At 38.5% G+C, this 144,179-nt stretch overlaps 1 protein-coding gene across 1 annotated transcript; it reads right to left on the reverse strand.

Moving 5' to 3' along the window:
- Positions 1–55,569: 55,569 nt before the first annotated feature.
- LOC149179698 (coiled-coil protein) lies at positions 55,570–118,679 on the reverse strand. The gene is made up of 4 exons (XM_089415756.1): positions 118,530–118,679; positions 117,017–117,615; positions 56,059–56,178; positions 55,570–55,871 (listed from the first exon to the last, which is right to left on the reverse strand). Exons 2-4 carry the CDS (start codon positions 117,569–117,571, stop codon positions 55,860–55,862), a joined length of 687 nt encoding a protein of 228 aa, XP_089271882.1. The 5' UTR covers positions 117,572–117,615; positions 118,530–118,679; the 3' UTR covers positions 55,570–55,859.
- Positions 118,680–144,179: the final 25,500 nt, after the last annotated feature.

Raw genomic sequence — 144,179 nt, forward strand, 5'->3', positions numbered from 1 at the left:
CACTACAAAGCATATATCTAGACGGGTGTTCACCAAGAACATCAATGCACCAATCAATTGTCGATACTTAGAAGGATTCGTAAAATTAGGTCCAACAACATCTCAACATAACTTCTTAAAATTCATCTCCATCGGTGTGGGTAGTGACTTGCATTCAGTATTTCCAAATGTTTCCAATAACTTCACGGCATACTATCATTGAGAAAGGAAAATCTCTTCAACTCTTTGCCAAACCTCAAGTCCCAGAAAGTAATGCATCATACCAAGATCCTTCATTTTGAATTCGGATGCTAGCTCCCTCTTACACTCGAGCATCAGAGGCTCACTACCTATCAATATATAAAACCAAAACCAAATGCATACCTTAGACCACTTTGAAGTAGAGGTTGGGTTCAACACTGCTTCTTGTGAATTCAAGCTTCTTCAGGTAACTGTCATTATGGGCATACCAAGCTCAGGGAGCTTGCTTCAAACCATATAATTCTTTCTTCAACCTCCAAATGTGATTCTTCATGTCCTTCACTTCAAATCCCTAGGGTTGCTCAACATATACTTCTTCTTGTAGTATGCCATGAAAAAATGTAGTCTTTACATCCATCAGGTTAATTGTCCATCCTTGTCTAACGGTAAGGGAAATAATTGATCTAATAGTAGTGTAGAAGGAAATGGGGGAAAATATATTGCCATAGTCTTCTCCCTCTTTCTGGGAGAAACCTCAGGCCATGAACCTTGATTTTTACTTTTCAATGCTTCCATCAGCTTGATCTTAGATAGTCATTTTCAAGTTACAACAGACATTCCCTTAGGTCTCGACAGAACATCCCATACATCATTTTTTTATAATCGATTCACATTCTCCAACCATAGCATCCTTCCAAACCTATTCTTGTACTTCTTCTTCAAATGTGGAAGGATCAACCTAGATCATAGTGCTCATAACTACAACTTATCCCCAATATCGGCATGACTTTTTACTTTCTATAAAGGTTTTTTTGACAAGAGAAAATTTCTTAGCATCCTATAAAGTATCACGAAGCCTTAATGGTCTCTTCCTAGCAGGGGGATCACTTGGAGGAGAATCCAAGGGGTCCATAAGCTCCATGGGATCATCAACAATTTCCTTATCATATTCGGGTATAGAAGGACCTTCTAATATGTCCATATCATCATCGTTCTTCGGAGGAGGAGGAGGAGGAGGAGGAAGGTCTCTTTCCTTTCCAAGAGTAGCGTCTTCATCAAAGGTCACATCCCTACTAAACTCGATCTTCCTTTGGAAAATACATATATATATATATATATATATATATATTCTAAATGCTTTAGTATTTTGACAATAACCAACAAAAGTACCTTTCTTTCCAATGGTTTCTAGATTGTTCCTCTAGCCCTTCAGCACATGGAAATATACAGGGCAACCAAATATCTTGAGATGTACAATGTTGGGCTTAACATCTGTGAATACTTCTTCGGGAGTCTTGTTATCCAAAGCTTGATGAGGAACCCTGTTTTGTACATAGATTGTTGTATTTGTAGCTTCTCCCCAAAGGAACCTCAACAAATTTTGATCATAGAGCATAGCTCGAGAAAATTCTACAATGGACCTATTCTTTCTTTCGACCACTCCATTTTTCTCAATATTGTAAGGTACAATGGTTTCCTTTTTTATTCCAGCCTACTTGCAAAATTCAATGAACTCATTCGAGATGTATTCTACACCATTATTGGATCGAAAGACTTCGATCTTCTTCTTTGTTTGATTTTCTATCAACACCTTGAAGTCCTTGAATATATCAAAAGCCTCATCCTTGTGCTTTAAATAGTATACCCATGTCTTCATGGAGAAGTCATCAATGAAGATAATGTAGTAGAGATGTCCACCAATATAGTGCACAGGCATGGGTCCGCATAGGTCAAAATGAATGAGTTGAAGAATATCATCGGTCTTATTCCTGCTAGAGGAGAATGGTCCCTATGTCTTCTTTCCACTGGAACATCTTGGATATATTCCAACATGACTTGCCTGAACATCAGGGATTCTAGAGACTAGTTTCTTCAACTTTGGTAGGGCATCATAATGTAGATGTGCTAATGTATGATTCCATAGCTCACTTTGGTGATTATTGTCGTCGACCATTTCTAGTATAGGTTTCCCATTAACTCTATAGAGTTCTTCAACTCTAGAACCCAATGTGAAAGCATCCCTCATGGGGAATTCCCTAGACCATGTGAGGAATTTACCTTTTATGAGAGTTACTTTCATCCCTTTGTCTTCCACAACAAAAATAGATACCATTTTCTTCTTTAGTTTCTGAACATACATTACATCATGAAGAAGGATGGGTTCCCTAGAGTATAAATCAAATTTAACATAACCAAAGCCTTTTACTAAATATGTATAATTATCCCCAAGAATGATCTTCAAACTTGTCCCCCTCTCATCCATATTTGAAAGGACTTCCTTGAATCGAGAGAAGTGTCTAGAAGCCCCACTATCCACCAACTAGATATCATATGAATCCATAGGAGAAGAACTAGAAAGAGAAGAAATAATAATATATTCATATTGACTAGATGCTACATTATTTTCATACCTAGAATTTCTTGCTTACTTTTGAGGATGTGTTGACAATGTTCGACCCGCCAACATTCAGGGGATCTCCTTGATATGAAGTCCCAATTAGACCTCAAACTGTTTGGTGTAAGAGTCCCATCTGGTATAAAGGCTTGGTTGTGGGTTATCTTAAATATATTCCTTGGCTCTCACTATCAGTAAGAGAAGGAGATGCAGTGGTGCCTTCAAAAAGCAAGAAGGTGTGTCTGGTGAGTGTTCAATTGTAAATGTGTCAAAGTTATTCTACTATGGAGAGGTGAAGAAAGTGGGCCTCTAAGAGAGAGGTAGTAGTACCACCCAAGAAGAGACACACATGAATCGGAGGATCCGTCTAACATCTAGATGAATAGTCCACAGAAGATGCGACAGACATTACAACCAACAAATGAAAAGGTTTGTCTAATATCCTGTGGAATATCCCACAAGGATGGGAGAACAATAAAAACCATTACATCACATTCTCAATAAGATAAGGACTAAAATAATTGAAATAGTTCAACTATCTTAGCACATGTGAAAGCAAACATGAAATACAAACATCCGCAGAATAGTCTTACAAACATTCATAATCCATGCATGGAGAATGTGTTGACCTTGAAGGCTTATTTTGTTAAGTAAAAGTTCCAAGACACATGTATACAATGAACATCACTAGCTCCAGTAATGGAGCATCAGAGCCACTCCTTGCTCCCAAAAATAACTAGCTTATCTCTCTAGTGCTTTGAAGGCAGAGCCAAGGTGAAAATTCATTTTTTATGAGGGAGTATATATAACCAAGGGGTGATGCTTCCCCTTCCTTGTGACTCTTTGACTACCCTCATGACTGTTTGACTTCCTATTAATTTCCAACTTTACATGACTCTTCGTATTCCACACGTCCTTTGGACGTTCACTTTACAATACATTTCTAAAACGTATGTTACATCATTGGCCACAAGGTGTGGCATGTGACTACTCATGACATGACATGACATGACACTGATGACATGGAATACACGATGAGGTGGCAATTTCAATCCACTGTTGTCGTTGAGTGTTGAATGTATTCTTGAGAATGCTTCTCTCTTCACCTCTACATCACTTGGTGATAAGGAATCTTCAATGATCTGAAGCCTTGAGTCGTGATCGTAAACTGATGTCCCTTTTCTTTATTGTGATTGTTCAACTTGTATGTTCAGCTACAAGAGTGTCTTTTAGCATGTTCCCCTCCTTCATATCTTTCTTGATCATCTCACCATAGCATGGTAAGGTACCTGTATATGCAATTCACTAATGACGAGACGAAATTATTCTGAAAACCCCCTAGTCTAAGATGGTGCATTATGATTCATTAACTGAACTAGAACCAGGTGAAAGGTTGGGGGGAGGGCTCAGTGACTGTGCAGTTCAAGAAACCAGGGGTGAGGCTTGAGCTCTGAAACTACATAGTACGCATTTTAGGAAGGACTGAGGGAAAAAACTGCGCAGTTCAAAGATTCAGTGGGACAAGCTAAGGGGATGGGCACTAAGAGGACATATTGCGTAGTTCCAGGAGACAAGGGAGGTTTGTCTACTACACAATTGCAAAGTTCAAAGGCTTAGGGGATGAGCTTGAGGTTTGCAATTACATAGTGCACAGTGAAAGTCGGGCTAGTAGGAATGATTGCGCAATTATGGAGGTCAAGCCTAGATCTTGGGCATAGAAATTGTGAAGTGCAACAGGCCTGGGAACCAGGAACTGCACATTATGCAGTGTTAAGGGGAAAGGTCATAGCTAGAGGAATGAAACTGCATAGTGCACAGTTCAGGGAGGTCGGGTGAAGCAAAGTTTCTTAGTTGGGAAGCCTTCTCAGAAACAGCTAAGTGCAATACCGATTAGATTGATGTGAACAGTGCTAAGACTTCGAATGTGATCTCACACTTAGAATACTTGATGAAATAACAACAAAGATCACCCATGACCCATATATAATGCATTTCCCTATGTGTGACAACTTTACGATAAGTGCGACGCTTAAGATAGATTTTGGGGCGACCATGACGACACTTGTGTGACAGTGCTTAAAACTCTGTGAATGAATGCGAAAAATGTTTACATAGTTAAAATAACTAATATACAAAGAGATAGACCCTTGAAACCATCAGAACTGGCTTCTACACATTATGTGATAGCCTATCATGCAAAAAGATGACAGTTTGTCCAACTTGCAAATGGGAGCAAAATACTTCAATAAATTTCATGAAATGAGTTTCTGTATTTGCGACGACAATATGCAAGACCAAGGAAGGCTATGAAATTGAGTGTAAGCCAAAGTTTTGGAGGGTGTTGTAGCAGCTACAACACTTCGTGACACACTAGTATAATTCCATATTCTCTGCCTTGGTTAACTTATTATGTGCAGGGCCTTGGTTCTTCAGGGAGTATTGATTCATCGTGCAGATTACTTTGGTCTCCCCACTTACCCCATGAATAGACACGATCCCCTTTATGCCTCCTCGATTGAACACAACATAAGATTCAGCGATATCACAAAGTTTCAAGTTGGGAAGGGTAGTGTATCTCATCGCTTAAGGTTTCCAGAGTATAATTTTTCATCTTTGGTGTTGCTCCACTGCCAGCATGCCTGGGTAGTACCTCGGTAGAGTCATGTAGGAACATAAATATTTCTCTGCTTCCAGCGAGCCTGGATAGTACTCCGATGGAATTTCTTGCTTCACCTCTCTGTGCAAGAAGCCTTTCTCTTCTTTTGCCTTTATTTTTATTTTTTAAGAGGACTGTGAATCGACACTTATTCATTTTAGGGCGGAAGAGGGATCCTGACTTATTCAGAGCAGAAGAGGTTGTTCCTTTAGAGAAGAATATAGAGACCTCTGATTTAGGTTTTCTCATTTAAATTTTTCCCCTTCTCCTCTTCTACTAATTGGATAAGCATGAAAACACTGAAACACAAAACCGATCGCAGGCATAAGGTTTCCTGTATAGACATAGGTTCATGGTTGGATCAAAACTCTCCTTATGGAGAAATCATATTTTCTGTCAGAACTTCATCGACCAAAATATATAACCAACACAAGGAAGATGGACATAAGGTTAGAAAAATGTTGAAGTGTCACAAGACTATTTAGAGTTTGGCCACACACATACTAAGAAGCCACAACAATTTCATGCACAACACTTATTCACATGACGAAAACAAAGAAAAAATCAAACAAACAAGAAAGAAAAGACTATGTACACAGTGTAGGGCACAACCCCAGATCATCATTGAAAGTAATGTTTTAAATCTTGACCATTGACACAGAGAGAGAGTCAATATTCCCATCAAGTGATTGAATGTGATAAGTGTGTTGGCCTAGATTTTTATGGATAGTGAATGGACCGATCCACAGGGATTCAAACATAGTGTGTTTGTCTTTTTCCTCGTGGGCTTTATCCCACTTCAAAACTAAGTCGCCCACACTAAATTTCTTCTTCCCTATGGACTACTTGTTGAACCACCTCGTGATACAGTTTGTCGAATATATTTTTTTCTTTTAACCTTTCTTCTTGTAATTTGTGAAGGTTTTCCATCCTAAGTTGCACTAATAAGCATGGCTTGCCTTGGGATTCTTGCGAAATTTGGAGTGCAGGCAAGTATATTTTGGGAGGGAGGATGGCTTCTTTTCCTTACACCAGGAAGTAAAGGGAGGACTTCAGAGAGGGTGTTGGTGTGACTCAGTCAACCCATAAAGCATTTACCAAAGTAGAGTGACAGTTTCATTTCTCAGAGAATATGGCCTTTTTGATGATATGGATGAGGTTCTTATTTATGGATTCAGCAAGACAATTCCCCTGCAGATAATAATTAGCTAAATGTTTCAATACATTACCATTTTCCAATGCAAAATCATACATTCTTAGCGATGAAAAGTATGTTCCATTGTCGAAACAAGTGAAGTAGGAATGTCGAACCCAAAAATGATGTTATACTGAAGGAAATTTATGACTTCCTGATCATTCACCTGTTTGAGCGGAACTGCTTCTGTCCATCGTGTAAAGTAGTCTGTGGCTATGAGAATATAGTGGTGTTGCTTTGAAGAATGCGGAAATATTTCTCCAATAATATCCAAGCCCCGTTGTTGAAAATGTTCTTCCACTACAATAGGATGCAATGGGGTGGATGACTTCTTGTTTTTTCAAGCACACCTCTGATGGACCGGACACTTACGGGCATAAGCATGAGCATCATTGAATAATGTAGGCCAATAAAAGCTAGATCACATGACTTTATGTGTTGTTGTGTTACCCGAAAAATGTCCCCTGGATGGTCCATCGTGGAGATCACGCAGTACTTTCTCTAAATCATGTGCTTCCAAACACTTGAGCAGTACTCCATTATGGTGCTTTCTAAAAAGCACCCCATGCACCAACTGGTAAGATAATGCTTTGAGTCTGAGTGCCCTCTTTTGTCATGCGGATAGATGGGAGGGAACAGTTTTTTGCTCAAGGTATTGGCACATATATGTGTACCAATAGTTCATGACAGTAGTGTGGGAGGCTTGCTCAACATTGTACATTTCAATTTCTTGCTCCCATCTTGAGAGATCTTATTCTTCCTTTGCGTCCACTTCTTCTACTACTAGTCGACATAAATCGTGGCCCTTGATTGTGTGAACTGGCTTGAATTCTAAGTCATATTCTTGTAGGCCAGTCATCCAGTTTTCTCTTCCCTCACCCAGCTCTTGTTGGACAAACAGCGACTTGACTGTTGGATGGGGAAAAAAGATAATACAGTGATTTTTATAGAGATAGGGTCGCAAGTGCTTCATCGCCTTGTATACTAAATAATCTTGCTTATCAATGGTAGGATAATTTAGTTTGATTCCTTGAAGACTAGCGCTCATAAAATATATAGGATGCTCATTATTTAGATCATTCTTTTGCATGAGCACAATGGAAAGAGAAGTGTTAGAAAAAAAGGTGTAGAGAAAAAAATCTTTGTTGAAATTTGGGCTATATAATGTAGGTGCTTCTGTGATAGGTTGTTTGGTACGGGAAAATGCATCCTTTTCCCTTTTGTCCCATCTATGTGTTGCATCCTTCTATATCATCTCTCGTAATTGTTTAACAATCTGACTGTAATTGGAATGAACTTGTGGAGGAAATTGATTTTCCCCAGAAAGGACTGCATAGCTTTTTGTTTACTGGGAAGAGAATCTACGTAATTACTTTGACGCTCTATGGATCTACTTTAGTCCCACTCTTAGCGATGATGTGGCCCAATAGGTTACCCTCGAACACTCCAAATATCTCGTACTTGCGACGTCGCTTGAAAATTTTATTCAAGTGGCATATGTGATCGGATCTTTGTTTGGAAAACACTGTAACATCATCAAGATAGACCATTACGCTATGTCCAATTAATCCCCGAAATGTGATTTCCATGGCACGTTGGAATGTAGCACCATCATTAATCAATCCAAATGGCATTCGCTTAAATGCGAACGTGCCCCAGTTTGTTCCAATATCTGTTTTAAGTTGTCAAGCTCTGAGACTAGAACCTGGTTGTATCCTGAATATCCATCCAATAGAGAAAACATTTCTAACCCCGATATTGTTTGCAGTATTTATTCCATAGATAGCGTGAGGTCATTATCTTTGTCCAAGGTGCGGTTTAGATTTCATAAATCAACACATAAGCGTATTTCCTTGGACTTTTTTCTTACCGGGACCAAGTTTTATACCCAAGTGGAGTGTCGCACTTTGTATATGATCCGAGCATCCAACAATTTTCTTAACTCTTTTTGAATGAGGGGCTCAAGCGTTAAATGTACCTTCCATAGATTTTGTTGAACTGACTTGGCCCCTTCTTTTATTGGAATCACATGCTGGATAATTCGCATTTCATAAGTTTTAAGTTCATCATACGTCCACGCAAACACATCTCGGTACTTTTTGAACAAGTGGATAAAGGATTGTCGCTCTTGTGTTGTACAAAAAGTACCAAGATTAACAAACTTCAGATCCTTTATGTTCCCAAATTGATCTACTCGTGTGACATCGTGGAACTATGGGTTTTAGCATTAACAGGTCCCCAAAAATGGTTTTGCAGGTCATACAGCTTTTCCAGTGATACCACACCTTTTGGCATGAGATTTCCTTTTCTTGAACTAGATTCATTTTACAACCTTCTTTCGTGCTCGTCTTCATCGATCGCTTCATCCTTGAAAACATCAGCATTTTCCATGAAGTGTAGTATTCGTTGGTCATCATTGAAAATGCATAAATTAGTGATATTATTAGGGATGGATGGCTTATAAATAATTTCAAAAAAAAAAAACGTCCCTTAACAGAGACAACCTAGCAGCAACATATTTCAATGCATCTGCAGCTACGTTACACATTCTAAGAACAAAAATAATATTAAAATCTTGGAATTGCGAAATCAAATTCTATGCCTCCTATTGATAGCTTTTAAGATGAGGTGACACATAGTGTATGGTATCACGTACGTGTCACACAACAATTTTTGAGTCACCTACTGCTTTTAGGATTGCAACATTGAGTTCAATGGCTCTTTGCAAGCCCAAGATGAGTGTCTCGTATTTTGCAGTGTTGTTCGTGCACTCAAATTCCAAGTGGCCAGAGATCAGATGTTTTCTCTATAGTGGGTCTATTAAAACACAATCAGCTCCAGAGCCCTCTTGTGTTTTGGAACCATCAAAATATTAATTCCACGTATCATATGTACAAGGACTGGGAACTACACTAGTACTATTATTACTATTACTATTAACTATACAAATGTCATTTTCACCAGGTGGACTAGGAAGGAGCTCCAACTGTGTATCTGGTGGGACTAGGGATGGCTACGCAATATAGCACACCAGTTGATTTTCCAGTAATCAATTGTCAAAGATGAGTTCTATGAAAGTCACTTTTCATTATGTCCATTAAAGGGAGTAACAATATGTTTCATGTATCTCTCCGAGTTCACTCGGATCTGATTATTTTTGCCCTAGTGCGAAAGCCATAAATGGACCAGTCCATAGAAAATTACCCTTGCAACTTTCTGGACCAATCTCTACTCAACAATACTTCATATGCTTTTGGAATTTCCATCATAACTATGTTGATACATTGATGGACTCGCTCATCAGATGATAAGCGGATAATCACATCTCTGAGCTCACCAACTGCGTGGAAAAGAGTCTTGTCTAGCTGAATGATTTGTGCATTTGTTTTGTCCCATTTTGCATTGATTTTCTTGGCAAAAGATAATGGAACTACATTTACCGATGCACCGGAATCAACCAAACAATTCTATACATTGAAATTAAAGATTTCAAAAGTTAACAGAAATGGAGGGTAGAGTGTATTTGAATCCATGGTCAAAGCATTGAGTACAGATTACAGGGAATCAGAGGATATACCAGGTCCCTTGTCTGAAGAAGCAACATTAAATGCGATGGACTCCCCAAGTGCTCTTAGGAGGATGTCACATTGCCTCGTGATCTTTGTAAGTTCGAACATTGAGATATTCACGCGATCCTTCTTCATGTCTTCAATTATATTGTTATCCAAAATGGTACAAACTGCCAAAGTGTCTCGGGGCGTGACTTGATTTGTGACTTCCGGAATGATGGTCTTACTATTACTACTTACGTAAGCAATTTGCATTGTAGTTGCATTCCAGACTTGCTCTGAGTGTTATGTAATGAGCTGACGAGTGGAATGATATTTCTTAACAGATTTCTTTGAGTTTTTGCTTCATAAACTCCGGTCGAGTAGTCGACCCTTAGCTTCTCAGATTGTACCAGTTGATCTGCTTTTGGGCCGAACCATCACTCAGAGGTTGTTTGTTGGCCATGTTCTTTTGGAATGTGAGTATTCAATTGAACATGTTTACTGCATGCCCCACACTTGGAGTCTCTTCAGTTGCAGCAATTTCTTGTTTTTCGTCTGCAGTCTCAATCTACTCATCAACCATTATCACATCAACAAGATGCTTAAAAAGAACATGTTAGCCTCACTCTCATGTGATGAAAAAAATTCTAAGTCCAAAATAATTAAATTAATTAAAATCAAGAAAGTTGGATTTAATCCTATTTTTCTAGATTGAGTTTGTTCCTCGTGGTTAGGAGTCAGTTTAAGCCTAGTTGGTTGAGAGATTCTCTCCAACTATTTAGGCTCCTAGATTAGTGTTTGGTTGAGAGATTTGCTCAACCATAGTGTTCAAGATAGACGTACTATCTTGAGACAAACTTCCTCATATACTTATTTGTACTATTATGATTATTTTTACATTGCATTATGAGAGAAATACAGTAAAGCCGAGGCTTTTTCCGCCATGTTTTTTATATGTCTCTACTATTTTTATATATGTTTATTTTATCTCCTTCATGTCGTATCAGAGCAGTAGCCTGTTGAGAAATCGATTGTGCATTCAAACACTATGTATTATTTTTATTGGGTTTCTTTGTAAGTTTCTAAGCAAATTTTGAAGTTGAATATGATTGCATAGTTAGTTTTGGATTTGCAAATTTCTGGTTCGTGGCTGACTCGCATAAACCTTGGCATGCGTGAGGGACTGAGAAAGATGGCTAACCCATAAGCAGAAGGAGCGGATGGTGGCATGAATTATAGTTTTATTCCACTTCAATGGTTGACTACCGTAGTTTGATCGAATTTCTACGGGCTTTTGAGGAGCACTGCGTCGTTCATCTCTTTGTCGTTGCAACCCTGTCCATCTGACCGAATCTTATTGGGAGCAGCATCAAATAAAAAGTGGATTAAAGATCTAGCAATGGAGCAAATATTCCATGTTGCACTCAATTAAATTTTGGTTTGATTGACGTCGATCATGGATGCTACCGTAGCAAAATATTGCTTCAACGGATGATGATAATTCTCTGGAGTTGAGAATGACATTAACGCAGCGAATTCGTGAAGATCGAACCTCCTTAGGCCATCGTATGGTTCTGTAAATTGTGATGGTCTTGATCTATGTTGTGAAGCCATCATCTTGATGGTCTTGGCTGCTTGGTATTGTTGTAGCAGAATCGCAAGGCGCTCGACACTATTCTTGGTTGGATCCCCATGTATTCTGTTCCAAACTTTGCCCTGATCTAGAGGTTATCAAATATATTTAAATGATTAAAAAAAAAGAATACAGTGAGTTCCATTCACAGCGTTATCAGATGGCGTTTTGGTAATGGAGAACGAAGGTAAAAACAAAATATTGCAATGGTAATCTCGTTCCATTTTTCCATGTGAACTTGCTTAAATGATTGCCATCAATTGCAATGAAACTGCTATTGCTCTGCCTTTTAATTAAGATCCATATTTCTATTTCTAAAAGAAGTTTGGAAACGACTCAGTGGGATTCGAATTTTGAGTTCTTGCAACTTTCTCTTACCGCCTTCATTGATGGTTTATTTCTATGGTTTGGTCCTTTCTAAAATACGCATTTTGTTCCGCTGAGAAGATTTTGTGTCCATTTAAGCTTTCAGAGGAGTTTTTTAAGCGCAAAATATCTTGTATAAGTGTTTTTATTTTGAAGGTTTAGCCTTACGTTTTGGGGCATTATTGGTTCTTGAACACTGGCAATGCCCAACAAAGAATAAATCAAAGAGAAAGGTAAGAATTTAGAAGGCACCATTGTTGTTTCCCATGCCTATCCCTCACTCGACTACACAAAAACTCTGGAATGAGCGCATGATAAGAAGAACAGTATGCGCGGCCACAAATTTCTAAACGACCTGAGCCTCAAGAACGGTATCCACAATATCTCTTATCTCTTGAACCAAACCAATGCATGGTGTGTGCTTTATTTTTTTACACGCATTAAACTTAAAAGTTTGGACGTGAATTCATCTTTCATAAGGTGATTTTATAAAATCCATAAAATATATATATATATAAATGGAAGTTTAAAAGAGAGGTAATAAAGTGCATTAAAATTTTAAGTGAATATGGAATGATAAGTAAAGTAAATATGGAGTGATAAGTATTTTCGAATTTCCTTTTAAAATGAAAAGGACATTATTGTAATCTAAAGTAATGTTTTACTTTGAGATATTATAAAGTTCATTTTAAAGTCAATTCAAAGTCAAAATTGTAATTGAGAAGTCATAATGTCAAATGAGAAAAGTGAGGGATGATGTGAAAGTTAAATGGAGCAGAAATTGAAGTTAACGTTGAAGATAGAGCTTTGTATTATCATTGTTTAAACAACGTCAACAACGAAGTTATAAGGGTGAAGTTGATTGTTTATGTACTCAATATTTAATAAAGACATATTTTTTGCGGTGTTGATGTGTCCTAGATCCACCCGAAATTGAATAAGGGGATTTTAGGTACACCATGAGTATGCTTATGATGGCTCGTGCATTTTTGGATTCTTGATGTTGCTTATTTTTTATGTCTAGTTTTGACACTACAATTATCTTATCTAACACACACAAGGAGTCTAAAGAAAGTGAATGAAACAAGCACATTAATCAAAGCACCTGAAATTAAGAAGTTGCAACGAGCATTAAATCAAGCACAAATAATCACATGCATTTGCACAACTACAACACATAATCAAAGTTGGCAACATCAGCATTCTACATCAACAAGCAAATTCGCTCAAGGTAATCAAGTTAATGCAACTACAAACTCATGCATTTCAAAAGACTACATCAAAATTCAACGGCAATTAGTCATTGTATAACATGCAAATAAAAAGAAAATTGTAAGTCATCTTGTAATCAAAGTCAATTTGAGTTATATTATAAGGGTGCATTCTCAGTTGAACCCGAAACCCAAGCTTTGAATTGATAGGGAATCAATTAAACCAAGTGAATCCATTGTTTTTAACTGAGTCATTCAAATCATTGTAATTTGTTCTCTTGGGTGCATTTTCGATAGTATTCGGCACCTTTCTTTTGATCAATCGAGTGAATTCAAGCAAATGAAAAGGTTTGCATACAGAAGGTTTAATAAATCAAGGATAGAATGTTAGCAACAGTCACAAATATGAAGAACAACAGCGGGATAGTCTTTCCAAGAAAGTGATCAGACCTTGGGAAGAAATCCCCTTCAACAAAGAACGACATGGCCTAGGATAGAACAAAGAAAACACTTTGTTTGTTCCAGATTTCTCAAAACCAGTTCAGTTTGTAAGTGTTGGTTTTCTCGATAGTGATAAGAATATGGTTAAGTGTAACCATTGTAAGCGAAATGGCCATATGGAGAGTAAATGCTTTGACCTCCATCCTTATCACCATTGTGGCAAGAAAAATCATTCATCCGAAAGATGTTGCAAGCGAAATCAACCACCCAGAGTGAAGATCAATTACGCATGGATTTATCCTTGGAAGTGGTCATCTACATTCAAACAGTTTTCTATGTGTTACCGAAGGATTCAGTCTCACATGAAGACCAATTCTACAACAAAATGAAGGTGGTGAAACTCTCCTACACCTGAAGGGGGGAGTTCAGAAATCAAGTGCAAATGATTGTCTCTCCTTTCAGCTGACAAAAAGGGGAAATGATAATTTAATTAAGGGTGGTTGTTAGACTGAAAGTATTGACAACATCAACAAAATCATCCAGTGGGCATCATCATCAAATCAGCCAGTGGGCATCATCAAAATTTTGTCAGCGAACAAAGGATGTTGATTGAAAGCAAAGGACAAATGGATCCTTTTGCATCTTGGCACATGATGGAGTCGTCAAGCAAAATTCAAAGATGAATCAAACTTGCAGTTGATTCATGTTCTCTTTACATTGGAGTTTTTTTCAGCATCCATCTTTGGCGGTTTTTCCGGCAGTGTTTTTTGAGGATCAATGGTTTCAGCATGATAACTTGGAAAATGGTTCATGGTTCTTATTTTGGACTTATGATTGAGGGGGGGAATGTTAGCCTCACTCTCATGTGATGAAAACAATTCTAAGTCCAAAATAATTAAATTAATTAAAATCAAGAAAGTTGGATTTAATCCTACTTTTCTAGATTGAGTTTGTTCCTCATGGTTAGGAGTCAGTTTAGGCCTAGTTGGTTGAGAGATTCTCTCCAACTAGTTAGGCTCCTATATTAGTGTTTAATTGAGATATTTTCTCGACCATAGTGTCCAAGATAGACGTACTATCTTGAGACAAACTTCCTCATGTATTTATTTGTACTATTACCATTATTTGTACATTGCATTACGAGAGAAATACAGTAAGGCTGAGGCCTTTTCCGTCATCTCTGGTTTTTTTGTCTCTAATATTTTTATATATGTTTATGTGATCTCCTTCAGAACGCTCATGACATGATTCCATTGTGGGCATGTTTTCTTGGAATGATATTCTTGATGATACAAACAGTATTGTTTTATCCCCATTATTTCAATATGAAATACAATGTTCGAGATTTGCATAGACTTAGTCGGTTGGCTGCTACTACTGCCATAATCTGTAGTCCTTCTGAACAGGTTAAACTTGGGAGGATTTCTACTCACGATGGTCTCGCTCCACCTTTCTTTCAGCTCTGCCAATTCGTTTGACAGAGTCTTGACAATACAGGTCAAGCTCTCAAGATCAACATTTTCTTTCTCTTTGGCCTTTCTTACGAAGACCTGAGACCTTCTACCCATGTCTTTAGAGAATTTTGTTGGTTCATCATCTACAATGGCTACAATCATACGCAAGTATTTTTCAACTGTGATTGCCTATTCATAATTTTCTATCAAATTTTGTTTCATAGTTCTCTTTACAAACTGCGTAATGCTGGTTGGAAAGGTAGAAGTGTAATAATCGATGGTGATGGAGTCATGAGGTTTAGTGTTTGTTGGGAACTTATTCAGAATACGGTTAAACCTCTGATTGAAATATTTCACTTTTTCCTTTTTCTCCATCTTGAGACTGCCCAACTCTTTCAACAACATGGCAGGGGTCTTGTCATCAGCAAATTTCTCAAGGAAAAAAAATTTAAACACACTCTAGTTCTGGATGGAATTCAGAGGAAGCCTATGATACCACACAGTTTCTCTGCCATCTAAGGTACACAAAAACAGTCTACATGCAACATCATCATAGTGTACCTCAATTGTTTGCAGATGTAGGTAGAAATTGTCTAAATGATCCTTCACCTTTGTTGTTTTGTCAGGGTCATACTTCATTAGGAGCTTTTCTGGATGCCTTGGAATCTTGTGTAACTCACCTGAAGTGGGCCCTGAGACATCCCATCCAAATCTTGGTTTGCCATGTCTTCTTCGTTGTCTTCCCCTTCTTCTTCAAAATCTGATTGGTCTTCTTCTTCTTCTTCTTCTTCTTCTACACCCAACCCGTAGAAAGTATCGTCCGAGAGAACTACGTTATCATCGTCACCATTGTTGAAGGTTGGAGTTTGTTCTAGTTTTTCTGCATTTTCTTTATATTCTACTAACTCTTCAAGGGTGGAAAGAGCCAACTCTTCAACTATTGAGACCACTATCCCAGTGGGGGTGGTTTTGTTCTTCTTCAGAAAATATGGAAGAGTTTCTATTCCAAATATCAATCCAATAGCTCTCGCAAACTTTCAAGTGATGGGGTGGATGGCATGGATTTGTTCGTATATGAGTTCATAAGGATGTGTAGTATTGGGTTGAGAAGAATTACAAACTTCGGGAATGTGCGCAAGGGAGTCGTTGGGAATGTTACTACCTTGACTAGAGGAAGTAAGATTGGGGTTGGTGGAGTTATCATCCATAAAATTCTAGCTGCCCTCCTACTGCCAGAAATGTTGACAGCGATGGACCTTCCAACATTCAGGGGATCTCTCAGATATGAAGTCCCAATTAGACCTCACATTATTTGGTGTAGGATTCCCATCTAGTATAAAGGATCGGTGATCATTTATCTTAAAGATATCCCTTGTCTTTAACTGTCAGCAAGAGAAAGGGATGCAATGGTGCCTTCGAAAAGAAAGAAGATGTGTCTTATGAGTGTTCAATTGTAAATGTGTCAAATTTCTTCTACTACGGAGAGGGGAAGAAAGTGGGTCTCTAAGAGCGAGGTAGTAGTACCACCCAAGAAGAGACACGCATGAACCATAGGATCCATCTAGCATCCAGTGGAATAGTCAACAGAGGATGTGACAGACATTACAACCAAAAAATGAAAAGGTATGTCTAATATCCTGCGGAATAATCCACAAGAACGGGACAACAATAACAACCATTACATCACATTCTCAATAATATAAGTATTAAAACAACCGAAATAATTCAACTATCTTAGCACAAGTGAAAGAAAACATGAAATACAAACATCCACAGAATAGTCTTACAAAGATTCATAATCCATGCTTGAAGAATGTGTTGGCCTTGAAGGCTTCTGTTATTAAGTAAAAATTCCAAGACACATGTATACAATGAACATCACTATCTCTAGTAGTGGAGCATTAGAGCCACTCCTTGCTCCCCAAAATAACTAGCTTATCTCTCTAATGCTTTGCGGGAGGAACCAAGGTGAAAATTCATTTGCTCATACAATGAGGGAGTATATATAACCAAGGGGTGATGCTTCCCCTTCCTTGTGACTCTTTGACTACCCTCATGATTGTTTGACTTCCTATGACTTTTCAACTTTACATGACTCTTCGTATTCCACACATGTCCTTTGGACTTTCACTTTACAATACATTTATGAAACATATGTTACATCATTGGCCACAAGGTGTGGCATGTGACTACTCATGACATGACATGACATGACACTGCTGACATGGACTACATGATGATGTGGCAATGTCAAGCCACTATTGTTGTTGAGTGTTGAATTTCTTCTTGAGAATGCTTCTCTCTTCACCTCCGCATGACTTAGTAATAAGGAATCTTCAATGATCTTAAGTCTTGAGTTGTGATTGCAAACTGATGTCCCTTTTCTTTCTTGTGATTGTTCAACTTGCATGTTCAGCTACAAGAGTGTCTTTCAGCATGTTTCCCTCCTTCATCTCTTCTTCATCATATCACCATAGCATGGTAAGGTAAATGTATCTGCAACTCACTCATGACGAAACGAAATCATTCTGAAAACCCCTCAGTCTAAGATGGTGCATTATGATCCATTGACTGAGCCGAAACCAGGTGACAGTTTGGGGGAGAGGCCTTAGTGACTATGCAATTGTGCATTTCAAGAAACCAAGGGTGAGGCTTGAGCTCTGAAACAGCGTAGTGCGCATTTCAGGTAGGACTGAGGGAAAAAAATTGTGCAGTTTTGAGAGCTAGTGGGACAGACTGAGGTGATGGAAACTGAGAGGACATACTATGTAGTCTTGGGAGACAAGGGAGGTTGGGCTACTGTGCAATTGCATTGTTCATAGGCTCAGGGAATGATCTTGAGGCTTGTGATTTCGCAGTGCATAGTGAAGGCTAGGTTAGGAGGAATGATTTCACAATTCTAGAGGTCAAGGCTGGATCCTAGGCACAAAAATTGTGCAATGCAGTAGTCCTGGGAGCGAGGAACTGCTCATTGCGCATTGTCAAGTGACAAGGTCACAGCTATAGGAATGAAACTACGCAGTGCACAATTCAGGGAGGTCGGGTGAAGAAAATTTGCTTAGTAGGAAAGCCTTCTCATAAATGGCTAAGAGTAAAACTGGTTAGACTGATGTGAACAGTGATAAGACTTCAATTGTGATCTCGCACTTGGAATACTTGATGACATAACAACAAAGTTCGCCCATGACCCATAAACAATTCATTTCCCTTAGTGTGAAAACTTTACCACCAGTTACGCCAAGTGTGACACTTAAGATAGACTTTGGGACGACTGTGACAACACTTGTGTGATAGTGCTTAAACTTTTTGAAGTAGTGTGACATATGTTTACATAGTTGGAATAACTCATATAAAAAAAGATAGACCCTTGAAACCATCAAAATAGGCTTCTACACATTGTGTGACATCCAATCATGCCAAAAGATGACAATTTACCCAACCTGCAAAGGGGAGAAAAATACTTCAAAAAAGTTATGAAATGAGTTTCAGTGTTTGCAACGACAATATCAGAGACCAAGGAAGGCTCCAAAATTGAGTGTAAGACAAATTTTGGAGGGTGTTGTAACAGCTACAACATGATGATAGCTTCCTTCTTGATCATTAGGAGTATCTCTTATTATTCTATTATCTTTCCTTCTTTTATCATAACTTCTTATTCTATTATTATTCGTTATCCTATTATAGCTTCTTATTCTATCATTGAACCTGTTTTCGTTGTAGCTTCGGTTGGATCTCAGAGCATCTCTCTTTCTTCGACAGTTCAGGCACAGTGACCACGCTTATGGAAGTTTTAGTATTTAATATCCCTTGATATTCTATAAGAGTCCTTTATTCAGGAGGAGGCCTTCTTGAACGTATTCATTTTCCCTTTTTCTTCTTGTCTTGAGTAACAAATGCAAATGGATCTCCTTCTTCTCATTTTTTAATTCTCCCTCTGTCAATCATTCTGGTCTCTTCTTGAGTACATTTACAAACTAGCTCATCAAATGTCAAGAATACATTATTGTTGCTTAGAGTAGTAATTAAGGTTTCCCAAACAAGAGGGAGACCTTGAAGAGTGACCAATACTAATTCCATATTAGATACCTGCTCACCTTCAACTTGCAATTTATCCCTTAAATGGGATACCCTCATGATATAGGATTGCACAGATTCTCCTTTGTTCATATTTATCTCTTTGAATTGATCTTTCAAAGAGAGAATGTGATTCAATTTGTTGACATCATGCATCCCAACTAGCTTGTGATACATATACTTAAATTCCTTCATGTTACCAACATAAGAAATCAAATGATATTGCAAACCATCAATGATAATATTCTTAGTTTTGAGATCGCCTTTCTTGTACCTGTACTTGACAGAAGTAGAAGCATTCGCTAGAGGCTCAGGTACCTTTCCTTTCACATATTCCAGAACATCAATGTCATCTAATATAACTTCTAAACTAATTTTCCAAGCAAAAAAGTTAGATGAATCACCAAGCTTCTCATTATCCTTGAAGTAGGAGGTATACATCATGACCAAATCAAATATGCTCCCTTACCTTCTTTCAAGAATGATTGTTCTTATCTCTTGTAACCTTGGGTTTGTCTTCACCTTGGCTCTAATACTATGTTAATTTTTCCACTCTTCTATGTTGTTCCAATTACTTTAGCCCAATTCTTCTCTTCAGTTAGAAATCTTTAAACAAAATTTAATATTCCAATGATCAATAGAAATTGTAGATAGAATAGTAAATGCATTGAACAATAAGAGAAAAATAAGAGACACTAGATTTGGTCAAAGACCAAGGAAAAACCCTACAAAGGGGAAAACCCTTTAAAATTCTTGTCCTTATTAGGTTGTCATAAAATTTTCAAAAAAAAGAGAGTACAATGATCCAATTCATCAATTACTAGACTATCCAGTAAAACCAACCAACCAATATCAAAGAGATGAGCCCAATAGATAGATCTGCTACAAATCAGAGTTTTCCAACCTGCAGTCGACGATCAAAATCTACGATCAACTATCATCAAAACCCTAGGTCCCATCCGCGTGGATTTATTGATCATATGTGTGGCTACAACACTTCATCTGCAAGGAGTAGACTATATACGAGTAGCTACAGCCGATATTTTCATGTTCCAACCTTGCAGCTACAAACCAAAAACCCTACTTCACACATGCGAGCTCAAACCTGTACAAACCAATTTCATGAACCAACTTCAGACCTATGTGACCTAATCCAAAGAAGAGAGAAGAATAATATGCTTGATAATGATGTCCAAATGAGGGTCACTTGACTTGTATTTATATGTTTCCTAGGGTGTCCAGTTTCTCTTTAAAGTCGGCCTGAAATTTTGTGCATGTGTGGGTTTCCATATAAAATATATATTTTTCCTTAACCAAATTAAATTCTTCAAAGTGCTAGGAGGGGTCTTTATTTGATGAAGAAGGTTGTCTAAAGGAGGGAATTTTTCCTATAGCTACCAAATTAACACATGAGGACATGCAACAAGGTCAGCTGGGGGGTGATGTTTGGAGGTATAATAGTCTCATTTTTCTTTATTTGATTTTCCGTTTCTTGTATTATTCATTACCCTTTTTTATCCATGCATGTATTTTCTTCCTTATCATGACTTAAGTTTTCATTAAATTTATTTATTTATAAATTTATATTATAATGAAAAAAACTAAAGTTTTTTGTTCATGATTAAGCTAACAAAATATGGAACAAGATTGTGATAAAACCGAAATATTAAAGGTTGATGTGAAGTGGTTGCATTGAAGGATGAATTTTAGCAATGAGCCAAAAGATGAAACATGAGTTATTCCTATAATGCGATATTGGTTATGCTTAGTATATCTTCGGCTTCTTTAAGGATTTCATATTTATTCTGAATTAGAAAGAATGCCCTGAGAATCTGATCTGATTTTCAAGACGTACCTTAGCTTGAAAATTTTCAATGTAATATTTTCATGTAGTATAAAAGACGACAAGTTGCCTCTAACTCAAGGATTGTAATTCGAAATTTGAGACAGACATTATTATATATTGTAATATTTTGCTAATAGTGATTAACGAAAGGCCACTTTAATTGATTCCAAGATTTACTTGTGCATTTTCTTATTTGAGTTTTTAACAAGCAAGATGACTCCTAGGCAGTTGGGCCTACTTCCCTAGTCAAGCATTGTTTATTTTGCACTGTAAATTAGTTTAGTTTCTGATTAAATGTGGTTTCCTTGCTTAGTTGTTACTTGGATGTATTAGTGATGTTTCCTAATTGATCAATAAGATAGTGGTTAGTATTCATTTTATGCATTATTTCTCATATGAAGAATTCTGTAACAATCTCCTTTGACTTGTTGTTTCTTTAGAACGTATATGTTGTTCCTTGTTTTTGTAGTGTTGTTCCTTAGATAGAGTTTGTTGTTACATAATATTTAATTCAGATTTCGAAATAGTTAGTCGTTTAATTAGTGCAGGACATTAGAATAAGGCTAAAATCTTTCTTATGGTGTTCCCTAATTTAATTCAAGTCTGAGTTTCCTTAGAAAAATAAATTGAGCTTACAATTTTAGTTGTTTCCTTATTCAATTCTAGCTTGATTTTTTGTAGACTAATGTTTTAATTCACGCTTTTTCTCAATTGTTTCCTAATTCCTCATTCTTGAAGAACATAGTATATTTTATGAATTTCCATTCTGTAAGAGCATAATTGATTTGAAATAGGAGTGAAGTTGTCAATCTCTTTAGGAATGAATGAATGAATTATTAGATAAAGTTGATAGGATAGCATATGAGACCTCATATAAAACCATCATTAGGCTTTGATAATTGCTTGCATAAACTTTGCTTGACTGCCTTGAAATAACCAAACGCTTCTTGGGTTGACAATAAGTGTTTAGGTAGTTAATTGTTTAATTTTGAACAGTTAATCACAATGTTAAATAATTTATCCCTAGTGTTTTGATTCCATGAAAGTTGTTGATTTTACTATTTGTTTCTCTATAAGTGAAGATGTCATGTTGAACTTTCTTATCTTTCTTATAGACTTCTCAACAATATGAATAATGATGCGGTTCCATTTTTTATGATTGTCATCATTTATTTTTTAAATCATTTCTCCATTTTCCTCTCCAAAAGAATAACACATGCCAATATTTTTGCTTGGCCTTCCATTATATTTTATTTTACTTTTTTTTTAAATCTTGTTATTATGCTTGTAGACACCCAAATAGGGAATGGAAAAATCCCATTAGTATACTTTTATGTAGTCATAATAAGAGTGCAAGACCAACATATACACCTTTAAATACATAAGAATTTTTGGAGCCTACACCCTTAGTTTCCATTTCAAATCCATTAGAAAGGTCTCAAGACCTATCAGTGATACATAAATCCTTGTTGTGTAAAATCTTAGGTCATGAGACCCATCCTTGTAGTGTAAGAGCTTGCAACTATTTACGTATCATACTCATACAAGAAATAAATATCTTTATACGTCATAACACCTATGTGGTGGATCAATCACTTACTCCTAACATATGAGCTCTAGAAGCTTCACATTATAAGTAATACCATCGTTTCAGTTCTTGAACCATGGTCAAGACCTTAAGACCCATACCGTCAATGCATGCATCTACCATATCCATGTCAAATTTCAATGCATAGAAGAAAAAACTACAAAAATTTCAACGTTGGCCCCATTCACATATCACTATGTGTGGGGTTAATTAATAAGAGCAAATAAATTTCTTCCAATAATGAGCTTCTCTTAGTTTCAAGAATAATATAATATTCTCTACTAAAAAAAGCCAACCACGTGAAGGTGGTGGAAACTCATATGGCCCCTCCCTAATTGTTATGAAACCAGCTCACAAAAAGATAGAATAGATAGATCAACACCTTAGAATTCAGCCTCTTCGAGGGGGAAACCTCCTTTACATTACACAAATGAACAATTCTTGGATGATACAAATGACAAGACCTCCTTTCTATATATAGGATTCTAAGAGGTCACAATATAACCAAGCCGACCTAACAATAATAATATAAAGGCACAAAAATAACATTAGTGGGATTCTATGGGGCACAATAATAACAATAAGGGATACAATGACAAGAGTAATGGGGAAATACTAGTATTATAGGGACCTAACACTGGTCCCCCCCCCTCCTACCCCCATTCACATCACTCTCAATATTCCCAACACCCAATTTATCTACTATAGACTATTTGAAAGAAACATAGTGAGAATCAATCATATCTATAAATTACTAAGAAAAAATATTTAGGTTAAAAGAAAGAGAACAAATATACAAATGAAAACATATAAACACATACCTCGTACATTACAACATTTCGATATCATTAATCTTCTTCTTCATCCAATAGATCAACATTTATGTCATCCAGTTCAAAAATGGAGTTGAAACGATCAACAATTTCAACATCATCATCAATGTCGTCGTTTCCAATAACCATATCATCATGACGAACATCATCTCCTACTTTTGGTTAACCTTCTTCAAGTTCTTCATTTGACAGTACATCATCAATATCATCTTCATCAGGAACATTCTTTCGAACATCTCCTTGAACTACTTTAACGTATTCGTGATCTAACACATGATCATAAACTAACTGATCCTCTATACCATCATCCTATTCAACATTATCATCTTCTTCTACTACATTATACTCTACTGGCCTTCCTCTTGGATCATATCTAACAAAATATGACCAACCCACTCTACCTGGAACCTCTGAGTAAAAGACTTCTTCACATTGACTTGGAAGAACACAGTGATATGGTCCTGGCTCAAATGACCTTGTATTAACCATGGTAAATCCACTAGCATTTTGAATAATAGTTCTATCAGGATCATGTTCATTCATTCGTAGCCTATACCATTTTCGTCGAACAAAATCAATTTGAACGAATCAAAGTCACACTCAAGTATGTCATCTAAATACCCATAGTATCGATTTTCGAATACTTGTGGACATGTGTCACTTCTAGAGGAAACATTAGTGACCTGGAAGACTGCAGTTATCCCACAATCAGAAGTTTTCCTCTTTTCATCCAACTTTTTGGTGCAAAAATTACAACCTTTGTACCACATATCCTTGTGGTGTTTCAACTGCAAAATATGCCAAACACATAATAAAAAAGGCATTGTCAATTGATAAACATATTCATCTACATAACTTGTAAAGTATCTGAAGAAAAAAAAACACATCTATGTTCACATTAATAATATATTTATAAAATAAATTAATAAAATATTGCAGGCTAGTGAAAATGCAAGCTTGATTGTTTATCTCTCAAACCATTTGCTAAATTAATTTCTCTCTACGTAAGATTGGCATCTTGGGCACGACTCAGCTTCTTTAACTAATGCAAACACCCCTTTCCATGATAACATACCATGAGATTGTTCACATCTTTCAATCCATGGCTTCATCCAATCAAGATTGTTTGCAATGTATAAATGTAGTGCATCCCACTCTTGACCAACCAATTGTATCATAAAATCATAATTCACCAATAAATATTAGTTACAATGGTCAATATTAATAATTGATGAAAGAATAAAAAGTAAATAAGTATGATATACACAAAAATGAAAAGTTATATATATATATATGTGTGTGTGTGTGTCTTATAAATATCCACATTAAATATTTAATTACCTTTCACTTTTGTCATTTTACCTTTCCCCAAAAGGTGCTCCCATTATGATTTTTTGATGGAGTTCACATCCCAAATGCAATCCACATGCATATTTTCTGTTAATATAGGAATATACTGAGTAATGTACACCATGGATTGATATTCCATATATCTCTCCAACATAGAACCCTCGGGACATGCTCGTTGTCAAACCAAAGCCTTCAATGATTTCAAGTGCCTCTCCACCATCCACATTGACCGTGTGTGTATAGGTCCACACAATTCAATCTCTTCAACTTGTTGTATGAGGTAGTGCTCTTGTGCATTGAAAAATTCCAGAGGTAGATACTTTTGCATTTCACACATTAGTCGAGGAGATTTTCTTCCAATGCTCTATATTGTCTTTATGTATTTCTTTCAATGACAACAATCTACAGATGATTTAAGCAAATAAATACATGTTTCAACAAAACATATTATATTACATTATAAGTAAAATGCATGCCATTAAGTTGATCAACAACTAATTGAAAAAACACTCAGCATATAAAACGCTACTTACCTCATGTATTTGCCAAGATCATGTATAACTTGTTGTTGGAAATACAGAGGGGGGGGTGAATCAGTGTTCCTTTTCAATTGTTACTTTTACCAGTTAAATCACTTATATTTAGAACACAAAATCAACAATAGGATAAATGCTTTTATTAATATAATCTTTACAATGAATCAAGTACAATATATATAGGGCTCCAACCCTAGATGAAGACATTGATCTTCAATCTCCCAGGCTCCAACCTATTCCCAAGCACCAACTCAAACTTTTGTGAGGCTCCGACCTTGTGTTTAGAGCCTCCAACCCTTCTTTGGTACAAGTTCTGACCTAGTTTCTTGAGGACTGTGATCCTCTAGGGCTCCAACCCTATCTTATCCAAGGCACCAACCTTGAGTTTAGGAGCACCAACTCCAAAGACACCAATCCTATATTATCCAAGCACCAACTTGGACTTTCCAAGGCACCAACCCCAAGGGCTTCAACCCTATCGCTTCACTTTATCAAGGTATGTATTTGGTTATACTTCACAGCTCCCAATATCTTCTTCAACGAGCCCTGTCAATCTTCAGGAATGCCTTCACTTTAATCTCCACGTCTCATCATCAATGACAACCTTGTTCTCTTAGAAGGTGTCACCATTGATCTTCATCGTACCCAAACAATTTCTCCAAGTTCACCTCACGATGGCTAGTGCATCGTGGTCTCCAAGGGTGTCTCCAAGTATTTAAGAATGCTTAAAAGTCCAAGAGATTGACTCCAAGGATATCTTCGATAGTTCCTCCAAAACACCCTTTACTAATGCTCCAAGTTGCTTCCAAACTAACTCCAATAATGCTTTCAAGACTATCTCCAATATTGTTCCAAATGTGGACAAAGATTCCTGCTCTATATTAGCTCAATAAGTTTTCAACAAATCTGCTCCAACACAGTGTTCAAGTCAACACAAAAATTCTTCAATGATTTCTTCACAAGATGCCTTTAAAACAGGTCCATAATATGAATTCAACATTGTTGTAAGATGTCTTCAACAAATGTCTTTAGATTGCTCCAAAAAATGTCTTTATTCTGCTCTAAAGATGTCAGTGAGCTGCTCCAAAAGATGTCGTTAGGCTGCTCTAAAATGATTGTAGGATTGTTTCAAAATATGTCACTATAATGCTCCAAAATGTCTTCTTCAACAACCCTACAAACGGATCAACAGATCCTCTAGATCTGCTCTTCGATACTTTTATTTCTGCTCCAATGTTGTCCTCAAATGATGCCAAAAACAACCAAAGGGCTCCTTCAGATCTATCACTAGGTTGCTTCAAACAACGCTTAAAAAGTTGTCAGAAGTATTTTTACAAGCACAAGATGATTTGTCACTTCACACACGTCTGAATTTGTCATTGTTTCAAGGTTTACATGTCACAAATCCTCTGCCACAGGTCCAAGCATTTAGATGGCACAAGTCCGAAATTTTAGGAACAGTTCCGAAATTTTAGGCACAGGTCCGAAATTCTAGGAATAGGTCTAAACCACAGGTTTGAGCTGAGATGAGTGCTTTCTATATCCTAGTTTGATTCCTTCCATAGATCTACAAGTTTTTCCTTCTTTACTTGATCCAAAACAGAAATAAAAACACTCTTCAAACTATGCATCTATCTCCTTCCTCGGTCAAAAATGTTCTCTGAAATTTGCACCAAAGTGATGAAAAAAGAATGAGCTCTAAAATCTTATAAATAGTGGTTTTCATACAGAAAAATGAAAGGACACATCCTTCTTTGGAGGCCGACTTGTGTAGGCTGCTCAAGTCAACTCCATGTCTAGATTTAATAATTTAACTTCAAAAATTCATAACTTTCAAACCACTTGGAGTTTCGGGCTATGTAATAGCTCATTGGAAAGGAAAAATTATGCTCTTCAAGATAGTGAAGGTCTTGTGATGAGACTCTGCCTCTAAGGAGGTGAAAAATGATTTTTTATGTGACTAGTCGTTATTTAGTGTAGAAATATAGGACAGCAACATTTTTTCATGGATGGGCTTCTCATGGATGAGCTCACTTTTGTTTGGTTTCTTCATCAAGGCTCCTAGTTCATCAAGGTACATGAATGGCACTTGTCACTTCTTCATTAGTGACTTGATATCTTCATCAATGACATTGCAGCATATCAAGAATATTTGTCATACAATTACTGCTATATCATTGATCAACTATTGACATCAATGACAAACTAGATTAAGAATCTCCCCCTTTGGCATTGATGGAAATATTCTTTCCCTTTCAAATATTCCCTCCCCCTTTGACATCAATGGCAAACGGGGTGTCCAAGAACTCCCCTTGTCGAGCTGCTTCTTTTCTTCATGAATAGTAGTTCTTCATAGGTATGTTACACCTCCTATCATGGTGCTCTTCTTTCTGGCAATGTGGTCCATGATAGATGTGCTTACATTCATTCATGTGATGAACCAACTCCCCCTGTCTGCACGACCTTCACTAGCTCATGAAAGATTACCTACTTAGTGATCAAGTGGAAAAAATCTTTAATAATAGTTCATGGATGAATAAGAGATCATGTTCTTCAATGGAATTGCTCCCAAGAGATGATCTATCAAGGGATGATTGTCCATGTGACTCATCAAGGATATGGATAGCTTCTGCAAGAATGCTTAATCATCATATGCTCCCCCTAACTGTATGCATGGTCTTACTTTTGGCAGAGTCTCCCCATCAAATGCTTAGATTGTCGAAGATCAGGTCAACAACATGTGTTGTTGGCTGGAGAGTTCAAGAGATTTTCGGATTGTATTTGCTTCCTTCTCCATACTTGTGTAACTTTCTTCTCTGGCATGGTTCTAGCTTGTGTAGGAGCCCAAGTCAAGTTACAATTATGTGCCATATGACCAATGTTATGACACTTGAAGCATTCTATGTTGTTCATGAATAAGAATTCATGATTTCTTGCAAAATTTCTTCTCGGAGATTGACAGGGACCATAATATTTATCTTTGTGATATGCCCTACAATATTTTGCCACGTGTCCAAAATTTGTACAAGCATAACAATAACCAAGAAATATACTTTGGTACCTGGGATAAGAAGGTTTCCTTGATGTACTTTTGAATTCTTTTTGCCTTGGGATCCTTTGATGATAACCATTGCTTCTTGCATCCTTGACACCATCTGCATTTCTTCTTGGAGGAGGGTTTCCTCCATAGTTGTCTTGACTCTTGTCATTTCTTTTGTTGGAACTAGGAGAATCAACATTTCTTCCAGGCTTCCTCGCATCCTTGTTGTTTGAAGCATTAGAGTTTGCATCATTCTTGCTTGAGGATTCACCTACATAGCCGAGACTTGATTTATCAAGGGGATACCTTTGATGACTTAGGATGTCATCTAGGGTTTGATAACTCATCAAGTTCTTGTTCAGCAAGTCAAATTCCTTTTTAAGAAAGACTATTTCTTCTTTCATGTTCTTGCATTCTTCATCCTTCTTTGATAGTATGAACTCCATTTCTTCCTTCATCTTAGTTTCTTCACATGATTGGGCCTTAAGAGAAGTGATTTTTGATTTTAAATTGGTGATGTCATCATCCTTTTCTTCTAGTTGGCATATCATGGTGTGTCTCTCCTTTTTTGCTTCATCAACTTGTCCTTCTATGAATGTCAAAGCTTCCATCACCTTCCCAGCTCTTTGTGCTTGCTTCCTTGCTTCTTCTAGTTGAGATCTAAGGGAGGAGACCTCTTCCTTGTATTGACCAATCTCTACTTCAAGTTTGTTCAAGCTCTCGTGCCTTTGTTCAAGGTGGCTTGACAAGGTATCTTCCCGTTTCTTTGCCTTATCCAATTGATTTGTCATGGATATGACTTCTTCATGATGCTTTCTCTTGTTTTAATGAAATTCTTCCTTAATCTTGGTGAGATCCTCGTCTCTTTCTTGTACTTGAAGCTTGACAAGGTCAACTTCCTACCTTGTCTTGTCCTAGTCACCAACTTGCGCTTTCTTCTTAAGTTCCTCATTTTCCTTTTTCAAATTGTTAATCTCTTCCATGGCAGCCATAATTTTAGTGAGGAGATCTTCTTCAAAATCTTCTTCATTCTCTTCTACTTCTAGGTCTTCTTTAGCCTTGATGTCATCACTCTTATCTTCAACTTTCTTAATGAGATCTGGATTTCCTTCTTGTTTTCCATCATTTTCTTGACTAGAGATCATTGTCAACACTCCTTTTGAGTGAAGATCATGAAGTTTATCCCATATGCCTTTTGCTGACGAACATTTTTCAAAGTTGGCCTTCATAGAATCAAGCAGCCCATTCAAGATTGCTTTCATTGCTCTTGTATTATGTTCCTTGGATTATCCATCCATCATGCTATCAGCGATCACCGATTTCCAGACTTCAATGCCTTGAGTCTTTAAGAAATTCCTCATTCTTGCCTCCCATATATCAAAGTTTCCATTGAACAATGGAGCCTTCACAAATTCATTGACTTCAATTTCGATGGTTGAAGGAGACACATATTTAGGAGGATTGGAGACTTTCTTCCTTGGATTCGCCATTTGTGTTCTAATGATCAACCTTCAAGCTATTAGGATTTGAGTGAAGGTACTGGCTCCAATACCAATTGTTGGAAATACTGGGGGGGTGAATCAGTATTCCTTTTCAATTGTTACTTTTACCAGTTAAAACACTTATAATTAGAACACAAAATTAACAATAGGAATAAATGCTTTTATTAATATAATGTTTACAATGAATCAAGTACTATATATATATGGCTCCAACCCTAGATGAAGAGACTGATCTTCAATCTCCCAGGCTCCAACCTGTTTCCAAGCACCAACTTGGACTTGAGTGAGGCTCTGACCTCTAGGGCACCAACCCTATCTTCTCAAGGCACCAACCTTGCGTTTAGAGGCTCCAAACCCTAGGGTACCAAACCTTCTTCATACAGGTTCCGACCTGGTTTCTTGAGGACTCTGATCCTTTAGGGCTCCAACCCTATCTTATCCAAAGCACCAACCTTGAGTTTAGGAGCACCAACTCCAAGGACACCAATCCTATATTTTCCAAGCACCAACTTCGACTTTCCAAGGCACCAACCTTGTCAATTCTGAGGCACCAACCCCAAGGGCTCCTACCCTATCACTTCACTTTGTCAAGGTATGTATTCGGTTATACTTCACAGCTCTCAATATCTTCTTCAACGAGCCTTGTCAATCTTCAACAATGCCTTCACTTTAGTCTCCACGTCTCGTCATCAATGACAAAATTGTTCTCTTAGAAGTCGTCACCGTTGCTCTTCATCATACCCAAACAATTTCTCCAAGGTCACCTCATGATGGCTAGTGCATCATGGTCTCCAAGGGTGTCTCCAAGTATTTAAGAATGCTCAAAAGTCCAAGAGATTGACTCCAAGGATATCTTCGATAGTTCTTCCAAAACACCCTTTACTAATGCTCCAAGTTGCTTCCAAATTAACTCCAATAATGCTTTCAAGATTGTCTCCAATATTGTTCCAAATGTGGACAAAGATGCCTACTCTATATTAGCTCAATAAGTTTTCAACAAATCTGCTCCAACACAGTCTTCAAGTCAACACAAAAATTCTTCAATGGTTTCTTCACAAGATGCCTTTAAAACAGGTCCATAATATGAATTCAACACTGCTGTAAGATGTCTTCAACAAATGTCTTTAGATTGCTCCAAAAAATGTCTTTATGCTGCTCTAAAGGTGTCAGTGGGCTGCTCCAAAAGATGTCATTAGTCTGCTTTAAAGTGATTGTAGGGTTGTTTCAAAATATGTCACTATAATGCTCCAAAATGTCTTCTTCAACAACCCTACAAACGGATCCTCTAGATATGCTCTTCGATACTTTTATTTCTTCTCCAACGTTGTCCTCAAATGATGCCAAAAACAGCTAAAAGGCTCCTTCAGATCTATCACTAGGTTGCTTCAAACAATGCTTAAAAAGCTGCCAGAAGTCTTTTTACAAGCAGAATCTGATTTGTCACTTCACACACGTCTGAATTTGTCATTGTTTCAAGGTTTACATGTCACAGATCCTCTACAACAGGTACAAGCATTTAGATGGCACAAGTCCGAAATTTTAGGAACAGATCCGAAATTTTAGGCACAGGTCTGAGCTGAGATGAGTGATTTATGTGTCCTAGTTTGATTCCTTCCACAGATCTGCAAGATTTTCCTTCTTTACTTGATCTAAAACAGAAATAAAAACACTCTTCAAACTGTGCATCTATCTTCTTCCTCGGTCAAAAATGTTCTCTGAAATTTGCACCGAATTGATGACAAAAGAATGAGCTCTGAAACCTTATAAACAGTGGTTTTTGTACAGAAAAATGAAAGGACACATCCTTCTTTGGAGGCCGACTTGTGTAGGCTACTCAGGTCGGCTCCATGTCCAAATTTAATAATTTAATTTCAAAAATTCATAACTTTCAAAGTGCTTGGAGTTTCAGGCTTTGTAATAGCTCATTGGAAAGGAAAAATTATGCTCTTCAAGATGGTGAAGATATCATGATGATATTTTGCCTCTAGGGAGGTTAAAAATAATTTTTAATGTGACTGGTCGTTATTTAGTGCAGAAATATAAGACAGCAACATTTTTTCGTGGATGAGCTTACTTTTGTTTGGTTTCTTCATCAAGGCTCCTAGTTCATCATGGTACATGAATGGAACTTGGCACTTCTTCATTAGTGACTTGACATCTTCATCAATGACATTGTAGCATCTCAAGAATATTTGCCACACAGTTATTGCTATATCATTGATCAACTATTGACATCAATGACACCCTAGATTAACACTCGTGTGATGTTGTTGTTGAAATCTTCTGGAAGAGATAGAGGTAGAACATATTGTAACAATAAAAATGAATCATTATTTGTTTAATCCAAAGTAGACAAAAAATACATAAAGATGTATATATACAAATATAGAAATATATATACTAAAATAATTACCTTAATTAAGGTATGTCAATCATGTGTTTTTACGCCACCAAATTTACCTTTCTTTGTTAAGCTATTATTTATGTTTGAAGAAAAACTTGTTGGAAAATTCTTTGAATGACCTCTTTTAGATTATCACGTTGCTTCTATGATAATAACCATGGAAGGTTGTTTCGATCTCCATCGCTATTTGATTGTATCTCACTCTTCATTGCATGATTGTCTTCCACAGTGTCATTACAATTTTTTTTGGATCTTTTCTTTATCCCTCCTACCATCTATGATCTGCCATAAATCTTATGTTTCATTCTTCCTGATATGCATTATATCAAACAAATGGTATGTTCTTAGGTGCTCATAGTACGACAACCTTATGAATTGAGCAAGATAACTTTTCATTCCTAATGGAAGCCCACATCCTTCATGGCGATTTCTGTTATATTCTAACTTCCATAGTGAGGTTTCATTCTTCGTTGTTTTAATCCAGTCCGTTCTTTCCCATTGAAAATATTCTTTTCAGTAGCATGATACATATGGCTCTTAGAGAGGAAGTGTATGTACTCATCAAATACCTCCTTTCCTAAACTTGTTGAATGACAATATTTCATCTTAGGACCACAAACTGGACATGCAAATTTACCCTTAGTTTGAAGGCCTACAAGAGATGGATTAATGTTAATTATAAACGAAGGGATTATTTAAAATTCATGCATGATATGATCTAATTGAAATAATTATATACTATTAAAGTGCAATGGAACATTACATACCACAAAAATGTGTTAGTCCTGAGGCATCATGAATTGTCCATACAAGTATGCCATGGAATTGAAATTTCCTCTGCCTTATTGGTTTACAGATGTCATACATAGTGATGTTAACCCATAACTTCATTAACTCGTTGATAAGAGGCTCGATATATACATTCATATCTTTAACTTGGTAATTACCTAATTGTTTGAAATTACACATAATTACTACTATGATATATACATATAAGTAAATATATATATATATATATATATAACATATTATGCAACAAATAAATAAATAAAAATGTTGCAATATTCAAAAAAAATGTAAAAAAATCCCTAGAACAATCATAGTCAACATAATGTGCTCCCTCTTTATTGACATCCAAGGAAGAAGGTTATTGTTGATAACAAAAATCAGCCACACTTGGTAAATATACCTAAGCTCTCGATATTTATTAACACCATTAATTGTCAATGAGAGCCTAACATTAAAAGGCTCATCTTTAAAATGCGACCATTTTTCCTCAATTTCCCTAAATGCATAACCATTTGCAAGCATTCGAAGAAAATCATTTTCACTTATCTTTCATGCATGGTAATCCATAATCTTTGTTATGCTTTCACACCTAAATAATCACTGCAAATGTGGAATTAGGGGAACATGATGAAGAACCTTTTGAGGTGCCTTTTTTGTTATTTGATCAGTTCAATATCTATTGTTGTTACATGTCAGACAATTTTTTTCGATGCATGTTGTCCATAATATATAATATGATCATTGGAACATGCGTCTACAAAGTGATACTTCATTCCAATTTCTTTCATAACAACACATAAATCTTGGTATGTGTGAGGTAACTCATTTGGTAATAGTAATAGAAATTCACCTAACAATCTAGTACAACATACAAAAATCACTAGTTAGTGTAAACAATATTAATCATAAATACTTCATTCTTATTTTACACATTAATTAACATTAAAAGAAAAAAGAAAAAAAATCAACAGTTCATGTGATGAAACATATAACATTATACCTTAAGATTTATGTCATTCATATAAGTGTTTGACAAACTATTTAAAACCTTTAAGTTCACCAACAATAATGTAGCAGAGAGAATATTTTCTCTTAAGCCTTCATAAAGTCGTGTCGCTGCCTTCTCTAACACAAGTTCATCATCACAAAAAAGATTCTTCATTCTCATCGCCAAGCATGTCTTGGATCAATTGATTCGTCTCATTATTTGGAACATTATTTGGAACTATATTATTAATGTTATCTTCTTGCATAGGATCATTATCTTGAGCTTCAATATTTGCTCCATCTTCATCAACTTGTAGAACATCATTTCTAACACTAATACTTGGTGCAATATTCAAATCACAGTATCTAAGGGGCCACCTTGACTTTATAATAATTTCAAACAATCATGTGAAATAATTAGTTTGCAGAACAAATATTATAACAATAAAAAAATTACAAATATGATTAATATAAAGAAAATATATATAATGATTCATAAATAGCAACTTACCACCGAACGATATTTGTTCCCCCCTTCAATGTGCCCATTCTTCCTACAATGTCTATCAGTTGTTTCATATGAAATTCTCCACAAACGTCAACACCTGCAAAAATTGCAAGGGAAATGTTGGGTCCCTATAATACTAGTAATTACCCCATTACTATTGTAGTTATACCCTTTATTTATATTGTTGTGCCCCCATTGCCCCCATATTGTTATTAATGTGCCCATAGAATCTCTCTATTGTTATTTTTGTGGCTTTATATTATTATTGTTAGGTCGGCTGGATTATATTGTGACTCCATAGACTCCTATATATAGAAAGGAGGTTTTTTCATTTGAATCATCAAAGAATTGTTCATTTATGTAATGTAAAGGAGGTTTCCCCCTCGAAGAGGCTGAATTCTAAGGCGTTGATCTATCTTTTCTATCTTTTCTTGAGCTGGTTTCATAACATTTGGTATCAGAGCTTTGGATTCTAGGGTTTCGCTGCTCCAAACAGGTCATCGTGGCATTTTCGCTATAACTTTTTTTCTGTGACGTTTCAGAAGTCGCAAAAAAAACCCATTTGAGAAGAAATCGCGCTGAACCTTGGGTCCAAATTTCAGAGCTTTTCGAGCGATATTTTCGGAGATATGATCTGAGGAAGTTGGTCTTTTTGCAGACTCCTGAATTACACTCAAAACAGGTGACCTGGGGAAAATCGTCATAACTTTCTTTCTGAGCATCGGATTGAAATTTCGTAAGAAGGTACAGAAAGAGGACGGACTGTAGTTTTCTTTTATATATTTTTCAGAGTCAAAGGTTGAAACAGTGACACGTGGCACTTCATACAAGTTCGCTCTACTGAACTAGTCTATAATCAGGTCACTGTGGGAGATTGTGCATAACTCTTTCTTGGAGAATCCAATTTGGATCAGACTAGTGGCATTGGAAAGAGGACATAGAAGGCTACTACAGGTCACAATTTTAGAACTAGATGATTCGAAATTACAGAGATACATCAGATTCAATATCAGGCTTCTACAAAGTAAAAAAGGTGTGTAGTTTTTTTTTTTATTTTTGCATAAGCTTGGTTTGAAGGAATTCAAAGGGCATAGTAAAGCATTATTATCGGTAACTGATGCCCCGAGGAAAGAAAATGCAAACACCTAGTAAGGAACCTGAAAGCTCTAGCATGACTCATGAAGAAGAGGAAGAAATGCTACATGATATATCAAAATTACAAGAACAAGTGCAACAAATGTCACGCTCACAAAAGCTAACAGATGCTAAGATAAATGGCGTGGAATCTAAGATAAAGAGCATGGAAGCTAAGATGGATGATCTGAAGATAGATTTGAGGACAGATTTGAAGACAGACATGGCAAATTTGAAGACAGATTTGACAAATTTTCTACAAGAAATACTTACTAATGGTGAAAAGGTGTAAAGGAAACTCATGATGAGAACAAAAGAAATGTTAATCATGATTCCATAGACTCTAATGTTGGATCGAAGACCCACCATATTCCAAAAATCGATATGAGGAAGTTTGATGGCAAGGATCCCGCCACATGGATATTACAGATGGAGCAATTCTTCGATCTCAATAATGTGCAAAACACACAAAAGGTACGTATGGCAACTTTATATTTGGAACCAAATCAGTTTGTATGGTATCAATGGCTTTGCTCTCGTAAACAATTTATCACTTGGGCAATTTTTACGGAAGAATTGATAGCACATTATGAGGATACAAAAAGCAACACTTTTTTTAGCCAATTGATAAGTCTCAAACAAAAGGGTTCAATAATGGAGCACATTGAGGAGTTCCAAAAATTGAACATAAGGGTAAAAGATATTCCAGAGGAGCATAGGATTGATGTGTTCATAGGGTCTTTAAAGGATAATATCCAACATGATGTTCGCCTTTGGGAACCTGATTCATTAGAGAAGGCATTCAGGTTAGCAAGAAAAATGGAAAGCAAAATTATGGCAACCAGGAAGCATACCACTCACAACTATAAAGACGGAAGTGTTGTTGCCCCTAGTCTTCCACAACCTATAAGGTTGACACCACAACAATTGGAAGAAAAAAGAGCAAAAGGGCTTTGTTACAGTTGTGATAGCAAATACACTAAAGGTCATAAGTGTGCTGAGAAGAAATTATTCTACATAGATTGTGAAGAGGAAGAAGAAAAGGAGCAAGAAAGGTCAAAAGAAGAGGATATACTCCAGGAACAAAGCCTAGATGAAGAACAAATAAATCCGACCATATCTTGTAATGCATTGGCGGGAATTACCACTCCTCAAACCATCAAGATAGAAGGACAAATCAAGAAGAAAAAGGTAATAGTGTTGATTGATTCAGGAAGCACCCACAATTTTATTCATTGTAGGGTAGCAAAAGAATTGAATTGCTTCCTATATCCAGCACCAGAGTGTCAAGTGATGATTGCAAATGGAGGAACAATAAATTGCTCTGGAAAGTGCCATAATATCAAGCTATCCATGGGAGAATATGTATTGACTAGCCCAATGCTTTCCATTCCAATGGGAGGTGCTGATGTTGTACTAGGAGTCCAATGGCTACAATCCTTGGGTACAATAGCTTTTAATTTTCAAGAACTTTTCATCAAATTTTCTGTGGAAGGAAAGGAAGTTGAATTAAGGGGTATTGCAGGGAAACCAGGAAAGATAATCAGCTCTAATGGTATGACAAAGCTTCTAAAAAAGGAGCAAAGAGGTGTAATTGCACAATTATGTTCGCTAGATGTTTCCACATTGGAATCATCTATTTCTCCAGATCTCCAAAAAGTCCTGGACAATCATTCCAAGGTATTTGAGACTCCCAAAGGTCTCCCACCTATGCGTGATCATGATCATGCTATTCATCTGATTCCAGGAAGTGTTCCTCCAAACATCAGGCCGTACAGATATCCCTATGTCCAAAAAAGTGAAATTGAACGTATGGTTGCAGAAATGCTAGAGGCTGGTATAATTCAACCGAGTCAAAGTTCTTTCTCTGCTCCAGTAGTATTGGTGCACAAGAAGGATGGATCATGGCGCATGTGTCCGGATTATAGGGAGCTCAACAAGCTCACTATTAAAGATAAGTTCCCCATTCCTGTCATTGATGAATTACTGGATGAATTGCATGGATCAATTTACTTCACCAAGTTGGATCTTCGTTCAGGATATCATCAAATCAGAATGAAGATTGAAGACATTCCGAAAACGGCATTTAGAACTCATGAGGGTCATTATGAATTTTTGGTCATGCCTTTTGGCCTTACCAATGCACCTTCAACATTTCAAGGTTTGATGAATTCAATTTTCAAACCATTCCTTAGAAAATTTGTGTTAGTATTTTTTGATGATATACTAATCTACAGCAAGTCTTGGAAGGATCATGTTGAACATGTTGACAGGGTGCTACAACTATTGGAGGAGAAACAATTATATGCAAAAAGATCCAAATGTTTCTTTGGAGTCCAGGAGGTGGAATATTTGGGTCATATTGTATCTCATGAAGGAGTTAAGGTAGACCCTAGCAAAATTAAAGCCATTAAGGAATGGAAAATCCCCACATCCATAAAGCATCTGCGAGGATTTCTTGGGTTGACAGGGTATTATCGCAAGTTTGTTAAGAATTATGGGAGAATAGCAGCACCTCTAACAACATTATTGAAGAAAGATGCATTTTCATGGACTCCGGAAGCAACAAAGGCCTTTGAACATCTTAAAGAGGCAATGTGCCAAGCACCGGTCTTAGCTACACCGGACTTCACAAAAACCTTTATTGTGGAATGTGATGCTTCAGGAAATGGAATTGGTGCTGTTCTAATGCAAGATGAAAGACCCATTGCTTTTGAAAGTCGTCCAATCAAGGGAAAGTTTTTAAGCAAAGCTATTTATGAGAAGGAAATGTTGGCAATACTCCATGCACTTAAGAAATGGCGACCCTACCTAATGGGAAGACACTTCAAGGTAAAAACGGATCATGATAGCCTTAAATACTTTTTAGAACAAAGATTATCCTCTGAAGAGCAACAAAAGTGGGTCACAAAGATGTTGGGTTATGACTTTGAAATCATCTACAAAAAAGGGAAGCAAAATGTGGTGGCAGATGCACTCTCAAGAAAGGATGAGGATGTGGAAGCATTGTTGTGCGCCATTTCTATTATCCAACCAGATTGGATAAATGAAGCAAGGGAGGAATGGAAGAATGACGAAGAAGTGTGGGCACTTATTCGAAAGCTACAACAAGATTCCAGTACGTCTGATACATTTAGCTGGAAAAATGATTCGTTATGGTACAAAGATCGCTTATACCTCTGTAAGAATTCCCAGCTAAAACAAAAGATTCTTATGGAATTGCACACTTCTCCCTTAGGAGGGCACTCAGGATTTTTAAAAACTTACCACAGGGTTAAGAAGGAATTTTTTTGGGATGGCCTTAAATCAGATATTCAAAAGTTTGTGGCAGAATGTTTGGTTTGCCAACAAAATAAAGTTGAAACAATTAAGACACCGGGTCTATTACAACCTTTATCCATTCCAAGCCAACGTTGGGAGGAGGTTTCAATGGATTTTATCACAGGTTTACCCAAGTCTGAGGGAAAGAGTGTCATCATGGTGGTAGTTGACAGACTTACCAAGTATGCACACTTTTGTGCATTATCACATCCATTTAAAGCCAGTACAGTTTCTACTGCATTTATGGAAACAATTCAAAAGCTACATGGAAACCCAAAGATTATTGTAAGTGACAGAGATCCCATTTTCACTGGAAATTTTTGGACAGAATTATTTTCTTGTCTTGGTACTCAGTTAGCTCATAGCTCATCTTATCATCCTCAATCTGATGGGCAAACTGAGATAGTAAACAAATGTTTGGAAGGATATCTTCGTTGCTTTGTATCTGATAAACAGACACAATGGGTCAAATGGTTGCCTCTGGCTGAATGGTGGTATAACACTTCCTTCCATACAGCAACAAAAATGACCCCATTTATGGCACTTTATGGGTATCAACCACCATCCATCACATCATATTTAAGAGAAAATTCTAAGGTTCAGGCAGTGGAACATCACATCGAACATCAACAACAAGTCCTCCAACTCTTAAAGGATAACCTCGTGTTGGCACAGAATAGAATGAAACAACAGGCAGATCAACATCGCAGTGAAAGAAGTTTTGATGTAGGTGATTGGGTATTCCTACGGCTACAACCATATAAGCAAATGTCCCTCAAGCAAGCTAAGAAGGATAATAAATTATCACCAAAGTATTATGGTCCGTACAAGGTGTTGCAAAAGATTGGTACTATGGCATACAAATTGGAGCTTCCTGCAGCTTCTCGATTGCACCCAGTTTTCCATGTTTCATGTTTAAAGAAGGTTATAGGCGACAAGCTCCCAGTTCAAACAATATTGCCAGAACTTGACGAGGAAGGAAAAATTATATTGGAACCGGAAGCAGTCACAGAAACAAGAACTCGACAGCTACGAAATCGATCAATTTCAGAGTATCTTATCAAGTGGAAGAACTTATCCGCTGAAGATTCCACATGGGAGGATGAGAATTTTATGCAGAAGTATCCAGAACTACTCAAGCGTTGAGGACAACACTTTTTTGAAGGAGAGGGGCATGTTGGGTCCCTATAATACTAGTGATTACCCCATTACTATTGTAGTTATACCCTTTATTTATATTGTTGTGCCCCCATTGCCCCCATATTGTTATTAATGTGCCCATAGAATCCCTCTATTGTTATTTTTGTGGCTTTATATTATTATTGTTAGGTCGGCTGGATTATATTGTGACTCCTTAGACTCCTATATATAGAAAGGAGGTTTTGTCATTTGAATCATCAAAGAATTGTTCATTTATGTAATGTAAAGGAGGTTTCCCCCTCGAAGAGGCTGAATTCTAAGGCGTTGATCTATCTTTTCTATCTTTTCTTGAGCTGGTTTCATAACAGGAAATAACATTTCCCAACATTGAATCCTTGCAAATTAGTTCCGCGTCTAATGTTTTTTTGACATTCTTCTCGCAACCACAAAATACCTTAACCTTTCAAAATTATTGTAGTTATATCAAAGATGTCACACCATATTTTACATGTGGCGTATTTATATATTTATTTATCGTCGCAATTGCGACGTTAGATGACTAGTCAAAGTCAGAGAAAATCGGTCAAATTAACCTCGGGGTGCAAAAAACCATCAGTCGTCGCAATTGCAACAACAGACATAGTTCGTAGCAATTCTGACACCAAACATAGTTCGTCTCACATGTGACAAACAATATTTTTCGTTGCAATTGCGATGCCTTAGAAATCATACATCACAATTATGACTCACAACAAATATGTCTTTGTAATTGCAACGAACACAGACACCGAAACTAAAAAAATGACATTTTTCTTGACCTTTGCAACAGTGTGGACCATACAGTAAGACTATGTCATCACAATTTAGTCCTATATGTAGTAGTGATAGAGAAATGCCCCTAAGGTTATATCCAATCCTCAAACACCGAGTTCAATTCCACCTGACTCTGTCAACATCGATGATTTTGGCCACGATGAGCCCTATCATTCAAATGGGTTAAAATTGTTCGATGATTTTAGGGTTAAATCTCCTAAAACTACACCTACTCTTGTTACTCAAAGTATGGCTAAGAATTATGATTATCACCATATCAAATTAAATCCAAAATTAAAGGTAATGATGGACTGGACTTCTTGGGCCATAACCCTCTTTCAAAACCTAAACAAGAAAAGAAAACTAGTCAGTCGGACCCTAATGTTCAGACCCAGGCGAAGAACAAACAATTGGAAAGGAAAATATCAAGGACAAGGACCAATAGGGGAAAAAACGCATGTTAATGAAGTTTATGTTGATTTACAATCTCATGTCAAGCCTCTGCCAAAGAAAACCAAACCTCAATCGAATGACAACTATGCATTCGATGATAACTGCAATTTCACTCAGAATGGAGACAGAGATTTTGGTAAACACCCTCAAAGAAAGATAGACTCTGAAAATTATTTACATGATACGTGTTGCCATCAGCAATATCTGGTTATGGTACCTCGTCTCGAAACTATCTGGATGGTTTCTCTATGTAGGTTCTAAGGAAGTGGTGTTTTTGCCTTGGGTAGGTTGGGATGATATTACTTTACCCAAAGCATGGGGAGGTTGGGGCTTAAATGATCTTCCTACCTTTGCAAATTATTTATCGGTTAAATCAAGTTGGAGGATCATCACTATGGAGAATCTTTGGATAGTGGTTGTATTCAGGAAATATATTTTTCCTCTCTCGTTGGATGAGTGGATCATAAAGCCAATAAAAAACACTAAATTCATCAACCATCTAGACTCTTTCAATGTTATTGGTGAGGGGCTATTTTGGAAAGTAGGCAATGGGACACAATTCCAATTGAATTTGACCCCTGGGTAGGTTGTCCATAAAATTTCAGGTTACCCCATGAGCTGGTGGAAATGTTGAATGAGCAAGGGTTTATATTTTTATACTCGGTAGTGGAGGAGGGGTGAGCTACACTCTAGTCCTAGGTTTGGAAAAATGCCACTCACATGCAGCTATTTAGCAAGAATGTTGTTTTATGGAAAGAATATATTGCGACCCTCAACAGATCACATATCAGAATTACTGACGGAGAAGACTCCCTCCACTAGATACATTCACCCTCTTATCTCTATGCCCCAAAATTTGGATACAAGTTCCAAATTAGATCTAGGAGGAGACTGGACCCATACTGGTGGTGGAATCAGATCTGGAAATTAGACAGTCCAACAAAATCCAAGTTGTTTCTATGGTGTCTCATCAACAATAAACTTCCTACATGAGATAACCTTTTAAAAAGGCATAAAAAAGGGTCTGCGATGGTGTATTCTACGCGGGAACACAAAAGAACCAGTTCATCATTTTTTCATCAATTCCCCTTTCACTTCCAGCATTGTGGAGAAAAGAAAATAGGTCCTTGGATGTGGTTTGGAATGGAGAGGAACATCTTTTGGGAAGGCCTAGAAAACATGGTGGGACTCAACCCAAGATGAGAAACAGAGAAACATTCCACCAATCTTTGTTGGGGAATATGGCTCACCAAGAATAAACCAACATTCTAAGATTCATTATCAGCTCCATCTCTTATTACATCAGAAATTGTTGTTATCTACTCTCTTTCCTTCTAAAGACACTTCTCAAGCTTCGTAGGTTATTATTGATGAAGAAATTAATCCCAATATTTTGTGGTCATATTTTGATAGGGATTCAGACTCAAATGGGGTTCTCGGTGGAGGTTTCATACTTTGTTTCAACAATCATCATTTCTTGAAATCAAAAGTTGGTCTGGACAGAGGATCAAACAATTTTGTTGAACTCCTCTCTCTCAAACTTCTTCTATGTTGGGTCTTGGAAAAGGAATGTTGCTCCCTCCAAGTGTTTGGAGACTCACTCAATGTTATAAATCGATTTAATATTGTCCAAAGACGTCATTCCCACACTTTGTCTACTATTCTTGATTAAATATTTCGTCTAAAACAATCTTTTGATTTCATTTCATGATGCCACATTTACAGGGAGCGAAATGTTGATGCAGACCTCTTTTCTAAGGAGGGTGTGCAGTGGGCTTATGGACTATGGCAGGTCAGCGAGTCAATAGACAGGATTGTCCAAACATACCATCACCTACCATTCTCTGAGTTATGGTATACGTAATTACATATTTAAAAATCCTATGATTTTAACTTGGTTTTTTGTTTCATGCACACTTGGCAATGGTTTCATTTTGCCAATATTTTTTATTATGTATTTCTACTATGATGGACTTAATTATTTTTTGTCTTTTTCTCCTATCTCAAGAGGAACTGCTTCTAGATGCTTGATGATAATAGGGTTGGTTTATATGGAGCCCAATTTTTTAGTACCATATTTTTGGACTCATAGGATGAGTGCCTCATGGCATGTGCACATGTAACTTTTTACTATCTTAATAAAAAGTTGTGATTTTTCGGTTGCAAAAAAAAAAAAAAAAAGTTATTCCCAATTATCAGATGATGGTCTCGGTTGGTACGAAGTTTTTTACGGTGGACACGATGCAACTATTCCAGATATAGCGTGGATACCCTATTCATTAATTATGGTATTTTCTTTTAAATAGTTGTGATTTGACTGAAAGGTCAAGACATTGAATCATAGTTTGAAAAGATTGTTTCAAATTTAGTTTAGAATGTTTTTGGGGCTTATCTTCATTCAAAAAAACCTTGTGTGTTGAGAGTAAAAGGGGATGGAAAATGTTGGAAAATTTTATGGTGACTTTGGAACTTATGTGATTTTTATTGTAAGTTTTACAATTTGAATTACTTCAACTAGTTAATGCTCATATATTTCACATTATACTTTCCATGGTTACTATCACTGTGCCTTCTAAATTTTCTATAACTTGGTTTGTTGGAAATAATTTGAAGAGAAAGCATTGTTCCTCTATGGCTTTGTTCCATGTCAAGTAAACATTGGTTTATTTGCATTTTTCCTTTTTTACTGTGTTAACTCATTTCAGATATTTATATTTTGTCTTATTTATCTTTAAATGACTTATGTCTTAAAGATAAGGTTAACCTAATCATTACTCAAAGTCTAAGTTTCTATGAATTGTTTCGAGAGGTTTACATTGTTGAGAATGTTGATATTTTACATGAATTGAACTGACGCATATGTTATAATACTTTATGTTTTATCATTGTCTTTCATCATTTGATACTGATTTATTTCGTGAACGAAGTGTTGAAGGATCAATTATTTTATAGGAAATGTTATTGTTATTTAGTTACGTCACCTCGACCGAGAATAGGATTAGATAATTAGTTATCGACATTTAATATTTATTCTTGATGTGAAATATTTAAAAAAAATAAGATTGCTCTGTCTTTTGTTTAAAGGATCTAAAGCTTGCATTATTGCAGTATTTTGCCTTTTATATATGTCGCATCAAGGATTATCGTTATTTAAAATTATAAGTTCATTGAAAATTTAAAATCTAATTGTAAGATTTGCATGTGAAATATATAGTGAAAGAAATATAATCATTCTTTTATTATTTCTACTAGTTAACACAGAGTTTTAGTGTTTTTTTGTATTCTATTTCTTGCATATTTTGTATCATAGTTATTTATATTATCAGTCCTTTACCAATTGTTCTATCATATTTACTAATAATTTAACGAATAGTTTAGGTATATTAACATAACATAGTAGTTTAGGTTTCGTGTATATATAATAGTAGACAACTTTATGATTCTCTAGGCTTTTTTTCATAAGAGGAAATGATACAAAGGCTAACGGACCCTTTAAACCCATCGGGAGTGACTACCCCAAATGGCTTGGGCTATATAAAGAGCCTTAGTCTGGGTCACATCCCCTTTGTTGACTAAGGTCCAAAAGCTCACGTCAATAAAGGGAGATCATGTTTTTTCTCTAGTTGTCAAGACTTTGAAGAAGTCTCATAATTTAAGAAGGCCCTTAAGGACTCGTGTGGAGCAACTATGATATGTTGTACCAAAGAAGGGGCATATAGAAAAACTTTTGTTAGCTTCCGACAGAGCTCGAAATAATCACAGTAGAATATGTCTCTGATTAAGATGGAGTTGGCTATTAAATGTAGTCTTGAATTGATGAAGCCTGATGAAATCTTTTTTGCAAAAGTTTTATGATGATAGGCAGTGGATTGGTTCTTTAATAAACTTGATTTGAATATTTGCTTTGCGGTGAATACATTAAATCAGAGGAAGTCAAAGTATGATAACTAGATACTCTTGTGGTACCACTAATTATTGTTTGAAGTGTGTGGCAGGCAATGAGCTTAGGTTGTTGGGATACTCTGACTCTGATTGGGTTGAAACTATTGTCGATGAAAAGAGTACATATAGCGGATGTTTTTGATTGGGCTCAATAATGTTTTCTTGGATGAGAAAGAAACAATGTTCCATGGAAATGAGCATTGTTGAAGTTGAATATATGGAAGCCTATGGAGTTTATTGTGAATTAGTTTGGCTTCAGAAATTGCTTGTCGAAATGTTTGGCGAGATGTTGGAATCGACCATGATATTTTGTGATAGTCAAAACTGCATGGCAGGTCAAAGCAAACTGGTATCAAGTACCACTGCATTTGTGACATAGTGCAAAAGGGAGAAGGAAATCTTTAGTACATCTCCACTAATGAACAAACAGTTGATGTCCTGACTATGCCTCTTTCCAAAGGGAGATTTGTGTTTTTCATAGATAAGTTGGGACTTGTGGAGCATGCCTCTCTGACTGAGAGGGAGCAGTGATTTTTCCTACATCATGATATTCTTCCTGGGTTACTTGACTAGAATTAGGGATTATTAGTTTTTGGTAGCAACAGATAGATGTTCTAGTACCTATGGTGTATATGAGGCTAAGGAAAACAAGATCTCTAGAACCCAGAAAAGGTTTCGCGAGAAAAGCCTTAGAAACACCTCAATTAGACTAATTAGCCAATAATTAAATATTTAGTCTAGCTTAAGAAAAATAGTTAATTAAATCACATTAAGAGGGAAATCGATTTTGCTCTAGACTTCCAGAAAAGTCACTTAATGGAGTCAAGATGATATTAGCCATCGATTGTGATTAGATCATGGTCGTTGGTTGCTCAATGAGAGATTATAAGAACAAGTTGATGGGGTTTGGAGAAGACACACAAGACATTCAAGCAATTTGACTTACCCAGTTACAGTGATTCAACAAGGGCGCAATTGAAGCAAATGAAGACACCAGCAGAAGGGTTTCAATAAAGAGTTGGGATCAAGATTCCGGAGAATATTTCCTCAAATTTTCCAATGTCTTAGGGATATGAAAGGAGGTCGATTTTATCTACAGAAGGAGGCCAATTCAGCGAATGTGAGTAGCCAATTACCCAGTGCATGTAGAACAGTATTTCAACTTTCAATTGCTGAAAGAATTACCAAAGGCAAGTAGCTTCAAGAGGCAGAGAGAGGAAAAACGACTTGCAGGAAAGTGATCATGAAGTTGTGAGAATTATCCCGGAGCTACAATGTGCATTTCTCGCACATTGTGTGAGTGTCATGGAGGAGTGTGAGTGGCTTCTGAGAGGCCAGTTCGATTTGCATAGGAGATTTTGTCTCTGGAATATTTTGTTAGTGGAGATTATTACTTGTCAAAGCTTTGCCAGTATTAGGCAAGCATATTATTGTACTCTCAAATTGTTGAATATTAATAATAATAAAACCCTCATCTGTTGCTTTGATTTTCCCTTCAGGGTTTTTCCAAGGATGATTATCCATAAATATTGGTGTCCAATTTTATGTGTGTGCATTATTTCTCGACTCCAGTATTTAATTTTGTGAAGAATTGCAATATTGAATTTATCATTATTTGTTGTATCATTTTTTAAGACAAATAAACTACATAATTAAGGAGATAAATATTCAATTACTACATATTCATGGAAATTTCACAAGGATATCATCCCTGTGTCAAGTTGACCAAAATTAGGAAGAATGATTTGACTCACTTGACCAAGATTAGGGATATTATCCATGTGTCAAGTTGACCAAAATTAGGAAGAACGGTTTGACAGATTAGATAGCATCTTTATTCTTCTTGTGTCACTTGACCAAAATTAGAGATATTATCCATGTTTTAATTTGACCAGAAATAGGAAGAATGGTTTCAAGGACAGTGATTCCTATTGTGTCCTATGTTGTGACCAGAATTAGGGTTGTTTTCCATGTGTCAATCACAATGACCAGAATTCGGAAGAATGGTTCAATGGATAGACATTTCCCTATGTCATGTACTATGACTAGAATTAGGGATGTTGTCTTTGTGTCAAGTATATTGACCAGAATTAGGAAAATGGTTCTAGAGGTTGAGTTGTAGCCTCTTAGCATCATGATCAGATCTCTTTCTAGAGAGAGCTTATTTTATTGATGTCTCCTTGGTAGACTATGTATATGAGTTCCATGGTTGTGAGATACTAGTTGTTTGATGATGTTGATAGTGTTAATATTAATTTGATAATGATGTTAATCTAATATTGATATTTCCTTAAAAACTTTTTAACTTGTTAACATATTGTTAGACATTATGAATACCTTCTTAGCTAAAACGTAGTGTTGAAGAAAGTAGCTATGGTCAAATTTCATAATCCTTAATATATTTATAATACTATATAAAAACGCAAAAATAAATTAATTAATTAATTAATTAAAAATAATAATAATAATAATAAATAAATAATTTTAAAACATAAAAACAAAAATGACAAAACAAATAAAAAAAAAAAATTAATATTAATGTGAAATTTTAAATTCTCGGATGCGGGTGTCTCACACGCGTAGCAGCCCAGAGGCTCGTCACATGGGCATGTGTCAGCCCGAACGAGCCACGCAGTACCTGGCAGATGGTTTCATAAGGGTGCCGGCGGTTGATCCTCCGCGAGAGTTAATACCAGTCCTTTCAGTCTTAATTGTTCTCCTGCGAATTGGTAAGATGGCGCTACAAAGGCCCGGAACCTCTGTCACATTCCCGCATTCTTTCATAGCGTATGGGCACTCGGCGGCAGCGTTGGAACATCCTCTGGTTCTGTGGGGGATTGCGCAGGGACATTCCTGCTCTTTGGTTAACTTGGCAATGCAGCGCGAGCGTCTGAGAATGAGCAGCCGTCGAGGAAGCTCAAGGGGTCGAGCTTCTGCTCAAAGGTCTGCAATTTCTCCCTCTTCCTCAGTTGAGGTAACTTCTGACCATCATCGTTCCCAGGGTCGAGTAGCAAGACGTGGCAGGGCACCTGGGTATGGAGAAATCATGGAATGCGGACACACAGCGCATCCCACTATCAGGTATAGAATACCCTGCACTCTGGCAAATTCCACATTCATCGTATCGGTTTCTGTTGAGCATTGTGGTAATTCTAGAGGTCAAGTGGAAGCACCGCAGGGAAACCCTCCTCCGGTTCAAGGGATTGTACCCACAATTGATATGCAGGTGCCTACTATTGATCTGCTACGCCCTATCAAGGAAAGCTCTTCCCCAGACTCTCAGGCTGCCCTTGCGGGCCCCAGCGAACCGGCTCAGAGGATCCAGCTCTCCGACTCGGATGACCCCAAGCACTTCAGGGGCAAGGTGGAGGACGAGCCGTATACCACCGACGATGAATAATTCAACCTACAGTTCGCTCTCAGTAGCCGGGAAGGGAAAGTTTTTCTCTGTTTTCGCTCATTGTTATCTTGTATGTGTTCGGTTTCAGTCTAGATCTCAAAATCTATGTGTTGGCTATCCATATGTTCTATGTGTCGGCCATAAGCAATGTCATGTGTCGTAATGTTAGTCTGTCATCGCATCCAATTTTTGTACCTGTTCAATTTCGGATATGTCTAAACTTGGGCAAACTGTCAATCTCTCGGCAGGAGTTACAGGGCTAAGGCCCTGTTGTAATACTGATGTAATTTTTGACTTTTTGTAATATAATAGAATAGCCTGATTCAGAAAAAAAAAATAATAATAATAAAAAAATAAATAAAAAAATAAAAAATAAAAAAATAAAATTTTTAATAAAATAAACAAAATGAATATAATAAAATAGTATTATATAACCACTTAGAGTAACTTATGCACTTCATAACTACCATAATGATCTAGATGTAATCAATATCAATAAAGTTGTAACATAATTTACAAAATAATTTTAGAAAAAACGGGCATAATAAATATTTTCCTTACTCATGAATTTGGCTTTTATGTAATTGTTATTGTGTTAATAAAATCCGAAGAGGATAAAAAATATACATATGAACTAGGATGAAGAATTGAAGCCTATCCGTCACAATACCCATAATGCAAAGTCTATCCTCTCACATGACTTTGCAGGGTCTCTTTGCTTAGTGTATTCAACAAAAAGTAACTATTTATTTTAAATTCATAAGCATTAAAACATGTTAAAATTATTATATATATATATATATATATTTTGTAATGCAAAACCATTTTAAAAAAATAAAAAATAAATTGCATGTGTAAATTTAAAAATATATATATATTATTTTTTTGTTGTTTCAAAAAAAAATTATTCATAAATTTAGTTTTTAGTTTTTTTTTTTGTGTGTTTTTAAAGTATTTATAATAAATTATTGAGTATTTATTTTTTGTAAGCTTGGTAAGACTACTTCATCATGTCCAACTTCTTAGTACAATATTTGAACCCAAGACTTCCGGTTCAGTGAGACTTCGTTTCCACAGTGATTGTCAATTGAGCTACCCCGCTACCCCAAGCGGACAGCAAACTATTGAGTATTACATTCATTCCTCTTGAAACATTAATTATTATGTGGCATAGGAGTTAAACTCTCATATTTTTTAACTTATATTATTATTATTATATAAAGAACCTTACTTTTACAAAATATATCTTTAACCACATACAAATTTATATTATCTTAATATTTTAAAATATATGATCATATTTAGGGGAGGCAAGAGCAGGAGGGGTTATCCTTCACCCAGATGGAGAAATTGAGAAAAAGTTTGCATAGAGGTTAGGCATTGCTTCAAACAACCAGGTAGAAGTTCTTGGCCTCTGGCAAGGGATGAAAACTTCTCTGGCCAATGGAATTTGTCAGTTATGTGTATTTGGAGACTCACTCATCACTATAAAAAAGTGTCACAAGTTGAAGGACTGTTTGGAAAATGAATTTCCTTCAATGTATCATAAAACACAACTCCTTATGGATAAATTTGAAAATTTTGATTTATATCATAGTAAACGAGAAAAAATCATTTAGCAAATATGCAAGCCAATTTAGGGGTAAACTTGGCTCAAGGAACATTAATGGAGGAACAAAGCAAACTATTAATATGTCACATTCCATGACCTTGCACAAACCAAGGATGTCGATCCCAATGAATACAATTAAGGAGGAATTTATTTCTAACAAGTTGCATAATCTCAAGGAGCCAAGGAACCTCAAAGATTGCCATTGTTGGTCATTTGAGCCCACTAATCAAGTAATCAGGTGGGATAACACGAGGATTAAGGACAGGTATCAGGATAGGTGGAAAGACGATAGCCAAATATCAAATCTTTATAGTAGGCCAGGATCCACTAGCACCATCTCAGAGGTTGAACGAACTTTTGAGCTCGTGTGTGACATCAAACTAGCAGAAACATTGATGGAGCTACAGTTGCACTCAGAGTGAGGGAAGGTGGTTAGCATTAAATGAGGAACTCTATTGTTGCTATTATGGAGCCAATTAAGGATATAAAGGGTTGGATCTACAAGTTACAAATGCAGTGGGTCAACATCAGAAAACAATGAGCCAAAGGTATGGCCTCCGCATCTGGGAATGACATCTATAAATCTTTGGATGAGCAAATGATTGCGTTAAAAGTGGATGCCGAGGAGATGATAACCATAATCGGAGAGCAAATTATCTATGAGGCTTGGTCCCACTTTGCACTGGTCACAAGTCAACTTGGAAGTTTAAAAAAAGATGTGGAAAAAATTCAAGCTACAATGGATCTAATTGTTACTAAAATGGAAAACCTGGAATTTAAGATGGAAAATTCAGAAGTTAAGGTGGAGACAATTGTCATCAACATCCTCAAGGAGGTATATGGTCTAGTGAGCAACAACTGGAGTTGGGCGGAGGCGATTTTGCAAACCAACCCTTGCATGTTGAATAGAACGTGTCGCAATCGAATCAGAGGCAGAACATCGCAAAGGAAGCATAATTGTTTCTTTATATATATATATATATATATATATATATATGTCGCCAATTATGATCCTCATCAAATAGAAACAGATAGTGTGGGCATGGAGTGGATCAGTTGGACTCAAAAGGAGAGAGCTCTAGGTAGTTTCCTTGTAATTCTTGTCTTATAATGTTATGTAATTTTATATATATATATATATATATATATATAGGTCGCCAATTATGATCTTCAGCAAATAGAAACGGATAGTGTAGGCATGGAGTGGATCAATTTGACTCAAAAGGAGAGAGCTCTAGGTAGTTTCCTTGTAATTCTTGTCTTATAATGTTATGTAATTTTGTTAGGATCAATGAGGTTTTTTGAAGAAGCTATAAGAAAAATATTGTAGTAAACTTAATAAAGATATCTCAAAACATAAGAAGACAATGGTCAGAGTAGTTTTGGAGGACTATGGAAGAAATGATGCTTTTGAATGCATTGGCATTAACTTGATTTCACTTTGATTAATAGAAAGCTAACCATTTCTTTATATATATATATATATAGGTCAGCAATTATGATCACTATATATGATCATAATTGTCAGCCTATATACAAAATTATTTTTCCAAAATTAAAATATTTAACTTTTTTATCTTCCTTCGTGACTTTCACATTATATCTCTCTTTAACTTCATATCGTAAATATATATAAACCCTAATTATATAATTGCTTTATTAACTGTATAAAATTCAAATTCAGCACCTATTATTTTGTGGAATTGTGTAATATTCCTAATTATTTAATTGCCTAAATATTCCCATAAATTCTCTGCATTGTAACACACCATGAAAATTCATCAAAAGTACAATAAATTTATGCGATAAAATTTCTAGTGCTTCAATAAATTATACAATTTCAACACATAAAATTGGCAGGAAAATTGGCAGGAAAATGTTGCAAACTCCAACTAATTTTATTTATTTAATAAAAGATTACATTAATTAATAGCAGAAAAACTTGGTAATTGAATTAGTTGGAAATCCTTGGCTCCTCCAATGATGTGCTATATGATAGAACATGGCCTCCTTTCTTGGTGAATACTACTGAAGAAAATGAAGTGGTTCTTCCTCTTGACTAACTAGGGTGGAATCTTTCACCACCAAAACTTATCTCCACCAACTAGGGTGTGTTTCTCAACACCAAAACTAGGAAATACAATTAGAGGTTTTCCCTCCAACCTTAAGTCACAAATGCTCTTGGGACAATTAGCAAAATATCAAATATCCAACCATATCCCCAAATGAATGCTCTGTCTTTTTATAATTTTTCTCCATATACCATGGGCGAATTCCATGGGTTGATAATACCATAGGTTACCCTTTTTAATAATCAAGTGACTTTACATGTTATATTTCTTAATTAAATCAAAAATTCACTTATAAACCCCTTTTTAATTCATTTACTTAATATCACAATTAAGATGACATTAAAAAACTAATTAATTTTCTTCATTCTTCTATTCTCGAAAATGGACATCACACTCCTCCCTTCCCAAGATTGTTTGTCCTCATACAATCCAAAACCTCCCTTCCCAAGATTGTTTGCCCTCATGCAATCCAAAATCCAAAAACTTGCCTGGGTCCCAAATAAGTCTAGATAATCCATGTTGCTTATGATCCAGAATTTGCATATCAATATTGGGATCCTAAATATATCTACAGAATGCTCATACATATAATTGTACTATCTCAACACAATTGATCCCATCCTACCTATTCGATTCCCCAACATAATTTTCTCTCGTAAATGTTCCATATTTGTTTTTGTTTCCAATACCCATCCTAAGTGAAATCCAAATGGAGTTGTCTATAATGCGACTTTTTGGAGATTCCGGTGACAGAATCCGGCGGAAGAAATTCAGGTTAAATCTTGATTTGTTGCAGTTAAAATGGATTTTTAACTGCATATTTGGATTCAGCAGCCTGGAAAACCCCTGGGACGCTTTCATTGTGCAGAAACTAGCTATCAAACTTGCGAATCCAGTAAATTCCTGCCGGATTTCGACCGGAAAAACCCGCGGGAAAAGCTTTCAAAAAGTCGCGTTATAGACAACTGCAATCCAAATTGTGTGTAAAGAATAAACATAAACCGATTCACTTGTAACGCCTTGAACGGTGGGCTTGAGCTGCCACCATCTCAAAAAAGCAACTCCAAAGGAAGATCACCATTACCAATACCCCTAGAATTCTCAATTAGATCACCATTACCAATATAGTCGAACAGTCTGGTCGTGAATCTGATAATTGGCCATCGTCTGCAACGCTTGACCCTGATAAGCTCTTGACTCACTGATGTGGAACATTATTATGCTCGGCAGGCCACATTATTATGCTCGGCAGGCAACGGTCTGACAACAGAAAAATTATGTGAATTTGCAGGGGTGCTTGATGTATCTGCATGTGTCCCAAACAATTGAGATGTTGCATCCTGAGAATGTATTGGTTAGTGTGGTGAATTTAAATTAACATCATTGACTCTGACTGAATCAAAGTGAGCATTTGCATTATAGGGTACGGAGCTCTCTTTTCTTAAGGGCATGGGATACATGGACAAATTATTATGGATGGATAGAAATCCATTGCCCTCTGGTAACGTTTCCGGTGTATTCAGTGTTGTTAATGCACCTTGAACATGCTTATCTAAGCCACAAACTTCTGTGGTAGCTTGTGAACCAAGGTTCAGGCCATCTTCCATTTCTTCTTCAGAATCACTCATAATTACATCAGGTTCTTTTTGAATATCAGAACTAACAGAGTTGACAAGTGATGAAGTCTGATAGACAAATCCTAGTAACACAATGACAATTAGGGTCATTATTTACCAAATTATCCTGGCATTGACATGCTTGTTGGTTGCCTCTGATTCAGTTGCAAGCAACTGGTTAGTGCAAATATGATTTCTCATGAAGCATAGTATGTTTGTGCGGTCTTCTCCTTCTATGTCACCATTTTCCCCGGCCTTGTGCGTGTTTCCATTTATTGTTTTATTCATTTTTCACTTTTCAACACCACCAGAATCATAAGCACAATCAGTGCCTCATAATTCCTTCAATGCCTTTGCTAGATCAAAAGTTGCTTCTTCCCTAAACAACCAAAGAAAAATGATGGAGATATTCTATACAGTGTCAATATGGTCCGTCTATACATAAACAACCAAAGAAAAAGGATGGAGATAATCTATGGTTTTAGAAATGGTAGTAAGCCCAATTTATTATTGTAAAATTTAAATACACCATATACTTCATATGATTTAACATTGTGATTACATATCCTAATAAATGTATAAGTAAAAAAATTGTATTTGAAAGACTTAAGCGAGTAATTTCAATAGCAAAGGCATATGCATGCGTGCTTATGCCAGTGAATTCAATAGCAAAGGCATGTGCAGGTGCACTTGCATATACACAAACATCACTCTCATATATGGACACATGCGCGCACAAACACACTAAAAGACTTAACACAATTACTTATCATATTAAAATACTTCATTTAAAATAAATATATTTGTCTGTCACTATCATAAATGAATATCATCATAACGTTTCAAAAGCTGTGCTGTATGTCAATAGAACAGTCTAGCATAAAGATGGCTATTTGGTGACAACTGCTTCCAAGACAAGAAAAAACAATAGCCGATGTTTCCTAGCATATAAATCTATTATGATAATCAAATGCAAGTAAATTCCATGGACCATCAAAACAGTAATATTTCATTAAGTAGCACATCAGAGAGTTGATGTAGCAAATATCACCTGTTACCCAAACAATGCCACAGTAACAAAAAATGCTTATTTCTATCAACATGCTCAGCATCCTTCAGAAATTTTAAGAAACAAAAGAAACATCAAGACGTCTTGCCTTTAGGTACCCATCAAATAAAATGAATTGCACTGAATCAACCATGCTTAGCCTGATAATTAGCACGCAGCAATCTTCTATGCCTACCCAACTCACTCATATCCAAAAGCGAAGGGGACAAAAAGCGTAAGAGTAGGGTTCTAGAAATGACTGCTGACTTACATTTTAATGTAAACTTTACAAGAGCTTCAAAGCTACTATTAAATGCCAATAATAAGAAATAAACCTGTTGAGAGATGAATAGTTATATGAGTACCTTCTGTGGGACAGAGATCAAACATGCTAGAATTATATTTCTAGAAAAGATAACATAGACTATGCGCATCTCCTTAAAATGTAATGAACTCCAAACTATAATACCTCTCAGAAATTAAGATCATAATGAAGAAGCATAATCATATTGTAGGAATAAAAGTTTAAATCTCCAAGGAGCATAACCAATAATCAACATAACAAAGTACTCTTCCCCATAATAAGATGCAAGTATTTACATCACCTTTGGGATAATTGACCAATGGGAAGAATGAAGAAACCTAAATTTAACAGCACAAAAGGCTAGGACCAAGTTTCTATGCCAAACAGAGCACCTTCCAGTAGTACAACGATTATTTCTCCAACGCCAGAAACGTTGACAGCCTAAGAATTTGTCTCTCAAGAAAATCACTCTGCTGCCTGCAATATGCAATAAAGTTAAATGGTAATCACTTGCCATATCCACATCTGCAGATTTCAATATAGTCAACATGAATACAGAGTTCCAACAGCAAATGAATTTCGGATAATGTTCCATTACATGCATGGATGTGCAACTAATATAATTTTCATATCCCTCACTAATTAGCACTTTTGCTTAGGCTACCTGGTTAAGAGGATTGTCAGGTGATTTCTTCCATAACTTCCATAACAGGTCCTTGTATTGATTGTGTAAAAGACCTGGTTTTTCTTCCTTCAATCTGGGGAGTTCAGCTTCCTCAAAAGCCTGCAAATATAATACATACCAGTAAGTTCTGCTGTAGACTATAAGCAACATAATAAATAAATTAGCACCACTGACGCATTATGATTTACAACAGATGCAGTTTATATAACAGCAAATATGACCATATTTTGATATGAAAACTAATAATCGTCAGCAAGAAAAATAATGTGATTACAGATGAAAATGAAAAAAAACATGCAGTCAAATGCATTATAAGTGGTACTCTTAATTTTTCAAAATAATTCTAGAATGTTTCATCCATTTTCACAAGCAAACTTTGATGCTTCACACCATGGGTGGTATTTTCTTAATTTTTCAAAAGAATTCTAGCATGTCTCATCCATTTTTACAACCAAAATATTGATGTTTCTAACCATGGGGGGTATTTTCTTAATTTTTCAAAAGAATTATAGCATATTTCATCCATTTTTATAAGCAAAACTTTGACGTTTCAAACCTTGAAGCACATTGTGCAAAGTGAAACAATCTACTGACTAAAGAAAGTAAAATCAAAAAGGTGTATTGTGGACCTCTGCAAAAAGCACAAGAGGATTCATCACAACCCAAAATTAGATTTAAACAAATTGGATAGAAAGGAACAAAAAAGGAATTGTTATTAGAGTTTCTGCAGTGCTTATTGAAATAATGGGTGACCTTGAGAAACAATTTCCGGTGAATCTGCGGATTGTGAAGGTATCAGGATCTGCAAGAATCAAAGCTTGCAGAATTGGGCAAGTGTACATGATCTTGTGAATTTGTAGCAGCGTTTAACCATTGGTGTGGTCTACAGCTTGTAAATAAACAATTACCCATTCTAATTGGGTGGGATATACATGGATTTGCGCTTAACAGCTGTAGCTCCAGTGGGAACTGATGGTGGATAAAGAAATTTACAATGGCTGAACATTTTCATGGAAATAACTTCTACAGTTGAAGAGTTCACTTGGAATCATTACCTTGTCGCCTACAATTGTGCTTGGTAATAGCAGAGAAGATCCCAACAAGCATCGCTAACTGGAAATGGAAGAAAGAGAGACACATCCATAATAATTCTTAACTTAGCCAAGGTCATATTGTGTCTGGCACACGAGTTCATGTTGGTGGAAGATGTATTGGGAGATCTTGCGAAAATTTATGAGAGGAAAACCTGGCAAGTTGTCAATATTTGTGACACCAATTCACTCATGCAATAATGATGAATTGAATGTCAATGATGGTGCGCGCCTAGATCATATGAAGATGTTGGTCAAACAATTTCCAGCCACTTGTTTTCAGATCTCTGTGGAAAAGCTCAACATAATCTTGGACAGTTTACATCAATATTGGGAGACAATTGTCATATAAATTGAAGACACGGTCAACTCATTGCACATAAATTCTGACTGGTAAATTGCTAAAAGAATAGAGCAGAAGGTAGACCACAAAGGATTTCACTGTTGAACGATCAATGTAATATTTGCAAAAGAATGGCAATACTAATTTATCACTGGGTTCAACAATTTGTAGTGGACAAGACACTGTCTCGGATGGCTATCCAAGGAAAGGACACATGATGAGCAAGTGTGCCAACAAGAAGAAAAGGTCAAAGGGAATGAAATGATTTTAGGCACTGGATGGACTATCTGACTTGTTTGTAGAAGAATTGCTAATTTTGGTTCAACTTGTGCATTTTATAGATCAAAAATATATTTATTTCATTCTTGGTTCTCTATGGAGTGGAAAATCAGAGTTACAGCCTTGATAACGCCAGCTCAGGACATACCTTGAATTTGGAAATTTCACATCTTGAACATCCAGAACCCACCCATTCCCATTCTAATCCTTAATCAACACCTTTTAGGCTCTAAAACAAGAAGGTAAACAAGTCTAGAAATTTGAATGCCTACTTCCTTCTCTGGTTGTGTCACCTTTGTAAATCCTTCAATCCTATTCCATGTTATTCTTCAGTGGGAATGTTAGGATAAGTAGACACTGAAGAGTTGGTTAAAATCAATTTGGTCTAATGTTTCTTTAGGTGAAAGTGTGTTTCTTTTTTATGCATTTGTAGTTATTTAATCTTTTTATGCTGTAGACATAAACTAAGTCACGGACTCGCAGTGTTAGTGACAGGAAGAGTACTTCCGGATGTTGTTTCTCATTGAGCTCGGCGGTTGTGTCATGGTTCAGCAGGGAACAGAGATCAGTATATATGGCAGCTAGTCAGGCAAGGTGCGAGGCATTGTGGCTTCGCAAGATGCTTCATGGTTTATTTGGTCAAATGTTGAGACCAACTAAGATTTACTGTGATAATCAAAGTTGTATGAAACTCTCTGAGAATCCAGTATTTCATGACCGGTCAAAGCATATAGAGATCAGATACCACTTCATCAGAGACTCGGTACAGCGAGGGGCAATGAAGCTTGAGTATATATATCCACTAATGAACAAGTAGCAGACATTCTCACCAAGTCTTTGCCAAGAGGAAAGCATGTTTTGTTCAGAGACGGGATGGGAGTGGTGAACAACACCTTCCTCGATAAGTGGGAGTATTGAAAATAGTACCAAGGAGAGGTGTTACTAGGCTTTTATCCCTTTTAGCCTAGTGAGCACATTAATTACTTTTGTCTCAATAATATTTATGAGTTATATTAATATCATGGGTGGAAAAGGTACTTAAAAGTGTTGTACCATGAACTTTTTATAATATTAAAGTCAGTTGTGCTTTATAAAGTGACTTTATGTGTAAAGTACTAGTGTACTTTTATAATATTAAAGTGTTGAAAATAGTACCAAGGAGAGATGTTACTAGGCTTTTATTCCTTTTAGCTTGAGTATATATCCATTGATCAAAAAGTAGCAGACATTCTCACCAAGTCTTTGCCAAGAGGCAAGCATGTTTTCTTCAAAGTTCAGAGACAGGATGGGAGTTGTGAGCAACACTTTCCTCGGTAAGAGGGAGTGTTGAAAATAGTACCAAGCATAGGTGTTACTAGGTTTTTATCCCTTTTAGCCCAGTGAACACATTAATTACTTTTGTCTCAATGATATTTATGAGTTATATTAATGTCATGGGTGGAAAAGGTACTTAAAAGTGTTGTACCATGTATTTTTTCTAATGTTAAAGTGACAAGCTGGCAATGTCAGTGACTGGAAGAGTACTTCCGGATGTTGTTTCTCATTGGGCTTAGCAGTTGTGTCATGGTTCAGCAGGAAACAGAGATCAGTGGCATTGAGCAACGCAGAGGCATAGTATATGGCAGCTAGTCAGGCAGGTTGCGAGCCATTGTGGCTTTGCAAGATGCTTCATGGTTTATTTGGTCAGATGTTGACACCAACTACGATTTACTGTGATAATCAGAGTAGTATTAAACTCTCTGAGAATCCAGTATTTCACGACCGTCAAAGCATATAGAGATCAGATGCCACTTCATTAGAGACTGGGTACAGTAAGGGGCAATGAAGCTTGAGTATATATCCACTAATGAACAAGTAGCAGACATTCTCACCAAGTCTTTGCCAAGAGGCAAGCATGTTTTCTTCAAAGACAAGATGGGAGTGGTGAGCAACACCTTCCTCAGTAAGAGGGAGTGTTGAAAATAATACCAAGGAGAGGTGTTACTAGGCTTTTATCCCTTTTAGCCTAGTGAGAACATTAATTACTTTTGTCTCAATGATATTTATGAGTTATATTAATGTCATGGGTGGAAAAGGTACTTAGAAGTGTTGTACCATGTATTTTTTCTAATATTTAAGTCACTTGTACTTTATAAAGTGACTTTATTGTTGATGTTTGGTAGCATCGAAAGTGCTCTAGCATCAAAATTTGCAGGGAGGCTAGGACACATGTATTCTAGAATACCCAGAAATCGTTTTGAGAAATTCCACCTAGAGACGGTTTTATTAAAATAATTAATTATTTTTAATGTGTGTTGTTGTCGCACAAAGTGTCTAGGCACCACAACAACGCTCAGAGTAAGGGTTGTCACTCTAATCCTTACTCCATTTAGACTCTCTCCTAGGCAAGTAAAAGGGGTTAGTCCCTAAGGTAAATGGATGAGGATAGCCTGTAAAACACAGGCTCTAGGAGATTTTAATGATGGACAACTTGATGGATCTAAAGCGAGTCTAGGTCAATTAAGATAGATAAATCAAAATAAGACAATCACAACATAAAAAATGACTACAGACCAGTGCCTTTAATTTGAATTAACCATAGACTAAATAATAACAAGTCACCCAGAGAAAATTTATAGATGTGGCAAAGTAACGATCATGAACAATTAATTGTAAATGCCCAAAACTGCAATATGCAAGTGGTTCTAGATTTAAAATAATTTTCAATTAATGGCCCAGATCTAGAATAATTAATTTTCTCCAACAATCAATATGATTTAAAACGTTTATCGTACATGACAATAGAGAAATATCAAAAATGTGTTTAATCACCAAATAACACTAAGGAACTTCAAATTTAAATTTTAATCATTCCTTAGGCAATAACTTTCAATGTGATAAATAAAGAAATCGAACCAAATCAAAGGGTTAAAATTTTAAGATTTTAATGGGCCATAGGCCACATTAAAATATTTAATGTAAAAGCGCAAATCCCTTTAATTTATTTCATTTTATAATTTTTAGATTTTTTTGGAATTTTTTTTTTCAATTAATTAATTCCAAGTCCTAGGCAAATTTAAATTCTCATAAGGCAAAATTCGTCGGTCATTAAAATTCAAATTTTAAAAGGTCCCGGGACTAAAGTAAATTAATTATTTTGCTAAATTTTAAGCCTTTGGTCCCTGGGGTTAACTGAAAGTCAAAATTTTGAAGAAATTAATTCAAAATTTTATTTTTTTGAATTAATTAAACTGCATTTAATTGAAAAATTCGAATTTCCTCAAGAATTTAAAATTTCGACGAATGAGATTAAAAGAAATTTTAATCCTCATCAACGGTCGAGATTGCTTTGACGATGATCACTCGAACTAGTTGTTGGAGGATTTATCTTTAAATAGGAGGTCATTTGTCAGTCAATTGATCCGACCTTTGAGTCGTGTGCTAAGCGAAAAGATTTCGTGTAAATTTTTATTTGGATAATAAAGGAAGACTTTGGGGTTAATTTTCGTCAGTATTACTTCTTCATGGAAGTACTGTAAAATGTGTCGTTTTTCATGCGTAAATTTTTTTTAGCCATTGATAATAGCTTCTGAAAAGTGATTTGAGCACAGGTATCTTGCTCAGTCGCTGGGGTTTAAGTGATAATTTAAATTTGAATGTAATAATAGGTATCTCTATCTATCTTAATTTTATTATCATTATCTCGCTCTATGTTGATCGCTGAATTGAGTTTTGCAGGAAAGTCTGGATTTTTAGATGATCGGCCCTTCAAGGAAATTTTCAATTGGACCAGCCAACTCCCGATCCGTGTTTTCTAAAGAGCCCAACTTAATTTGATCCCAGGGTTATCATAAGATTTTTTATGGGTGATGCATGGAGGGTTTTGAGCTCAACACCTCCTTTAAACTTATAATTAAAAAACAACAACAAAAAAAATTATGTGCGAAATTGATAGATCTAGCTGTTGAGAACCTTGAACTATTAGATCTGAGCGGAATTGGACTCACACTACTTAGATTTGATAGCTATGCCATTCCTGTGCATAGATCTGTAATTATTTTTGGTTTTCTGACTTGGGTTTTTCTGGGTTCTTTGTATATATCGTTTGGGTGTTTTATTGTTGTCTTGCAGCTACAGATCTGAGGAAGGAATCTTTGTAGAGTCCAGATCTAGGCCCTACAGGGTAAGGTCTGGATCCCTGGGGTTCATCAACATCATTTTGCAGGGTCTATATCCGAATTTTGCAATCCAGGGTTTTAAATTTTTTTTTAAATCTAGAGAAATTTTTTAAGGGTTTCGTTCATAAATCTGAAGCAGAAGAATTTGACATTTTTATTCAGGATTGTTGAGGTTTTCCGGCTACCATTTGTCCGAATTTTTGATCTGCTGCATGGTTTTTTTGGGTTTGCTGCAAAATTCGAAAAAAAAAAAAAATTAACCCTCTTAGCCCTCAAACCCCTGTCTGCGTTCTCTTTTGGCTACATCGTCAAACCCTCTCCTCTATTCGCTGCCATTCTTCTGCATATCCAACAGTGCCATTCACCCAATCTACATTCCAACCAGCTCTCTTCGACTTGCTAACACTACGATTTCCCCATATCTCCTCCTCTTTTATGCACGCTACCTCCATTGTTTTATGTCGTCGAGCCATCCAAACCTGCAACAAACATTCCTAACGCTACCCACTGTTTTCCTTACTGCCAAGACCTGCATCAAAAATCTCCCATCCTCCATCGCTCCTCATTACTGTCCGCAGCGTCCCTTCCGCCCATCCACGCAATCCTCATTCCAACATCGTCGCAGTCCATTACAACCTGCCCGAGTCCTCCATTTCTTCGTGCAGTCTCCCTTCCCTTGCTTGTTGTCCGTCTGTCATCCTCGCTGCTCCCTCAACCTGCAACCTCTTCAGGGATTCTTCTCGATGCTCCTTGGCCTCTCCTATCGACTTGCAATAATCCTTGCGGTTTTCCTCATCATACTCCTCGCATCCTCCGACAAGCATCCCTCTCCTCGCTGCAGCTCGAAACCTTGCCGTCGTCGAACCTACATTCACAACAACAAACACATTCGATTTCTTTTTTTATTTTTATGTGTCTTGTTTGGCTACATTAGGTTTTATTTTTTGTTTAGTTTAGTTTTAGATTTGTATATAGTTAGGGTTATAACTTATATATTTTTTAGTTTAATCTTTTTATTTTGATTTGATTTTTTTTTGTCTCGTTTTGATTTAAGGTTTCTTTTTTCTTTTCTTTTTTGATTAAAAACATAAAAGTTTCAAAATTCTAAAAAATTAAAAATCTTAAAAAAAAAACTTTAAAAAATTAATCATTTGACATTTGATTTTTTTTATTTAAAATTCTTAAAAAAAAAAAAAAAAAAATCCAAAAATTTTAAAAAATCTAAAAATTAAATATTGAAATAAATTAAAGGGATTTGCACTTTTACATTAAATATTTTAATGTGGCCTATGGCCCATTAAAATCTTAAAATTTTAACCCTTTGATTCAGTTCGATTTCTTTATTTATCACATTGAAGTTATTGCCTAAGGAATAATTAAAATTTAAATTTGAAGTTCCTTAGTGTTATTTGGTGATTAAACGCATTTTTGATATTTCTCTATTGTCAAGTACGATAAAAGTTTTAAATCATATTGACTGCTGGAGAAAATTGACTATTCTAGATCTAAGCCATTAATTGAAAATTATTTTAAATCTAAAACCTCTTGCATATCGCAGTTTTGGGCATTTACAATTGATTGTTCATGATCGTCACTTTGCCACATCTATAAATTTTCTCTGGGTGACTTGTTATTATTTAGTCTATGATTAATTCAAATTAAAGGCACTAGTCTGTAGTCATTTTTATCTTGTGATTGTGTCTTATTTTGATTTATCTATCTTAATTGACCTAGATTCGCTTTAGATTCATCAAGTTGCCTATCACTAAAATTTTCTAGAGCCTATGTTTCACAGGCTATCCTCATCCATTTACCTTAGGGACTACCCCCCTTGACTTGCCTAGAAGAGAGTCTAAATGGAGTGAGTAAGGATTAGAGTGACAAGCCTTACTCTGAGCGTTGTCACGGTGCCTAGACACTTTGTGCGACAACAGGTGCCTAAGTCTAAACTTAAGAAATTAAAATAATTAAAGGGTATTAAACAAATTAGGGGTGAAACTCTAAAAGAAGGCGGGTATCAAGCCAAAATGATCTAAGCCATTGATTAGAATCTAATCTGGGCCATTGGTTCTCAACAAGAAGATTATAAGAGGAGGCTTGATGGGTATTTGGAAATCACATCGAGTAAGAGATGAAGAGATCAATTTCTGAAGAGAGCAGTGCAGCAGTTGTCGGAGAAGTGATCGAAGCGATTTCGTGCAGTGAGAGGCAGAGATAGTTTCCAGTTGGAGAGTTTCCTGATCCGAGGATACATCGCAGAGAAGGCAAAGAGAGATCCAGAAGAGGCAGCATAGAGCCACGCTAGACAGCATAGGGCCACGCTAGACAGCGTAGGGCCACTTAGAGGCAGCGTAGGTCCACACAGAGGCAACGCAGAGCCTGAGAGGAGATTTGAAATTTACTAGAGATTCGAGTTCCAGAGCTAGAAGTCAGGTTGTGAGACCAGGAGGGCAGAAAGTCGAAGTTCCAGAGGCCAATCGATCAGCGAAAAGGAGTGACGCAATCCCCAGAATTCGTGACGCAGAGCAACGCAATGATTGCGTAGACTCTGCGTAGAAGCAGCTAAGGGCTAGCAATTCAGTGGCTGGATCAGTACTGGATCGCCAGTGATAGTGTGAGGTATATCTCACTCATCTCTCTATTAGTCAGATTCTCTATATTGGATAGCTAGCAAGGCATTCATAGACTATATTCAAAAATCATTGCTTAATAATACAAACTCTCAGTTGTTGCACCAGTTGTCCGACATTGGGTTTTTCCGAGGACATTGGTCCAAAATTAACATTGTCACTTGTGTGTTATTTCTTTCTTACTCAGATTCTTGTTTCCACATTAATTTAATTAGTGGAGGCTGCAATGTATTGGTTTCGATATTTACCGTAGAACACAGTAATAATTTGTTCCGTTATTTGACAAATAGAAGAAACTTAATCAGTTGTTGCAGTAGAAATTTGGGTCTTCCAAATTTTCACATGGTATTAGAGGACATGTGAAGCAAGGTAGCAGACCGGAACAGCGAGCGCTAAAGAGAAGGAAGGAGATCGAAGTGTTGCGTATGCAACAGATCGAAGCCCTAGAGGGATTGCGCAATCCAAGCCAAGAGGGCAAGATTTCCGTGGAAGATCTCTCTTTGAGTGAGTCGACAGAGAGGTAAGATTTCCAGATCGAGATTTGTCAGCGACAAAGGCAGCAGTGCAACAGAAGCTTCAGTGCAAAGCAATTTCTGGTGAGAAGTAGTTTTCTGCAGTAGTTCCTAGGGCAGAAAAATGTCAGAAGAAAGAAGGAGACACTATTTTGAGGGAATTCCTCCTCAGAGGACTTCCAGCCAATGTTTTACAACTCGGACTCGGATTCGGACTCGGCCGAGGATCGACTCGGACTCGGACTCGGACTCGGTAATGACTCGGCCGGCTCGATTTCAATGACTCGGTCGTTGTAAAAAATACATTAAATATTTATTTTTTTTATAAAAAAACATAATTTTAAATATTTTAAACATAATTTTAAAGATTTTCATTCAAGTTTCCAAACACACAACATTATAATATACATGGAAGACAACATATGATCAAAGTAGGCTCATGAACCAATCCATTATATCAAAATGGTACGGTGTACCCAATGGCAATAGTAAATAGTAAATACATAGTCAACTGTAGTCTGTCATACATGATCAAAGACTCAAGAGTCAAAACAAAATACAAATAACCAAGGAGGCTAGTAGCTACTGCCAGAGGAGCCAAGATCATCTCGACCAATCTCTGGATCATCATCATCAGAGTCAGACAAGGGGCCCCATGGCTCCTCCTCATCATCATCGTCTCCAACTGCAACTGTAGAAGTGGTGCCAGTACCACTAGGCTGTGCAGCAGATGCAAGCTGAGATAGAGTACAAATGCGGCTGCGCTTCTGTCGTGGCTGAGCAGAGGAAGGCGAAGCACCTACAACTGGAGTCCTACTAGCTGGCTGTGAGACTGAGGCTGGTGGATTGGGATCTGCATTCAACTGAACACGCTGCAGTGGATCTCCAACATCAATTTCATCAAGATCCTCATCAGGATCAAACTCTGGTAGACGACTCTCCACTACCCAATCTGATGTTGGATCAATGTCTTCCAACACAATGGGATCTGAATCAGGTCTTTTGTTCAGCAATTGGTTCCGTCTGAGCCGAAGGTTGTATTGGACAAAAACTAGATCATTCAACCGTTTTTGCTCCAAACGGTTTCTCTTCTTTGTGTGAATCCTCTCAAAGACAGACCAATTGCGCTCACACCCAGATGCACTGCAAGTTTGACTCAAAATACGAATTGCAAACCTTTGCAATTCAGGGCACTGGCCACCAAAGGCCTCCCACCATTGTGCTGCAAAAAACATAGGAGTGTAATGAATTATGAGTTAGATGAAGGCTGAAGCTCAACAAAATTACAAATTATATCTAACTTTCAAATTATAAATGATTTAACAAACTTTAATAAAAAAAGTAAAACCATTAAGAAATTGAAAATTGAAATTTTTGTTTACCTGGCTCATCTGCTTCTCTTGCAATCTTTGCTAGGTTCTTCCCAAAGGTACATGTTGCATTGCTGAAGGATGTGACCTGTTGATGTATCAGCAGCTGATCAGACTCCGATGGGACCATGCGCTCAATGCAATCAACCAGTCCATCTCTGACCTCCCCCCTTAAAGCTCCTGACTCCTTAGCTTTATAATGATACCGTGGGTTCAAAAAATACCCAGCTGCATGTATAGGGCGATGGAGTTGATTGTTCCATCTTTCATCAATGATTGCCCAAATGGGCCCATACTTTGCCACTCTATCCTTGTATGCTGTCTTTATTTGCTCCTTTGCTTGATCCATAGCCTCATAAATGAAGCCCATAGCCAACCTTTCCCCATCCACCAACCGCAACACCTTAACTAGTGGCTCAGCAACCTTCACAATCTCTGCTGCCTTTCTCCAAAAAGTTTCATCATGGACTTTCCTTTTCAATTCTCTGCCTTCTGGGTTGTTAGACCAACTGCTTTGATTCCAATCATCACTGGAAAACATCTTTTGCAAGTTTCTATGTTGGGAAAGCATAGATTGCAATGTCAAAAAATGTGTAGCAAATCTAGTGATGGCAGGCCTAATAATATCCTTGCCTCCAGTGTGTTTCCTCATGAGACTCAAAACCAGTGTATGATTGTAGATAAATTTTGTTATGCTTTTGGCATTATCTACAGTGTTTCTGACCCAATCTAATTTTCCAATATCCTCAAGCATGAGGTCTATGCAATGTGCAGCGCATGGGGTCCAAAAGATGGTCTTGTGTTTTTCCTCTAACAGTCTACCAGCAAGAACATAGTTAGAGGCATTGTCTGTGATGATTTGAACAACATTAGCCACCCCCACATCCTGAATAACCTCATCCAATAGCTGAAACAACAAGTGGCCATCTTTTACCTTATCAGATGCATCAACTGATTTTAAAAACATGGTTCCCTGTGGGCAGAAGACAAGAAAGTTTATGATGGTACGGTTTCTTTGATCAGTCCATCCATCTGACATGATGGTACACCCTGTTCTTGCCCATGATTCCTTGAAATCTTGCAAATACTCATTAATTGATGTAATTTCTTTCTGCAAACGAAACCCCCTTAGCTCTTGCATAGTAGGGCCTTTGAAGCCTTTTCCAGCAGCATGTATGGCCTCAAACATAGGCTCATAATATGGTGAACGAGCAGCATTAAAGGGGATATCAGCATCATACCACCATCTAGCTATGTAGTCACAAGCAGTCTCCCTCAATTCTTTCTTCCAATGGTCATCTAAAGTGGGCTGAGCAAGACCTTTACTAACTTCAGGACCATGTGCATCTGATGGAGAGGAGCCTGAGTGAGTGAAAAAACTTTTGATAGTCCCATCACCCTTCATTCTACCCTTTCCCTTATCTTGAACAGAAGCAAAAGAGGGAGGAACATAACGGAAAGGGTTTGATGCATCAGTTTGAGGGATAGAGGAAGAACCCTCAAACTCATAGTGGGGGTTGGCAGCCATCATTCTTTGTATCTCCCTCTTCCTCCCAATTTCAGCCTGTATCTCTTTTTGCCTAGTCTTTTCTGCATTAAATTTTTCAAAGCTTTCCAACAAATTCTTTCTAATCTCCCCAATTTCCTCAGATTTACATGCAGTAATATTGCCTTTAATCCCTGCCAAGTGTTGTTTCAGCCTATTAATCCCCCCAGGACCTGACTTAATTTTCCTATGGCAAAACTTGCAACACATCTCATCATCAACCATTTCAACATATGCCCAAGCAGGATCTTTTGCTCTAGGTGCCATTTTTTGACTAGGAAAACAATCTGAAAATGCAAAAAAAAAATAAAAATTGATTCAATGTTCATTTATTTGACTAAAAACACTCTCTAAGCTATCTTGATATGCACCTAAAATTTACTAAGTAAAAACAGATTTATAGAGGTGGAAAAAAATACCTCCAGGCACAAACTGCCTCCTCAAGCTTGCTCCAAAAATCAGCTCCTCAATACTGCTCCAAATGGCTGCCCAAGAAGCTCCTCACTCCAGCTACAATGCTCCTCCAAGACTCCTCACTGCTGCTCCAAAACAAGCTCAAGAACTGCTCACTAACTCTCAAAGAAAACTCTCACTCAAATGCATAAGACTGCTGTGAGTGAAATGAGAGCATTTGGCTGTCTTAAATAGAGTTTGGGAGGGGGAAATGGACCCCAAAAGCATTAAACAAATCACAATAACCCTTTCAGTTCCACAAACCCTAACTAACTTTATAAAAAATCTGCAAAAAAATGATTTTTTTTTGGTAAAAACGCTGCCCCAGCCGGACTTGAGTGAAACGGCCGAGTCATGACGGGACCCGGCCGGGTTGACCGGGTCAGCTATGACTCGGCCGAGTCATTGGCTGACTCGGCCGAGTCATAGCTGACCCGGTCAACCGAGCCGGGTCATGGGCCGGGTCAAGCTGGGGGCTATTGAAACGGAACGAAACGGCCGTTTCCGTTTCGGTTCGGCCGTTTCGTAAAACTATGCTTCCAGCTAAACTATTTGAATTCTCATTTGCTGAGCAGCAATAGAGAGGAGCAGATCTACTAACTCCGACAGGGAATGCGTAGGCCATCCCAACAACAGCGCAGAAGAGAGAGAAGGCAGTTCGACATTTTTGTTGGCAAAGATGGCAGCTAACGGCCTGAGAGATCAAGATCGGTTGGATGGAGCATCCAACAATGTGATCTGGAAGGCTAGGATCTCATGCCTTCTCGATAAGCATGATCTCAAGATGTACGTCGACAGTGTGGTAGATGTACCCAGTGATGCAGATCCACTCAAAAAGTATAAGGCTGAGATGGCGAAGACCAAGCGGTTGATCCTCGATGGAGTGAGGGATCACGTTGTATGTCACATTGTTGGCAAAGGGACAGCCAAAGAAATGTGGGATGCCTTGGCTACACTATATCAAGGATCTTCCGAGCAGCGGAAGATGTACTTAGAGGAGAAGTTGAGATCAGCTAGGATGGAGAAAAGGGAACGCATTGATCCATTCCTGTCAAAGCTTCAGCAAGTCCGAGATCAGTTGGCAATTGTAGGATCAACACCTCAACCTACAGAGACGGTAAGGTTGGCCCTGAATTCAATTTCAGAAGAATGGCAAGTGTTTATCCAGAGTATCCTAGGCAGAGAGAAATTGCCAATTAGGAAGGAATGTGGGTCGCTCTTCAGTAGGAAGAGATGAGGCGAGACTTAGTCAAGTGTAAACTTGATGGCAGCAACAACAGTGGGACGAAGCCCAAGGAGGAGGAAGAGAATGTAGCCCTTGCATCAAAGGGGCAGCAAGAGCAACGGAGAAAGAAAGATGTCTCAAAGATCAAATGTTCCTGGTGTGGTGAATTTGGTCACTACGCTCCACAGTGTCCTCTCAAGAAAAAGGACAAGGACGGGAAACATGATCCGCAGTTTGCAACCGCAAAATCGAGGGGGAGTTTGCCATGATTGTCCAGATACTTCCAAGGAAGAGCTGAGGTGATCTAGTACTGTAGTTAAAAAGAACCATAGATGGGACGGATCCTTGAGGAGTCCACCTCTTGGACCAATACCTTGCAACGAGAGCCCATATCAAAAGTAGCAGGATGGACCAGTTTCAGTTGGTGGAGAGGAGTGTCGAGGTGACAGTTGCAATGGCTAGTAGCGCACAGCAGAGTTGGCAGCAGTGCAGTTGGCACACTGCAGAATCAGCCGCAACGCAGAGGCTTTAGAGGGTGAGCGCAGAGACTAGCAGCAGTCAAAACTCCAGCAACAAATGCATCATGTTGAGCACCTGTTTAGTATTTTGGATGTTTTTCCGTTGCAGTTGTTGCAAAAGGCAGTAACAACAGTTGGAGCAGAGTTGCAGTGCAAATGCAGTTGGCAGCAGCATGCAGAGTCAGCAGCAGCACAGATGCAACATTTGCACAGTAGTTGGTGGGCAGTGATATCAGACATCAGCAGCGCAGAGGGAGATGTTACAGAGTCAGGGTGGTGCTTCAGCAGGTTGCATTACTAGAGCACATTCCTTGCTAAGAGGGAGTGTTGATTTTTGGTAGCATCGGATGTGCTCTAAGCCTCGAAATTTGCAAGGAGGCTAGGACACATGTATTCCAGAATACCCAAGAATCCTTAGGAAAATTCCACCCGGAGACAATTTTATTAAAATAATTAATTATTTTTAATGGTTGCCTAAGTCTAAACTTAGGAAATTAAAATAATTAAAGAGTATTAATCAAACTGGGGGCGAAACTTCTAGAAGAAGACGAGGATCAAGCCAAAATTATGTAAGCCATTGATTAGAATCTAATATGGGTGGTTGGTTCTCAACGAGAAGATTCTAAGAGGAGGCTTGAAGGGCATTTGGAAAACACATCAAGTAAGAGATCATGAGAGCAGCACAGCAATTGTCGGAGAAGTGATCGAAGTGATTTCTTGCAATGAGGGTCACAGATAGTTTTCGGTTGGAGAGTTTCCTGATTCAGGGATACATCGCAGAGAAGGCAAAGAGAGATCCAGAAGAGGCATCGCAGAGACACGTTGGGCAGCGTAGGGCCATGCAGAGGCAGTGCAGAGCCTGAGAGGAGATCCGAAATTTACTGGAGAATCGAGTTCTAAAGCCAAAAGCTAGAGTGTGAGACCGAAATGGCAGAAAGTTGAAGTTCTAGAGGCAAATCGATGAGCCAAAGGAGTGACGCAGTCCCCAGAAGCTATGACGCAGAGCAGCACAGTGATTGCACAAAAACTGCGTAGAGGCAACTAGGGGCTAGCCATTCAGTGGCTGGATCAGTGCTAGATCGCCAGTGATAGTGTGAGGTATATCTCACTCATCTCTCTGTCAATCAGATTCTTTGTATTGGATAGCCAGCAAGGCATCCAAAGATTGTATTCAGAAATTATTGCTTAATAATACAAACTCTCAGCTATTGCACTGGTTTTCCCACATTGGGTTTTTCCGAAGGCATTGGTCCAAAAATAACGGTGTCACTTATGTGTTATTTCTTTCTTGCTCAGATTCTTGTTTCCACATTAATTTAATTAGTGGAGGTTGCAATGTATTGGTTTCGATATTTACCGTAGAACACAGAAAATAATTTTTTCAGTTTTTTGACAAATAGAATAAACTTAATCAGTGGCTGCAATAGAAATTTGTGTCTTCCAAATTTTCACTTTGTATCAAAGGACACGTGAAGCAAGTGAGCAGGCCAAAATAGCCAGCGCTGAAGAAAAGGAGGGAGATCGAAGTGTTGCGTACGCAGCAAATCGAAACCCTAGAGGGATTGTGCAATCCAAGCCAGGAGGGCAAGATTTTCATGGAAGATGTCTCTCTGAGTGAGTCGATAGAGAGGTAAGATTTCCAAATCGATATTTGTCAGCAGCAGAGGGAGCAACGCAACAGAAGCTTCAGCGCAGAGCAGTTTCTAGTGAGACGCAATTTTCGACAGCAGTTGTTGGGGTAGAAAAACGTCTGAAGAAAGGAGACACTAGTTTGAGGGATATCCTCCTCAGAGGACTTCCAGGTAAGAAGTTCGAATTCTCATTTGCTGAGCAGCAATAGAGAGGAGTAGATCTACTAACTCCAACAGGAAGTGCGTCCGTCAACCCAACAACAACGCAGAGGAGAGAGGAGGCAGTTCGACATTTTTGTTGGTAGAGATGGCAATTAACGAGCTGATAGATCAAGATCGATTGGATGGAGCATCCATGTATGTGATCTAGAAGGCTAGGATCTCATGCCTTTTGGATGAGCATGATCTCAAGATGTATGTCGACAAAGTTGTACCCAGTGATGCAGATCCACTCAAAAAGTACAAGGCCGAGATGGTGAAGGCCAAGCAGTTGATCATTGATGGAGTGAGGATTAATGTTGTATGTCACATTGCTGGCAAAGAGACAACCAAAGGGAGATAAGTATTGTGTTTATTTTATGTATTTATTCTGAATTTCTCAAGCAATAAAATCCTTCTTTGAAGATCGTTTTTCCCGAAGAGGCTATGGGGTTTTTTCGGAGTCAAATTCACCAAAAACTAGTGTCTCAAAAGTGTTGAATGCTTCAACGATTTTTGCATTAATTATCAGTTGATAGGAAAATGAAAAATTAGTAGAAGCACCCTTTAATGCTTGCAACAAATGCATACTAAAAATTATATCAGCATGACAAAACATGTGGGTTGGGCCTAAATAAACACATGCAAATTTGTAAACTGGGATAAGGGTGCAGATCATTTAAAATTTCTACATTATATAACACTACTTCTTAAATGGGGGGCTCACCAAAACCTCTTGTTTAGTCCTCCTAGCAAATTTGTTTGTGGTTCTTGCACAAAATTATGATCAAGATTATAAATCTCATCCCAATCATAGCATGGACCTATTGACCACACTTTGTCAACAGTCCAAGAAATAGAGTAAAAGAAGCAGATCAATTTTTCCAAATCGATGTCATCATGTAGCTCCCAATATTATCATTGTAGACCTAATTTCTGCGAAGTTTATTGTAAATGACGCTAGTATAGCCTTTGAGTCATGTAATTGCACCTAGGCAAGCCTATGATTTTTGTCATAGGATTTCATCCTAGCAAGTTTTTTAACCTCTCTGAATTATCTGTGTTTGTAAACATGGATAATCGGCAGAGTTTTTCTTCCAGCTATAACCCAAAAGCTAGGATGGGATTCTTTGGCAATGTCTTAGGTGAGTCCTAGTGTTTATCGAGTCTATTATAAAAGTGTGTTTAACAATAAAATTAGTGCATGGTCCCTCAAAATTAGAACACCATGGCTAAATTATTTTATTAAAAGCACACTTGGTTTCATACTAGATCATATTGTGTCGCAGAATTGGGTAATGTTTTCAGGGTCTAATCTAAATGTGTATTTGCCCTTCTAAAGGTCGAATTAAATTGTTATATCTTGATGTAAAAAATATTTTAGTGCATGGTCCCTCATAGTTAGACACCATGGCTAAAATATTTGATAATTACCGTAGAACACAGAAAATAATTTTTTCAGTTATTTGACAAATAGAATAAACTTAATCAGTTGCTGCAGTAGAAATTTGGGTCTTCCAAATTTCCACTTAGTATCAAAGGACACATGAAGCAAGTGAGCAGGCCGAAACAGCCAGCGTTGAAGAGAAGGAGGGAGATCGAAGTGTTGCGTACGCAACAGATCGAAACCCTAGAGGGATTGCGTAATCCAAGCCAGGAGGGCAAGATTTTCATGGAAGATGTCTCTCTGAGTGAGTCGACAAAGAGGTAAGATTTCCAGATCGATATTTGTCAGCGGCAGAGGGAGCAGCGCAACAGAAGCTTCAGCGCAGAGCAGTTTTTGGTGAGACGCAATTTTCGGCAGCAGTTGTTGGGGTAGAAAAACATTTGAAGAAAGGAGACACTAGTTTGAGGGAATTCCTCCTCAAAGGACTTCCAGCTAAGAAGTTTGAATTCTCATTTTCTGAGCAGCAATAGAGAGGAGTAGATCTACTAACTCCAGCAGGGAGCGCGTAGATCAACCCAGCAGCAGTGCAGAGGAGAGAGGAGGTAGTTCAACCATTTTGTTGGCAGAGATAGCAGTTAACGGGCTGATAGATCAAGATCGATTGGATGGAGCATCCAAGTATGTGATCTAGAAGGCTAGGATCTCATGCCTTCTGGATGAGCATGATCTCAAGATGTGCGTCGAAAATGTGGTAGTTGTACCCGGTGATGCAGATCCACTCAAAAAGTGCAAGGCCGAGATGGCAAAGGCTAAGCGGTTGATCATCGATGGAGTGAGGATTAATGTTGTATGTCACATTGCTGGCAAAAAGACAACCAAAGGGAGATAAGTATTGTGTTTATTTTATGTATTTATTCTGAATTTCTCAAGCAATAAAATCCTTCTTTGAAGATCGTTTTTCCCGAAGAGGCTATGGGGTTTTTTCGGAGTCAAATTCACCAAAAACTAGTGTCTCAAATGTGTTGAATGCTTCAACGATTTTTGCATTAATTATCAGTTGATAGGAAAATGAAAAATTAGTAGAAGCACTCTTTAATCTTTGCAATAAATGCATACTAAAATTTAAATCAGCATGACAAAACATGTGGGTTGGGCCTAAATAAACACATGCAAATTTGTAAATTGGGATAAGGGTGCAAATCATTTAATATTTCTACATTATATAACACTACTTCTTAAATGGGGGGCTCGCCAAAACCTCTTGTTTAGTCCTCCTAGCAAATTTGTTTGTGGTTCTTGCACAAAGTTATGATCAAAATTATAAATCTCATCCCAATCATAGCATGGACCTGTTGACCACTTTGTCAACAGTCCAAGAAATAGAGTACAAAGAAGCAGATCCATTTTTTCCAAATCGATGTCATCGTGTAGCTCCCAATATTATCATTGTAGACCTAATTTCTGCAAAGTTTATTGTAAATGATGCTAGTATAGCCTTTGAGTCATGTAATTGCACCTAGGCAAGCCTATGATTTTTGTCATAGGATTTCATCCTAGCAAGTTTTTTAACCTCTCTGAATTATCTGTGTTTGTAAACACGGATAATCAGCGGAGTTTTTCTTCCAGCTATAACCCAAAAGCTAGAATGGGATTCTTTGGCAATGTCTTAGGTGATTCCTAGTGTTTATCGAGTCTATTATAAAAATGTGTTTAACAATAAAATTAGTGCATGGTCCCTCAAAATTAGAATACGATGGCTAAATTATTTTATTATAAACACACTTGGTTTCATACTAGATCATATTGTGTCGCAGAATTGGGTAATGTCTCGAGGGTCTGATCTAAATGTGTATTTGCCCTTCTAAGGGTTGAATTAAATTGTTATATCTTGATGTAAAAAATATTTTTGTGCATGGTACCTCATAGTTAGACACCACGGCTAAAATATTTGATATTTACCGTAGAACAAAAAAAATAATTTTTTCAGTTATTTGACAAATATAATAAACTTAATCAGTTGTTGCAGTAGAAATTTGGGTCTCCCAAATTTTCACTTGGTATCAAAGGACACGTGAAACAAGTGAGCAAGCCGAAACAGCCAGCACTGAAGAGAAGGAGGGAGATCGAAGTGTTGTGTACACAGCAGATCGAAACCCTAGAGGGATTGCGCAATCCAAGCTAGGAGGGCAAGATTTTCATGGAAGATGTCTCTGAGTGAGTCGACAGAGAGGTGAGATTTCCAGATCGATATTTGTCAGCGGCAGAGGGAGCAGCGCAACAGAAGCTTCAGCGCAGAGCAGTTTCTGGTGAGACGCAATTTTCGGCAGTAGTTGCTGGGGTAGAAAAACGTCTGAAGAAAGGAGACACTAGTTTGAGGGAATTCCTCCTCAGAGGACTTCCAGCTAAGAAGTTTGAATTCTCATTTGTTGAGCAGCAATAGAGAGGAGTAAATCTACTAACTCCAGCAGGGAGTGCGTAGATCAACCTAGCAGCAGCACAGAGGAGAGAGGAGGCAATTCGACATTTTTGTTGGCAGAGATGGCAGTTAACAGGCTGATAGATCAAGATCGGTTGGATGGAGCATCCAAGTATGTGATCTAGAAGGCTAGGATCTCATGCCTTCTGGATGAGCATGATCTCAAGATGTACGTCGACAATGTGGTAGTTGTACCTAGTGATTTAGATCCACTCAAAAAGTACAAGGCCGAGATGGCGAAGGCCAAGCGGTTGATCATCAATGGAGTGAGGATCAATGTTGTATGTCACATTGCTAGCAAAGAGACAACCAAAGGGAGATAAGTGTTGTGTTTATTTTATGTATTTATTCTGAATTTCTCAAGCAATAAAATCCTTCTTTGAAGATCATTTTTCTCGAAGAGGCTATGGGGTTTTTTCGGAGTCAAATTCACCAAAAACTAGTGTCTCAAATGTGTTGAATGCTTCAACAATTTTTGCATTAATTATCAGTTGATAGGAAAATGAAAAATTAGTAGAAGCACTCTTTAATGTTTGCAATAAATGCATACTAAAATTTATATCAGCATGACAAAACATGTGGGTTGGGCCTAAATAAACACATGCAAATTTGTAAGCTAGGATAAGGGTGCAGATCATTTAAAATTTTCTACATTATATAACACCACTTCTTAAATGGGGGGCTCACCAAAACCTCTTGTTTAGTCCTCCTAGCAAATTTGTTTGTGGTTCTTGCACAAAGTTATGATCAAGATTATAAATCTCATCCCAATCATAGCATGGACCTGTTGACCACACTTTGTCAACAGTGCAAGAAATAGAGTACAAAGAAGCAGATCAATTTTTTCCAAATCGATGTCATCATGTAGCTCCCAATATTATCATTGTAGACCTAATTTTTGCAAAGTTTATTGTAAATGATGCTAGTATATCCTTTGAGTCATGTAGTTGCACCTAGGCAAGCCTATGATTTTTGTCATAGGATTTCATCCTAGCAAGTTTTTTAACCTCTCTGAATTATCTGTGTGTGTAAACATGGATAATCGGCAGAGTTTTTCTTCCAGCGATAACCCAAAAGCTAGGATGGGATTCTTTGGCAATGTCTTAGGTGAGTCCTAGTGTTTATCGAGTCTATTATAAAAGTGTGTTTAACAATAAAATTAGTGCATGATCCCTCAAAATTAGAACACCCTGGCTAAATTATTTTATTATAAGCACACTTGGTTTCATACTAGTTCATATTGTGTCGTAAAATTGGGTAATGTCTTGAGGGTCTGATCTAAATGTGTATTTTCCCTTCTAAGGGTTGAATTGAATTGTTATATCTTGATGTAAAAAGTATTTTAGTGCATGGTCCCTCATAGTTAGACACCATGGCTAAAATATTTAAGAGTGGAATAATAATTAATTCCCTCTAGAGTCAATTAATTAATTTTTCTAACAAAATAAAATAATTAGAGTCAAAAAAATAATTAGAGAGAAATTAAATTCTCTCCATGTGGAAAATAATCAGAAATTCGTGGGTCAAGAAGAAATTAATTTTTGGAGATCCTCCACCAAGAGAAAAATGGATATTTTAAGAAAATTTGAGCCCTTGGACCTTAGTGGTTAAGTCAAAGTCAATTTTTTTAGGAAATTTATCCAAAATATTTATTTTTGGATTAATTAAAAATGGTTTTTAAGATAAATTCCAATTTTCCTCAAAAAATAATAAATCAACGGTGGAAATTAAAAGACGATCAAGTTAATTCGGACAGACGAAATCACTTTGACGAGAATCAAGCCAACTAGCCGTTATTTTCCATTTGGAGGGGTTTTCTCTATATAAGGAAACTATCTAGCTTCTATTAGAGATCTTTGGGTGAAGTAATTTTCTATTGATGTACTGAGCTTCTACTCTGCTGGAATAAATTTTTCTAATAATAGAAAGACTTTGGGTTTCAGTTCATGGTGTTCTTCTATCTGTTGATCTGTGTATGTGCTAGTTTATTTGTTTCTGCTCTATATTGTGTCAAAATATTGCAACTGTTATTTCATTTGTCAGTGATAAGAACATTCTATTGGTACAAGTTATCTTAGGTGATCTGATTCACTATATGATCTAATCATTATTTTTAAGATTGAATAGAGATCTACAAGTACTCTGGTCCTTAGGCTCCAAGTTCAAAGACTGTGGGCTTTCATTTTGATGAATTATTTTGTAGGAGGGTTTTGGCCAATTATATTTTTCAAAATTATTCATCCATAATATTTATTCAAAAATTCTCAAAAAAAATTATTTGATCCTGGGCAGCCCTAAAGGTGAAATTTTTTAGCATTTCTTTGGCAATTTTCTAAAGTTTGTGGGCTAATTCTTCTCTTGCAGGTGATCCGCATATGTTTGAGACTTTCAAGGCCTAGTGTATGGTATTTTAAGCTTTCCGTGGGCTGATCTGCCCTCTATCCCTAGTCTGCAGCCCTGAATGGGCTTCCCTTCCCTTGCGACAGCCCTATTTGGGCTCTGAACCCCCTCTGTGAGCCTCCATCAACCTTCTCTAGCCTTTCCTTCTCCCTCGGCTGCCCTCATTCCCTCTTCCGCTGCCCCTCTTCTCCATCCATTGGCCCTTATCCTTCATCCACAGACCTATTGGCCTTCGTTCCTCCTCTCGGCAGCCCTATTTGGGCTCTCCCTTAGCCAGCACAGGCCCTTGGGCCTTTTCCCTTCTGATCTGAGCCGCTTGGAGGCCTTCCCCAAGCCATTGTAGGTCTATTAGACCTCTCGCTACCCCTTCTGGTCATTCTAAGGCCCTTGGGCCTTTTCCCTTCTGATCCGAGCCTCTTGGAGGCCTTCCCTGATCTGAATTTGAAACTAATTGAAATTTGTTTGCAAGGTATTCAATTCAGAATTAAACATGTTTAAAATATTTCCATGTCTTGCAGAAAGAAAACACATGAAATTTTCAGCTGTTCATGACTCATTTAAGCATAGCAGAGTTAATTCATTTTACTGTTTAACACATTAAAACGAATTTGTTCTGCAAAATAAATCAACCACAAATGCAAAAGAAGTTGATAAAGCAGTTCACCCCCTCCAGGGCTACGTCTGCCGGGTCCAAAGCTCCCAACCGAGCTTGTCCTTGTTTTTATTAAATGCTCAAATTGAAAATACAGCTGAATAGAAGCATCTACAGGAGAAATAGATGGTAGAAATGGATTCAGAACACTTGAATCCTTCAGAATTGATTGTTGGATCACCTCCAATGGGTACCTGCAACCCTGTACAATCTTCCCAATACTGGGCCCTGGTGGCTCCTAGAACTTCCACGGCTTCAAAACGTCTGAAAATGACCTCTGATGGCTGTAAGACCTGCACCAATGGCTTCAGAAGGTCGAAATTACCCAAATAAAAAAAAAAATTCGTCCAAAACCGCCTTTCCTAGCCAAAGTTATGGCCATTTAATGATCCCCTCCAGTTTAGCCTAAAAGAACTCCAGCTAACTTTAGTGAAGGTCCAGTTAGGCCCGCCAATTTTGGCGCTCCTGCCAGATTTTCCGCCAAAACTGCAGTTACATTAAATTTTTGCATCGGATTTCGTGCTGACCGTTTGGGCTGGCGGTTAGGGCTTAAGCCCCTGGTTCCTGAGTCACGGTCATATGAGAGGCGGGGCTAGCCCTTAGGGGCTAGCCCTTAGGGGCTGGCCCCCTTTGTTTTCCCGCTCAGCACATTTCAAACGTTAATAACATTTCTTCCGCCCCTTTAACCACATGTGACCACGTGGTGTAATGGTAACGCGCCTGGCTAATAGACCATAGGTCAGGGGTTCGATTCCCCATCTGACCCAAAAGTTTTAATACCTCTGCCCATGAGCTGCTGACGTCATCTGGGGGCCACGTGGCGGCCTCCGGGCCTGCCACGTGGCAGCTTCTGATTGGCTGCTACAAAGGGAATATTCCAAGGAATATTCTACGGAATATTCCTTTTTTAATTTTTTTTGAAAAATTAAATTTTCTAATGTTATGGACAAATTATTCTTTTTGCCATATCTTCCTCATACGGCGACCGTTTTTCGAACCGTTTGCGGCACCGGAATCGGGAGGACGAGCACTTTCCAGTCGTTCAACTTTGAACCAGTTCTGAGCACTTTAAATTTTGAGCATTTTTACGACACTTAGGACATGAGCACCTGATCACGCCTCCCCATTGGGAAGCTTTTGGACCCCAAAAGCCTTCAACTACCTGTTAAAGAGGTGAGGGTACAGCTCCCTCACTCTATCCACCTCCATCCACTTTGCCTTGTTCGGTTTGCTGCCTTTGAAACCAACCCGAACATAATCTACACTGCCCCTTCTTGAAGTGCGTGTCCTTCTGTCAAGGATTATATCTTCTTTCAGCTCATCTAAGAATTCTAGCGAGAAATCTTCTATAGATAGCAGCTGAACAGCACTTTCATGATCAGCAATCAAAGGAGGTTCATACAAACGTAAGTTCTCCACATTGACAACAGAATACATTTGCATGTAGGAAGGCAAATCTAATTGGAAAGCATTATTTCCAACCTTCTTGAGGATTTTGAATGGACCATAACGAATAGGCTTCAGCTTTTTACCTTCTCCTTGCATCCTTTCCTTACTAATGTACAGCCATACCTCATCCCCTTCTTGAAACTTGTGATCGACTCTATGCTTGTCGTGTCTTTCATTGTACTTGCCTTGACTCTTCTCAAGTTGTTCTTGAATTTGCTGATGTATTTGCTGAATTCTCTCAATGAATGAACGAGCTTTGTCAATATCACTATGTCCCTCAATGGCAACATCTTTCTCAAGAATGAAATCAAGAGGTGATTTTGGCAAGTAACCAAAACAAGCTTCAAACGGTGAGGTGTTTGTGGAAGAGTGCTTGGCACGGTTGTAAGCATGCTGTATGTAGTGCAAATGTTCATCCCAAAGCTTGGGATGCTTGCTGCAATAACCTCTCAAGAGGTGCACAATGGTTCTGTTCACAACTTCGGTTTGTCCATCTGTTTGCGGATGGAAAGCAGTACTTTTCTTCAACTTTGTGTCCATCATCTCCCATAGGTTGGACCAGAAATTCCCCACAAACCTAGAATCCCTGTCACTAATAATGGAAGTAGGCAAACCAAAGTGAATCGATACATGATGAAAAAATAATTCAGCAGTTATAGTTTTCTTACAAGGCATAAGTATACACATTTTGCTGAAACGATCAACTACTACATATAAATAATCATGCTGCTTTCGAGATTTTGGCAAACCTCCTACAAAATCCATAGAGATGCTCTCCCATGGTCTAGAAGGTACCGGCAAAGGAGTATACAAACCAAACTTCCTATTGCTAGGCTTGCTTGTAGCACATAATGAACAACCTCTTATGAACCTTGAAACAGAATCTACCATGCGAGGCCAATAGCAATACCTCTGTAGATGTGCAACTGTTTTGCTCACACCAAAATGGCCAGCAATAAGAGAAGAATGAGCTTCTCTTATGACATTTATCCTCTCCCCCTGTGGTATACACAACTTGCCCAAATGAAACAGCGAATTGTTATGCATGTGATAATCATTTTCCTCTACATGATTCCCTTTACTCAAGTTAGCATACACATCTTTAAAGTCATCATCAGATGCATATTGTTCTATGTAACTATCATGTACAATGGAAGCATTCTTAAGTAAAGTAACAGCACCAATAATAGGCCTTGAAAGCATATCAGCAACCTTATTCAAAGTACCTTTCTTATACCTTATTACCAAATGGAACTGTTGCAAGAAGCCCATCCATCTGAAGTGTCGTGACTGTTGTAACTTGCTTTGTGATTGCAAGTACTGTAAGGGCTGATGGTCGGTATGTATAACAGTTTCTTTGCCCATCAAATAGTGTTTCCACTTTTTGACGCTTGTACCAACGCATACAACTCCTTATCATATGTAGGATAATTTACAACAGCACCATTAAAAGTTTCAGAATGAAAAGCAATAGGCTTACCATGCTGTAGAAGAACTGCACCCATAGCATAATCACTAGCATCAGTTTGTATCTCAAATGGCTGTCTCAAATCCGGTAATGCAAGGACTGGAGCTGAACTAATCTTCTCTTTCAAAGATTCGAAAGCTTTTTGCTGCTTGCCTCCCCATTGGAAAGCATGCTTCACACTTGTCACTGCATGCATAGGAGCTGCTATAGAAGAGAAGTTAGAGATAAACTTCCTCCAATATTGAGCTGCACCCAAAAAACTTCTTACCTCTGTTATGGATTTGGGAGTAGGCCACTTCACAATAGCCTCAATCTTAGCAGGATCAATTCTCAGAGCACCTCCTCCTACTATGTGTCCCAAATAAACCAAAGAAGTCTTTCCAAATTCACACTTTGACATTTTAAGAAATAACTGATTCTTCTTCAAAACATCAAGTACTTTCTTAACATGCATGACATGATCTTCTCTAGACTTGCTGAAAATTAAGATGTCAGCTAAGTAGACAATAACGAAATCATCAAGAAAAGGACGCAAGACATCATCCATTACCCGCATGAAAGTTGCAGGTGCATTGCACAAACCAAACGGCATCACAAGCCACTCAAAGAGTCCTTGTTTGGTTTTAAAGGCTGTCTTCCAAATGTCACTTTCTTCAATTCTTACTTGATGATATCCACTGCGCAAGTCTAGCTTAGTGAAATATCGAGCATCTTTCAGCTGGTCTAGCAAATCATCTATCCTTGGGAGTGGGTAACGATTCTTTACCGTTATCTTGTTCAAGGCCCTGAAATCAACACACATACGCAAAGTGCCATCTTTCTTTGGAATCAATACAATCGGTGACCCACATGGCGAAGTACTTGGCCTTATGAAACCCTTGTCCAACAAGTCCTTGATTTGCTTCGCTTCAAAAAGGGACTTTTTCCAGAGGATCTATGCTTATGAACAGAAGAAGACGAAGATGAAGAGGAAGAATGTGAAGATGGGGGTGGTGGATCACCATTTCCTCCATGTCCTTTCTTGGAATGATCATCATCCTTCTTACCTCCTGAAGAGCCCTCTCCTTCATGTGGATGTTTGGACCCTTCTCCAGCGAATTTCTCATTTCTTTCTTGGTACAATATCCTCACCATTTCAGTGAGGTCCAAGAAAGCCTTTCTGAAGACTCTTTCTTCTTCTCTTGGATCTGTCTCTATAGGAATTTCTCCTTCATGTTCAGACATCCTTGAAGCTTCTGCTGAGACTCTTGAGGGTGAAATTGAAGGTGGAGGTGATGGCTCTCTGGCCTTCCTTGACTAAGGATTCTCTCGTTCTCTAGTCAACTGTCCTTCCCCTCTTTTAAGTTTCAACCTGGTAAGCATCAATACTTTGCAAGACAGTTAGAAGATCTTTGCACAAAAAACCTGGCTCTGATACCAACTTGATCTGAATTTGAAACTACTTGAAATTTGTTTGCAAGGTATTCAATTCAGAATTAAACATGTTTAAAAGATTTCCATGTCTTGCAGAAAGAAAACACATGAAATTTTCAGCTGTTCATGACTCATTTAAGCATAGCAGAGTTAATTCATTTTACTGTTTAACACATTAAAACGAATTTGTTCTGCAAAATAAATCAACCACAAATGCAAAAGAAATTGATAAAACAGTTCACCCCCTCCAAGGCTACGTCTGTTGGGTCCAAAGCTCCCAACCGGGCTTGTCCTTGTTTTTATTAAATGCTCAAATTGAAAATACAGCTGAATAGAAGCATCTACAGGAGAAATAGATGGTAGAAATGGATTCAGAACACTTGAATCCTTCAGGATTGACTGTTGGATCACCTCCAATGGGTACCTGCAACCCTGTACAATCTTCCCAATACTGGGCCCTGGTGGCTCCTAGAACTTCCACGGCTTCAAAACGTCTGAAAATGACCTCTGATGGCTGTAAGACCTGCACCAATGGCTTCAGAAGGTCGAAATTACCCAAAATCAAAAAAAAATTCGTCCAAAACCGCCTTTCCTAGCCAAAGTTATGGCCATTTAATGATCCCCTCCAGTTTAGCCTAAAAGAACTCCAGCTAACTTTAGTGAAGGTCCAGTTAGGCCCGCCAATTTTGGCGCTCCTGCCAGATTTTCCGCCAAAACTGCAGTTACATTAAATTTTTGCCTCAGATTTCGTGCTGACCGTTTGGGCTGGCGGTTAGGGCTTAAGCCCCTGGTTCCCGGGTCATGGTCATATGAGAGGCGGGGCTGGCCCCCTTTGTTTTCCCGCTCAACACATTTCAAACGTTAATAACATTTCTTCCGCCCCTTTAACCACATGTGACCACGTGGTGTAACGGTAACGCGCCTGGCTAATAGACCATAGGTCAGGGGTTCGATTCCCCATCTGACCCAAAAGTTTTAATACCTCCGCCCATGAGCTGCTGACGTCATCTGGGGGCCACGTGGCAGCCTCCGGGCCTGCCACGTGGCAGCGTCTGATTGGCTGCTGCAAAGGGAATATTCCCTGGAATATTCTAAGGAATATTCTACGGAATATTCCTTTTTTAATTTTTTTTGAAAAATTAAATTTTCTAATGTTATGGACAAATTATTCTTTTTGCCATATCTTCCTCATACGGCGACCGTTTTTCGAACCATTTGCGGCGCCGGAATCGGGAGGACGAGCACTTTCCAATCGTTCAACTTTGAACCAGTTCTGAGCACTTTAAATTTTGAGCATTTTTACGACACTTAGGACATGAGCACCTGATCATTCCCCAAGCCATTGTAGGTCTATTAGACCTCTCGCTACCCCTTCTGGTCATTTTGGGCCTTCGCATTGGGCCTGCCTTGGCCTTCTTTCCTTCCATCAACCCCTGCAACTCTCTACACAGTCACATTGGGTTGGCATTTGTTTTGTTGGTGTTCTAACATTTGGTTTTGCAGGTGTCTCGAGTGTTTTTGGGGAGTTAACTTTGTGTTTGTAGGAAGGCACTTTCATTGGAAGCCTAGCTACTCATCTACAAGGCCATTTGTACATTTGGTTTGCCTCTATCCCTCACTCTCATCACTGGTTTGCAACAGCAATCCATGCATTTATAACAGTGGTAAAGACGCACATAACAGTGCCAAAAAGTAATTGACAGTCATCATAACACATTGGGAAATCATTTGCATTCATTGGCTAGTCACTGTTTAGCATCTTTCATAAATTTTGAAGACTGATATGCTAGTTTCAAAGTTTGATATGAATGATTTGAATCTCTAGTTATAAGTTGTCAGTGGTAAAATTTGGCTTCTAAAGTCTCTAAAATTGATAAGGAAATAAATCTAATTCATAGGGACTCTTGTTTGAAAGATTGCAGTCATTGGTGTCATACAAGTGAATTTTGGAGGATTGTTTGTTGGATTTCAAGGTCTGATACATCACCTACGACTACAATAAGTCACCTACAGCAGTGATATGAACACCTAACAGTGACATAATAAGCAATCTACAGTCATCTCTTCTCATTGGCATATCTCTTGCATTACTAGGTTATTTCACTAATAGGCATTGTATGACATCTCTTGAGATTTTTGGGAGGACTGCCATACTAATTTGAGGTCTGATATAAGCACTGTAAGGTCTGATCATAGAGATAACAGTGGTGTAAAAGTAGCTAGCAGTCTTCCTATTTCACTGGGCATTCACTCTTTGCATCTTGGGTAAGCGTTTTCTTGTGTGATTGGGTTGCTTCTCTTACTGTTGTGATCATCTCATTGCATTTCATTGCCATCTTTTGCATCCATTACATCTTTGCATAGATAAACATACCACTGTTTGCATTCTCATCTAAGTAACAAGAAGTGTGTGTGCTCATTAAAGCAATCCCTCTCAAGATAAGAACATAAGTGCTCTAAAGGGAAATTGGTGTACTTGATTGAATTGGCACTTCTAACATAAGTAAGTTTACTGCCCTCACAAGTTTTCTCTTGCTCTCTTAAAGTCATTAACATCTAAAGAGTAATATTATTGAGTTGATGAATACTATGCTCTCTTTCTTTCATTAACATTGAAAAGCAATGGTACATTGCTAGCATCTATTGTGACATTGGTCTTTAAAGGAATTCTTAATGTCATCGTTATCATTGCTAAAGGAATTGGTTATTGGATAAGCGGTTACATTGCTTTTCATTGTTATAGTAGAATAAGCATTTCTTGTGGATCTACTATGGTAATAGGTGTACTAACTTGTTTCTTGCAAGTGAGCTTCACATTTAATAAGATCGTAATCTTGCAATCTAAATCACTCTTAAAGCACTTGTCTAAACACCACATTGTGATAACGGTAATGTTGAAAAATCTAAGTCATCTAAAGAATTGCTAATTGTGATATCTTGTTGAAATATTTGTATTGTCTAAATTGGCACATCAACATTGTTAAGAGAGGAGTTGGACGTGTGCATTTTATTGTCATTTCATGAGAAATTGTCCATTGTGATCTTGAATTGCTTTGCTCTCTTCTTGTCATTGGATAATTGGATTTGTTCATTGAGCACTGCTTTGGTGAAGATTGTCTTTGCAAATTGTTAAGTACTTTCCTTCATTGTTCTAAATTGTATATCATTAAAATTTGTCTTTAAGTACTTAAAACACTTAACAATCTCACCTAAAGCTCATCACTCATTTTCCACTTGCATTCTAGGTCTAGTAATGCATTAAATAATTTACCTCCAAGCATAAGCTTGGTTGAAAAACGATAGGACCACCTCTCTCACCCAACTTGTGAAGTCTAGACCGTCTGTTAATTTTAGGTATGTTCTATGCTTAGAGCAATTTATTTCCATTTTCACAGTTAGCTCAATATCTTTTCCAGATTAGCAATCACATCAGCATTAAAGTAAATTGTAGATAGAACATAAACATAAATCGCAGAAGACAAGCCAAAACAAAAGGACACAAGATGTGGCACTAGCCAGGGACAAACCCCAATGTGGGGAACCCTTGATCAATTCTTCTTATATGTTCTTCAATAGTTCAGCAAAGAGAGAGAGAGAGATAGTACATTTACAACAGAAGTCAACACTTTGACTTATCTAGATAAGAGCATAGATCATCTCTAAGAAGATGATACATGAGATCAGTTGAAAACATGCTGCTTCAACTGATTCTCCAAGGTGACTCCTTCACCTATCATCGTGCTGCATCTCGTCATCATGTTGTACCTCACCGTGCTGCACCCATCATCACAATGTTGGACCTCATGACTTGCACCTAATGTTGCATTGTTGTCCCATGTGCCATGGTTGAACCATGTTGTTATACAGCATGTCTCATGTGCTTGCCACAGCTATGCATGTTGACAATGCTTGCCATACTGCACCATGCTTGCCATGTTGTCCAAGCTTGCCATGTTGCACCATGTTGTCCATGCTTGTTGTCCCATTGTGCCAATGTTGCACAATGACATGGCAATCCCGTCATTGCTCTGTCTCATCATGCCGTTGTCCCATTGAACATTGTGGCACAATATCATTGTTGCTAGTATTGTTGTCCCATCACGGCTTGTTATCTCAATATACTTACAGCAACCCAACATTGTTGATGTCCCTACAGCAACATAACATACTTACGTTGCTCCAAATATGTATGTACCATTGCCTAGTTATCCTAGATGTACTGTTGCTCTGTTGTACCTAACAGTCAGACCCAAAGCACTATTGTTCTAGGCATATGGCAACCTTGTTGTCTTGTTGTCCATGCATCATGGTTCCACCATGCTCCATTGCCTAGCTGTCCACAACATTGTTGTTCCAATGTTTGCCTTCACTATTGCTTATGGGGTGACTGGTTAGGGCATCTGGCAGCCCTCACACACCCAGCCAAACAGCTCCTAAAATCTGCCCAAATTTGCCCTTGATTAATGCAGTTGTCCCTCCAAGGGAAGGTTGTCCCCTTTGCAGTTCTGGGCAGCCTTCTAGCCCTTCATAATGGCTCTGCCCTCCTCTCATTATAGTGGCATCCTACAGCCCTTAGAATATGCCTATGGCAGCCTTTCTAGAGGACTGTTCCACCCTCTATGAGCCCTCAAACAGCTCCCTTTCTCCTTGGCCTTCTAGCAAGATACTCGGCCTCCTTTCATCCCTTCAGTCTTCCTGAAATGGCTTCAGAACAGTCCTATTTCACCCACGCTAAATAGGGAAGCCTCTTTCTTGGTTGCGTAGAGGCCAGCGTATAGGCTAGGGCTTCTTCTTGATAGCATAGATACTAGGGTTGTCCTTGTAGTGTTAGGGCTTCTCACTTGACTGTGTCCTCTATATTAGGGCAGCATTCTTCTTCTTGATTGCGGCTAGGGCAGCCTCAATCCTCCAACGTCTAGGGCTTCCACTCCTAGATTTCTCTTCCACTAAAACCCAAGACAAGTGGAGAGAAATCAAGATAGAAGTCTGTGTAGAAATGACTATCAAGTCATCTCCTTTTATATTAAAACGTTGAGCACAAGTGGGGTATATTTGGTTGTTGGCCGACTTTGACGAATTGTCTTATAACACAAATAAATTCATAACTCCATGAATACTTATCAGAATCGGATGATCTTTAGATCAATCCTACACCTCTCAATGAGAGGGATCCAAGAAAAATATTAGTTTCCATAAATAAGATGACCCACATGGAGTTTGGCCCTAGTTGCCAATTTTAACAGTCCCTCTTAACTAGGGAGAACTCCATCCGTTGATCCATATGTCCAACTGTACTACCTCTGCCATCAGTGCCCTACACTGCACTGCTCTCCTAAGCTCTTTCTGCTCTGCTCTGTTGAACCATGAAGAAGAAGAACTGATCAAGAATGTCTCATACCATTCTCTACTCACCCGAAGTCAGTTTTACTGATCCCAGATCAATATCACAAGAGAGTGTCTCAAACCACTCATATTAATCCCAGATCAATGGAGGTCATCCTAGCATAGGGAGTACAGTAGATACAACAATGCGTCCATCGATAATACTACTATGGTCCCTAACCCCATTTCCCTGCTCATTGGCCAGATGAGAGGTACTTCCCATGAGTCCCAGACTACATGGGTAGGATGCCTCGACAGGAGAACCATTCATCCTATCCCTAAGTCGCCTCGAGGTATCACAGGGGAAGGTTGAGCCATTCACCCTGTACACAACGCACCATTAGGGGAGGGTGAGTCGCCCTATGGTCGCATGTTGCTCCAGTAGTACCCCAAGCCCCTCGGAGCTCCCAGAGCTCAATGCATGCAACATGCAGGACCCTCATAAGAAGGTCTCTCAACAACTCCAAGTTGTCCAGGAAAGTCACAAATTTGACCTTTCCCCGGGGCTTTGACAAAATGCCTCCGACCTGTACATCAATGTCAATGCGATAGAACCTCCTCGCTTATCGACGTACCATATCCCAGATAAGGTAGTATCCGATGTTTATATACTGGAGCAATCATAGAAACGGGATTCCTCAACAATCGAATCCCCCCCAGTTGACACAGAAGATCACAGTGGTATCCATCATGTGTACAAACAGCTCACTGAAGAGCTCCCGCAACCAGGCAGCTTCACACGAGGTCATACTCGTAGCTATGTATTCAGTCTCAGCGATGCTCAAAGCAACCGTCTTCTGCTTCCTGCTCATCCAGGATATTGAGCAGAACCCAAAGAGAATCAGCACTCAGAAGTGCTCTTAAGATCCTCCACACTGCCTGCCTAGTCAGCGTTCAAATAATCATGCAGCTTCACATTTCTGACAGTGTATCTCAATTCATGAGAGATTGTGCCCCGAAGATACCTTCGAAGATTCTTGGCACCAATCCAGTGAGGCTCAACCATATATGAGCTCATCATGCTAACTCCAAAACATATGTCCAGACGGAAGTTGACCAAGAACATCAACGCGAATGAGTTTATGAAACTCAAGAGGCATTTCCCAAATCTGGTCTGGCATCACTACCATATAACTTCTTAAAGGTTAAGATCCTCAAGGTAGTCACGGCCTTACAATTTACCATTCCACATCCGGAATCCAACTCCCTTTTACCTCTACAAATGAGAGGGTCTGCACCTGTCAGAAATAGGTCGTCCTCAGAAGGTGCCGGTATGAGAGGTCTATCATCCACAACCTTCGAGCAATGGTTTGGATCGGCTTCACTCCTAGTGAATCTCAGCTTCATCAAATAGCTATCAATCCTCTCATACTAAGCCCGGGGTGTTTTGCTTCAAGCCATAAAGGGCTTTCTTCCACCTGCACACATGAGATTCTCGATCATAAATCTCAACCCCTCGGGTTGTTCCAAACCTGAGGACCTGCTACATGAGGGGAATGGTCCCCTTGTAAGATTTTCCTTTGGTACATCTCGGACATGTACCTTCATGCTCTACTTGAATTCAAGCATTCCTGTCACCATCTGACTCATATAATAAGTAGACCTCCAGGGCCCCATAATAAGTAGACCTCCAGTGCTATAGATGAGATGTGACAACTGACATAGTCCCCAATGGACCATCCTGCAACTTGATACAAATTTCCAACCCTGAACCCATGAGTAAAAGCATCTTAGAAAATTCCATTTTCAAACACGTACCTTTCCATCGATGAATGCCACCCTGAAACTATTGACTTCCATTGCCGAAATGGAAACCATATTCTTCTTGCAATCAGGTACATAAAAGTGATTATGTAAATGAATTGGGTTATCCTTATTCAATTGAGGGGTAATATTCCCTACACCCATTCCGGGAAAGGTGGCATCGGCAACAAGTATAATCCCACGATTGTTTCCATCTCTATTAAATTAGAGAGATCACCCTTCTATCTGATGAAGTGCCTTGAAGCACTATAATTAATAAGCTAGATTCCCACAGGATCTGAAGGAGAGGGCCAATACAAGATAATACTTCTTTATCTTATCAGAAACAACATTTGATTCTTTGTACCTAGGGTTCCTTGCTTTCTCTGAAGAGACGGCCATTTCCTTGAAGACCTGCACTGTCATTCCTCTGATCATTGAAGATGTCCCTGGAATGGTTGTTATCATCATCAAGTGATGTGTCCCTGCCATTCGGACACTCCTTCGCATAATGGCCGAACTTATTGCAACCAAGGCATCTGCCTTTCCTTCCACCCTTAGATCCGGACTTCCCATTGAAGTGATCTTTAGGTAGGCCATTAGAAGCTTCCGCTGCGCCATTCTGATAATGTTCTCTGCTTCGATTTCACCCTTGGTGAATTTGAAGAGGGATTAGGAATCCACTGATCCTTTTGTTCTTTCCCAACTGTCTTCGGTGATTGCTCTTTCACTCTTGCTTGGGCTTTGTCTTCACCTCATCTCTGATAGCATGTTAATTTTAGGTATGTTCTATGCTTAGAGCAATTTATTTCAATTTTCACAGTTAGCTCAATATCTTTTCCAAATTAGCAATCACATCAACATTAAAGTAAACTACAGATGGAACATAAACAGAAATCACAGAAGACAAGCCAAGACAAGAGGACACAAGATGTGGCACTAGCCAGGGACAAACCCCAATGTGGAGAAACCCTTGATCAATTCTTCTTATATGTTCTTCAATAGTTTAGCAGAGAGAGAGAGAGATAGTACATTTACAACAGAAGTCAACTCTTTGAATTATCTAGATAAGAGCATAGATCATCTCTAAGAAGATGATACATGAGATCAATTGAAGGCATGTTGCTTCAACTGATTCTCCAAGGTGACTTCTTCACCTATCATCGTGTTGCATCTTGTCATCATGCTGCACCAAGCTGCACCCATCATCACAATGCTGGACCTCATGACTGCTACACCTAATGCTACACTGTTGTCACATGTGCCATGGTTGAACCATGTTGTCATACAGCATGTCTCATGTGCTTGCCACAGCTATCCATGTTGTCCATGCTTGCCATACTGCACCATGCTTGTTGTCCCATTGTGCCACTGCTGCACAATGACATGGCAATCCCATCATTGTTCTATCTCATCATGTTGCTGCCCCATTGAACATTGTGGCACAATATCATTGTTGCTAGTACTGTTGTCCCATCACAGCTTGTTATCTCAATATACTTACAGGAACCCAGCATTGATGTTGTCCCTACAGCAACATAACATACTTACGCTACTCCAAATATGTATGTACCATTGCCTAGCTGTCCTAGTTGTACTGCTGCTCTGTTGTACCTAATAGTCAGACTCAAAGCACTGTTTTTCTAGGCATATGGCAGCCTTGTTGTCTTGTTGTCCATGCATCATGGTTCCACCATGCACCATTGCCTAGCTGTCCACAACATTGTTGTTCCAATGCTGCCTTCACTGCTGCTTATGTGGTGACTAGTTAGGGTATCTGGTAGCCCTTGCACACCCAATCAAACAACCCCTAAAATCTGCCCAAATTTGCCCTTAATTAATGCGATTGTCCTCCAAGGGAAGGTTGTCCCCTTTGCTATAATTCTGGGCAGCCTTCTAGCCCTTAATAATGGCTCTGTCCTCCTCTCATTACAGTGGCATCCTATAGCCCTTAGAACAAGCATGTGGCAACCTTTCTAGAGGATTGTTCCACCCTCTACAAGCCCTCAAACAGCTCCCTTTCTCCTTGGCCTTCTAGTAAGATACTCGGCCTCCTTTCGTCCCCTTAGTCTTCCTGAAATGGTTTCAGAACAGCGCTATTTCACCCACGCTGAATAGGGTAGCCTCTTTCTTGGCTGCATAAAGGCCAGCGTATCGGCTAGGGCTTCTTCTTGATAGCGTAGATACTAGGGTTGTCCTCCTTGTAGCGTTAGGGCTTCTCACTTGACTGCGTCCTCTAGATTAGGGCAGCGTTCTTCTTCACTGCGGTGAGGGCAGCCACAATCCTCCAACATCTAGGGCTTCCATTCCTAGATTTCTCTTCCACTAAAACCCAAGACAAGTGGAGAGAAATCAATACAGAAGTGTGTGTAGAAATGACTATCAAGTCATCTCCTTTTATACTAAAACGTTGAGCACATGTGGGGTATATTTGGTTGTTGGCCGACCTTGACGAATTGTCTTATAACACAAATAAGTTCATAACTCCACAAATACTTATCGGAATCGGATGATCTTTAGATCAATCCTACACCTCTCAATGAGAGGGATCAAAGAAAAATATCAACTGCCATAAATAAGATGACCCACATGGAGTTTGGCCCTAGTTGCCAATTTTAACACCCTCGCTTGTGGTTAACACGTGACCTTGCAGTTGTCATAGCCACAGTCTTTGCAACGTCGGAGGCATCAAGTGGTTAGAACTCCAGGGGAGGTATCATTAATATAGCCTTTGTTATTTTTCCCTAGGCTTCTCTCTACAACCTACAGTTAAGACTAGTTTCTAAACAGCTGAGAGAAAGGATTCATTTAGATAAGCATCTAACTTAAAATTAACCAAGACCTTGCATTTCACTGAGTTTTAGGTGTTACATCTCATATAGGATAGTGTGCATCCTGAGCAGCAATTGTTCATCTGATGATTTGTAGCTAATTTATATCGAGCAAGTATTTTGACTCCATAAGGCACTGGTCTAGCTAATAATCTAATCAAATAGTGATAATAATTAAACTTGTGAATCATCATTAACCAGGTTGCTAGGCCATTCAATTGTGTCTCCTGGACTAGTCAGTTACCGATGAGTCTTTCATCCACACATTTCATCAAGACTACCCCCCATAGCCTGTTGTAGGGAGATAGCAAGAACAGAGAGGTCGGGAATCAACGTGACAGCCCCTGCCCTGAGTCGTTGTCGCATTTCCCTGTACAATTTAAGCGACAACAGGACCAGCTCTTTGTAGCATCTTGTTAGCAATAAGGGAATGGTCATCTTCTTAGTGTTGGCCATGCAAAAATTCAAGACCAACAAATTTGGGAGTAAATAATGCATGGAGGGAGGTAACACCTCTTGAAGACCAAGTCTTGTGATCATATAAACTCAATAGTCTCCTCCAAATTTTATGGAATAAAGGTTTATCCCTATCTTTGACTTCAACTCGAAGACTTCCCACATACATAGCTACTACATGTGGCATATCAAATTAAGATTCCAAAATGAAGATTGTCTCAAAATCCTTTGTCTACTAGACAACTATGTTGTCTCATTAGTGACACTTGCCTAGGTGAACTTAAGGTGGGTCCCCATATTTATAGGTAGGTTTTAGAAAAATCCAATGGGAGTTTGTCAATGTTGTATTATTTCCAGTTAGGTCCCCACACAATTTTTACACTACCAATTTGCAAATTTCATGACATTAACTTCTGTCAAAACCAAAACCAACAAAGGCTCCATCAAGCTTGGCCATCCATTCTTTTGGAAGCACTTGTCATCAAAAGGGTTAAAGGCAGAATATGAATGTGTTTCTTATAAGTTATGTTGGAGTGAGTGGGTTGTAGATTTTGATTGGGACCCAAGTAAAACTAGCAATTATATTTGCAAAAGAAGAAGATTGTTGTTGTGCACCTATTCGTTTGATAGAGGATTCAAGTTGGGCAAATAGTTTTTTCATCTTCTCTTTCATTTTTCTAATTTCTCTAAGTAGAGTTACATATGGGGATTGTCAAATCAAGGAGAGATTGATGCTCACAAAATAAGCAAAATAAGGTATCCACTTAAGAATAGTGAACCAAAAACAAAAGGAAAGAAGCAACTACTAGGCTCTTTAAAATTAGCAACTCCAAAAACGAGAGTAACAAGTGCTTGTTGTTCTCGAAACTATAAGAAAAACAATTGTTTCAAAAACTTGTGGTTTGTTTGCATGGATCCTAACAATTGTTTCATAAAATTGTGGTTTGCTTGAATGGATCCTAACAATTGTTTCACAAAATTGTGATTTGTTTTCATGGATCCTACAGGACATGTTGCAGAAGATACTTATTTCAAACAATATGCAACAAGAAATAAGTCACTTTCATGCAAACCTCCCACTTTAGCAAGAAGAAAAAAGTATTTTTTTCCTTCCAAATTCTATATTTAGCCCACTACGACTATGAATTTGGCATTTCTTACAACAACAACTAACCAAAATCTTCAATCACATCTTTATGGAGGATCAAGAATGTTTCATCTATCTACTACTTAGTAAGTTGGAAAATGGAAGGATGGTTGTGTTTCCCACCAGAACAATGTTCCTCTAGTTGGCCAAGGAAAGAATAATTCAATGTCATCCAAGACATAGTATCAATGACTACAACAACTTCTCTTAACTTTTTTTCAACATCCAAAGCAACTTATGCAATCCATTTCCCAATTGGCTTCTTGCAGAAATGGCAAGGTCCCTCCAAGTAAAACAAAGGACATTTTCACAAGAATCAAACATTCATTTATGCATGAGTTAAAACAAAAGTTTGGAATGAAACAATGTGAGACTTGAGATAGAGATGGAGTCCACTCTATGGCCATGGTTGAATTCCTTGAAGCCAATTTGTTGTCATTAGAATAGAGATCAGAACAGTGTATGGCTTATGTAAATGTTTTAATTGCCTACAATTAGACATTCTAAACCCCGTCACAAAAACTAGTATTTACATCCACAATTAAACCTATTCTATTTACAAATTGAATACAACTTAATAGTTCAATATATCTCAAAACAAGATCATTTGTACCAAGGTTTTTCTTGGAACCAACTTGTACACAACTTGAAACACCCATATGAAATTATTAATGAAAAAATGCCCTAGGAAATCCTAGAGGTTAGAGGATGAATATCAACACCTTTTTAATGCAACTAAAACCAATTGATGTGTAGTTGAACCTTACTCTTAATAGAACAAGATGTTATCATTGAGTTTCCTGGTAAAAAACAAAGTTGAAACCAGTGTTGATAATATCGGCGATATTCGAAAATATCGCAATATTTTTTGTTTTGAAAACATCGACAAAATATCGCGATATTCTGAAAATATCGGCAAAATATCGCCATATTTTGAAAATATCGACTATGTTCAAAAATCTTTTAAAAAAAAAATGATTTTTTACGCTTGCCGATATTTGCCGATATTTTTGCCGATATTGCCGATAAAATGTTTTCTGAACTCTCGCCGATATTTTTCCGATACCAATATTATCAACACTGGTTGAAACATTTGAAACCCATCCATTAAAGCGTTGAACAATAGCACAACACACTTTTTCATATTTATCCTCATAGTTATAATGGAATTATAGAGGAATGGTGGTTTTGGATATTACATGTTACCAGAGCGCAAGTTCGACTCCTATGTCTATCAACCTTCTGCCAAACGTTCATGTCTTTCATCGAGTAGGAAATGCACCATCCATGAGAAGAGGGTCCAATTTGTTGAAGATTGCCATGTATGGTTTTGCACTAATTGTGTCCATCCACTCAAAGCTTGAATAGGCATGAGGTCTGCCATCTTCCATGATGGTTCACAATGCACTGGAGAACCTTCCTTGTTCAACCCCTTGCCCGTGCCTACATGTATGAATGTGTTTTCCCCATTTGATGTCCAATGCCTAGGCAAGGCCCCATTCATCCTTTTCTTAGATCATTATTTAATTTTGTTTATTCCTTTTTGAGTTCTTCGGTTAGACATACTCTACCTACCTTGCATAACCTCTACATGCGAGCTTAAATTGGTACACCTGAGTTAGTAAGAGATGCCATTTGAAGAGTCCCAGCATCCTCATATATGGTATAGGTGCAAGTTGGTAAAGGTCAAATATGCTCTCTCCATTTATGTTGTCTCTGACATCCCATCAAAGGATTTTATAGATCCATTTGTGAGCAAAGAGCTCTTTTATATTGAAAACCCTATGAATTGACTTAACACTAGCAAATGGCTTGGTCAAATCTGTGCATGAGTAGTTGGAGACCTCAAATTTTGCTCAATGGTTGTTTTCCATCCTTGGACCTCCACTATGGTTCTTTCCCTATCAATATCTCTCATTTTCATATTGCTTTGGACTCTAATTCTTTCTCTTGAAAAGCACCATTGCTCTACTAGACTTTTAACTTGACTCCTCTCACCATTCTCTTATGCTCTCACGCTACCTAGAATTACCATCTTCATCACCTCTATTATAGAAGCGACTTCCCCTAATTGTTTGACCCTCTCTTTTGTACCCATGCCTTCCTTTTGTTACCCTATCCTTTCACAAGCATGACATTTTCCTTCTTTTTGTCCCTTAGATGAAGATCTTGTATTCATGGAGAATTTTCGCTCCTCCATGTATATAGAGGGTGCTTCCCCTAGGTCTCTCATTTATAGAACATTTCACCTTATTTCCAATCTTCACCAAGAAAGGTTCACATGTTACAACCCTTATCCAAACGACAGTATTGTAAACATGAGCTCCAAATGCTCACCCAAGTACTCTTGCAACAACTACAGCCTTTCAACCTTCTAGCCAAGGGTTTCCTCGAACATTATTATTGATGTTTATAGCTTGAGCAAGTACTTTTGCACAGGCCTAAGTGTCTAGGCATGCAGAAGTCGCTCAAAGTCTCCTTAAACAATTGCTCTAATGTGAGCAGGTTGCATTTGTAACTTACCCTAAGTTTTAAATTAGGAAAAGCACATAATGGCTATGTTAGCTAATTGACCTAAAGAAACATTAGAAAAAGTGAATTTCTTACTTTAATAATTATGTTTTAATCTCGGCCCTTGATCTCAAGTGAGGCGAGATCTAATCTTAGTCGTCAATCACTTTGGAGATTAGGGTTAGGGATTTAAATCAACAAAAAGTTATAAAAGCAAGCCTATGGAGAGGGAGAAGACATATCATACAACAACACAAGATTGAGAGAGGCATCTCAATGAAGAGTGTTATACTCTAGTGTATGTTGATTTGGGGTAGCATCGAATGTGCTCTAGCCACGAAAATTGGTGGAGAGGCTAAAGCACATGAGATCTCCAATACCCAGAAATGGTTTGGGCATAATCTAACCAGTTTGGGAGCTATTAAAATAATTAATATTTTTAATGAACTCCCTAAGTCTAAACTTAGGGAAAATAAAATATTAATGTGAATTAATATAAAACTGAGTTAGAATGATCCAAAAGTCATGGATCAAGCCAGATCTACTCTTAACTGTTGATTAGGGACTTAATCTCGGTCGTTGAATTGTCAACGAGAAAAGTATAAGAGGAGGCTTGAGGGTCACTTGGAGAACACACCGAGTTGATCAAGAATTCGATATTCTGGGGCAGGGCTTGCTGAGGAAATCAAAGGAGTGATCAGTGTTGCAGCTAAGGGGCAGTGAATGCAGAAGCAGAGAGACAGAGATAGTACCGGGAGCATCGGCGCAGAAGCCGAGAGAGGGTTGACGCAGAGCCAACTAGAGGCCACACAGAAGCAGCCAGAGGCCATGCAGAGGCAACCAGGAGCTGCTCAGAGCCTGAGAAGGGACAACATGGGAGACGCAGAGGCTCCAGAGGCTGACACAGAGCCCCAAGAGGCTGACATTGGGCCAAATAGACTGACGTTGGGCCAGAGAGGCTGACGCAGACCCTAGAGGTTGACGTTGGGAGATTTCGTGGGGCAGATTGGCGTTGATATCTGTCTCCAACTGAGAGGTACTACTATCGAGGGCACTCTCTGTTGGGTGAGCCATTTTTGGCACCCATATTGTATTTTGAAACTGCATAATAATAAAACCCTCAGATAGCTGCATCGGTTTTCCCGCATTGGGTTTTTCCGGGGACATTAATCCAAAAATAACGGTGTCACTTGTGTGCTTGTCTTTCCTTCAATTGATGATTTGTATGCGTTGAGACTGTACTTGTATTTATTTTCAGTATTTACATGGTAAATAACTTGTTAATTAATAGAACAAGTAGGAAGAAATAAATCAGAAAGTACAGGAAGGATTTCTAACAGTTAGACTTAGAAATTCCAACAATGTATTGGAATTTGGGCCCAAGGAGATCTATATCAACCAAGGAAGGCTTGACCAGTTGGATCAAATCCAGTTGTTGAACATTTATTTCTGCAGTTGGACCATTAACCCAAGACGAGAGCCCAAGTTCATAGAAGAATTAACAATTATCACCTCAACCTTTGTTTCTCTCAAACATAAAACTTTCTCCTTCTTATCCCAATATGAAATAAGTGTACTTAGGAGTTTTCTTGATGGCTCCTTCCAAATTGACACACACAATTGGTATGAACTAGGTGTATCATGCAACCATGTCCCCTCTCACGAGACAAGTGGACATGCGACTTCAATCACTTCTTACTAAAGTAAACATGCAACCCAATCGCACATGTTTGTGTGACCAACTCATGCCTCATATGGAGACTTGCTTTCAACTCTAAAACGTGAACTTGACAACCTTAAGACTAGGTCATAAAAATCTTCCTTAGCCCATTCCTGAGACTCTTCATCGAGTTGCAACGCAACCTTCTATAGCCACTAACAATGTGCCTTCCTATGAAAATTGTACCTCCTACTGAAAGACGAGAGACATGGGCCTTTCCTTCTCAAAGGTTTGCCTTTACGTCAAGGCCATCCCCTCGAGAAGTTATCATATAACTTCATCCAAGTCTACAAAGTGGTGTGCTTATCACAAGCTCAACACTCATGAAATTATCAAGTGTTGTGATCTCTATAAGAAGGATGCCAAGAAATCATCCCATTGCAAATTTTCACCTAAACAAGGAGCTTCGACTCCAACTTCTGACACTAAGATGGATATCCACAACATTGCCATGTCTTAAAGAAGAATAACACTACTAAGTTTGCTTCGAAGGACACCCCATCATCTTCCCCAAAACAAAGCATGTATCAACAAGACATCCTCCATGAACCTAATAGCCAAGTTGCATCATTCCAACACAACACTTCTCCTTGTCTTGAAGTAGACCTTATTCGAGTCCTTTCCATGGAGCAACACTATGATGATATCCCTCCAAATTCTCAATCAACTTATCTGATTTTCCTAATAGAAACCATAGATTTTAAACATAAACTATAATTGTAGATGACCGTCATTCCCACATAGGATTTAACTATGGAAATTGGTTGGTATCCATAGTCGTTTCCATGCCCATCTCTCCTCTTATCCCTCCTTATATTTGCCCTCAATCTTGGGTTCCCAAACCCTTGTTGTCATGTTGGAATCCCCACCTTCAACCTCAGTCCTTATCTAGGCCCCATTCTTTTCCTCACTTGATTTTGGGTAGACTTGTCACCTTCTTCCCTACCCACCATGTTACAGGTTTGTACTCCCTCTCTCTTCTGCTTTATTTGGGGCATTGTACCCTTATATCCCAATCAATTGGTCTCTCTTGTTTCTCCATTCATAGGTGACGCCCTTCCCTTGCTAGCCATGGCTAGCAAGGTCCCTTTTATTTGTTGCTTTCACTTCCTGCTGTGTTTCATAGCCTTTTGTTCTTTCATCTTACCTTCATTCTCTACAATAATGTTGGTGACCTTCGTCACAAGTTCCTTTGTGTTTAACTTGTGGGGCCCCAAGGTGGTCGACAAAATTGTTCCTTTGTTTTCCTTTTATTCTCCTGCAAGTTAGCTTTGTCACTCCCATATTGTGAATTTGGAATTCTCTTATGTTTTTTACCTTTGTTTCCAGTAGGTTTGTGTATGTTCTCCTTCTTAAGGGAGTGGATATTTCCTCTTCCTATTTGTTATGCAGAAGTAATGCACACCCTCTCTACCCTTGATATTTGGATTGCATGTGTGTAAGTTCCTCTTTATCTTGTTGCTACATGCCCAATGGTCAATGTAAGTGTTGCACTATTTGCCCTACAACATATGTAGGCTCCCATTTAGCAACTATTGCATGTTCAATGGAAAACGTGGTAGTACCTCTTTTAGTCGGTGACTTGTGCAAGTAAATACAGCTATCATACCTTCTAACTCTTGCTTTCAATTCATAATTTACCAATTTTTTGTTAATGGCTACACCTTTATTATGGCAGTTGTTGTTTACCTTTAGTAGGTAGATATTTGTTGCTCTCACAGTCTAGTTATTTATTGTTCATAGCTTGTTATCATTCACTAGTGTTGACTGAATTGCTCCAAACTTACCTATGGTCTTTCTCCCCTTACACATCATTAAGCTTCATGTTGCTCTCCATCTTATTTTCTCCATCTTCTTTGTCTTGGCTTGCCATTTGCTCTTATCCATGGCACATCAATGTTATCCTCTTTATGGATGTTAGAAATTCACGCACCCTAGGTCAGGTCTAGGTCTTAACTAGAAACATAAACACATTAGCAGTGCCTAACTTCAAAACAACTTGCACGACGGAAATATAACAATCATATCAATGATAGTAAACAAGAGTTTAATGCCCAAACTTGTTTCTTATTGGTCCAGTGATAAGAAAACCTTAAGGCTCAAATACAAGGGATAATGGCCCTTTATATCCCAATATGATGCCCAAAATACTATGTCTTTCCTTTAACCAAATCCTAGGGTTGGCCAAACACTTTAGGTCCTCTTCTGCCCAAAATACAATATAGTAGCAGTCCTTTGCTCACCTTAATTCATCCAAACAATAAATAGCATACCTGGCAGTAGAATTCACCTTGTTATAGCAGGCAACACTCCTTTTCTGTCTACAATAGCCCTCGTCCAGCCTTCCTCTAGCCCACTCAGCTATCTTCCTTTTGTTGTTATATGCCTTCCTTTTAACCCTATTCTCGGCCTACTATTTTAACCTAAGACCTTTTTTAAATAGTGCTTGGACCCCCTTGCAGTTCTAGCACGGGCCTGTGGCCTTTCTCCTTGGTTGTGGCCTTCTTTGGCTTGCCAAAACAACTAAAAACTTGCCCTCTAGTTGTCCTTTGTTGTCCTTTCCTTTTTGCAACTCCTTTGTTGTCTTTGCCACCACACACAAGAAGAAATGATCATTGATTTCTCTTATCACCAAATCCCTCCATTGGTTTGTTATTTATACTTGTCCTTAAATCTCTTAAGAAGCCCTTCTTTCCTTCAAGAGCCCTCAACCAAAACCTTCATATTAAATTAGAATATTAAATTCTCTTTCTTGGGTTCCAAGCCTACTCCTTTGGGTCCAAAACCCCCAACTTGGGTGCAAAAGACCACATAGTCACTTTGTGGGTATTTTTCTCTCACAAGCCTAGCACCAAGGGCATGTGAGAGTACCTCCCAATGCCGCCCAATCTCAACACTCTCTCTTAGCGATGGAGGTACTTTCATTCCTTGGAAGTCTCTCTTCTTCCCATATTGGAATTTGGAACACAATCCTCCTCCATGGCTACTCTCCAACATTCATCATATGCTTCACCTCCAATCATAGAAGCAAAACTTACTGCCAAAACAAAACCCTTCTTGCAATTGTCCCTATTACTAGAAGCCTCTTCTTTCTTTTTCAGATATGCCAATAAGCCATTCCATGGCTCCTCCTTCTCGGATATGGAAGTCTACTTTGATGCACTTTTTCTGGGATTGTTGACTCTCCCTTTGAATCTGCAAACTCCATCTAGAACTTAACTCCCTCTGAGTCTCTCTGACCTTCTTCTTTCTTGGTTAATAGCCTGTACAAACCATTCTCTTTGACTCCAAGAACCACTCCTGGGCTAGAGTTAGATCTACTGGGCTTGAGCATCACTTTTCCACTCCAGGAAATAACATCAAACCCCTTTGCCTCAATTGTTGAGACTAAAAGCAAATTGCATCTGAGCTTAGATACCCAAAGTACATCTTAGACTCGAAACAATCCACCTGACTCCAGCCTCAATGGTGCAATCCTTGGTCCTCTGACTGCATGCTAACTCTTATCGCCAATCTTCACATGTAGCTCAGAGTCCCACTCAATCAGGCTCTCAAACACTTATCTTGATCTTTTCATATGCTTTGACACCCCACTATCTATGAACCAAGCACCCTCAGATGAGAGAAAACTCCTCATCGAATCTCCTAGTGAACTCATCCTCGTCGACTGTAGCTGAAGCAGCCATTGCCATCTTAGGCTTCTTCTCTTTCCCTCTTACTCGCATAATGACCTTACTCTTCACATACAAGTTATTTCACATTGCTTAGTTCCTTCTTCTTGATGAACTTCTCTTTGCCCTTCTTCAGCGTACTAGCGAGTGCAACATTTTCTGCATCAGTACTCTTCTCGTCCAGAAGTTCCTCCTAGATGAAATCATCCCATTACCTGTTCCTTCTTCTTTATGAACTTCTCTTTGCCCTTCTTCAGCTTACTAGCGAGTGCAACATTTTCTGCATCAGTACTCTTCTCATCCAAAAGTTCCTCCTAGATGAAATCATCCCATTACCCGTTCCTTCTTCTTGATGAACTCTTATCACCAATCTTCACATGTAGCTCAAAGTCCCACTCAATTAGGCTCTCAAACACTTCTCGTGATCTTGGCATATGCTTTGACACCCTACTATCTATGAACCAAGCACCCTCATATGAGAGAAAACTCCTCATCAAATATCCTACTGAACTCATCCTCGTCGACTATAGCTGAAGCAGCTATTGTCATCTTAGGCTTCTTCTCTTTCCCTCCTTTCTTCTTCTTGTGCGGACACTTACTCGCAAAATGACCATACTCTTCACATGCAAAGCATTTCACTTTGCTTAGTTCCTTCTTCTTGATGAACTTCTCTTTGCCCTTCTTCAGCTTACTAGCGAGCGCAACATTTTCTACATCAGTACTCTTCTCGTCCAGAAGTTCCTCCTAGATGAATTCTTCCCATCACCCGTTCCAATCTAGATGATTCACCCGTGAGACTACTCCCTTGATGAATGGCTTCCACTTCTCCCCGAAGCCCATTATCATAGTCCTCACCAGCTTTGATTCTTCCACATTGTCACCTATAGCTACAAGCTCATCACAAACTTGTGAAATCCTTGTGAGATACAAAGTCACGTTCATTGAACTTCCCATCTTGATGTCCCTGAGATTCTCCCTCAATACCATCTTTTGGTTCTCATTCTTGTTCTCAAACAATGTTTTCAGAGCTTCCCACATGTGCCATGCAATCTTCTTTCCGATGAGATGAGGTATCAAGTGATCCTTGACTCCATCAAAAATGATCAACTTCGCTTTTGCCTATGCTAGGTTATATAAAGAAAAATCTGCCACATCAATTGGTTCTGTGATCTTGATGTTAGCATAATCCCATAAACCATTCACCAACAACACTAGCTTGATCCTTTCCTCCTACTAACTATAGTTGAAAATCCCTACCAAACGGTCCTCAAACCTCAAGCCTGAAATCATTTTTACCAATGGACCTTCCTTCAACAACAAGACAACTCAGCTCCCTCTTAGAGTTGCCACCTGTGCACACTTCTAACCCAACTGTTCTTCAAAGTAGCTCTAATACCATGTTAGAAATCCATGCACCCTAGGTTTGGTCTATGTCTTAACTAGAAACGTAAACACACTAGCAACGCCTAACCTCAAAGCAACTTACACAATGGAAATATAATAGCAATCAGATCAATTATAGTACACAAGAGTTTAATGCCCAAACGTTTTTCTTATCAATCCATTAATAAGAAAACCTCAGGGCTCCCATACCATGTATAGTGGCCCTTTAATCCCAGTACAATGCCCAAAATACAATGTCTTTCCTTTTGACCAAATCCTATGGCTGAGGCCAATTCCTTTAGGTCCGCTTCTGCTTAAAACACAATATGGTGGCAGTCCTTTACCCACCTTAATTCATCCAAACAATAACTAGCATACCTGGTAGTAGCTTTCACCTTGCTATAGCAGACAACACTCCTTTTCTGTCCCCAGCAGGCCTCTGCCAGCCTTCCTGTAGCCCACTCAACCAACTTCCTTTCGCCGCTACAAGCCTTCATTTTAGCCATGTTCTCAGCCTGCTATTTTAGCCTCAGTCCCTCTTATAGTTCCAGCACAGGGCTGCGACCTTTCACCTTGGCTGCAGCCTTCTTTGGCGTGCCGAAACAACAAAAAACTTATCCTCCAACTATCCTTTTGTCCTTTCCCTTCTGCAGCTCCTTTGTTGCCTTTGTCACCACACACAAGAAGAAATGATCCTTGATTTCTCTTGTCACCAAACCTCGCCATTGGTTTGATATTTATACTTGTCCTTAGGTCTATTAGGAAGCCCTCCTTTCCTTCAAGAGCCCTCCAACACAACCTTAACATTAAATTAGAATATTAAATTCTCTTTCTTGGGTTCCAAGCCCACTCCTTTGGGTCCAAAACCCCCAACTTGGGTGCAAATCCCACACTGTCACTTTGTGGGTGTTTTTCTCTCACAAGCCTAGCACCAAAGGGAATGTGAGAGTACCTCCCAATGCTACCCAATCTCAGCAATGGATAGCACCTCTTGTTGTGAGTAAATTGGTTGAATCTCAAGTGGCTATGAGGAAAAGTTGTTCTCCTCCCCACCCAAGTTCAAATCCCATTTTGTGACAGGTTTGCTCTCAGTGAGCTGATTGTTGATGAGCTATTTATGATCGATTCATGAATTGGTAACATGGCCTTGTGCCCTGAAGAACATAGGGTTTGCTCTGAGTACCATCCTTGAAATGAGGGGAAGTGCCCAGGAAGTTTCTCTCAACATACGTTACCTGAAAATTAAAATATTAAAAAAAAATAAAAAATAACTTCTCATGCCATGAGGTAAATATGCAGTGTATGGAATTCACACTTGATGCATCTATAAACTTGTTGGCATTTGGCTTCTCATCTCTAATATCAGTTCATTTGAAAGAAGAAATTGTGTTTGATTGTCTAAGTTGTTAAGTGTTGGAAATATTATTAGATTGGAAAAGAAATAATCATTCACTAGATCATAAACCATTTACACTATTAATCAAATACAACCAAGATGCAAAACCACAGCTAATTTTCTTTGAAAGTCCCTTGTTTCTTCTTTACAAAGAGTGATGTAGGTAAACAAGATTCAAGCCAAGGATGTATGGAATCCACAAAAGGTATTTATAGCCTAAATCCCTTAAACATTATAGTCTTGAAGAAGGATTGTTCTACAAAATGCTCAATATTTGTGTTCGAAAATGACAACCAAGAATAAGACTTACAAGCAAAACACAGAGCTGAAAATTTGCTAGCCATTTTGAATTGAGCAAGACATGACGAATTCGCAAAGGTACTTAAATTCATTGTGCATGCAAACCATTGTGCAGAGATTTCTATGTGGATATCTAATGTGCAGTATTCCCAAGCCAGTGAAACGGAAGTTGGGTCTATAAAGCCACTTCTTAATCCTTTACTGCCATGTTGAAGTATCTTGATGGACTTCTTAGGATGATTTCCAAAAAATGAGGGAAGGACGAGTTTGTCAGTGTTGATAGATTCAACAAGATGCCAACTTTGTTAAAATTGGCAACTAGGGCCAAACTCCATGTGGGTCATCTTATTTATGGCAGCTGATATTTTTCTTGGATTCCTCTCATCGAGAAGTGTAGGATTCATCTAAAGGTCATCCGATTCCAATAAGTATTCATGGAGATATGAATTTATTTGTGTTATGGGACAATTCGTCAAGGTTGGCATACAACCAAATAACCCCCACTTGTGCTCAACGTTTTAGTATAAAAGGAGGTGGCTTGATAGTCATTTAGACACACACTTCACTCTTGATTTCTCTCCACTTGTTTTGGGTTTTAGTGGCAAGAGAAATCTAAGAAGAGGAAGCCCTAGACACAGGAGGAAAGGAGATGTTTTGGCCGCAGTCAAGAAGGGGTATCTACGCTGCCATAATGTAAAGAAGCTCTACACTAAAGGAGATACCCTAATGCTGTCATGGTAAGAAAGGCCTAAAATGCAGTCATGAAGATGATGAGGATGCCCAAGCTATACGATGTCCAGAGGAAGCCTAGCCGCAGTCATGAAGCCCTAGACACAGTCATGAAGGAGATCTGGCCGCAGATATAAGAAGCCCTAGCAGCTGTCTTGTGAGGAGATCTGGCCGCAGTAAAGAGGCTCCTATATGCAGCCTAAAGAGGCTCCTATACGCTTCCCAAAGAAGCCCTAATACGCTGCCTAAAGAAAGCCCTATTCACAGTCTAGAGAGACCTAATCTAAGGTCATCCATCCACAGTCTAAAGACCCTAATTCGCTGTCCAAAAGGAAGCCCTAGCTGCAGCAAGGAGAGGACTGGACAGTGTGGACATTTGAGGGCTATTTCAGGGGTCCGTTTAGAGGACAGAATGACTGATTGGAGGAGGCCGAGGCAAGGAGGGTTTGCTGGAGGGTGCAGCAACTGTTTGAGGGTGACAAGTCCATACATTGGGCTTGAATCTGCCCTAAAGGAACAGCATGACAGCTGCAGCAAGGAGTATTCAGCGTGGAGAAATAAGGCTGCTCTGAAGCTATTTCAGGAAGACCGTGAGGCTGTTTAGGAGGGCAGAGTTAGGGGAGCTTAGGATCAGATCCGTTGAGGTATCATTGGAGGATCAAGGATCAGATCCGTTGAGGTATCATTGGAGGATCAAGGATCACATTTGTGCTGCCTGGAAGCTACAGGAAGACTGTGTGTTAGGCTGCAGGCCATAAGACTGTGTGTTAGGCTGCAGGCCATCATACCACAGTCAAGGATTGTTTTGATGACTGTTCGATAGGACTGTCTTGACCATAATGAAGGCTGCCCTATCTGCTGTTAGAATGCCATTCAATGCAGCAAATAGAGATCCTAAACAGTGAACTAATGCAGTCCATGATAAGATGTGACAGCAAGGTGCAGCATGATGTTGAATGCTGCTACATAATGATGGGCATCATGATGAAGTGTAGTGTAGCATTGATAATAAATGCTACAATGAGATGCAGCATGATGGGCACAGTGAGGTACAGTATGAGGCAGCACTGGGAGGTGCAAGCATGATGATAAGATGCAGCAGTATGATGTGTACAGCATGGTAATGAGGTCCAGCATGACGATTGGGTGCAGCACAGAGAGGTGCAGCATGGTAATGGAGTCACCTTGGATCAGTGGAAGCGGTATGCCTTCAACTCAGCTCAAATCAGCTACCTCATATGCTATCTTCTTAGAGAAGATCTCTGCTCTTATTTAGATAAGTCAAAAGGTTGACTTCTGATGTATATGTACTATCTCTCTCTCTGCTGAACTATTGAAGAACATATAAGAAAAATTGATCAAGGGTTTCCCCACATTATGGTTTGTCACTGGCTAGCGCCACATCTTGTGTCCTCTTGTCTTGGCTTGTCTTTTGCGATTTATGTTTATGTTCTATCTGCATTTTACTATCATGCTAAATGTGACTGCTAATCTGGAATTAATATTGAGCTAATATGGAAAATTGGAGTAAATTTGCTATCAGCATAGAACATTCCTAAAATTAACAAACTTGTATTCATTGTTGAAAGATAGTAACAGTACAAGAAGCAACAATGCTCTTGTTTACACAAATATGGATGCCTTTTGGTCCAGACTCTGCCTACTGCTATCAGTTCTATAAAGTTAACAAATCCCTAATCAGCTTTTGGTCTACATTATGGGCGATGATGAAAACAAAGTTGAAATGAAATATCAACTTCCACTTGCAAGAGGATAAATGGTCCGAGGTTGTGAATCAAGCATTTTTGCACTTGTTGAAAGGCTAAGCATCACAAACCTAGGGTGAAAGTTTGCCATACAGTTCACACTTTCTCAAATTGAGCAATTCATGGTTCATTTGAAATCTCTCCATTCCTTGGATTTGCTTCTACAAAATCCCTTTGGCATGATTTTTCAAGCATCAATGGGTGACAAGGAAGAGAAGGATGCTCAAAGTTCAAACTTCAAACAAACTATGAAGTCTGTGGAAAGGATATTCAAACCCAGGAGCAGATAGAAAAGACCTTGCAGGAGTTTCAAGAAAGCACGATTATAGGCATGATAAGATTAAGAAAACACATGAAAAAACTTCCTTAATTTTTCTTATCGGTGGAGAATTTTTGAGAGCGTTTTGGCTTGCTGCGACCTGCTCTGCGCAGACTGAGACTGGGCTCTGCCCTCTCGGCCGACTCCGCCCCTGACCCTGGTCCTCCTGACCTCTGGGTCGCTCGGATCTGCTAGGTCCCTCCCTCCTGCTCTTCTTCAAGATCTCGCTGAGCCTCCTGCTCTTGTCAGATCTGCTTGGATCGGCGCCCTCGTTCCTGCAGGGTCTGATCGGATCCTTTTTCCTTCATTCCGGTCTTGAGATGCCTCGCTTCCTGTATTTGCTTGGTGCAGATCGGTTTTGTTGATTTGTGCTTTGCCATGGAGGCCCAAGGCTCGCCTATCGGTCCCTCGCAAGCTCCATCCCCGGAAGCTGAAGCAGCCTTCTCCTCTCTTCTTGCTTCGCTGCCTAAAAAGAAGAAGTCTGAAGTCGCTAAGTTCGTCAAAAGGCTCGACGATGTTCCGGAGGTAAACCTCCCTCCTGAGGGCCCGATCCAGGTTGCTTTGTCCCTGGCAGATCGTGCCCTGGTGGGTCAATTCACGGGCCTTTGGCCCTCGCCAAAATCAACGGAAAACTGGGTCATCAAGAACTGGGTTCCGCTGATCAAAAACAATGTCACCTCTTATTTTTTGGGTAGAGGCTTCTTCCTGTTCGAGTTCAACACAAAGGAGGACAAAGACCTGATCTTCAGGAATGGGCCCTATTTCATGGGACCTCAGGGTCTCTACCTCAACAAATGGACCCCTGACTTTGATCCGGCCATGGATGTCCCAACGGCGGTCCCTGTCTGGGTGCGGCTCCCTAATCTTCCAATGCATTGTTGGAACTGGGAGTCCCTCAAGCACATAGGAAATACTTTGGGAAAATTCATTGATAGAGCAAACAACAATGATCAGTACGATTGCGCCCGAATCTGTGTCGAGGTGGACTTAGAGGTGGGGCTTCCGGAGGCCATCAAATTAAAGGTTGGCAGTTGGACGCATGTGCAAGTGCTGGACTATGAGCAACTCCCTTTCAAATGTCGTAAATGTCACATCTATGGCCATTTTGCAAGAGGGTGCCCGAACAAAGGGGAAGCAGAGAAAGGTAAGGAAGAGGGCTGGAACCAGGTCAAGAGGTCAAAGACATCTCACAAGAAATCTGGGGTTCATGGCCCCCAACCTGCCTCCACCCAGAATGCTCCCCCGCCAAAAAGCCAAGAAAACAGGTATGAGGTCTTAAGCTCTGCTGAAGAGACTCCTCAGGAAGAAGATAGGCAAGATAAACCTCCAGAAAAAACGACTTCAGCAGATGCAAGACCTGAAGAAAGTGCCACGGCAAGAAACAAGGATAAGCAAACAGAAGCATCCGAGGAGGAACATGACTCGGAGGAGTCTGAGGAGGATGGAGAAATAGGAGACATGCAGACATCGGTCAGAAGATCTGCAAGAGGCCGCAAATCTGCTAGAGAAAAGAGAGATCAGGAAACTTACAAAGACAAGCTTCAGGGTAGTCAGCCCACTCTGGAGAAACTCCTTGGCAAAAATCCGAAGATGACCAAAAACCAAGTGCAAGGCTCCAAGGGAGCCCATCATCATAAAAATAAATGATGAAGATTGTCTCCTGGAACTGCAGAGGAATGGGGAGCAAAGTGAAAGAAGAAGCAACGAGAAGCCTTATAAGAAGAGAAGCCCTAGACATTCTTCTGATTCAGGAGACCAAAATGGAGGACAAGGAGTTTCTCCAAATCAGTAAAAAAATTTGGAAAGGAAGCAGCGGACATGCAATTTCAGCACGGGGAGCCTCTGGGGGTCTAGGCTCCCTCTGGAATCCTCTCAAGTATAGGCTGCTCACCGAGTTGCACAACATCCACTGGCTGTTTTTGAAGCTCCAGCCTTTGGACTCGAGGGAGGCAGTCAGTCTTTTCAATGTCTATGTTCCAACAAATATAGGGAAGAAAAGGGAGTGTTGGGACTCCATCAGACAACTGTCGGAGTCAGAAAAATTGGAAAACATCATTGTGGCAAGGGATCTAAACCTTACCTTGCGCATGGTGGAAAAGCGAGGAGGCAAAATCATAAGGGACCCTGCAAGGGAATGGGTGGAAGACCTCATGCAGGACTGGGACCTGCTTGACATCCCCCCAAAACATGGTAAGTACACCTGGTCTAACAAAAGAATAGGTCCAAGTAACATTGCTGCTAGACTTGATAGATGTTTGGTGCAGAGTTCCTTCCTTTTGCTAGGCTTAGAATCCAGATTGCATATCCTCCCATGCAGTGTTTCAGATCATAAGCCCATTTTGCTTGAGATGTTGGGTCACAAAGATCTTGGACCCATCCCCTTCAGATTCAACCCTCTTTGGGTCAAGGAACCAGAGTTTCTGAATTTGGTTCAAGACTGTTGGAATTTGCCAGTGAAAGGTTCTTCTTTCTTCATTTGGGAAGAAAAACTTAGAAGACTGAAAGCGGTTCTTAAAACTTGGGCCAAATCCCTTCCCTCCCCTGCAAAAGAGAGAAAGCAGGCCCAAGACAATCTCGCCCAGCACCATGCCCAAAGTGAAGATGCAGAAATCACTAAAGAAGTTCTAGACAAGGAAGCTGAGCTCCAGCAAATCTTCCATAAAGCTTGCCTTTCGGAGGAAGAGCATTGGAGACAGAAGTCTAGGAGTTTATGGCTTAAAGCAGGAGACAGAAATTCTGCCTTCTTCCACAAACAAGCTCAAGCCAGAAAGAGCTTCAATTCTATCACAGAAATCAAAGATGGCAACTCGACTCACAAAGACTTTGATAGCATAAAAAGAGCAGCTTTCAATCACTTTCAAAACCTGTATAGAGAAGAGGGCATGACGGACCCAAACTCCAAATTTTTGGAGGCGGTTCCCCCTAGGATCTCACCTTCAATGAATCAACAGCTTGAAGCGAAGATCTCTATACAAGAAATAAAAGATGCTCTCTTCGACATGGAGTCTAACAAAGCCCCGGTCCCAGATGGCTTCACTGCAAGATTTCTTCAAACCTGCTGGCAGATTGTGGAGAAAGACCTCTACAAAATGATTTTGAAATCTCAAACTTGCCAGAAAATTGGGGGCAGCACCAATTCAGCTTTCCTTGCCCTCATCCCCAAGGAAAAGGGTGCTAAATAATTCAATCGGTTCCGCCCCATCTCTCTTTGTAATATTGGATACAAATTAATCACAAAGGTTATTGCCAACAGACTAAAAGGTATTCTTCCAGCCATCATCGCGGAGAACCAAGGCGGATTTGTTCAGGGGAGACAGCTTGCTGACAACTTCATCCTCGTGCAAGAGGCGATTCACTCGAGCCAGCTTCACAAAGAGAAAGGTATGGTAATTAAATTAGATTTAGCTAATGCTTTTGATCGGGTCAGACTTAGCTTTCTTTAGGAAGTCTTGAAAAAATTTGGTTGTGGAATGGGCTTTTTAAAATGGATCCTTGCTTGTATTGTTGATCCTTGGATCGCCCCCCTGGTGAATGGGAGAGCAGCTGGTTTTTTTAAAGCTTCAAGAGGGCTTAGGCAGGGTTGCCCCCTCTCTCCGCTCCTCTTCGTCCTTCATGTTTCTATCCTGAGTTTCTACCTGGATTAGAAACTGGTTGACCAAGAGATCTTGGGGCTCAATATAGCCAGAGGGGTTAAAAATGTTAATCACACCCTGTTCGCGGATGATACCCTCTTGTTAGGGGCTGCCTCCACCAGATCTGCTTCAAGATTCAAGGAGGTCCTGGACGACTACAGTGAAGCTACAGGCAGCAGTTTAAACAATGGTAAGTGCAAAGTCTTTTGTTGGAATATCTCGGCTTCCACCCTTTCTGCCATTTCAAGAATTCTGGGCTTTACTGCTTCCCTCAACTGGTCCTCCTTTACTTATTTGGGCCTCCCCATCTTCCGCAAATTGGCTTACAGCAGAGATTGGGTTCCTCTGTTGGACAAATTTAAGGCCAAAATCCAAGCTTGGGGATTCTCATGGCTAAACCTTGCTGGCAAAATTGTCCTCATCAAATCTGTTCTCAGTAGCCTCCCCATTTTTCAATTCTCTGTAATTCTAGCCCCTTCAGGCATCATAAAAAAAATGGAAGCCTTCATTTGCAAGTTCTTCTGGAAAGGGGGCAATCACAGTGACAAGAAAATCCCTTTGGTAAGTTGGGAGAAAATCTGCAAGCCCCAGAGCGAAGGAGGCCTTAACTTTAAAGATCTCAGCCTCCAAAACATAGCCATGGGAGCCAAGATCTTCTGGAGAATCATTGGACCACATCCAGGTTGGGCGCAAAGAGCTCTTTGGAGGAAATATTTCATGGGAAAGAGGAAGAGATGTTTGGACGCCCTACTACCCACCACAGGCTCGCAGCTGATCAAACTCTGTCACAAAGCAGCCCCTTTAATCAGAGACAGAGCGTATTGGATTCCAGGAAACGGCAAAGAATGTAAGATATGGGAAGACAGCATTATGATGCACCCCCCTTTATCATCCCACTGCTCTCTTCATGCGCTGCGTTTGTGGTTGGACAACGCAGGTTGCATTACTCTTTGGGACATTTCGCAATGGGAAGGCAGAAATTGGCTGCGTTGGAGACTCCCTCCCGTCCCTCCTGAGCTGTCTCAAGCTCGTGATCTTCTTCTTTCCTTGTTAAACGGTATGGCGCCTCTGCGCGTGGGTAAGAAGGATGCCCGTGGTTGGGGAGCCGCCCCAGGGCTTTACACGGTTGCGCAAGGTTACAAATGCCTTCATGATCGTCCTTACGTCCCCCCTAATCCTGCTGTTTGGAACGGGATCTGGAATTTCAAATCCATGCCTAAGGTCGATTCATTTTGCTGGCTGTTATGTCACAGAGGGATTTTAACAGCAGACAGATTGCAGAAGAAAGGATTTCATGGTCCCTCTCGATGCCACTTATGCTGTGACAGTGAGGAGAACGCTCAGCATATCATTCTGGACTGCAAATTTTCAAGAGAAATCTGGCATGGCCTTTTGAGTTACTGGAAATCTGAATTCATTTTACCCATGTCTATATCAGATCTTTTTGCAAACTGGCGGAATTACTACCCAGAAACGCTCCCAAAAAATGAAAGTTTCATAGCTGCATGGCTCTCCTTGCCGAAATTCGCTTGCTGGCAAATCTGGCTCGAGCGTAATAGAAGAGTTTTCAGAGATGAAAGTCTAAATTCACAGTTCATCATCACCAAAACAAAATGCCTTTGGAAAGAAAGTCTAGGGGAATATCTGCCGGATTTGAATCTGAGCCAGCATGACTTAGAATGGGGTGCCTCGATGGACCTCCATTTCTCTGGCGAAACAAGGCATCACAAGGTCATAAAAGAGTGGCAATTCAGAGGGAAGGAGAATGATCTATCGGATTTGCTCCTCAGGCAATCCAGATTCTCTTTGTTCTTCGACGGAGCAGCGAAAGGCAATCCTGGATTGGCTGGGGCAGGAGGAATTATAAAAAATAAAGAGGGCATAACTGTGGCAAAGTTCGCTTGGGGATTAGGGCAGTCTACCAGCATGCAAGCTGAAGCCTTGGCACTTCTGCAAGGTCTTAAGCAAGCAAAGGCTATTGGTCTCTCAGAAGTCAGCATTATAGGAGATTCTCAAGCCATTATCAAAGTCTTAGTAGAGGATTCCTCTCCTGTAGACATTAGACTGGCAAGAGTGATTTCAAGAATCAGAACCTTGGTGAAATCTTTCTGGACTACAACCTTCCTCCACGTTTTGAGGGAAAATAATAAAGCTGCTGATTTGGAAGCCAACAGGGCAGTTCCTCTTCCCGCTGGCTGTCTCTTGGCAGACGGAATTGAGAGCTGGGACTCCATTCCATAAAGATTGTCATGTTTTTCTGCATTTTGCTGAATCAGTTTGTTTGTCTTTTTAAGATAGGGAAAATAACGGAGATAGACTCGATAGTCTCGAGTAAATCTTGCGGGTTCCCAAGTTTTGGGGCCTTTGATTAGTTAGTGGAAGAAAGTTTAAGGGCTATGCCCGATCAAATGTAACCGGTGAAAGGCATTTTCGCCAAATTCTAATATAAACCCATACCCGTTCTTGTAAAAAAAAAAAGATTAAGAAAACACATACCTTCCAAGCTGGAGATAAGTGTGGTTGGTGCCAAATGAAAGGTTCAAATGCACCAACAAGAAAATGAAGCCCATCAGATATACTCATTCGAGATTTTGGAAAAGATCGACAAAACTACTACTCATTTTGAATTATCGCTATGTATGGACATGTGTTCACTGTTCCATAGTGACTACAGATTGATTGAAATTGTCCAAGCCATCCCTCTTAGATGAAAAGTCTAATGAGGATATATTGATTCCTATTGTAGAAGAATTGGTACAGGACCAGCAAGCACGTGTTACAAAAAGATTAAGTGCTGCAGAAGAAGAACTAAGTTCACCAATTAAGATGAGATAGCATTTTTTTTGAATTGGAAGGAAAGGAAAATCACCACAATCTAGTACACTTGGCAACAAATCCAAAGGAAATTCTATCAATTAAAAATTGCTGGGGACCATCAGATTGAAATGGGAAAACTCTGGTCTAAGTCAAAAGGCAGTCTAACTTAGCAAGGCAGCAAAGGTCTAAATAACTATGGAGAGAAAATTGAGAGTTGAAAAATGCTGTAGCCTTGCATGAGACAGGTTATGAATGCACAAAGTCCAAAAACATGTGCAAAATGCTCCATCGTCATAGGGGTCAGGTTCCATAACAAGTTCATTGCAAGATAATGTTGCAAAATTGCAGAAAGGAAGAAAACTATGCACTACGGAGAATGTTGCAATTAGGGTTGCAAAAATACTTCAAGCAAAGTTGCATCCACATTCAGCTATGGATGGAAATAGTGCATCAGTCTCGAGACCAAGCTGCAGGAACATAATAGCCAGCAACCCTAAGGTTGTGGGATGCTCACAAGAACAAAACCCTGAGGTTGCAGCAAGCCCAGGGACCACAACCCCAAGGTTGCAGAAGAAGCTGCAAAACACAAGAAACCACAACCCAAGGTCGCAGACAGTCCAGGGCCAACAACCCCCAAGCTGCAGGACAGCTGAAAAAGAGAAGATGAAGAAAATACCAAAGTTTCAATTTTAAAGACACAGGGAACACTTGTAAGAACCTTACAATTGGACACCAAGAATATAGCCATCTAGTCCTCCATGGTCTAAGCCTGCTTTGACTCCAATTCAACACATTTACCTTCTCTTGTCAAGATTACAGTCCAATAGGAGATTTGTTGTATATATGCAAATTAAAGGGATAAAGATGATCAAGAGTTGCTAGCAATTTGAGGTAGAAAATGTAGGTCCTAAAATAGATTGGGGGATATTTTTTTGCTCTAAATTTTTGAAGCAAGGAAGATAATATAGTGAACTGCTTTAGTTAAGATTCTGCTCATAATTTCCCTAAGATACTATTGCATGGTAGAAACAATTTAATAGTTCCATGAAAGCTTATTAAAGCAATAAATCAAAAGATAAAACTAATTAGCAAAAACATTTTAGTCAATTGGGTTTAGCTCAAATGGCTGGGAAAAATGTTGTTATCATCCCCACCCGGGTTCAAACCTCAATGTGACATGTTGAGCTCATAATGAGTATTTCTTGTAATGGTTTCAAACCTTGTTGTCTAAGTTGTCCCTTGAGGACCAAAACATGTATATTCTTCATATGGAATATAAAGATATTTCTCATAGTATAAAATAAAATAAAAATTTAACAAAACAAAAAACTAGGAGAGAAATTCCACAAATATTTTGCCCATGTAGTGTAAACACTCTGACATAGTGTAAAGTTTAAACATTCTAGGGCATATCAAATATAATAAGCTTATCCACTTTCCTTAAACATTTGAGCTACTTGGAACATAACAAAAAAACAAATTAGACTTGATATAATCATAGTGAAAATGAATACAGAGCTTGTTTTGATTTAATAGACTTCCCCGTAAATTGCATTCCCAGCAACGACAGTCTATCAGAGAAACTTACAAATATCAAGCTATTTTTTTCAACCAACGTCCAACACTAATAGCATTATGATAAAGAAGCAATTTGAATATGTTTCATTAACAACATAACACAAATAAACATAAATTGACCAGTCGTCATATACTCTCCATGGAATAAAGTTTGATTTGATCTAAAGGTCATCGATGGCTTCAAGAAACAACTGCCCATTATTTTAAGTCCCTTGAAAAACATTTACCTCTGACAACACAAAAGCTTCAAAGACATAAGATGTGACTGGTTTATTATAAAGGCTCAAATTCACATAAGTTCCTATCCATTTTATTAAAGTGCATATGAATTTAAGCTACATAACTCAAACATGCATACCTTAAATGATGCCTTGAGCCGTCTTTCGGGATGTCGATCTGGAGGTAGGGTACTAACAGCCATTTGTTCTATAGCTTCCTCAACAGAATGAGCCTCAAGCAATGAATCATCTCTATTTTTGTTCTCAATTAATACCATTTTCTCATATTCTTCTTCATCAGCCATCCGACTTCCCCGCTTTTTCGCTGCCTCAACACGTGCCTCCATTTGCTTTCTCTCCTCTTCCTTCTGTCTCGCAAGCTCTACTTCTGTAACTTTGGGAACAGGAATTGAGACCCTGTTTGCTTTCTTATCAACCTTTTTCCCAGCCTTCTCCAGCTCTTTCTCTTCCAGCTCCTGGAGCTTGCGCAACTCAGCTTTCTTTGCAGCAGCCTCGGCACGCTTTGCAGCTTCTTCTTCTTTCTTCTTGGCAGCTTTTGATTTAGGACCCTCCGCATCCTTCCAGTACTGCTCCACCTTCTCATGTTCTTCTTTTTTCTTCTTCTCAGCCTCGGCCATGTTCTTCCGAGCCCTGGCCTCTTCGGCCTTGCTATTAGTTCCCATTTTCTTAGGCATCTTCAATTATTCAAAATTTAAATTGTTAACAAGTAAATGAAAACCTGCACATATCCGAAAATTCAAACGCTGAGGTATCCTTTCTCGGCAAGTACCATTACATCAGCACAAAGGCTCCTCTTGGACCCAGTGCATATACGCATACAAGAAAATGAGGTATTATACTTTGCTATGTTAAATTTCTGATTCTTTTATGAAATTTAGTTTTGATCTTTAAAACAAATAAATAAGTAACAAGCCGCAAGATGGCCAGATCTAAAGTCCTAAACTATCCGCCTTTGGCAATTATTATCACAACTCTGATAAGGTTCTAAACTCTTTTAAGAGTCATGGCAAAACCGATACATCAATCTGCAAGAAATGGAAAATAATAGTTTATGTGTGTTAAATTCCTGATTCTTTCCAAATATTAGCTCTGACTTTAAACTGTTGTACATAAAAAATTTAATCATAACCTGTAAGTGGACCAAACTCAACCCTAACTAACCCTTCATCGGCAATTACTATAAAAAAGCTCCAACAAGACCTAGAAGTTTCTATAACAGTTTACAGTGTTAATAGTATTTTTCCTTAGAAGGTTTGAATTCTCAAGCAGTGAGGCCTTTCATATATTTCTGATAACTCCTGATATCTATGGATGTTCGAAATTTCTAATGGCGACTATGACAAATTCGCTGAGGCACGACGCATTAACATTTGTATTATATTTGTAGAATAACCAGTTACATTTCGGGTTTCTATATTGTCATATTGATCTAAGCTTGTGATAAATTTACTGGTTCACTGTAGATAGACTAGCCCTCGTGATCTTCAAGGAAATACCCTGAGCGGTTTTAAATTTGTGGAGATTACCTACGAATTTGATGATGAAACAAAAAAATTGCCTTGGAATTTGATGTTGAAGCAAGAAATTGCCAGATACGTAGCAGTGGCAAACAATAAATTGCCGAATACGTACCAGTAGTAATTGTGTCAAATGGCCTGCTGTAGCTTGCGGTCCTCCGCGCCGTGTGGATGAGTGTAAACAGCTTTATAGTTTTTCCACAGAATAAAATAACATGGTTGGATCACTTTTCATTACGGAAAGAATGATTACTTTATAGCCACCCAGAAGAACATTGGGTGGGTCTCACTTTCAATTTTTTTTGAACTTCTTTTTATTATTTTTTTTTAAATTATATTAAATTGGTAAATTAAACTTCTTTTATTATTATTATTTTTATTAAATTATATTAAATTGGTAAATTCGTTGAAGTGATTTAGGCAAAGTTTAGGATCAATTATACCAGAAGAACATTGGGTGGGTCTCACTTTCAATTTTTTTTGAACTTCTTTTTATTATTTTTTTTAAATTATATTAAATTGGTAAATTAAACTTCTTTTATTATTATTATTTTTTTTAATTATATTAAATTGATAAATTCGTTGAAGTGATTTAGGCAAAGTTTAGGATCAATTATTGGTATATAATTTATGATATAGCAAGATTTTATATATTTCAATTTTACTAGAGTGGAATTTATCTGAAGGGTTATTTATTTTAGCCTTATCATAATGGGTCAAATATGTTTCTTGGAATTGAACTCCAATGGATGGAAGAACAAACCATGCTTCCAACCACTCTAACTACTAACCCAAGAAACATAATAAGGTTATTGTTAACCTATTATGGCATCATTTCCCTGTAAGTCGACTTCATATCCAAATTGATTTCTATTGATTTAATCAAAGATGTGATAACTAAACTAAGTGAACTCCAGCATAACTTGGTGACTTGATATTTCAACTTGACATTTAATAAATCAATATAGCTTTTAAGTCTCAAGAAGCAAACATTCTCACATTGCCATGTGGGATGCATATTTTATAAACCTTGTCAGGTAACAAGTCTTAGTTACATCCTGTCATACTAAACTGACAATGTGGCATGCAAATTTGATAGCAAATATTGGGTCCATCCAATCATTTTAAACCTTGTACCTAAATTAATTTACCTTGGTTTTTTAATACATAAAGCATGTTTATACACATTATGAATAATACACACTCTGTAGTTAAGGACTTATACCTATCACATGGCAAAACCAAAACTTGACGGAGGACACTCTATTAATTGTACATAATTATGCCCCTCACCAACCCCTACTACTTGAATTTTGATAAATAGGATTTACTACTTTGTTATTGCAACTCTAATTAGTTGAATGTAACTCCATGGACATCTCTCTCTCTGTCTCTCTCTCACACACACACAAAGATCATTGCAGAGGATTTTATTATTATTGATCTTTTCATCATGTTGATCCTATCCATTGTCGAGCTTTACTCTAATTTGTGTGTGGTTTTCTCGTTGTGAACCCCTAAGATCACATCATTGTCAATTTCATGTCTTTATTACAAATTACCTACATAGTCTTATTCACGACATACTTGTGTTTGAAACTCATATGATATTTATATGATGACTATTGAGTGATTGTTGAATGAAGGTGATAATATCTCTACTTGGCATGTATGTTGGACTTTGATCACAATAAAATTGTGTTAGACAACAAACACCCAAAACGCATAAAAATATAAAGAGAAGAAACTCCATGAATTTGAGAACTAGATGGAAGAATGAACGATAAGTCTCCTTGAGAGGGAAACCTCTTTTTCCAATATAACAAATGTACAAGATGAGATGCCTTCTAAAACTAGGTCTCCTTGGTACATATAGGATACAAAGGGTGCAATTACGATTAAAGGGTCTAGTCAACCACTAAGGATAACATTAATAGAACAATGAAAATGCAATATACAAAGCTTAACATGTCCCTCCCCTTCAAACAAGTGTTGGCCTCAACACTTTGATTAGTTGTAGATGCTTATGCACGAAGAACTCATATTCATGTGTCACCTCTCCTATTGGTAGGTTTTTCAATTTGAAGAGTCTTATGAAACCAGCTCACAAAAAGATAGAGAAGAGAGATAAACGCCTTAAAATTCAGCCTCTTCGAGGGGGCAATCTCCTTTACATTACACAAATGAACAATTCTTGGGTGATACAAATGACAAGACATCATTTTTATATATAGGAGTCTAAGGGGTCATAATATAATCAGAGTCGACATAAAAATAATAATGTAAGGGCACAACAATAACAATAGTGGGCTTCTTTAGGGCACAATAATAACAATATGGGTACTACATGGGCACAACAATATAATAAGTGGGTTACACTAATAACAATAAGGGGTTACAATAGTAGTATAGGGACCTAACAAAGAGGTACTTAATAATTTCTCCAATTTACCTAATTCTTGTTTTAAGGATCGTTAATGGTACTTTCCCTCCTTCATTAATCATTGGTAAAATAGTTTGAACTAGGATGTTGTCACTGGTCCTCTTCTTTAATCAAGAAATATTTAACATTAGTTGTACATGTGAATATGGAGGCAACTCAAATTTGCAAGCCATATTTCCAAAACTTCGCAACACCTTATAGGGACCATGGTATGATAGCACTTTTGTTAATTGGATTTATATCATGCAGTTGGAACGAATGCTTGTTATCCTTCCCACCTAGATTCATTTCCTATAAGTGACATGTTGAGCTACTCATATTGAGTATGTTGTTGTAATGGCTTCAAGCCTTGTTGCAGAATGGCCTTGAACCAAGAATAATATCTTACCCTTTCATATGGGTTGGAGGGCGGGATGTTTGGTTACATGGATTAAAAAAGGGGCCATAGTACATGGGTGTTAATTTATTGTCCTTCATTTGTTGCTTGAGGGAGATTTATTTTTATGGTTATAGCCTTGTAAAGACCCAATCCCCTACTTCAAATTCCATTTCTCTATGATGTCGATCTACTTGTTCTTTCATCCTATTTTGTGTTGCAACCAACTTGTCTTTCAATAGTTGGAGAACCTCTTATCGATTCTCTATGTATTCCTTGACTACTTGAACTTTTGCTTTCCCTCTCAAGGGTGATGTGATGGATGGAGGATTATAACCATAGATTAATATAAATTCTGACATTTTTTTATGAAGTATGGAAGGACATATTCTACCATCATTGTGTCAAAGGCAACCACTTGACCCATTGTGTTTGTTTATCAGATGCAAAGCAATGGAGATACTTTTTTAGACATTTATTCACAATCCTGGTGCACCCATGAGATTGAGGATGGCAAGATGAGATGTGAACCAAGTGAGTACCCAAACAACAACATAATTAAGTCAAAAAATTACTGATGAAAATTATGTCTCTATCAATTGCAATAATCTTTGCTATTCCATGTAGCTTTTGAACCATTTCCATAATGTTGTAGCTATTGTGCTTGCTTTGAAATTATGAGAAGGAGAACAAAAACGGACATTCTTTGTGAGACAATCCACCATTGCCATGATGATATTGTGTCCTTTGACCTTGAGTGGACTTATGATAAAATCCATTGAAACCTCTTCCCAATGCTGACTTGGTATGGTTAATGGTTATAAGAGACCGAGGGTCTTGATTGTCTCTCGCTTATTCCATTGGTGAATCACAATTTAACCACAAAAATTTGAATATTAGTTTTAATACCTTCCCAAAAAAATCCCTTCTCAATCTTCTAGTAAGTTTTCAGGAAACTTGAATGTCTTCATATAAGAGAAATGCGCAATTCCAAAATGTCTTTCTATTTGAGTTGGGAATTCTTACACAAATACAGGCAATCCTAGTATCGCAATGAATCATTCTTCCACATAAATTTATCTCATGCACTTCGGTCCTCTTGTAGTTGTTGAGTGATCCTGAATATTTTTTAATCTTGCTTCCATTCTATCCTTGATTCTTCTACTCATTTAGATTGTGGAATGGAAATAGCACATAGTAAGCCCTTCATCTCTTTTTCTTTCCTCGAGAGTGCATATGCCACCACATTTTGTTTTCCTCTTCTGTATATAATTTCCAACTCATACCTAGCATCTTTTTAGCTCATTTTTGTTGTTTTTCTACAGATAATCATTGTTCGAATTAGTACATCAAACTATCATGATTTTTTTTATCATGAAGTGTCTTCTTATTAGGTAAGTGATCCGAATTTAAACATGAAGGCAACAAATTACAGATATAACCATAAATCCATAAATGCAGCAGCAATAACACTTCATTTCCATTAATATCATAATATTGAAATATGCTTACAAACAGAATGGAAATAAACTGGCTCGGGCGATGGTAGCTTATCTCTGAGAAGAGATGTGACAGCTACATGTCTCTGAACTTTGTTACAATGAGGCTCCAAGGCCTATTTATTATTAAGAAACAATGGAAAACTCTAAACATCTTGAAACATAACCCTGGGATATGAAACGCCAAAACTATGGGCCTCGTTTGGGTAAATTGGTACATCAATTTCCCAGGGTCATAACTTTGGCATACGATCTCTGTTTGGCTATCATAATACCTCGTTTCAAAGATCTCAAAGAATAGGCTAAAATTAAAAATAAAACCAAATTGATTTAAGAATTTTTTGGTCTCTCAGTTTTCCTTAAAAATGTCATTTAGGGCCTCAAAACGGCTTCGGAAGTTCAGGACCCAAAAAACTGCCAAAAATAGTATATTATGCTACAATTAAGGAAACTGAAAAATTGAAAGAGACAGTGTTGGGGGGTCCAAGTGGAATAGGAGGGTGGCCACCAATATCCACCTGGATCAGTCCTTTCCCCTTAGGAAGCAATGGTTCCCATTGCGTTGAGTGCCTCCATGAGATGGGGAAACTTCTGTTGAACTTGGTCCCTGGTGAGCCACTTGCCTTGGTGCAGGAATTGGCCAGCTTTGACAACCCAATACGGTTGGATCTTTTGTTGGGGAGTGTTCTTGATCTTTGTGTCCATGATCTGATCAGTTGTGGCATGTTCCATGTAGTCTGGGTTTAGCTCTGTTGATATGAGTTGTTCTGCAATGTCGGATGTGTCCATTAATGGTGGAAAGTATGGTCAAAAGCGGTCTACATTGAACACTGGGTGCAGACCAAGGAACGGTGGAATGTCGAGCTCGAAGGTATTGTCCCCTATAGCCTTGGTGATGGTGTATGGCCCATATCGGAGCGGGTGAAGCTTGCGATGGGATCCAGCGAGGTGCTTCTTCTGCAGATGTAGCCAAACTTTGTCGCTCACCTGGAACTGCTGCGACACTCGATGCTAATCATGGCATTGCTTGTACTTAGCATTAGCTCTATCCAATATATCATGGACCTGTTGGCGGATGTGTTGAATGCGCTCAATGAATTTGTTAGCCCTGTTGGCTTTAGACTGGACATGACTCGAATCTGCCAGAGTAGTTGCAAATGGTATGGCCACATCAATGGGACATAATGGTTGAAATCCCAGCCCTACCTGGAAGGGGTTGTGGCCCATTGAGCTGTGGAGAGCTCTGTTGTAGCTGTGATGGACATAAGGGAGGCTTTCATCCCATGTGCGTGGATGCTTCGAGTTGTACATGCACAGAATGTGTATGATCATCTTATTGACGACTTCTGTTTGGCCATCAGTTTAGGGATGGAAAGTCGGTGACTTAGTGAGTTTGGTATCCAACATCGACCAGAGACTTGACTGAAATGCATTTGGGAATATGTTGTCTTGATCAGAGACAATGATTGTGGGATCCTAAAGTGTACCCACACTCACTCAAAGAAGAGCTTAGCAGTGGCCCCTGTTGTGATACTCTTCTTGCAAGGTGCCATAATGGCCATCTTAGAGAATCTGCCGATGACCACGAAAATGTAGTCGTTGTCGTGCTTAGTAAAGGGAAGGCGCGACATGTAATCCATGAAGATGGATTCCCAAGGTCGACTAGGAGTAGGCAGAGGAATATATGGGCCTTTCTTCTTGATGGTTGGTTTGGCAATGGTGCAGGCAGTGCATAATTTAATGTACCTCCCAACATCCTGATGAAGGTTCGACCAATAAAAATACTTCTGCAGTACTGCCATTGTTTTCTCTACTTTGAAATGTCCAACAACTCAACTATAGTGCGCCTCCCAAATCATCTTGGCACGCTCGCTTGAAGGAAAACATATGTGTCCCAGGAAGCATAACAATGCATCCTAGAGGTGAAAATTTGGAACTTGCTTACCTTCCAGGAGTGTCTATTATGTGCTGTTGAATTCTGGATCGCTCTCGTAAAGATGCAACCACCCCGAAGTCTCGTGCCCACAAGAGTTGAGCATAGTGATCAGTGCCATGATTGGTGGTCGGCTGAGGAAGTCTGCAACGTTTTTGGTGCTTCCCTTCTTGTACTTAATGTTCAAATGGAATTGTTCTAGGTATGTGGACCATTTCTGATGGCGATCATTCTGCAACTTCCCTTGTGTTTGTATGAACTACAGGGGTCGGTGGTTTGTGTGGATGACTGTTTCCTTCCCCATAATGTAATTCTTCCATTGACGAGAGGCATTCACAATGGAATACATTTCTTTGTCATAAGTGGGATACTTTCGGACTGTGTCTGAAAGTGTCTTGCTATGGTAAGCCACTGTTTTCTCTTCTCCGAAAAACTGCAAAAAATAGTAAATTGTACTACAATTAAGGAAACTAAAAAAGAAAGAGACAGTGTCGAGGGTCCAAGTGGTATAGGAGGTTGGCCACCAATATCCACCTGGATCAGTAAGGGCACCATTTCTTAACTACTTGTAACATGGCCAATAATTCTTTTTCACAAATGGGCTCAAGTAAGTTCTTTTCTTTAAGCTAGCTACTTTCAAAGGCGAGGGGCCTTCCTCCTCACATTAAAACTACACTAATTCCATTCTTTAATGTATCACAAGCCATAATAAAGGAGTTTGTGAATTTGGGCATGGTTAGGACAAGAGTTGTACACATGGCCTCCCTAAGTTTTTCAAACATTGTAGTCACTTCCTTAGTCTAGGAAAATACCTTATTTTCAATAATGTCATTAGAGGTGCTATTATTTAACCATAATTCTCCACAAACTTGCGATAATAGCTCATCAACATTAAGAATTTTTAAAGCTCCCTCAAGGTTTTAGGAATGAGTCATTCCATCATAGCTTTAATTTTGTTAGTGCCCTCTTTGCCACATTCATAGGATGCAATATGACCCAAATATTCCACTTCATGAACCCTAAAGGCACACTTGGAAGGCTCCACATATAGTTGTTTCTCTTTGTACAATTTTATGACCATATCAACATGTTGTACATGCTCTACCCAATATTTGTTGTAGATTAGTATATAATCAAAAGATATCAACACAAATTACATAAGGAACAGTTTGAAAATATAATTCATTGAGCTTTGAAAAGTTGAAGGTTCATTAATAAGGCTAAACAACATCACTAAAAACTCATGATGATTGTGTGTTCTAAAGTTTGTTTTGGGGATGTCTTCTTGTCTCATTCTGATTTGATAAAATCCAAAATAACAATCCAACTTCATAAATAAAATTGTTCCTCACAATTCATTTAAGAATTCGTCAATGACATGATTAGGAAACTTATCTTTAATGGTTGTCTTGTTGAGATTTATGTAATATGAACACGTGTCATGAACATTGCTTTTTGTGAACCATCACCACTAGTTAAGAGAAAGCACTTTGGCTAAGTTGAATGATGTCAACCTCTAACCTTTCTTCAAACATATGCTTAATATTTCACTATTTTGTGCATAGGGATACCTACAAAGGTTAATGTTACATGGTACACTTCTTGGTTGCAAATGAATAAGATGGTCATGATCTCAATGTAACATGCCTTTACGTGACCCCTATTTTGTAAATATGAATGATAATTATGTGATTCTAGTATGGAGGATCATGAATGGCAAGAATATTTTGTAAATATCAAAGAATAAATAAATTTAATTGGTTGGCCTGAGGGAGAGGGTTGATAAATCCATGGTCTAGGGTGAGTTGTGAGTGGTAGGCAAGCGTGGCAAGATGCCCCACCATTGAACAATTAGAAACGACAATGATGGGAAGATGATGAGCCATCATGCCAATTTGTAGACCTTGATTCCACAACATGGAGAAGATCAGCCGACAAGAAGGGAGCAGAGGGAGAGGTAGTATCAGGGGAAGATTAGTCGGAAAGGAGAAGCAAAGCATATGAGTGCAATAAAAAAAGTGTGAACTCACTTGCGCAGAGTTGCTCTAGGTATTAGTCCCAGGATTGATGCATGGGAGCAATTGGACTATGGTGTCCAAGCTAGAGAAAATATCAATGGTAGGCTTAAAGGAGGAATTAGGTGATGAGTGCTTGTCAAAAGAGGGGTTGATAAACCATTAGGTGTTTTCCCAAGAGGTTGATAAATCGCCCAATGCTTGCCCAGTAGGCTGATAAACCACTCAAGTGCTTATTGTAAGGTTGATAAACCATTAGGCAGGGTAGAAATCACCAAGGGTGATTGCTGAAAGGGGTTAATAAAACATTGGCTACTTGCCTAGGAAGTTGATAAACCACCCAGTGCTTGCCCAGTAAGTTGATAAACCACTTAAACAGTGTGCTACTAGACCTATAATGCTTGCCTTAAAAATAAAGTTGACAAACCATCTATTGATAAAATCCCACACACCTAGAAAGTTGAGCAAGACCCCAATTGAATCCCTGAAAGAACACTCCCTTAGATTATGGATTTGGCTTGGGTACAAGAAATATTCGACTCTAGTTGGCCTAAGGTTGGGTGGAGAGTTGAAGCCCCTCCTCAATTATCATTTCTTTTTTAGATCAGATAAGTTGTTATTCTTACTCCTTGTATGGTTTACTGCATTTGAATTGTATGCGTATATTGGTATTACATGACATGGAATGTGTCTCTACTAATGTTAATGAGTTGGACATCTCTATTTGTAATGGTTGTAAGATACATTTTATGAATAAGTGTATATGCTTGGAATGTGAAGGAATTGTATGTTCCTGTGAGTATTCTTGATTTATTACATGATTATGGACGATTATTTAGAGGTCTAAATGAAATGTTAAGAATGGATTAGATTCCATGGTATAATTGTTAAAACCATTAGGTTATACTTGTGATTGGGCTCTGAAGGAGTTGTCGTTGACTAATAAGCTTCATAGGGCATGTGTAAGTCACTGAGGCTTGGTGTAAGAGTATGAAGCTATATAGTCATGGATTGGCTAGGTTTAGCCTCTGTGACAAAAGTAGCACAGAGTTTACACCATGTAAGTATACTCATTCAAAGGGTAGTAATGAGGTTAATGTGCCTTGTAGGTTGTCATACATGTTTATCCCAATGCTCAAGCGAGTTTTTGGTAGGTTTTGAATATGATAAGAAGTGAATTTAAATTTTTAGTTCTTCGGAGTAGACAAAGAGAAGCATCTTGATACACTAATGTAGAATTCCCCTTGTGAACAGTGTGGGCTCGAGCTAGGTTAAACTAATCTGGAAGTTTTAGTGTTCAAAGAAGATGGAGTGAGTGCTTCCAAGATAGAGTCGAACCCCAAATGGGTCAGACTTAACAAAGGTGGAATAGACGTATAAAGAATTAAACTATTTGATTAATTAAGGTTTATTCTTTTCGTGTTTGGGGTCGAATACAACTTGCACAAGAAGAAGTGCATCGTGGAGTAGGGCCTAGCCAAACCAGTGATCTGGAGGTTAGAGGTCGCGCTTATTGAACATTCCTTGGAAGGCTTGGACGGTTAGTCTCTGAATTAGCCTGTGGTATCTGAGATAAGTGCAATAGAAAGGAACCCAAAGGCCCAATGTGGACCTAAGCCCAAATATGCACATGTTATAAACTAGTCAGGGGTTAAGAGCCCTAATGAGCATTTATGTATAAAGAGGTTTAGACTTCCAAAATTTGGATGTGACGTGTCAAAGGGTCAGACCCATAGACACGTAAGGTCGAGTGACATGACAGGGGCCATATGGGTGGAACTAAGGATGCACTAGTGCCAATGGGTGATGCACCACCATGTGGGTGCCATGTGGCACGTCCTTCCCCATGTGGTAGGGATTCAATGGTGAAACTTCATATGGCCATATCTTTTGATCCAAGTGTCGAATTTTGATCAATTTTATATCATCACAAAGATCTTGATGAACTAAATGTGATGGTGTTGTCTCAAGTTAGTTTTTCAAACTTAGGAAAGCAAATAATTTTGTAAACCTTGTTTCCACAACAAGATCGTGGATACTAGGTAGCTTGATGTAGAAACCTCTCACTGTTTGGGAATAGTACAAGGGGGTGGAAGGTAGTGTTACATTAAAGTACGTGTAAGATCCTTAGACATCTATCTAAATACCTTGGAATGTTTACCATAAAAAATTTGGAGATCCATGGGAGCAAAGATTCTAAATGTTTCAACATATGGTGAGCAAATCGTGTAATTACACCATGGTGTCCATTTTTTAGAAATTTTGTCACATTGTTGGAGATTATCACTTTAGATGGTTCCCTTAGATACCTCCAAGTTCAATCTCCTTGCCTTATGAGGAAAATCTCATGAAAATTTACTAAGAATTAGGGACCATTGTTTCAAATAATCACGATCATTGGATCCTTGATACAACATCACCACCATCAATTTGGATTGAAATCATAGGGGTATCTAATAGATGCAACCTCATAGTGAACTTAATACTATTGCATTAAAGCTATTAGGAAATTTCAATAATTTGTAATTAATGAAGTTATGGTACTACCAAAATCAATCATCCTTTTTTATAAATACCTCTATCTTAAGGGTTTTCAAAGTATTGGTGCCATTGAATGCATGCCAAGATATTGTTGAAGTAGTCTCTTCTAGTTCTCATTCTTGTGATCGTTCTGATTCTTGGTCTTCTTCCTCTTCATAAACTATTATAATCATTTCCTCTTACCGCATTTATGCCCCTTATTGTACTTGTTATCACAATTGAAACATAGTCCCTTTTCTCTTCTTTCACCCATTTGCTAGGGTGTCATTCTTGTATGTTGAGTGAGGTTAGGAGAGGGAATATGATACTCTCTATAATTGTTAGTGACCAACTTTCTAGAATTCATAATTTTACTTTAAACTTTCCTTGCCACATTGAAATCATGATCTAAGATTTAGGATTGAAGAGACAAACCCCTTGTTGAATTATCTCCCGTAAAGTCCACATAAAAATAGCTAACAAAATATTCTTTGGAATGTTCTTTAGGTAGAGACTTCATTTTTAGAATTTTTGAATGTGATCTGTGTGAAATTTCCATGATTGTAGTTACTGGGTATTATTCTCCTAACTTATGCAATTTATTTGTCTTTTGTAAATTAATTTACACCAAATAACGAACAATCCAATACTAAAATCTTCACAAATAAAAATGTTGCAGAAAATAAAATATTGGGACTGAGAAAATAATGCACACACACACACAATAAATCTGACACCAATATTTTTGGACAATCGTCCTTGGAAAAGCCCCAAAGGGAAAACGAGTGCAACATATGCGGGGTTAATTATTATTAATCTTCAACAATTTGAGAGTACAATGATCTACTTTCCTGATAGTGGAAAAGCTTTAGCTATTAAAAATATCCATTAGAAAAATACTCTAGAGACACAAAGTCTCCTCTGCTAATCAATATGGCCTCTCCCAAGCCACTTGCATAGCCTATTTGAAATGTGCACTGCAGCTCCGAGTAAATTGGAATAGTCTCTGAGATCACTTCCCTACAAGTCGTTCCACCTCCCTCTGCTTCTTGAATCTATTCGCGCCTCCTCTAGCAATTATATTGGCAACTGGAAGTGGAAATTTTTCTCTTGCTACAGGCATTGGGTAACTGACTACTCACATTAGTTGATTTCAACCTCCCTTTCCTATCACGGAGACACTGGAAAATCTGAGGAAATCCTCTTCGAAATACTTCTTCCAAATCTTTGTTGAAACCCTTTTGTTGGTGTCTCCCTCTGCCTCCTACTACACCCTTGTTGAATCACTACAACTCGATAAGTCGATCTTCTCAAACGTCGTGTGTGTTTTGTGTGTGTCTTCTCTAATTCCCATAGACTTACTCTTATAATCTCTCATTGTGCAACCAACAACCATGATCTAATCTCAATTGAGGGCTAAGATCATCTTGACCCCATCAAATGACTTTTCCGGAAGTCTCTAGAGCAAAATAGTTTTTTCTCAATTAATCTGATTTAATTAACCAAATTTCCTAAGTTAGACTTGGGAAATATTTAATTATTGCCTAATTAATCTAATTGAGGTGTTACTAAGGCATTTCTTGCGAAACTTTTTATGGGTTATGAAGATCTTGTGTTCCTTAGCCTCTTAAACACCATAGAGACTAGAATAATTGTATGTTGCCACCAAAAACTAACACTTTGTAAGTGGACCTCTTTGCCAAATATTTAACAATTGATTAAATAATGAGTTTCTCTGGATATCCCATAATGTGTTTTCAGTACATTTATAAAAATGGGCTAATATACAATAGTATCATTTTTCATTCAAAAAGCAAGTAGTATCAAACAAATTGATCAAGTTCTAAATACAAGAAGGCAAAATTTACTTTTTGTAAAGTTTGGAAATTAGTGTAAATCAAGTAATTGTTCCATCTGGAGTATCCATGTTATAGGACCTTAACCATCAAATTTCCTTGTTTCAATCTTGGGAATTAAGTAGTTCCTCGATCTAAAGTTGAACCCTATATGACATAGATCTATAGTGATGAATAATCATAACTATGCAACTCAATCTTCATGTTCTCCACATTTGCTAAAATATTCCTTGTATGTATCGAGGGTTTAATAATTTTGTTATCACCATTTTCATGATTTCCTTGCATCCCAATATCACTTTTAGGGAACCTCTCATACAAGGTATGTAGTAACATGGGTTCATTGGAATTTTTAATTGTTCAATCTTTGATCCATCTTATGTTCCATCCTTTCCATATTTTGATCCATCTTTTGTTCCATATTTTGTATTTGGTTTTGTGCATTTATTAAATCAACATTTGCCACTAACCTATCACTCAATTTGTTAAATTAGTTCTCCAATTTGGATCGTTGGTTATGTATCTATTCACTTCCTTCGTGAGCCATGTTTGATCTATTTGGAAGTTTAATTGGTGTAGAATTTCTTGCAACACCATTTTCCATGTGGGATAACAACAATATTTATTTGTAGTTCTTCTATATTTTAACTTTACCATACTTTTTTAATCACCCGAAATAGATCTTCCAATCAAATTTATGTTTTTTTGTAAGTTAATTTGTATTACCTCAAAATAGCCAATTACATCATTCCATCCATCACATATAAAGGCAATACATTTACTATAGTCCTAGTCTCATAACCCGGATTAATCATGGGTTTTTGCTATTTTCCTTTTCCCTTACAAACATCAATGCATTCCAAGGAGTTATTAGGAACAGATGTAGAAGAGACAATGACTACATTTATTTGAGATAATTCCATTGTCTGGGGTTCGACAATATTTGTTGCTTCCTTATCACTATCTGAGTGAACTAATTCGTGAAAATGTTTGTGCCCACTCATTTAAAAAGCTAATATTATGGTGGATTATCTTTTGTTTCTAGTCGAGGAATGGATCCACCCATCTGAGGGATGAGACGGTGCAAGATGTGGCTGAACTAAGTCTAAAGGACTCAATTGAGCGATAGAAGTCTTTTTCTTTAGCATGTTGCCCTGCTTGTGAGCCGAAGAATTCTTAGACCCTCTTATATCTTTTGGGTCTTGCCATCCATGACTCTTTTTCTTAACACCTGAGATGGATAGGGCCCTTGAGAAGAAAGACATAAATTATGAAGATGATCGAGATGTTGAGAGATACTACAATGGAAAGTAGTGTTCTCATAATCCACCGACTACAAATAAAATTTTTCCTTCCGCTCCAAGAGGATTTTATCTTGTAGCCCTTTGCTGAGATCTATTTCAATGCATATGTGAGCAAATGTGATAATACCCTTCTCAAGCCTACACAATGAAGAGGCCTAATAAGTTTTCCCACGTCTGCTAATACATCTAAATAAAGTAGATGAATAGGTAGATTAGGGGGCCTTACCCAGACTAGAGTGGCTAGAGTCGTCATGGTAAGAGGATTTGAAAAAAAAAAAAAAAAAAAAATGAAACGAGAGACCAAATTGGCCCCAAAACCAGGGTCCTTTATCAAAAATCTTCCGGCAGTCCTCAAGGTTTTTGAAGAATACCACAAAGATTCCTTTCAAACAAAAAAGTAGATTCATATCTGAGGACCAGGTCTGATGCACCCATTCTTGAAGCGCATATGTCGATGGAAAAAACCAATTAAAACAACAAATAATAGCCTGCCATGAATAATCTATGGAAGAAAGGTTAGATATAAAATGATCAACTTCCAAAGATGAAATGTTTGTTGCTTGATCCACAACGAATGGTATCCCTGAGAGATATTTGGGAGTTAGAGGAGAAATCCTTGGTTTTATGGAATCCTTAAAGGATATGGATTGGGAGGAAGAGAGCACACCCTAACCTTTCGCTCCATCATTTAATCTCGAGACTATATAGATTGAAATGTACTCGGCTATGTCAAAATCACTAAGCGATTTAAGTTCTAGAAGCTACCTACCTCCATGTAGGAGTTGAATAAACACATAGAGGGTTCCTATCTAATTTTTAATTATGTCTACAAGTGAAGACACGTTATTTGGGGCTTTCACTTGCATATAGAAAGAATCCCCCGAGATTGCCTCAAAAAGACCATAATGTTCAAGTGATTTGGAGTGACAGCCTCAGCTTGGATGTAGGAAGGACCCTCTATAGCAATAACACCAAGATGAGGGGGTTTCATATCAAAGCCAAAGTCTTGAAACAGACAATCTCCCATGAACAAGGTAGCGACTAAAAATGTTAGGGTTTCCATTTCAAAAGTTGTGGTACAATCAAATTTATGTTATTTGTAATCTGTGTACCACTTAAAACTATTTTGGAAACTATTTTACAAGGTGACCTCACTGCCATCTCCATGTGTGATTGTTTGCTACAACTCACCCCTTTTTCATATGCTCGAGGTCTCCCTCTCGGCCTACCCATACTATATCGAACCTTCCCCATTCTCCATCTAGAAACTTGTCCCAACTTTGTTACTAATTCTAATAAGACCTTGTATTTCTATCACCTCTAAATTTCCAGACCAAATAACGTGAGAAGGCCCTTAGGCCTAAATTTAAAGTCGATTTCGCCAGACTTCTTCGACCAACTAACTTTTTTGTACTTTCCTTCATCATATTCGCTTACTTCCATCTGCCAACTGTATTACTATCACTTCATGCTAGCCTGATCCATCTTCCCTTGTCATTCACCGGGCTTAGCGGTTTGTATAGGATAATAATCACCATTACCGCCCCTCGTATATATCCTCTGCTGCAATCATACTTGCCCACTTCTCGGTCACCTCCTTATTAGTGAAGGCCCAGCGTGCATGACAAACCTTGATGGAGGGGCTTATAAATTCAACCACCTTCAATTGCCACCTTTCCCATGTAATGTTCCCACGTGCCCATTCTCCCACCTCAATATAAACTACCTCTTGCTTCCATGATCATAGATTAATCAGTTGTGTGATTAGGTGGTATTTTACTAGATCTCGGGCCTGCCTCTACATTGTCCTCGTTACTTGTTGTCGTGGATTTGTCCCATATTGCCAACAACCAACATTCTTCCTTGAGTTGTCCCTCCTGGAGATCCATCCAAGCCACGTCAGTGAGAATCTGTGCATTGGCTACCCCCTCATTTTCCAACTTTTCCGCTAATGCATTTGTTGATCTTCAAACCGAACTAAATTCCATGGTTACTAAGGTCCCTAGATGGTATTGTATATGTTGGATTACTTGCGCTAGACGATAGTTCCTCATTACCTTCCTTACTTGTGTGCCACATTGTAATATCCTTGTCGCTTGGATGGCTATCAATGAGTCTCCTTCTATAATAGTGTTAACAATTCTCTCGCGAGCCAAACTTTTCAACCCTTGTTCTAGGGCATGGAATTCAACTGCATTATTAGAGGCATGTCCCGAATTTATGAAGAAAACTCTGCAAATTTTCCATGTTCAATATCTTATTATTCCTCTTGCTCCTGCGCTACCAGGGTTTCCTTTAGAAACCTTGTGAAATTTCAACTTAACGAAAGCTTCAGGGGCAAGTATCCAGATTGAAGAACCCAATTGGATTTAATGTTCTCTAGTACGAGACACTTGCATACCAAGGTAATCCAATTATAAGAGTTTTAAGACTCTTACCTCTTGAGGAGAGGGTGTCTCATGTGATGTTTTGGGCCCTTTAGTTATTATCGTTTCTTTTAACTATCATCGAATTTCTGCCACCAGGCGATCTGCACGGAGCTTCTTATTTTAGAAGATTCATCAGTTCGCTTCCTTCCACACTGACCAAAGGATGAAGCCTGGAACCAGACACCAGGTGAGGTTTACAACTTCATTCTTAGTGTAATTCCCTCACTATTTCCTAATAGTTTCTTGTATATTGTCCTTGATTCTATCTATTTGACTGAAGATATAGGCCATCCAATCCCATAATTGAGACTTATATATGCAATTATTTAACAGATGATTTATATTTTCCTCCTCATTTTCACGGAGACAACACCATGTGGCACCAATTAAGCTATGCTTAACCATATTTTCCCAAGTGAGGACTTTTTGGTGTAGCACCAGCCAGATGAAGGTTTTAATTTTTGGCCAATGGGTCGGTGACCATAATTTCTTCCATGCTAGGTGATATGCCTCACCTTGGGAATCGTTAATATATATTTTCGCTTATTTGAGAATGAATTATCCTCCTTCTTTTTTCCCCTATCTTAATTGATTATGATCTTTATTATATAGGATCCTTCTCCTCCTTAATTCCTCTTCTAAACCATGGTCCACTAGCTCATTCTGACTAAGCTCTCGAAATAGGCTGATGTTCCATTTTAGCCACTTATTGTCCTCCAATTCATATTCCCAGAAGTGGTGCACTTCTTTACGACCCTGCCTCTCAATGGATAATTGGATTTATTTATTATTATTATTATTTATCTAATCTCCAGAAAACAATGTTTTTGTATTACTTCTCTTTTCCCCAGGTCAGGTTCCATATCGTCGAGCCTTCAATTGACCCTGACATGTGAACAAGGTCTTTCTAAGAGTAGTCGGGGACATATCTTTCTCTCCATAGTTGAGCCCATGGCGTCAACCTCCTATTAACCATCACCACCACAAATTTTCTCCATTCGCTTTATTCACTGTTTATGGGTCTTGAAGGTCCAAGAATCCCGCATCTTTTGGTTTTCATACAGTGTTCCAGGCTACCAGCACCCATTTTCTTTTATCCTCGGCTTCACGCCATTATAATTTTCTTTGAATTTCTCTGATTTTCTGCAAAACCCCTTTGGGCGTTAGGAGTATGGATAACATATACCCCACAATTGCTTGTAGAGTGACTTTAGTCAGAACTAACCTACCCGCCAAGTTTAGAGCTCTAACAGTCGGTCGTTTGACCTTATCGTCCAAGCTTGATACTACTTTTTCCCAATTAGATTTCTTCCAAGCATGAATAGTTAGAAGGATTCCCAGATACTTGGAGGGAAGAAATTTCCTTTGGAATCCTAGGATGGCAATTAGGTGTCTCTAAATAACAATATATGTGTTGAAGAAAAAAATCATAGACTTCGAGTGGTTTATCTCCATACTCGAGGTTGCTACAAATGTGTTCAACATAAGCTTGAATGATCAAGCTTCCTTCACTATGGGGATACCATGCAATATTGTATCATCGACAAACTGTTGGTGCGTAGAGGCCTGACACCTGTCATGTAATTGGAGCCCTCTAATATCCCCACCCCTAGTAGCTATTGAAATTTCTCTGCCCAAGCCTTCCATCATTATGATAAACAAGAATGGTGGCATGGGTTCACCTTGGCATATACCCCGGGAAGGGAAAAATGGTTTTTCCAAAGCACCATTTATTAGTAACAAAAAGTTGGGGGAGGTGACCAAGGCCATTATCCAATTTTTCCATCTCTCATCAAACCCAAAGGCCCCTAATACAACCTCCATATACTCTGAGATGATCTTTTCATACGCCTTCAAAAGATTCACCTGTATTATCATTTCAGCCTTCCCCGGGGTCTTTAGACAATGGGAAATATTATGGGCATGAATGACATTATCTAGAATCTACCTACCCTCCACAAAACTTGACTATTCTTTTGAGATCAAAATAGGAAGTATCGTTTTGATCATGTTGGTTGCCACCTTTGATATAATCTTATAGAGCACATTGCATAGGGCTATTCGCCGAATTTTTTTAAGGGTAATGGCCTTGTCCTCCTTTGGAATAAGGGTGTTGAACGTAGAGCTGAGAGCCTTAAGAATTGTAGCTAAGTCCTGGGAGTCAACCACTACCTCAAAAACATTTGTCTTCATTGTTTCCCAACATGATTTGAAGAAGTCTTTGATGAAGCCATGCAGACTTGGCGCTTTACTAATAGGCATCCCATTTACCACCCAGGCCACTTCTTCCTTGGAGATGGGATTGTTTAAATTCTTATTATGCTCCTTTGTTATCAATTTTGGAATATGCTTAACTATATTTTGAATAGTGTATGATCTATCCAACAAAACCCCCTCCGTAATATTTTGGAAATGTTGAACCAAAATCTCCTCAATGTCATGATGTGCTTCATACGACTGTCCTTGCTCGCCCTTAATACTGAGGATTTGATTTGAGTTTTGATGGTCAATTGTTGAACGGTGAAAGAATTTAGAATTATTTTCCCCTTCCCTTAGCCATAGGACCCTAGACTTCTGTTTCCATGAGATTTCCTCCTGGCGACATCTCTCCTCCCATAACTTTAGAAAATCGGTTTCCTTGTTCTTTATTTCCTCAGTATAACCCTCTTCAATTAGTGTTTTTTGTAATGCCCCAATCTTTAGTTCCAAATCCCTTTTCGCCTGAAAGATGTCACCAAACTTTGTCTTATTCCACTGCCTTAATTGGGTCTTAATATATCTTAATTGGGCATGCAATTTATACATCTTAGAGCCCTTGATTAGAAGAGGGCCCACCCACCATTTCTTGTTATTCTCCATAAATGAGGGTTGATCTATCCAAAAGGCCTCAAATATGAACAATATACTTTTAGGTGTACCCAACATTGCAATTGTTAACACCATCGACCAAGATTCTAGCCCCCGCAAGGGAGGATATTTTCTTCCATATCCATCCCTCACATCAACAAATCCTTCGATATCAGGAATTTGTCCAACCTTGAAGCCATTTGATGCTCCCTTTACGCTTGTTGCTCCAGGTAAAGATTCCATTGCCTATATCCATATCAATTAGATTTTCTCCATCAATGAACCTTGTGAAGGTCTCAAAACCTTTGTCAATCCTCCTTTGATCACCATTTTTTTCTGCTAGGAAGGTGATCATATTAAAATTTCCCCCTATAATCCAAGGTAGATTGCATTTTTTGTCCCTATAATCCAAGGTAGATGTCATTTTTTGTCCTTAAAATCCACAAGGGCTTGGATTAATCTTAGTTTTTCATATATTCATTAAGGGTCATAAACATTCATAAAAACAATCAACCCAAGGGAACCTATTATCTACATCTCCAACGATAAGAGAGATCTAGAGGCTTTTGCATGTATTATATTTAAGACCAGAGGGTTCCACCAAGTCACTAAACCACCTACAATACTTTGAGCTTCCACCCCTAGATACGAAAACCCCCTTCCTACTTTCCTGCTTATTTCCTTGTCTTTTCTACTGAGCATTTCATTTCTTATAGGAACACCAGATCTGGTTGTTTCACTTTTATATTTTTCTTTAACACTCTTTGTTATCTTAGTCAATTTATGCCTCTTGCATTCCACTTTATAACTTTCATCTTTAACTACGAAGAATAGGTTGCGAGCTTAAATCTCTTATCTTACCTAAGTTGATCAACATTGCTTCCAATTCCCGGAGGGCTACGTTATTCGACTTCCTTCCTATTTTCCTTCACGTATGCTTAGGTGATGATAGGTTTTGGCCTTCTAATGCCTTATCTCACAACTCCCTAATGTCTTCGTGTGGTATTTTATGTCCTCTCATCTTTTCCTCCTCGTGCGTCAGGTATAGGTATTGGATCTGATCCATCTGCTCTATTAGGATGACCTCTAACCCATTTTTTCTTGCTTGTTCCAGCATTCTTTGTAGGTCTATCCCTTCCCTTTCCACTATTTCATGTAGATCAGGGGTCCTCTGTTCCTACTTCGCATGGGGCCATTTCAGAGTCTCCTTCAAAATCTTTACTCAGGTCTGGTATTTCCATATTTTTTTTCCAAATCCTCTGGGGCCTCCATCATTCCCTTCTCTGTCTTCTTATCATGATTCTCCCTTTTGTCATCCTCCTTACTGTTATCTTCTGGATTCTTCTTAGACAAGATTTGAAAATTGTTCTTGGCAATCATTCTTCCTCCTTAATTTTGTTGTTATTGTGGCTTTACAAATCCATATGTGGCCTTATGCTCCTTTTCCTCACCCTATTTGTTTGTTTTATTCACGGAGCATTCCCTGATCATGTGCCCGTGCTTATGGCAGTGCTTGCACCTAAAGGTAATTTGTTCATAAGCTATCGGTTATTTCCATATTTCATCCTGGAATTCCAACTTGATTGCTTCTAGTAGCGCTCCTGAAATGTCCATCTCCACACAGATCTTTGCATATGAAGTGTATTTGCCTTACATCATTGCATAAGATATCTTGACAATCTTTCGTAGTGTATCTCCTATAAGATTTAGATTTGAAGGAAGTTGATAATCTAAAGGGAGGGAATACAACCTGACCCAAACCGGGACATTGGTAAAAGTCTCCTTCTCTAGGGTAAAGATCTCCTTCCACGGTCGCATGTACAAGCCCATTGAAGCAAAGAAATAGGGACCGCCATCAAAGACTCGATCCCTATCCTCCAAATTCACAAATACCACAACAAAAATACCTTTGGACCCTAGATGCAACTCTATCTCCCTACGAGGTTTCCAGTGGTGCTTGATCTAATCACATAATTATTTCTCTATGGGCTAGAGACCCATGGAATTACAAATTATCACATACGTTCGCATGTGTTCCTGTTGTTGCTACAACAAACATGCTCCAAATTTTTGCGTACTCTCAAATTTTGGAGCCTATTGTGGATCTTGCGATCGATTTTTTCGTAGTCACTTCTTTGTCAGGTGATGCTTTTTTAGCTCCCTTCTTGGATTGGAAGTGTCGAAGTCACTTGCTCACACATGCTCAGTCCATAAGAAGTGCATGAGCGCATTCTCTTACACAAGCTTGGACAATTATAATAGGTTCCAATTAAGATTGTGCATGTGCGATGTCCAATCCATGTCGACAGTTAGTGCGCATTGACAATGATAGTTTCCCACATTCTAGCTGCGTTTGTACTTCCATTTCGGTGAGTTTTGCAAATTGTTGCTTTCGCACATCTTTGTTCTTGTGAGTATCGTTTTCATATTTTCAGCTGATTATTTCGCTTTCTTTCACTTTAATTAGTGTATTTTTCATGTTATTTTTGCTCTGGTATGTGTTACTTTCACCGTCGTTCAAATATTGCAAGAGTCGTTCGCACTTTAGCAATTGTTGTCTTTTCGCATGTTAGTTATCGCATAATGTATGTATGCTTGTTATGGTGGTTTCAAGGGGTTAGATTTGTGTGAATTATTTGGTCTAACCATGTAAACGTTAGTTGCAATCATTATCAACGTTTTAAGAATTGTCACACAAGTGTCGTCACGGTCGCCACAAAGTATGCCTTTAGTGTCACACTTGTCATAAATTCTTCGCAAAGTTGTCGCATTGAGGGAAATATTTTGTTAACGTGTTCCAAATTATCTATGTTGTGTTGTCAAAGTGTTTCAAGTGTGTGATCACAGTCAAGTAATATCATTATTCAGATCAGTCTCTTCGGTCCCACACTTAGCCAAATTTCAGAAAATTCTCAACAACCTAGCCTCATCCAGCCCTCGTGAATTGCGCATTACGGAGTCTTAGCCCTCAAGTAGCAACCTTGTCTCTTGGCAATGCGCAATGTGCAGTCTCTGCCTCCCAGAACTACAGATTTCACAATGTCAATGCTCAAGCCCAACCCCTGAGTCCCTAAATTACACAATCTTTCTTGCCAACCAAGCTAGCACTGTGCATTGCGTAGTCTCAGTCCTAAAGACTCAGTATTAAGCTCTTGAACTACGCATATGCACAATCATATGGCACCTTATTCTTCTAGTATTGCACGTTTCGCAATTTCAGTGCTCAAGCTCGGACCTTGTCCTCCAAAACTGAGCAATCATGCCTTCTAACCAGACCTAAACTATGCATTGCGCAGTCTCAAGCCTTAAGCCCAACCCTTGAGCTCATGAGTTGCGCAATCACTAGGTTTTCTTTGCCTCCCAGAATTGCGTAGTTGACTGAAACAATGCAAAACTCTGTAGGCTAGCTTACTGAGCCTCAAAACCACACAATCTCTCTCCCCTACCCAGCCAGAACTGTGCATTGCGCAGTCTCAAGGCTCAGGCCTTATCCTTGAGATCCTGAACCGCGTAATTGCTCAATAACCTAGGATCATTTGTCCCCCAAAACTATGCAATAGGTTGATCCAGTGCCCATCCCTCAGCTTGTCACACTGAGCTCCCAAATTGCGTAGTTTTCTTATTAAGTCTAGTCGGAACTGCGCATTGTGTAGTCTCAAGGCTCAAGCTTCACCCCTGACTGCCTGAGCTGCACAATTACTGAGCCTCTTTCCCATATTTTCACCTAGTTTCACCTCAGTAAGTGGATCAATATGCACCATCTTATACTAGGGGTTTATCAGACTTATGTCATCTTGCGATGAGTGGATTAAAGATGCAGGTACTCTATCATGTTATAGCAAGATGATGAAGAAGAAGATGGAGGAGGGCATGCTAGAAGACGCATATGGAGTTGAAGAGATAAGATGATCATTAGGAGAGAAGACGAAGGAACATTGAATTACAATAGAAGAACAAAGACTAGGACCGCATGAAGACTCCATCTGATTCACAACCCTTTGGAGGGTAGATATGAAGAACAAAGCATATCTCTCATGAAGATGAAGCATTAGATGCATCTCTTATTGAAGACAAAAATAAAGAAGCAAGAAGGACAACTTGGCACTATTACATCATCATGCAATCCATGTCATCAGTGTCATGTCATATCCTATCATGATTCATCATATGCCACATCATTATTGTGGATTGTGTAATTATCTATTCAAAATGTATTATAAAGTGGAAGTCCAAAGGACACACATGGAATATGAAGAGTCATGTAAGTAAAAAATTCATAGGAAGTCAAAAAATCATGAGGGTAGTCAAAGAGTAACAGGGGAGGTGAAGCATCACCCCATTGGTTATAAATACACCCTCATTGTATGAGCAAAGGACTTTTTACCTTGGCTTCTCTTGCAAGGCATTAGAGAGACAAACTAGTTTTTTTTAGGAGCAAGGAGTGGCTCCAACACTCCACTATTTGAGCTAGTGATGTTCATTATATACATGTGTCTTGGGACTTTTACTTAATAACAAAAGCCTTCATGGCCGACACGTTCTTCATGCATGGATTATGAATATTTCAAGACTATTCTGCGAATGTTTGTATTTCATGTTTGCTTTCATCTGTGCTGAAGTAGTTGAACTATTTCAGTTATTTTAGTACTTATTTTATTGAGAATGTGTTGTAATGGTTGTTATTGTTGCCCCATCTTTGTGGACTATTCCGTAGGATACTAGACAAATCTTTCTCATTCATTGGTTGTAATGATTGTCACATCTTTTGTGGACTATTCTGTTCGATGTTAGATGAATCCTTCTTGTTTGTGTGTATCTCTACTTGGGTGGTACTATTACCTCTCTCTTAGAGGCTCGATCTACTCTTTTCCTCCACAGTAGAAGAACTTTGACACCCTTACAACCAAACACTCACCAGGCACACTTACTTGATTTTCGAAGGCACACACATGTTCCTCTCTCTTGTTGACAGTTAGAGCCAAGGAAAATCTATAAGAATACATGGCAACCGGGGCGATACTCCCAATGGGGCTCCTATTCCAAACGATGTGAAGTCTAATTGGGACTTCACATCGGGGGGGACCCCTTGGTTGACGAATTTCCAGCACCGTTAACAGCTCCCTGAAGGCTTGGGTTTGAGGATTAATGATTAAAGTTATTGGGATTTCTGTCATTTTGGGCTTGCATGGGCCATTCCCATTAGCCCCTTTTGACTTTTGTTATTTATCTACTTGGCTTCCTGTAGTACCTTAGTATTCTTATGATCTCTGACCATTCCTGCTATGATTACCTGCCCCTATCGCTCCTTGACTTATTATTATGGACCCATCAGCTGTGAATCTGAATCCCACCTTGGACCATTTTACATCATCTTCAACCACGTTCCTCTATGAGGGAGCCCCACTCCCTCCCCTTTTGAACACCATCTGAACCATAACCTTCCCGCACATACATAGAAACCCTAGTACTAGTGTGTTTCCTCCCGCAAATTTCTAGAAGACCACTATTGTTATTGTTGAGCCCTTATATTATTATTGTTATGTAGGCCTTGATTATATTGTGACCCTTTATACTCCTATATATACCAAGGAGGTCTTGTCATTTGTATCATCAAGGACTTGTTCATTTATGTAATGTAAAAGGAGGTTGCCCCATCGAAAAGGCTTATTTTCAATTCGTTGATCTATCTTTGGTCTGTTTTGTGATATAGTTACATAACATTTGGTATCAGAGCTTTGGATCCTAGGGTTTTGCTGCTTCAAACAAGTGTTCTTGGAATTTTTGCTACAATTTTTTTTTTTTGCGAGGCTTCAAAAGCTGAAATTTCAACCACATAGACCCGAAATATTGGTGAACATCTTGTAAAAATGTCAAAGTTTTGTTTGCTATATTCTTGTAGATATCATTCAAGGAGGTTAGGCTTTTTGTATGCTCCAAAATTCTATCTCAAATAGGTGCCTTGCGGAAATCGTCATAATTTTCATTCATGCATCCAAATTCAATTTCGTAAAAAGTATCTGAAAGTTCAAAGATTTTAGTTTCTTAGGTATTAATTTAGGGCCGAAGGATGAAGCAATGAAATGTGGAATTACTACAAATTTTCTCTACTAACCAAGTCCATAAGAAGGTCATCTTGGGAGATTTGACCTAACTTTACCTTGAAGAATCCAATATCAGTCTAACAGTTGGTATTTGAAAGAGGACACAAAGGCCTATCACAGAATGAAATCAGACCATGGGAGGCCAAAATTTTAGAGATACAACAATTTCAAGATCGAGCTCCTAAAAGAAGAAAAAAGGTGTGTATTTTTTTTAAATTTGCATCTTTTGTTTGAAAAATTAGTTTAAAGTGATTCAAAGGAAATAGTGAAGCATATATATCATTGTTTGGTTCCAAAATTTCTTGAAGAAAAAAATGGATATACCTAGTAAGCAACCAGAAATCTCAACTATGGTGCATGAAGAAGAGGAAGAAATGCAACATGATATATAAAAAATAGGATACTAAGTGCAACAAATGTCTTTCTAACAAAGAGTAACAAA

Source organism: Pinus tabuliformis, chromosome 3_2 (assembly GCF_031772625.1).
Source record: "Pinus tabuliformis cultivar Carrire ecotype Pingquan chromosome 3_2, CPIR1, whole genome shotgun sequence".
NCBI classification, from domain to species: Eukaryota; Viridiplantae; Streptophyta; class Pinopsida; order Pinales; family Pinaceae; genus Pinus; species Pinus tabuliformis.

Coding starts and splice junctions, on each gene's coding strand:
- LOC149179698 (XM_089415756.1), bottom strand. CDS start 117,571: ATGCCTAAGAAAATGGGAACTAATAGCAAGGCCGAAGAGGCCAGGGCT. Junction 56,179..117,016: donor GGCTCAAGGCATCATTTAAG/GTATGCATGTTT, acceptor TTATATTTGCAG/GCTTTTGAGGAAGCTGAACT.